This window comes from Sceloporus occidentalis, unplaced genomic scaffold (genome assembly GCF_023333645.1).
Source record: "Sceloporus occidentalis isolate IW3139 unplaced genomic scaffold, rSceOcc1.0.p SCAF_5, whole genome shotgun sequence".
Taxonomy (NCBI): Eukaryota; Metazoa; Chordata; class Lepidosauria; order Squamata; family Phrynosomatidae; genus Sceloporus; species Sceloporus occidentalis.
The window spans coordinates 52831155-52971240 of record NW_028316985.1 but is presented as its reverse complement, the minus strand read 5'-3'; the positions used below and the strand labels follow the sequence as shown (position 1 = coordinate 52971240).

Genomic DNA, 140086 nt, shown 5'->3' with positions numbered 1-140086 from the left:
TCAACCCATAGTGTGACCCTTTGGCACGTCACACTGTCTCAGCCTCAGGATGGCAAGGACAAACCTGGGGGGGGGGAAACATGAAAACCCTGTGACAAGTTTCTCAGAATGCTTGAGTTGGAAGTGACCGCATCCAGTCCAACCCCATTCTGCCATGCAGGAACTCTCCATCAAAGCATCCCCATTGACAGATGGCCATCCAGCACTATACGAGTGTAGTGCAGTAACTACTGCACTGCACTCTTAGGGCCCTTATCCCACAAGGCACTTTCCGCGTTGGAATCGTAGCCCAAATGCTTCAGAAGCACGGAAGTGGGATCGCCGATCGCCCTTTCCGAACATCGTTGAAGTGCACCCTGCTCTTCTCCCGTCGATGAATCGTTCACGGAGCAACCGTTTCTGTAATAACGGGATCTTCCATTATTGCAAAAATGGCTTCTTTGTGAACGCTTTGACGATGGAGGAACAGCGCAGTCTCTTGATGACGTTCGAGAAGCGCAACTGGCAATCCCACCTCCGCACTTATGAAGCGTTTGGGCCACAATTCCAGCACACTAAGCGCTTCGTGTGATGATGATAATAATAATAATAATTTTTATTTATATTTCCCGCCTCGCCTTGTGGATTGAGGCAGGATTACATCAATAAAATAGTAAAATACAAGTATAAAAATACAGATAATAAAACACCAACAGTATAATTTTAAATTAAAACATCATCTGAACAGCCAGAAACATCCAAAAACTTATCGCTATAACCAGAATAGAGCGTTTTATCTTAAAATCTCCTATGAGAGGTCAGGTGTGATAAGGTCCTAGGATTACTGCTATTCCTAGGAGAAACTATCACAGGGTTTTCATGGAAGGTTTTCTCCCCAGAAGAGGTTTGCCCTTGCCATCCTGAGGCTGAGAGAGTGTGACTTGACCAGGGTCACCCAGTGGGTTGATGCAGACATTAAAATTCTACAAAGCAGAATAAAACCTCACACATTGGAGGAAATAAGAACTATTATGAGTACGGCGATGTGCACTAAATTATGCAAACAAGAAAAAGATGGAAGGAAAGGGAGGCTGCTCACCTTCAACTCCCAGTTACACAGAGGCTGCGTCCACATGGCAGAATTAATCCATTTTGACACCACTTCAGCTTCCATGGCTCAATGCTATGCCTTGTGTGATAAGGGCCGTACTGCGCTGCACTCTTATAGTGCCGCTATTCCACTTTAACTGCTCTGGGTGCCTTCTATTGCATTCTGAGATTTGTAGTTCAGAGATGGGCATTTAGAATATTCAGCCAGAGAGCTCTTAGGCCTTGCTGGACTACAAACCCCAGAATGCAACAGGAGGCAGCTAGAACAGTTAAAAGTGGAATAGCAACACTATGGCCTGTTACAGACTGCCAAAATAAAGCTGCTTCGGGTCTCTTTGGAGGTATGCTATTTAAATGATGCATGGGTCCTAAGAGTCCAGAGGTCGCACCAAAGTCACACTCCATTCCTAAGCACTGGAGTGCAGCTTTGGTGCAGCTTCCAGATTCTTAGGATGCATGCATCATTTAAACAGCATACCTCCAAAGAGACCCGAAGCAGCTTTCTTTTGGCAGTCTGTAACAGGCCTATAAGAGTGTGCTGTGATAATCTCCATAGGCTCACCGTAAATCATACATGACTTGAATGCATACAACAACAACAACATAATTTCTTGGGTTTAAAAACCCACCATTTTAAACTCTGTGTGTGGTTGCTCTCCTGTGTGAGGCTTTTTAAAATATATATATATATATATATATAGAGAGAGAGAGAGAGAGAGAGATTCGGTGTGCTGTTTTATTTTGTATTTATGCCCATTGCTCTGAGAGCTTAGGTTATAGGATGATTGACAACTGTAATTAAGGTTGCTACTCCTGTTGTGCTGTCAGTGTCTGTTGAATTGTGGTGTTTTACAAAATACAAGAGGACGGGTGTGCCGAGACAACAAGAAGGGAAGAACGTGTATCTACCTCATTATACAGTTGGCACTTTGCATCCACTTATAGATTAAACTATCCATAGCTTGAAAATATTAAAACATAAATGTACTGTTATACATAAGTCTAGAAATTTTATTTTAAAATTGTTCCAAAAAACCCCATGGGTCAACGTAAGTATTGTATTTAAACTCTCATTTAAAAAGCAACCATTCCCTGGTGAAAGTGTTCGGCAAGCACTGAACTCCTCTACTCACTCATTTAGCCAGGTTTTAGGGTGAGAACAAACAGTTATGTCTGCTGGAATTTTGTAAGTTCTTTTGTATCAATTTCCTTTGCTTCATCCTTTACGTCATTTGTTCCTAATTTTTACCCTCGGCTTATCCACGTGTCATATCAAACCCCATAATTTTGGCCCCAAAACCTGCCCTTAGTTTATACATGATTTATAGTTGAGTATATATGGTATATAAAGAGTTGAGTATATATGGTATATAAATTTTAAAAAAAACGTTGATTTTGCTATTTTATATAAAGGACACAATTTTACTATCCACTGTATTTAACAGGACTTAAAAATCAGTGGATTTTAGTATTCACAGCAGTTCCTGGAAGCAAACCCCAGTGGATACCAAGGGCCCGCTATATGAACTTGCATATACTTAAATTTACAGAATAGGGACTCGGTCTGGGTCTGCATTGGCCAGAATACACTAGAAGAACCTGCCCTGACATCCCCCCCCCCCCCCCAATGCATCTGAGGAAGTAGACTGAAGTCTACAAAAACTCATGCTGCCAATTTCTTTCCTTCAGTGAGTCTCAAAGGTGCTACAAGATCTCTCTACATACTGATTCTACAGACTAACATGGCTATATCTTTGAATGCTGACATCCCCCGTTACCTTGGGCACTCTGATGGGCAGCTGTTTGCAAATGCATCCTGCTGTGCCACCTGGCACAGCTACCATTGGCTTCGAGGTCAGAACGAGGTGCCCAGCATCGATCACACGGCTGGGCACTTCTTTCTGCTCTCAAAGCAAGTGACCAATGGCATCCAGCAAAGCGAGATGCATTGTAAACAGCCACCTGGTGTCACAACAGAGGGCTCCAGGTCAACTGGGAAAATCCAGAGCAAAAAATGGTTTGTTTTAAACCATTTATTTTAAACTGTTCTAAGGCAGTTATACCTTAAGTTCAGTGCTGAAGTGGCCAGACATTATCTGGATAGTTTGCACCAGAACTGGGGATTGAGGCCTGTGCCGTCTGGACTGCTCAATGGGAAGATGTGGGGGTTTTGGCCTATGCGGACAACCCCTGAAGATGTGGGTTTTGAGCAGAGAATAACTGACTATGCTGGCAGAGGAATTCTTAAAGTTGTGGTCCAATAACATCATCATCATCATCATCATCTTACATCTTGCCTTTCTCCAAATATAGGGACTCATATAGGGTCATATAAAGACATAATTATTGCAAGTTCTGGTTTTCAGGACAGATCTGAAGATACTTACTTACTTACTTACTTACTTAACTTACTTGCTAATTAGCTTACTTGCTGTTCACCGCTATGATCTTTGGAATAGCGGTATATAAATAAAACAAATTATTAATTATTATTAACTAACATCACAAATACATTTGATAAAAATGTTTATTTATTATTTGTCTCCCCGTGGATTGTGATGGGAAACAGCAGCAGATTAATATGCCATGTACAACATCTGTTAAAACACACAGCAGCAATTTAAAAGAATAAATAAAATAAATGCATCTTAAAACAAACCATATTTTTAAAAAAATATAATTTAAAATCCACAGTTTTTTGTGGGTTTTTCGGGCTATGTGGCCATGTTCCAGAAAAGTTTCTTCCTGACGTTTCGCCAGCATCTGTTGCTGGCATCTGATGCCAGCCACAGATGCTGGTGAAATGTCAGGAAGAAACTTTTCTGGAACATGGCCACATAGCCCGAAAAACCCACAAAAAACTATGGATGCCGGCCATGAAAGCCTTCGACTTTACATTTAAAATCCACAATTTAAAATCTGGCTGGGTCTGCCAGAAGAGACAGGTCTTTAATGCTGTTTTACATTTGTATAGTTATTCAGCAATCAAATCTCTTCCGGAAGGTCATTACAGAGGCTACAGGTGACTGTCTACAGATTTTGGTTGAGAACTGAATACATAAGGGGCAACTAGGGGAAAAGGGACACTGGAGGGAATAACAGACCTTTATGGTTGAGGATAGTGGAGCTGCAGGGCTGAAGGTCAGTCAGTGAGGTATTAGAATATGGAAGCAAAGGAAAGGAGAACCACATGAAGGGCTTTGAAGATAAAGAAGAGGATTAGGTATGCTGCATCTGGGAACAGAACAAAAGCCAATTTGCTTTAAGGATGTAGGCATATGAGCCATGAGACTTGAATAATTTTGGCGGCAGAGTGCTGGATAAATGTGAAGTGACCACAGTGAGGCAATGAAAAGCTTAATTTGCTTTAATTAAGCTCTGAGTTCACAAAGGGAGATACTTCAAATGACCAGGACCCAAGCTATATTGGGCTTTATAGGTCAACACCAGAACTTTGAATTTAGCCCAGAAAGAGACTAGCAGCCAGTACATCTGTTGTAACAGGAGAGTTGTGCACTCCCTGTAGCCTGTCCCAGTTAGCAATCTGGCTGCAGATCTTCTCTGGTAATTGGTAATATGTGGTGCCAACATTGGCTGCATCTAGACTGTAGAAATAATCCAGTTTGACATCACTTTAACTGTCATGGCTCATTGCTATGGAATTTTGGGAACTGTAATTTAGAGAGACATTTAGACTTCTCTATCAGAGAGCTCTGGTGCCACAGCAAGCTACAGTTCCCAGAACTCCATAGCCATGACAGTTAAAGTGGTGTCAGACTGGATTATTTCTGCAGTGCAAATGCAGCCTAGGTTTTAGGACACTGGTGACTTGGCAAGAGCCTACTCGTATCTGGGGGAAAATATATTTTATATAAGTGTTATGATTTTATGAAGCATCAAACACAGCATTTTCACATTCTCAAGATAATGAAACTTCTATGTTTGATCAAGACTGTATTTCAGAGAAGACTCTTCCATTATTATTATTTTTCTTGCTGACTGATATTTTTGGAGCAGAGGCAGCCTAATAATTTATCAGGGGAAAAAGCTGAGTGATAGCATAACTGACTCTATCAAACTCATATTGGATAGAATTCGGTCCCTACATAAGTCTGAATTAGGTTCCTGCCTTTTCTCTCCCCCTGCCCCCTTGCACTTTTTTCTTCTTCCCTGTTGGTGAAAGAAGAACAGATTTCCCCACAGGGAACACAGCAACAAAGTTGAGAAACGCAGTATATGGAACCTTTGAAACCTGAAGAAAAAGAAAAAGAATGTGGCATAGAAAAAAAATGAAAGGCTGAAATGTGATTATACACCTTTTGCGACATAAATAGACATTCTTTAAAACATCTATTTTTCACTAGTTTTTTGAGCTCTCCAGGGACAGATCATGATTCTTGCCTTAATGCTACAAACATTGTTTATGCAGAGAGCAAAAATGCATAAAGCAGGCCAGAAATCAGCCTAAGATGCAAAACAGTAGCTAAGTAAAAGATTTCAAAGGGTAATGGAGTCCTCCTTAACCCTTTGCAGGGTAAAAACTACAGGCTATTGATTGATTGATCTACTTATTTTTATACTGCGCATTCTGACAAAGGCTCCTCAAGATGGTTTACAAAGTAAAAAAGATGAAACTCCAGCAGATTTTTTAAATTAAAAAAACAAAACAGAGGGAAGCTGCAGTTTTTAATTGAAGGGTTGTGGATTTAGTGGCTACTTAGGACTTTCTTCTTCGTTTCACTTTTAAAGCAATGTAGCCTCCATCACCCTCACTCTAAGCTGCTTTTCCTTTTGAGGGACTCCAAATAATTTACACACACACACACACACACACACACACAAATATGCCTCTGGAACACAACAAGGGCAAAAGCAGCTTGAGAGCTACAGAAGATCCTAAAGAGTAAAGATATACTGAGCACTAAAGTTAAAATCATACAGGCCATTGTATTCCCCATCAGTATGTGTGGATGTGAGAGCTGGACAGTGGAAAAAGAAAATCAATTCATTTGAGATGTGGTGCTGGGGAAGAGCACTGAAAATACTGTGAGCAGTCAAAAAGGCAAACAAATGGGTCCCAGAACAAATCAAGGCAGAAATCTCCTTGGAAGCCAAGATAACAAAACTGAGGCTGTTGTTTTTCGGACACATCATGAGAAGTCATGACTCATTGGAAAAGACGATAATGCTAGGGGAAGTGGAAGGGAAGGCCGCACGCTAGATGGATGGACTCAGTTAGAGAGGACATGGGTATGAAGTTACAAGAGCTAAGTGGAGCAGTCGAAGACAAGGAGTCTTAGAGATGTCTCATCCACAGGGTCACCATGAGTCAAGGATAGCTAAGTAGTGAAGCATATTGGCCATGATCTATCTATCAAAATTTCCAAGACGCTTAAATACAGTAAATGTTCATAGGACCAAGTAATTACACACTGAATACTGGGAAGGAGGCACAATATTTGTCTTCTTTGTAAAATGAATCCACTGCAACCACCATGGCAATATCCCAAGAAATCCAAGGATTTCCAGTTGTGGGTGTGTGAGAGAATTTTCAGCCAGAGAGCTCTAGTGCCTCACCAAATTATAAACCCTAGGATTCCATAGGATGCAGCTATAGAGTAGAATCATAGTGCTACAACTATGTAGTGTGAAAGGACCCTACCTCAGCTGGTGGAAGTTGATAAACAGAGGTTAGATGCCCAATTTGCAAGGGTGCTATAGCGGTATAGCAGTTCACTGGCTGAGGGTTGGATTTTGGGCTGTTTCCAGTTCAATGGTTCTAGCATTTTATGAGTAGTATGGTGTCTGGATGGGAGTCAGAACTAACAGCCAAACTATCCGTGTCTTGACTTGATTTTAATTTACAAGATACTGTCTAATGCTGAAAGCTAAAAAAGGATCAGCTCTGGTTAGTACTTTGATGGGAGACAGCCAACAAATACCAGGTGTTGTAGGTTATATTTTGGAAGAAGGAACTGGCAAAACAAACTCTGAGGAGTTTATCAGATAAGGGGAATTGGAAGTATAATCCGATGGCAATCTGAATGCAATCATGGGGTTTAACGTTATTGCGTGATAAGCCACTACACACAAATTCAGGCAATGGGAAGTCAGTCCAAATGCAATCATGTACTATGGAGTTTATCATATGGGATGAATTTCTCTTAATTTCGAATTAAAAGAAAGTGGGGCCAGAACGCATTCATGTGAATTCGCTAGTTCAGCGAATTTACGTGAATTTGAATTGCCTTCAAACTGACTTCCCATTGCCTGAAAATAGCTTGCCATTGCCCGAAATTGCATGTGATCACCTCTCATGCAATAATGTGAAACCCAATGATTGCGTTCGGACTGACTTCCCATTGCCCGAAATTGCGTGTGGTAGTCTATCATGCAATAATGTTAAACCCCATGATTGCGTTCAGATTGCCATTGGATTATACTTCCAATTTCCCATGTCTGATATGAGTTTTGACATGCCATGCAAATAGTCTTGGAAAACTCTGTCACACAGCTGGGACTGATTTAGATACAGGTTTCTCATCTAGATGACAGCCTATCGATTGAAAGAAAATTGCTGCACAGCTTTGTTTACTCAATGTCTAGAGCAGTATTCCTCCCAATAAAATGGACTCCACTGAATCATACATTGAGAAATAATGTTTACTTTGTAACAAGATTAATGACTATTATCCCAGTAATGCCTATTAATTGCAACTGGAACTGCAGATATTACACTGCAATTAAATCAAAAGTATAAGGTCAATGTACTGCTGAACTAAGCATAAATAAACAGAAACAAACTAATTATTTATATGTATAATTTAAATTATAACAGTCAGGATTACCTCATACCTTTTCACCAATTGTTAGAAAGCTGACTAACATAAAAACATGAAATTATTTGCAGTAGCTGGTCCATAGCAACATCCACATATTTTTATTGATTGATCACCTGGTAAATTATCAGCTGTCACTTGCAGCTGTTATACAAAAAGGTATGAATATTTTGCTTTTTGGACTATACCTCCCATTGGTCCTGCTGGCTGGCAGATTTTGGCAACTGCAGTCTAAACAAGTAAATTTTCCAAACTTTGGGAAAGTAAAAATGAGAATTCTAGAAATTAAGCATAGTATACATGATTCACACATTACATTTCCCAAGATTTTCCTTTATAGAGATCAAGAACACGCTGGGACCACTGAGACTGAACTCTGAGAATGGGGCTACAATATTCTACTTCTTAGTAAAATTAATATTGTATAAGGTGTGTAGGAACCACAGTTTGTAGAGTATGAATGCAAATAAGTTGTTTGCAGTTAATGAAAACTCAATTGAAGATAACCATCAACATGTACATTATAATTTAATTTGTCCAGATATCCCTAGACTACTTGTCCCTAATGATGTCATGAACAATATTAGCCAGAAGCATTGGCAGTTGTGTAACAATGTTTCAATAATCACAATAATGATGGATGCACTGTCTCTGAAGAGAAGGCATCACATTTCCTGAGGTACAAAATATAGCTCATCCCTTGCTCAGAGAATACAGTGTCCCCGCAAGGGAAGAATGACCTCAAGAGAGAAGGCAGTCAACTATGCACAACAAATGAGTAAGCAAATTCCTGTTTGTTGTGCTAAAATCTGATCACGCAAAAAGGTACCATAAAAATCTGTGTAAACCAAAGAAATTTTTAATGTAAGAATCAACAATGTATTTAAATTAGTCTTAGCGCAGTTGTATCAGTGTCAGCATGTCAGAAGGGCACTACTGAAGTAGAAATTACTGCCCTATAAGCATTTTACACACACACACACACACACACACACACAAAGATGTCTGGGGATTTTTGCCACTGGCTTTGCCCAATTTGTAAGAAAACCAAATGTGTCCTAATAACAGGAACATTTTGTGTCTATTCATTCAGAATAATGCAGTAGGGCTTATTCTCAGGGAAGTGTAAATAAGATTGATTTGTAGCCTGATCTCTCTCTCTTTCACACACACACATACATGCTAAATTACTGGTTAAACAGCATATTTATGCTATAAGATAAAAATGAGACTAACAGTATGTACAATGTTGACAGTTGGAAGACTGAAATCATTTACTGAAATCAACAATTGCAGTAATTTACTATGAAAATACAAAATCCATACTCTGCCAATATCCTCTGGGCCAAAATGCACAAAAATCTCTGCTTGCTTTTGAAGTCTTTAGAGTTCTTCAACATGCAAGATGTTTAACAATGGGGGAAGCAGAACAGGGGAGACCAACTTTCTTTTGCATTACACAGTTATAGCACTTGGATTCCACTTTATCTGTCATGTGTCCATAGAATACTGGGATTTGAGATTTGGAAACAGTACTTAGAAATTTCTGACAGAGATGGCCATAGTATCTCATCAAACTATTCTATAGATTGGAGCTGTGGCAGTTAAAGTAATACCAAAGTGCAGTAACTGGTGTCATGTCCTCTGCACTGTGTCTTTCAGATGTAATCTAGAAACACTCAGATGGGATTCACATATGAAAAATGATGGTGTTACTGTGCACCACATATCTGCCAGTATATTTCTCATATGAAAATGGGGACACAGGTTGCTAAGGAAGATCAAAGTGTGGTCAAAATGGCAAAATGTATTAATGATAAAGAACAGTCAAGCTCGGATATGTTGCAGCAGTTTGCTTTTGCCTGAGTCTACAGGGAATGGTAACACATTGCTCCCACTTCTCATCTTATCCCCCCCCCCACCCCAAATTAATTGAATACAAACTACTTCTGCACTTTCAACTCAGTTTCCACCAACTGAAGTACATCAGGATGAATGGGGCAAATGGGAAGGGACATGAGAAACTGGAATATTTTAAAAGCAACTGAAAAAGTGAGATGGCAGAAGACTAATGGGACTGTCCTTGCCAAATTAAAAATAGTTTCTAGCCTTGCTAGGAGCCAAAAGACAGAAAAATCTGAATCATGACACTTCTGTATTTAAATAAGTGTCTATTTAATTATTTAACATGAAGATTTATAATGCCCTTTCATACGATTTTAAATGACCCTTTCCATATTATTCCTCCCTAAGGAAAATTACTTTTTTAAAAGCCCAAGAGAAGGCACTCATCCATCCTTGCTTCTTGGGAATACTGCTTAAGGAGCAGGCTATATTATTATTATTATTATTATTATTATTATTATTATTATTATTAACCTTTATTTATAAAGCACTGTAAACTAAGCTTCAGGGCTGGCAGATAATAAACTATGCAACTTTGAAAGCAACAGCAACATTTTGTACATTCCTATAGAGCAGGGTTGGGAATTATGTTTCATGCAACCCTTTGGGGAGAGATCCAGCGCAGTTCGTGGGATCCCACCAACCCCCAACAGCCCTCCAACCATTTTTTATCCAAACAAAGGATAATTTTTCTATTTTAAAAAAAGCTTTATAAATTTGCAAGGCTATCTGAAGCTGTTTCAGGGGTCTCCCCACTCTAAAACAGCCATCACCTCCCAAACAGCCCAGAAGAGAGCTGGAACTGATGCACTGTCATTTCCGGACACCCAAAATGTCTGCCTTTAAATCATTCTACAGCATGAGTGAGCATGTTCTGGAAGGTGAAGAGTGGCACCATCCCATTTTCAACACTCTTGAACTTCTAAAGGAGCACACAGTATAAACTCCAAGAGTAGAATGAAGAATGCCAGCCCAATTAGAGCAGTGAGAAGCAGGGCTGATCCAGTAGGAAGCAGATAACAAGAAGTAAATCTAGGGTAGCATGAAAGGATCACAATTTACTATATTTCTTGTTACTGTATTTGTACTGGCAGAATGGAGAACAGATGCTATGCAGTTGTGCCTCATGTGCCAAAATACCTTGGCTGCCTTTGGGTACTATGCACCTTGAATGGGATGGGGGTGAGCATTCATTGCTCTGCATCAAGCAACCAAAAATGGGAGGGGCAGTTTTCTACTATACCTGACCTTTGCTTTGATGCTCTGTATGGTTTTGACTGCATACTACAAGAATGCTCTGGCTGAACAGTCAGTCTCAGCATTCGCCCCTTTGGCCTGTGGAAGAAATTTCAGCAAGCCTGGCACTGCAGCTTTTTATGTGGACAAAATTCTTACCATGTAGAAAGTTCACCTTTTAAAATTTGCTGGATCAGTTTCTATCTTTATCCGCATCATTATCAAATGCCTCTTCTTTTCCTTGCACTCTCTGATGTGGGAACTCTCTGCCGTATCAAGTGCTGCTGGCATAAATTATTAATCGCTGTTATAATCAAGAAGGCTCTATTTTTGCAATTTGATTAATTCACTGTCTTTTTGTTTCATTCTTTTAACTATGATCCACCATGTTCAGATGAATTCTTAACACTGTCATCTCAGCCCTCTAGCAGCAGAGCTCTTGCAGCGGATGTAGAGCTTGTTATCCTCTTACACCTATTTAGATTAGTGTTCCGCTTAGCAGTTGAAAATACATTTGCATAGCCTAGATCTATATATTTGTAATATTCAAACTTAGTTAAAATATTTATTATTTATTTTAAAGATTCATGTTCCACCTTTTGATCTAATTTCCATGGGGGTAAAACAAGAAAGAATCCCATGCTATTTTAAAGACTAACATATTTTATTATGACATGTTTTTGTGGACTATAGGCAACTCATGAGATAGACGATCCTCCACACAAGCTGAAGCCATAATAAACTTCCTTGGTCTTTAAAGTGCTACAAGACTAATTTTTTCCTTTTCATCTAAACGAGGTGACTTACAACTGAATACATCAGTGTTTTCCAAACTTTGGTCCTCCAGATGTTTTGTCCTTCAGCTCCCAGGATTCCTGACTGTTGGCCAAACTGGCTAGGACTTCTGGGAGCTGAAATCCAAAACACCTGGAGGGCCAACATTTGGAAACCACTGAAATACCTAATACAATTGAACACAAAAACAATTAGTACATCTGTTAGTGGTGGAAGATCCATATTGCATCTTACCTAAAGGTTTATATATTACAGCCAATCTGAATGTTTACTTTTTAAAAAATGCCACACATGATTTTACTGCACAGTTCTTCTAAGGTATTGGTAAGGATTCAGTTTGAGATACAGGAATCTTTCATCTTGAAAGTTATTCTCATGTGGAGCTTCCCATTAAAATGGAATGTAATTCTACATAGTTAGGTGGAAAGAGATTACATCTCTATGCTTAATTTTCCCATATCATGTTTAAATATACTACTGAACACTGTGGGTCAAATTAGATCTTAAAAGGAATGTGAATTCCATGTGATTCATTTATTTTCCCTCCAATAATAGGTTTTTCTTAGATATGTGCTCTAAAGGTCAGATTTGCAAATTAAGCACATATTTATCTTCTTATGACCAGTCACAAAATACTAGATAAGTAAGTGAAGAATGTCATCCACTATGACAAACATAGGGAACACCTCTTCTAAAAACATGTTTAATACATCATCTCATTTGATCCTAGCTGTCTTTCTTCTCCTACTATATATCATTGGCTAATGGGTCTCAGAAACATATAACATGTTGATGTCATGTCAGACATTGTTTCTGTAGTGTGTTACAAATGAGAATGTTTGATGGACAAACTCTCCACAGCTCTATTCAGGGGCAGCTCAATAATTATGAACTTTTTGGGCAAGCTTTCAGAAAACAACTCATCTTTTTTTCTAGCAGTTAAATTTCTGTTTGTAATGCTGGCATGTGTGCGTAGATGGTATCATGCAGATACTTGCACCCCATGGTTCCCCCCACCCAAATATATATATTTTCCAGTATCAAGCAGTGTAGTAGAAATCTTCATAGAATTTAAACCAAAATAAACCCAACTGGGAGTTAGATGGGATTTCAGTAAGGAGTGGGGACAACAACCTCATAAAATATTTGCAAAAAACAGTTAAAGAGTTGATCTAGATTAGACACGTAGTTATCAAATAAAAGTGAATGTTGCCTGCATATGTGTTGAAGGCCCAAGCCTAAATTAGTGGGGAGCAGAACATGGCAAAATGTTCTCCTCCTTAAGAGCACAAGTCTTTGGAAATTTTTTAAAAAGGTGTTGCAGGGAAGTGGGTGGAGCACTGTTAAGGTCCAAGGGCAGCCATGTGTGGCCTCCAGACCTCAGAAAGTTGCCCAGCCTGCACCAGAAAAAAAAAAAAAATCCAAGCTCAGGAGCCTGAACCAGAATTGAGTCCCATTAAAGTATGCTGTACTTACCACTGGTTGGAAATTATGTGGTGGTTCCTCCACTTCTAACATTAAGGGAGTTATGCATGGGTGAAATTGCTGTTACATTAAGATATGTGTTCTCTTGTTGCAGGCTTAGCCAGATAGTAATACAGTTACTAGATGTTATTCAGCAGCCCTATCCAGTATATCAGAAACGTCAAGAAAAGCATTTCCTTCTAACTTTCTCTGGCTAACTGATCCTGAGGTTAGTAAGAAATGTTCTGAAGAATTCTATTTCTGTAGTCATGGGGAGAAGCAAAACAAGCTTGAAGCAGCCAGCCAAGTTGATAAACACTATAGACTATGGATTTTCATGTTATTTCCCAGTAGCTTTTCAGTTTGGTTTTAAATTGAGCACATTTTGTTCCTCAAAGGGTGCACCTACTGTAGAAATAATGCATTTTAACACCACTTTAAGTGTTGTCACTCCATCCTATGGAATCCTTATTGTGTAGTTTTACAACGTCTTTAGCTTTCTATGCCAGAGTGCTGGTGCCTCACAAAACTACAAATGCCAGGATTTGGTAGGATGGAGTCATTGCAGTTAAAGTGGTGCCAAACTGCATTATTTCTACAGTGTAGATGCACCCAAACTGATGGAAGAGTTAACTGAGAATATACTGTACTCTGTTCTAAATGAGATCACTCAGAGGTATGATCCACTGATTTCAGTAGAACTGACCTTTTCATAAATGCCTCTGAAATAGTAAGTACACTCAGCCCTCCACATTTGTGACTTTGACTTTTGTAGATTTGATTATTCACAGATTTGATTAATATGTTCTCTCTACAAACCTTTAGGGTTTCCAAAGTGACTCTGTGGTCAACTTATACAAGTAGTTGCATTGGAGGACCTAGAGATTCTTGAAGAGAACACTTCTCTAGGCATTTGTAGGTCCTCCAGTGCAATTCTATGGTCATCGTCAGGCAAATGTTGACCATAGAGTTGTGCCAGGGGACCTAGAGATTTCTAAATTAAAAAAAAAAAAAGAGTGTGGGTTTTTTGTGTGGTTTTTCCACTTTCACTGGGATTCTGTGCCCTAAACCCCAGCAAACGTGGAGAGCCCACTGTGTATAGAAATGAGTGGAAGGACTGCTGCACAGCACCAACATCACAGCTTGTGAGCAAACCTAGAAGTGGGTCAGAACACTGTAGTTTCAGATTACTATTACACTGTTATTGTGTGGTGCAGCAGAGTGACAGTGTACAGAACTCAGGTCTATTACGAAGATGGTATTCTCCCTCCATTGTATACAGAAGCCAAAAGCTACTGTAGTTACATCTTTACCTCAACACTGGCAAAAATTAGCATTGGTCTCCGGGCCCATGGGCAGCAGGCTTATTTGAGGGCTCAAAAGAAATCGTATTAAACATACCCACCAACATTTCACTGATGAAAGCAAGGACGTATGTAACCAAACAATGTCAGAGTGTGGTTTAGATGGCAAAGTTATTGATCAGGTAGAACAAATTAGTTAGGAGTCTGCAGCAATTTGCTTTTGCCTGGGACTACTGGGAAGGTCAAGATTCCACACCTTCCTCTGTTGTCCCTTCTGCTGAGTTAGTAGAATACAAACTTCTTTTCTATATTGAAGTCAGTTTTCTGCAATTAAAGTAAGCTGGGGACAAAGGGACATTGGAAGAAGGGAAGAGAAACTTAAAAGCCGATTAAAAATTCCCATCGCAGAGGGTTAATCAGGACTCTCCCTAACAAACTGTGATGATTGGAGGTATGTATGGTACATGCAGCTCTGTCTTTCAGGGGAGCAGATCAGGTAGAAGTTTGGAGAACAAAGTTCAGGGGAATGCCCTTGCTGAGCAGACAATGTGATGCCTGCAGTTGGTTGTCCCACCCTGCCTAATGGTAGGGATGGCTGTGGTAAAACCACCATATAACACAGAATACGGATAAATGGGAGAAACTAAAGACAAGTAAGCCTTCAGGTGATTTATAGAGCTTAACTAAGGTCTTCCAAGCACTCTAGAGCCAGCTTGGCAGTACAGGTTACAAAGGAGCTCATCTCAAGAGGAAAATAAGTGGAAGTCTAGTTAAAAAGAAGCACCTTTTCTGTGCCTTACCACTTGACAGCGTAGTTCTTCATTTCTTTTCTTGCAGGAGAGGGTCATAAAAGTGATTTTTGTTTTCTAGCTGGAAAAATCTGTCCAGCAAAAGACTTCCTTTTACAACAGTCTTCCACAGGAAGAGAATTGAAGAAGTATGATGTCATGCAGTAAGGCACATAGGAAGGCAATACTATCCAGCTGAACTTGCACTTTCTTTCCTTGTGCAATAAACTCCAAACATAAGGTGGGTCATTGTCTTTATAAGTTCATCACTAACTGGAAAAATATTTTATCCTGTTAGCAATGAACTTATAAATAGGGGAGCCCTGGTGGCACAGGGGTTAAATGCTGGTACTGCAGCCACAAGGCTGTGAGTTCAATCCCAGGGCTCCATGGTTGACTCAGCCTTCCATCCTTTCATAAAATGAGTACCCAGCTTGTTGGGGGCAATTAGCTTACACATTGTAAACAACTTAGAGAGTGCTGAGTTCACTGATGAGCAGTATAGAAATGTACATGCTATTACTATTGCTATTTTACCCACACACAAAAAAGGTTTCTATAGTCTGTCCTTCCTTTCAACTTCAGGTAAACCGTTATGGTCCCTAAGAGCCGTGGGTTACAATGTCATATGAAATCAGAGACAGAAGTGAAAAAGACCAGTGTAGCAGCTCATACTATTATCTCTTGAAAACATAGAACATCTGTCAACCTTGAATCTTCTATCAATAGGAACTATTGTCATATTTTTCTAGGATGTGTTTGTATTCATATGCCTTGGAAGAAAGGTGTTATACAAAATGCAACCAGTCAATCAATCAAAGAATAAATATTTAGCTATTTTCTGCAAAGGCTATGGTCCATATTGATTTATTAATCCCAGCTAGAATAGACCTATTGAATTCATGGCTGAATCATAAATCAACACCTATGTAAAACCCATTAATTCAATGGGTCTACTCTAGTTTAGACTAGCAATTGGATTTAATGTCTACCAAAATCATAAAATGACCCAGAACTGGGGGGTGGGGGAGATCAAGCATCTGTCAAGTGAACAAATATTTGAAACCCTGATACAGTATGTCCTTACAATAAAGAAGCAAAAGACAGATGGCAAGCTTGTCTTTCCTCTACAATTTATTTTTTTAAAGTCCTAATCTTTAGCCATAGGAAGCACAGTAGGTATGTTTACATTTAGCGTAGCCTTTGAGCCTGAATATGAAAGAATTATGATCCCATTCTAATATGCTCTTATCCAGCTGTGATATTAATGCTTGAAATGAATTCATAGTGTAGTTGCAAGAGGTTTTTATGTTTCTTTTTGGTACATTAGTAATCATTATGAGAGACAAGAACATACTATTAGATGCTTTTTATTTAAAAATAATTTACTGTAATGCAATCATGTTATTATATACATTCACTGTAATTTTCTAGCAGCATTTGGTGATTGCAAAGAGGTTGTCAGTATTATATTCTTTCACTGATAGCCTCTTTTCTTAAACTTTCTCTGTAGAAAAAAGGAAGAAATTATAGAATATGTTATATTAGATTAACTCTGTCCTAAGCCACCAAGCAACTATTTGAATAAGTGTTTCTTTTGTTTCTAGAACTGTTCCTTCCAACTAGACATTCTGGCAATTTGTGTTAAATTCTACAGGACACAAGCCTCAGAAAGTCCACAAGACTTAAAGCCTTTTCCATCCCGACTCTTATGGTGAGTTCTGTACAAAATGGCAACAAATACTATATCAAGAAGGGTACAGCAAACAGTCTGACTGACAGCCAGATTTGGTACCACACCACAACCATTTCTTTGGAACTGTCATATTTTGTTCAGTTGGCATTCAAGGAGAACCCAAGCAACACCATCGTTTCATCCCTTTATACATTTTGTCTTGTTGTATATTTATTTATTTTCCTTTTCAGTGCTATTTTTATTCAAGAGCATAATGCCTGAGAAAGTGGAAGGCAGTAGGAAAAAAGAAAGACTGCAGTACAGGTGGATTAATTCAACCTAACAAACCACAATCCTGAGATTGGAAGACTTGAACAGGGCAGTTGATGACCAGGCATCTGAGCACTTTCATTCACAGGGCCACTAGAAGTTGAACTCGATGTGACAGCAAGTAACAACAACTGTAATTTATTTATTTATTTATTTATTTATTTATTTATTTATTTTGCAGAATGCAATTCATCTATACAACTGTTATAAAGGAAATGAATATTGGATGCAATTTAAGGTTTTCAAAATGGACTGGCAGAAGTTAAGAGCCAGCTTCTGAAAAAGCCACAGAGAAGGTCAAAGGACTCAGCTTAATGGGGTGAAAAATTAGTGGTGGAGGAATCTCCAAAACAACAACAACAACAACCCTCCAGACATCCAGACAGACACACATTATCACCCTCTTCTGATGCAGATGATTTACATTTTTAACGTTCATATGCTGTAAGATATATATATATACACACACACACACACACACACACACATACATATAGCTATGTTTGTTTTAACTTTTGTAAGCTACCTTGAGTCTTGAACTAGGAAAAGGGCAAGGTGGTTGTGATGATGATGGTGGTGATGATAATGATGATAGCATCAGACAGACCTGACAAGTTGCTTTGTATCTGGTGGCCAAAGTCAGGCAGAGTTTTCAGCTTCAGTAGCACAAGTTCTTCAGCTTCTAGCCCTTCTCACTAAGGCGATTATCATACGGTGGCTTACCATGGCTAAAACAAAGCTAAATCATTCCCAAAGGACATGGGTGTGATAACAATTGCTCTTGCCTCCCATGATTTAATTGACATTCAGGCATCCTGCTCCTCTCCCGTCATCAAAACATTAACAGAGCAGCCATTTTTTAACAACGGGAACTTCCGTTATTGGAGAAATGGCTGCTCGGCCTCAATGATGATTAAATCATGGGAGGCAAGCACGATTGGCTAGCACACCTGTGCGCATTGGGAATGATTTAGCCATGTTTTAATCATTGTAAGCCTCTGTGTGATAATCGCTTTAGATGTTGTGCAGACTGGTGATAAACGCCGACATCGGGGCAGCGTGGGGGTGTGGCATCCACACGCCGTGTGCCCCAACTCTGGCCCTGTGCTGGGGTGATGCTGTGCACCCCACCACACAGCTGGAGGCATCACAGTGCTCCCTTGCTGCAGCTTATACATGTGCTGCATCAAAGGAGCACTGAAAAGCCACGGCACTGCTGGCTATGGTGCCCTTTCCATGGTGCAAAAGGGATCTGCATTTTGCAGATCCTTTTTGTGCCGTGGAAAGGCCAGATCAGGCTGCGCCGTTTGGTTGCCACAGCCCAAATCTGGCTAGAAAAGGAGCAGCATCCTGCCACCCATTAAGGGCTGTCGGTACAGCCCCTTACATTGAATGTGAAATTGCTAAAATTCCAGTGACTAGTTAGCTCTTTGTAGAAATATGTCAGTTAAGTACTGCAGGTAAATCCTGCAAAAGCTCATTTAATTATGTAATTGTAGAAAGTCACACTATATAAGAAGGTTGCTGTATTTTAAGGAGATGTTGCTGAACTGAAGGTGTGATCCCTCATTACACAAATGCTGCCTTTAGTTACCCAGACATGAAAATTTAATTTTCATATAAAATCCTCCATTATTCATTTACAAAGAGATATTGCCTTAATTAGAGAGAGTTGGTTCAGTCACAGGAAATTTAAGAATGCAGCTAAAGATTTTCAGAGCAGCTAAATAGAGGGCTGTATCTCTTTCCCATGTGCATAATAGAGTTATGAGGCAGAATAAATGTGTTTTTGCTGCGTGCAACAGTGTTTACAAGTGGTACAGAGAAATGAAGTCTGAAATTGTGACTAAAGCCCCAAGGTCTCAACTGGATGTTATGAGGAATGTGTGGCTGCTGCTGAGAACAAAGAGATCCTCATTTTCTAATCCAAATTTCCCCATTGTCATTCCCTTCAGATCGCTGAGACATCAGCTCTCATCAGCCCCAGCCAATGTGGTGCATGCTGAGAGATGATGGGAATTGCAGCCCAAAACATCAATAATCCGGCCCCTCTTCCTTCTAACCATTTGGGAATTTTAGGGGGGGAAATTAAGTTCCATTAGCAAAATTTACCAAGGTAATTTCACTCTGATTTTCCCAGATGTCCTTTCAACAATACCTGAACTGAGAACAGCAACATCTTCAAAATGCAGGCTTATGACTAACATCATCATAATTTTTTTCTCCTGCATGACTTTTAACACCTTTGCCTGATGAAGTAGCCAGTGGAGCTTTGAAAGCTTGCAACATGTATTTTGTGCATTTTGGTTGATCTCATAAAGGTATCACTGGTTTTTTTTTTGGATTTTGGATGTTATTGTATTTTGCTATATGGCCAACATGGGTATCCATGGATATGTATTCAAGAAGAGGAGATGTCAGGGGTTGGTGACCAAACATTCATCATCATACACTGTGTTCTGGGGTTGAGCAACATGAGGCATCAATGCTGATTTTTTGTGCCCTGGACTGGATCCAAGCATAGCTGAGTTGCTTATATATTCTAGAGGTGAGCAACTTCTCTTTTTAAAGCAGCTGTTTTGGCTGCTCACCAGTCTTCCACATTTCTGTTTTGGCTGAAAAAAATAAGTAATTTGTGGAGTATCTTTCTCAGAAAATTTCACAAGAGATGCTTCACCTTTTGAGTACATTGCATAACTTCCAACATTTCACAGATGAAAACTGCAACATATTGGCCAATGAGCCATTGTGAAATAGTGGCTTGAGTGCTAGCAGTAGGACTCTGGGTAACTAGCTTTCAAATCGCCACTCAGCCATGGAAATCTTCAGGATGACCTTGCACAAGTCACACTTTATCATCCTCAGAGGAAGACAATGGCAAACCCCCTCTGAACAAATCTCGCAAAGAAAACCCAGCAATAAGTTCACCTTAAAGGTGTCATAAATTGAAAATTAATTGAAAGCACGTAACAAGAAGTGTGTCCAAGGCTGCATCCGCAATGTAGAAGTAATGCAGTCTGACACAGTTTTAACTGCCATGGCTCAGTGCTATGGAATGTTGGGATTTGTAGTTTTGTGAGGTATTTTGTGCTTAATGCATAATGCTTAATGACATCATCCCTAGGTCTCAGGTTTCGGCCCTGAAATCTCATGGCCTAGGAGAATTTTAAAGAGAATCCTATTTGTGGGAGAACATGGGAGAATATCTTCTTTGCTGAGGCAACTTGGCTATGTAATTCACTCCCTACAGATGCCCAGTTAGTGCTTTGCCATTGTTTTGTGCCTTCAAGTCATTTCCAACTTATGGCAACCCTAAGACAACCCTATCATGGAGTTTTCTTGGAAAGTTTCTTCATAGGGAGTTTGCCATTGCCTTCCTCTGAGGCTGAGAGCGTGTGACTGGCCCAGGGTCACCCAGTGGGTTTACATGGCTGAGCTGGGATCTGAACCCTGAGGAACGCCTTAGGGAGCTGGGCATGTTCAGCCTGGAGAAGAGAAGGTTAAGAAAACAAAACAAGCTTCATTTATACACCGCCTAAGCAGTGTCTAAGCGGTTTACAACTGTAAGCTAATTTGCCCCCAACAATCTGGGTACTCATTTTAGCGACCTTAGAAGGATGCAAACCTGAGTCAAGAGTGAGCCCTTTTGCTGGTCTTGAACTCGCAACCTTGTGGTTTTTAGTGAGTGGCTGCAGTACAGGCATTTAACCACTGCGCCACCAGGGCTCCTGGTGATATGATAGCCCTGTTTAAATATTTGAAGGGATGTCATATTGAGGAGGAAGCAAGCTTGTTTTCTGCTGCTCCAGAGACTAGGACCCGGAACAATGGATGCAAGCTACAGGAAAAGAGATTCCACCTCAATATTAGGAGGAACTTTCTGACAGTAAAGGCTGTTCGACAGTTGATCACACTCACTTGGATTGTGGTGGAGTCTCCTTCCTTAGAGGTCTTTAAACAGAGACTGGATGGCCATCTGTCAGGGATGCTTTGATTGGGAGTTCCTGCATGGTAGGGGTTTGGACTGGATGGCCCTTGTGGTCTCTTCCAACTCTAGGATTCTATGGTAAGAGTCATAGTCCAATGCTCAAACTACTACACCACACTCGCTCTCCAATTAGTGCTACCACTGGTATCAATTCCAGTGTCTTCATTAATGTCTTCGGGACTAATTGATTTTATCCAATTTGCAAAATTATTTAAACATTATTTTAAATGGTTTTAGCAAGTTTCTGCTGTCTGTTGTTTAAAATCTTTCTAAATTGATTTTATTGTATGCTACCCTCGGATCCTCTGAAATGTGTGCATGAGCCTTCAAGGTACCTGTTGACTTATGGAGACCCCATGAATTTCATAGAGTTTTCTTAGGCAAGAAATACAGGGACATATAAATATTTTAATCAATTAAATTATCAGCAATGCAGTAACCTTGTTTGAAAGGTGTTCACTCCCCACAGGATGAATGTTTAAGCAGGCTTTTACTGCTTAAGCATGAAAGGTTTTGTATTTATTTGTGTGTTTTATTTGTTTTAACTCTTGTATGGTTTTTAAATGATTTTCTGGTTTTTAATACAGGGAGTTTTAATTGTTTTTAAAAAATTATTGTAAACATTTTTAATTTAATATTTTTGGAAGCCAATATAGGTCTCATCTTGGGAGAAAGTTGGCATATAAATTATCTCTGAAAATTAATTTAGCAAGAAAGGCTGGATGTAGCAACTGCACAGTTCCTCTTCCAACTGTTAATATTAAAAGATTTTGACAGGGCCCTGTCACGGATGTAGTTTAGCCTGCAGCATCTTTCAGCAGCCACAGCCTCTGCAGACTTTTTGTTAAACATTTACACAGCTTTTCTGGTAGTGAAAAATTAGCATTGCTCCATTGATACTGGAAGCATGATACTGGTGTTGCCCAGTAAACAGCTACCATGGAGTTTGCTCGATCAAACGTAGCCCTTATCCCTCCCTTCAGTCAAATAGATCATCAGACATGACCAATAAAACAGCCCTCAGCAGAAGTCAGAAAACCTAGGCCAAAATTCTGCAACATCAGATAGAACTATGATGATGAAATTCTGTTGTCATAGTTATATCTGATGATGTCACTTACTCTCCCCAAACAATTTCTGAGGTGCTATAGATCATGGCACTGGGAAATTATGCTTGCAGCAGTTTCCTGGTCACAGGACGCATTGAGAACATGCAGCTGGAAAAACCCCTCCAGATTCCACTGCAGCTGTTTCTCTCAGGCTGCATCTACAATGCAGAATTAATGCAGTTTGACACTGTTTTAACTGACATTCTCAATGCTATAGAATTCTTAGATTTGTAGTTTTGTGAAATATTTAGCCTCATGTTAGAGAACTCTGGTGCCACAACAAACTACAGATCACAGATTCCTTAGTCCCGAGTCGTGGCAGTTAAAGCAATGTCAAACGGAGGATTGCCATTGCCTTCTCTAAGGCTGAGATCATGTGACTTGCTCAAGGTCACCAGTGGGTTTCATGGCCAAGTGGGAATTGAACCCTGGTCTCCAGAGTCATAGTCCAACACTTAAACCACTATGCCACATTGCCCATGGATAAATGAAAGTTAAAATTTAGGGGCACATAACAAAGAATATAAAGGATGAACCAAAGAAAATGATGCCGAAGAACTTACAAAATTCAGGGAGGCATAACTGTTTGTGCTCACCCTAACACCTGGATGGATGAGGAGGGAACTAAAGTAAGTGGTGGTTGTACGATGTGTGACGGAAGCAACCAGGCATGGGATGGGCTAAGAAAACACACACATGTCATAAAGGATGCAAAGGTAAGAGTTAAGGTACAGTATTCACTCTTATCAAAAAAGAAACCACTCCCTTCTCTGAGTAGAATGGTGAAAGGCAAGAGCTTAATCTGTTCTGGGACAACTTAAAAGAAGCATCAACCCCCATTACTCTCTCACAGTTCCTTTGAGGGGAAGTGCCAAAGAGCTGCCACCTCCACTAATTTCCTACACAGGCATTCAAAAAGGCCAAAAGCATCACCCTGGCAGAGAAGGGGTTGGTGGGATAGACTAAGCTCTTGCCTTTTGCCACTCTACTCAGAGAAGGGGATGGTTCCTGTTTTGATAAGAGCTAAGGTACAGTACTTGCGTTGACCTGTGGATAAGTTGACTGAGGGTTTAGGGGTGGATTTTTTGACTAAAATTTCTAGACTTATACATGAGTATTAAGTACTTCTGTTTGTTTTGGAATGGAAATTGTGGCATTGACAGAGTGGTTTTGGACAACAGAAACAGAGGAGAGGAAGAACAGCTGAACCATTTCACCAAAAAACCCTTTTCAAAAATCCTCTCACCTTCCCATCTATTTTTCACAGCCATCTTTTACATTCATTTAAATGTCCTCAATGACTGCTCAGTTGGCATACTAACCATTACAGCCATTCTGGCAAAAGGTTATCAGAGAGTAGGTTATGGTGGCTAAGCCACTTCTGTGCAGAAATGGCCACAAGTGGCATTTCTAGTTGGCATACTAACCACAGCCAGGCAAAGGTGATCCGTGTCACTGAGGCCACTTGGCTTCCAGACCATCCATCCATCTTTCCATACCTTTATGTATATCCATTCCAAAACTGGATCTCAAACTGGATCCAGTCCCAAACTGGACCTCAAAACAACTTACAAAAGAAAGAAAATTACCATAAAAAACACATATGGGTAAAAACATAGAAAAAGTTAAGATTAAAACACTCATAAATTAACAACAGTTAAAGCCACTTAAAACATTACCTTAAAACCAAGAATAAAAGTGATGAAGCTCCATAAAAAGCACTTCTAATGTAAAACAATCTCCACAGTATAAGAAGATTTTCACCTGCCATGGAAAAGATGGCAAAGAAGGAGCCATCTTGGCCTCCCTAGGAAGAGAGCCCCAAAGTCTGGGAGCAGCAGGGAGAAGGGCCCTCTTCTGCATACCCAACAAATGTGCCCATGAAGGTGGTGGGATTGAGAGAAATGCTCCCCCACCCCAAAGATCTTTGAGTTTAGACAGGATAGCTTGGATTCTGTCCAGTAATAAATGTAGACAAACATACCCAAGATTTTGCATCTCCTTTAATGTTAAGGCTGGGTCTACTACAAGCTAAAGTTTCACATACCAGTTAAATTTTCATTACAGTTGTAAGGATCCCTGGTGGCACAGTGGTTAAATGCTTGTACTGCAGCCATAAGGTTGGGAGTTTGATCCCAGGGCTCCAAGGTTGACTCAGCCTTCCATCCTTTTGTAGGTTAGTAAAATGAGTACCCAGCTTGTTGGGGGCAATTAGTTTACATATTGTAATCCACTTAGAGAGTGTACTGAGGTCACCAATAAGCAGTATAGAAATGTATATGCTATTGTTGTTGCTATTGCTACAGCTTTAAAGTGTTGGTGATGACTTACCATGAATGATAATCTTCTAGAAAGCTTTTTTCAGTCAGTCTATTCCTGTATTTTCTTTTCTGAAGAAAATTTTTCACTAGATATAGCACAGTTGCAAAAAGTTGTGTTTACAAGTCAACAAACCCATTTGTTTATCTGCATGTGTGTGTTTTTAGGAAACAGTGTATGAAATAGATTACAATGCATCAAAAAGATTATTATTAGCTTGGTTTCATAGTTTATCAAGCTTTCCTGACTGGAGGTTTGGACCATCAATGATTCAGATTTTATCCAAGAATCTAGGAGTCGTTAAGGTAGTGTCAGATAATGTTACAAGTACAGTTAACCCTCTGTTGTCACAGATTTAACAATATTATATAGAAAGCAAACCTTGATTTTGTCATTTTATATAAGGGATTTGTATGCCTAGATTTCCAAAATCAATCAGACATATCCACTCTAATCTGGGGGCACTGGCAATCCCAGATATCAAACTCCAATTTTATGCTTTTCAGTTGGCTCAATTTACCCAGATTATTAGCCATACAGCCTCATCCAGATGGGTCGAGGCAGAGGAAGTCTGCTTCCTTGCCTGAATTCAACCTCATCTCCAAAGTCTCGAGAAAATCACTCACAGACTTACAAATTCAATTTCTCTGTCACTTACTAACTATATGGAAAAACTGGAGACATGTTTTGGCTGCTGATCCCTCCCTTTTGAAGCCTTTCTTACTCCAGCCATGTTTTCATATGCCAAATTTAATCAATTCAAAGAATGGATAATACCACACTCAAGACCTATTTATGGGCTGATGAAGTCTTGCCATCAGCTTTATTTGTGCTTTTATAGGAACGACGAACAATTGCTGCAGTCAGGGACATAGCTAGGATTTTAGGAAGGGGGGGGGGTCCAGACTAAGTGCCACCATTATAATGGGGCTTGAGTGCGGCAGCGCAGCAGCACACACCATTCATTTTTCTAATGGAAGGGGGGGTCTGGACCCCCAGATCCCCCCCCCCCCTTGCTACGTCCCTGCTGCAGAGCAGGCAAGGAACAGTTCTCTCACCTCTGAAATGCTTAATGCTGAGGCTGAGCTATAAAGTAGGACACATCTGCAAGCATGACTCTGCTTTTTGTTGTCAAAGTGGTTGTTTTGCTTTCAGTTTGATGGATGTAAAGGCAGATCAAACTTTACTGATTCATCTTCTGGAGAGCACTAAGACTGATGGGCCAAGTTGTTTGTTGATACTTAACTGATTAGCCCATTTCTCCCCTCTTCTCTGCAAATGTTTCCTTTGATTTAAAAAAGCAGCTTTCTTATAGCTGACATCTGTCAGAAAAAGGCCTTGCTACAAAAGCTGAAATCCCTCTCTATGGAGTTTTCTGCCTAAAAGCATGAGTAATAATAGTGCTTTGAAGTCAACCCATACAGTACAATTCATCCTCTGTAACAGTATGGATCAAAAGCTTAATCCAAGAACCTGACTCTGGTTTGTTTTAAAATACCATATCTCATTTTACTTTTTTGGATCAATTTTATTTTCTGTAATAACTTTGTCTTTTTCTTTCCTGATCCAAATTCAGCTAAGAATACTGACCAGACATAATGGATAGATCATCTGAAAGTTTAAAGCATTCCATATCCGTTGTCACAGTAAACCTTGAAACACCTGTGTAAATTAAATAGTCACTACAGTTGGCCCTCCACATTTACGGCTTTAAGTTTTGCGGATCTGATTATTTGCAATTTTGATTGATGTGTTCTTCTAGGACGTTGGACGTCTTCCAGACGTTGACCACAGAGTTGTGCTGGAGAACCTAGACGTTTCTAGAGAAAACATTTCTCTAAGCATTTGTAGGTCCTCCAGCATAATTCTTTGATCAACATCTGGCACATTCACATGGGTTTCACCCTTAACCCCAATGGATGTGGAAGGACCACTGTAGTATTATTCTCATATTACATGTTCAGTGGCAAGTAAGAGGGCAGGCCCTACCATTAGGTAAAGTGAGGCAGCTGCCTTAGGCAGTACTTTCTGATGGCCCAATAATTCACTTAGGGGAGCAGTAAGCTCTGCGCTTCCTAGCCTAGTTTGCTGTCCTCAGGTGCATTGGGTGATGAAATCTGATTACCATTGAAAGGGTTCAGCTGCCAGTCTGGAGAGCTATAATGCATGGAACATGAGGCAATAGAAACAGGTTGGCCTTAATCTTGAGCAGCAAAACATCTTGGGCCAGAAATGAACAGCTGGCCCGTTGAACTGGAATGCAATTAGTAGTTATAGCCCAAATAGAGCCACTGAACCCATTGTTAAATGGGGAGGCAACACTTATGTCAATTTCATTTATTCAGTGGGTTTACTCTAGTGGGGAACTACCAGTGGGATTCAGACAGTAGCAATATATTTTTGCCCTAGTGTTCTAGGCACTATTTTATTTTGCTTCATAAATCCTTCAGATGTTGTAGCTATTCTGTATGTATCTGTCAAATTGGCTGCCTCTTTTAGCTCAGGACCATTCCCTATAGTTAACTTCTTTGGAGGAGCCCTCCATGTGCTAATTTTAGACTGAGGGTTCGGTTGTTACCAGTGTCGACCCTTCTACTTCAAAATTCTTTTCTTAAATGTCTTCACATGCAATCCACACACACATCCTTTAGTCAGGCAGCTTAGTAACAGCTGAATGCTTAATTGCCTATTTTGCACTTGTATGTTTTTCAGTAAAGATGTCTAAACGTTTTGATAATGTATTTCTAATTGTCATCTGTGCTGAGGTGATAGTGTGGTAAAAATAATAAAGATGGGGAAAGAATGGACATAGTTAGGGTCATGTTACTACATTAAGTTTTCCTGTCCACAACTTTTTAAAAAGCAAACTTGCATGATGTTTTTTCTTTAGTAAGACTTGGGGAAGATCACATCAATGCAATGTACCAATGTAAATGAATAATCACATCAATGCAATGTACCACTTTAAAATGACACTGGCAATTTTCTAGTGGCAATTTCAAAAGCCTTAGGGTTTCTTTCCAAGCTGCACAAAAGAGATATGGGTGTACATCTCCATCTCTTGAAGCCAGAGCTTGGAAAAGTTACTCTTCCAAGTTCTGTCTAAAGTACAAAGGGTAGAAGGTGTGTCTTGTTTCAAAGAGAAAGTACATGAGTGCATTTCTACCACCAGGCATCTTCTGTTAGACGTTTCCTCTTTCAAACTTAAGAGGTAGGTCTAGAGATGGAAAGGGCAGCTATTAAATAACTAGAGAAGATCCTAAAATGTAAAAATATACAACTAAGCACTAAAGTTAGACTCATCCAATCCTTTGTATTTCCCATTACATGTATGGATGTAAGAGCTGGACAATAATGAAAGCAGCTAGGAAGAAAATCAACTCATTTGAGATGTGGTGTTGGATAAGAGTGCAGAGGATACTATGGATGGCCAAAAGGACAAACAAATGGGTCCTAAAACAAATAAAGCCAGAACTCTCCCTGGAAGCCAAAATGATCAAATTGAGACCACCGTTATGAGACGGCATGACTTGTTAAAAAAGACAATAATGCTAGGAAAGGTAGAAAGTAGTAGGAGAGGGAGACTACACATGAAATAAATGGATTCAAACAAGGAGGTCACAGGCCTGAGTCTACAGGACCTAAGCAGAGTAGTGCAGGATAGGAGGTCTTGGAGATGTTTCATCCATAGGATTGTGATGAGTTGGGGTTGACTCAAGGGCAGTTAACAACAACCAATTCATATCTTCCAACATGGAAAACAACCTTCTATGTGTTTAAAACAGGAGAATTTGGATGAAGTCACCAAAAGAATATATCAGGAAATACTTTGGGGGGGGGGGGTATTTTTGAGAATATGTTGAATGTAAACATACAGAAAATCAAATTAGCCATGTCTCTATTTATATAGACCTTAATTTTTTAAAATGCAAAAGAAAGCTACTCTTCTATTAAATAAGTAAGATTCATGTTTTTCTTGGCTTTATGGTTGTGGTCAGGAGCTTTAATCACACAGATAGTGGTCTAGATATTTGCAATAGTCAGCCACATGACTGGGCAGTGTTGGCCTCATGTGGGCAACTGCTCTTTGGGTGCCGTTATGCTGAGAGAGGTAAGGTCAGTCTGAGAGATATATGCATGACTTCAGAAAAGAGCTAGCCATGAAGTGGGGGACCCTTACAGCCAAGTTCTCCTTTCCCAAGGGCAGTGAAGTAGTGAAGCGAGAACCCACAGGCTTTTTCATTGGCAAGATAATGGCATCTTCTGCCATCCACACAGACTGTCCTGTCCCTGCTGAGATCAACTACAAGCCTCATAGTAGCTGGGTAGGTGGACAAGACAATAGATTCCCCCCCCCCCATGTATTGTTATGAACTATCTCTGATATAATCCCAACATATTGGTTTTAAATATGTATTGATTTACAAATGAAAATTGCTAGAGCTTATTTGTTAATATAGGTCAACTTCGTTTCCTATTTTTCTGTACACTCCTTTGAGAGTCTATGGAGAGTGTCATGATGCACATCTGAACTGGAAAATTTACCACAACCACAGCAATACACAAGAATGTTCCAGCCTTTCTCCATGCAGATGACTAGGCTCAATGGATTTAGAGGTCCGTTTCAGACTTAAGTGTGGTGCAGGTTAGATCACCACTGCTAAATTAAGATTTTGCTGCAGACTGGCAAACAGGAATCATCTTTCTGCTGGGTCAGATAAGTGAAGCAAGTCCAATTACATTTAGCTTGCTGAAAAGTTGCCTTTGTCCTCAGGCGCAACAAGGTGACAAGAAACTAAACACAGACATGAAGTCACAGGGATATATTTTATATAATGTGCATTACTTGATAGTTTAGGAAACAACATGTGACAGAGATACATTTAGAATTTCTTCCTATTGCACTGAAAAGTTTCAATCATCATGGTCTCTAAAAATAGAATGTGTGGGTGTATGTAGCGTGCGGGATGTGTGGAACCATAAGAGATACTTATACAGAATTCAGTCTTTGTAAACAAACCTGCCAGTAGCTTCTTGGAATTTTCCATATTTCCAAGCTGTGACAGAACCCCTTTCCAAGCTGACCCCACAACTCCACTCCTTGGGCTGCTATCACTTACCTTGCCCTTTTATTCTGAAGATCCCTCTCTGGATCTTGTTCTTGAGCCGCAAGGTGACCACACCTGGACAAGTGGCTGTGTTGATCAAGATACAGGAATATACCCCCACACCTGCTAGAAACATTTTTTTTACAGAGAGTGTGGTAGCAGGTTGAACATTTCTAAGGTCTCCTACCAGCCTCATGTGTCCCTACTAGCAGATAGTTGTCACTTTGCTATACTGGCACAAATCCTTCATGTACAGTTTAATTCACAACAGTTCTGCATAGAACCCTCCAAGTTCTCTCCAGAGTCAGACTTGACTTGGGACAAAATTCAGTAATAACTAGCTTACGCAGAGCAGGACAACAAAGGACAGAGCAGATTGCAACATTGCAGAACAGTTGTTCTGAACAAGCCTTGAGATTGATGGTGTAGCATTTCAAGGGACTGACAGGATAGAGAAGCCTGCTTCACCCAGCCATCTGTGTGCATATTTAAATCTGCACCCAACCTATTGATTTTAAACTGAGGGAAAGGGGTAAAACACCACATAGCTATTCAAACCTTTTCATGGTTGAGAGGAAGACTCTTGGGACTTTGTGCTGTAGAACACAGAGGCAAGCATTTTGTGACCAACCCAACCCAATCCAAACCAATTATTTCAGGGTGGATTTGACCAGTCAAACCTACCTTTCAACAGCATTCTTTCAATGCAGTGAAGTGACCCAGTACCCATGTGAGGAAGAAGCTGAGCATGATCCACTTTGAACAGACAGCCTGAAGCACAGGGACACACATGTCCTGCTGCTCCACTGGCCAACAGAAAGACCCAGAACAAACTTGCAGATATTGGCATGAATCTAATTGCTAGATTCAATTAGAGTTGAAGCAAGCTTCACTGAATGAATGAGTCTACATATGTAAGTAGAGATTTTCCTAAATATTGAATTACTACTCAAGGGTTGATTCAGAGGGTCACTCAAGTTGTGACATTTTAAAAGCAGATTAGAAAGTGGGGTTACAGAAGATTAATTGGAACTGTCCATGCCAAACCAAGACAGGAAGAGGATGTGAATTGGCATTGGCATCAATCAGGTCTCCAAGCGAAGGATATTATATAATTGGGGTACCACAAATGATGTTTTATCCTATGGCTTTCCACAGTATATTGCCCCACTGATTGGACCTCATACTATACGACAGAGTGGTCCTCATATTATCATCATCATCATCATCATCATCATCATCATCCTGCTTTCCCCCTCAAAACTGGGACACAAGGCAGCTTACAAATGAAAATAACAATACAACTGAAAACATACAAAAGTGAGCATTAAAACAGAAGTAGACTAGTGTAGCATTAAAACACATCACTCATTAAAAGAATAAAATGCAGTTAAAAATATAAAAGCACTTTAAAACAGTGCATATTGAAACAAGAATACTAAAACACATTAAAACAATATACAGACCTTTAAAAACCTTCCAGTCCTGTATCACACAGCATTAAGAGCCCAACTTCAACAATCTGGAAAAGCCAAGTGGCACAAAAATGTTTTTACTTACCATTGGACGGACAGTAAGGATGGGCCATTCTGGCCTTTCTGAAGAGTTTTAAAGTCTGGGAGCAACCACTGAGAAGGTCTCCTTTGTTTCCACCAAAGGAGCCTGAGAAGGTTGTGTGACAGAGAGAAGGACCTCTCTAGATGATCTTGAAACCCTAATAATAATAATAATAATAATAATAATACAATTTATTTATATTCCGCTTTTTCACAAGGAATCAAAGCGGATTCCAACGGTATAAGCATAAAACATAATAATCTTAATCTCGAGGAATCCAAGCAGATTACAGCAGTAAAACAAGATACAATTAAAATAAAAAAGCATTAAAAGTTCCAAGCTCCCCATCCCTGCCCCCTGTCATAAAAACATAATAAACGCTGAAAAGAGATTAAACCAAAAAAGAGGTTAAAAACAATGGTGTACAATAAAAATTAAAATCAGATAAAATTTCATGTGGAGACCGGATAGAGTAAAAGGTAAAGATCGAGAAACATGAGACAGTTAAAATTACAACAAAATTGAACAAAGAAACAACCCCACATCCCAACCCTCCGCCAATCATAAAAACATAAACAATACATAAAAAGAGATTAAACAATAAACTATGTTAAAAACATTCCTAATGGGCTCATAGAGGGAGATATATTCCTTCAAATAGCCTCTACTGTACATATTATGCTACAGCTATTCCAACAGTAAGAAAGCATATAGTCAGTAAAATAGCTCTAAAATTTTCACATTTTCTTAGAAAGAGAGATTATTTTCTTTCTTTGATTTTAGAACACTTCTTGTAATAAAAGCAAAGAAAGGTGAATATTTTTCAGGGTGTGTTATCTGGACAAGACTGTATTTGGTGGGTGAGCTAAGCCAGTTTCCATGACCATTTTCTCCTAAAGTTATGAAACGGGTGTTTTACAATTATTTATAGCACGTTGAAGTCACCAAATACTGGTCAGTGAGGGTATGCAAAATGGCTGTTTACTTACCTGAGGCTGCTACAGTTCCATCTTATAAATTGCTCATTCCTTATTATGGAGCAGGGTATAAACAAACAAACAAACAAACAAACAAACAGATTGGGGTTCAGTGTCTTGAAGCGGTAATGGGCTGGATGAGGAAAAAGAAACTCAGGCTGAATCCAGACAAAACGGAGGTACTTACAGTAGAGGCCCCCAAACCAGGTATAGGGTTGCAACCTCCAGTCCTAGATGGGATCACGCTCTCCACAAAGGACTATGTTCGCAGTCTGGAGGTGCTCCTAGACCCGTCGCTTCACATGAAAAATCAGGTGAATGCGACGATCAGGAGCGCCTGTTATCAGCTTCGGCTGATACGCCAGCTGCGCCCTTTCCTGGAAGTAAAGGACCTATAAACTGTTGTACATTCACTGGTAACTTCACGACTTGATTTCTGTAATGCGCTCTACATGGGGCTACCCTTGTGCCTAGTCTGTGACAAGACAATCAAAGCGGCTACAACATGTTAAAATCCACATTTACAAATTTATGCCCCAAATTCTCCCCCTTAAAACAGGATTAAATAAAAGTTTTATTTTATTTTATTATTATTTATTTGTTTTTGTTTTTGTTTCTGGCTTTTATAAAAAGGGGAAAAAACAGCCTCCATCCATAAAGCGAGGCACACGGTCAGGTGCTTGTATACCCTCCAAAGTTTCACAGATGAAAACAGGGACATATGTGGGCTAAGCAACATCAGAGAGTGATCAAGACGGCAAAAGTTATTATTAAGGGAGGACACACAACCTAGGAGAGGCAGAAGCAGTTTGCTTTTGCCTGAGTCTCCTGCGAAGGGCATGATTGCAACCCCTTCTGCTCTCCTCCCTGCTGAATCAACTAGGTGCAAATTACTTTTTAAAACGTATTTACTTAAATTTATTTATTTAAGGGATTTCTATCCCACCTTTCTCCCAAAATGGGATTCAAGATGGCTTTTGGACTTCAAAGTACTTTTGCACTTCCAATTCACTTTGCAGCCATTGAAGTAATCTAAGGAGAGAGGGAGGAAATGAGTGGAGGAGAGTGGAAACTGGGACATTTTAAAAGCAGCTGAAAAAGTGGGGCAACAGAAGATTAATCAAGAGTGTTTCTGCCAAATTAGGACAGTTGGAGGATAAGGGTTTGTCATCTAATTCAAGACCAAGACTCAAGGCCAAGCTGAAAGATGATGAAGATAGCAGTCTCTGGCTTACACACACACACGTTGTTTTGCAGCATTTTTCACATATATATTACTTAAAATACAAAAACAAAGAAAACAGAACCTGACAATGTAGTTTAAATTCCTCAAATTCACTCTACCAGACAGGAGTTATTCCACTCAGCAACTCTGCTAAATAATGCTTAGCCAGTGAAATTCATGCCTCATACATTAATTAAGCAATATAAAATCAGATCAGGCGGGATGGCTTTAGAAATGCATTCCCCTGAAACTTGTCTAACATCTGATCCAGTTATTAGCATTTCAAAGCTCCTGATTCCTCTTTTTAGCTCCATAGGAGAAGTTTTCTGTATATTAATCTTTTCCTCTCTGTAGCTGCAGGATCTGCATCTTCAGTTGCTGGCAGCAGCAACAATAATTCCCAAAACCAGGACTAGGAAACATGTTTGCTCTTTCAAGATGGCTTCGTGTCCTTGCAGATATTATAAGTGCTATATGAGGGTGGAAAAGAAAACCGCAGAATGTCTACATGGTGCTATTCACCGAACTTCCATTTGGAAGCTATACCTTTCCTCAATATCTATACTATTTTTTTCTTGATTCATAATTAAAAATATATATCATTTATCCACAGCAGATCTATGGAATACACATTGAGAAATGGGATCCCTGGGGAATGGCTGGTACTGCCATTGTTGCTATTGTGCTCCACTAAGTAATTTTTGACTGATGGTGACCCTAAGGTGTTTTCTTGGCAGGTTTCTTCAGAGGGAGTTTGCCATTGCCATCCTCTGACGCTGAGGCTGAGTGATTTGCTCAAGGTTACTCAGTGGGTTTTTATGTTTTAGCATAGAATCAAACCCTCATCTCCAAACACACGAACCACTATGCCATGAGAGCTCCATTCTATGGAATCCTGAGATTTGTAGTTTGACAAGGTCTTTAGCCTTCTCTGTCAAAGAGTGCTCGTGCCTTGTAAAACTACAAATCTCAGGATTCTTTAAGATAGAGTCATGACAGTTAAAGTAATTGTTAATTATTTAATTATGAATGCTTGTTTTAATAATTGATAATTTAATTATATTTTATTATTACTGACAGGAGGGTTAAGGAAGGGGTAGGGTTACAATGTTATTATATGATATCGTATTGATATTGTATTTTATTGGTCTATTTTAATGTAAGCCGCCTCAATCGTTCGGAGGACTGGGATATAAATAATAATAATAATAATAATAATAATAATAATAATAATAATGTCAAACTGCATTATTTCCACAGTATAGATGCACTCTAGTCTAGTATTTGGCAATCCTAGCCATGTGTCCTACTTTATATTGGAGAGTCCTCTGTCTGAATGTATCCTGTATTTGAAGGAGTTCTATGGTGAGGTTCAATTTAAAGATTAAGATTTTAATCCTATTGGAAGTTCAGTAGCTTGTCCCATTGAATAACACTGAATGGTGAGTCAATGCTTATGTAAATTCCATTGATTCAGTTGGTCTGCTCTGGGACTACTAATAGGCTTCCATGCAAATGTCAGAAAATGCAGAGCAGGCCAAGGGTGCTCTGAAGTAGCCCATCAATCCTGAACACCAAGCCAGCTGCAGAGTAACCAAGCAGGCAAAGAGATTGTCTGGCCACAGCCTTCCACTACTGTGGTCAGATACATTATAATTCTCTTTACATTAGGACTAGCTGTCCCTAAACTTGCATCAGTCCCTATATATAAAACAGTGTGTGTTCTTTTGCAAATCTGTGTCCTCCATTCGTCTAAAATGGTCAGAACTCCTTATTTGAGTTTTCTACAGGGCTACTTTATTTGGACGAAACAACTCCCCAAATCCCCTCTCATGGCCATGTAGATGGTGGGATTTGGGGAGTTTTAGTCTCCAAAAGTAATCTTTCCAAGCTCTGTAGAAAACCCAAAGGAGGGCACATGAGCACTCTAGCACAATCCACATCAATTTAGAGATTTGGGATTTATTGCTAGTATCTGTGTGATTAGTACTACTGACCCTTTTGGAAGGGTCAGTAGTACGATGTTTTATACTAGAGTCTTATAGCAAACATATGCTGTTGTGACTTCAATCAGTTTTTTTTCAAATTGCAGCAAAGAAGATAAATATTGACTTATGACAACTAGACAGAACATATGCACATGATGTTGGAAGGGAGGTCAAGAGGAGAGCTCCAGAGATTATTAGCAAAATTAGGCCACAGATCTTTCAGTACTTCGAATGCTTTTACAACAGTCTTGCATAGCAACAGTACAGATCACACTATTAAATTGGGGAGGAGAGTCAAAAGTACTGCTCCGAGCAAATCACAGCATTGTTATATAACATGATTTCATTTTCAGCTGCTTTCAAGAACTAATCCTTTTATGGCCACTCCTTCAACATTCAACATTCAATTTAATGCCTAGCAAATATTGAGTTCTTTCATCCCCGTTCTCAAAATCATAATGGATATTTATGTTTGTATTTTGAATTAGCTCTTTGTTCTTCTTTGTTTGAGATGTGTGTCACTCCCTGAGTATTTTATTGTTTGCTGTATTGTTCTAGAATCCTGTGCTTTACAACTGGCAATTGGAACCCATCAATTTGTGAATTATTACTAATTCCCCTTTGATGCATATTTTGTGTTGAATTCATAATATGCTCAATCACTAGAATAAAAAGGTTTGAAAACTAAGATTTGAAAAGCTGATGCTGGGTGGGACATTGGTTATTATCAGAACAATCCTATGTATGTTTCCTCAGAGGTAAGACCTACTGTGTTTCAAGAGGCTTAGTAAGTGTGCATATTTTAGAAATGTAGCCTTGCACATTTCTGAGTAAACATGCTCAGCATTGCACTGTCAGAGTAGTTTCCTACTTCTAAGGTTTAGCAATCTAAACAATCTTAATTTTTTGTGTTAAAACTCTGTATTTTTAATCTAATTGGCAGTTTTTTCCAGACTGATAACCCTTTTTCTGGAGCCCTAGTGTCTGATTTTGAAACTATCCACAGACACCAATTTGTTTACAGTTAGAAGTCAATGAGTTACAGTAAGAAGCTGACATGATCAAGAATTCAAATTCTCTCCAGCTTTGTGATGCTACTTCCACTACTGCTGCATTTGGCAGATGCAACTGGCTGAATTTGGTAGATTCAACTGGCCAGCTGGTTAAATCTGATGCAATGTTTTTAAGATGCTATTGGATGGGACACCACAAACAAATCTTATCAGGTGCCTGTAAACTACATTTCAGAGGAAGAAATGGGCAAAAACCACCTCTGAGTATTCTTTGTCTAAGAAAACCCTGTGAAATTGATAGAGTCACCATAAGTCAACAGGCAACTTGACGGCCCATACACATATATTTTATAGTGACATATAGTGTTTCCTTAAAAAAAATGTAAGGCAATTGGAACTGTAGTTCAGTAACAGTTTCCCCACCACTGTGGATAAATCCAGCACTATGGTGCATTACCCAAAACCAGATTTGGAGGGGGGAGGTCCCAGTCCTCTAGAGTCAATTTTGGAGGTCTACAGAAGCCTATGGTGGTGTTGGGGATCATTCCCTCCTGGTTCTGGCTGGCTTCTAACACTTTGCCAATGAAAGTCCACTGTCAGATCCTACCCATGGTTTATTGGCTTTTGTTTTGCACACATGGATGTGGGGGGTTTCTTTGGATGACTAGCATCCAGTGGCTGAATAAACATTTCTCTCCTAGGACTGAATCATGTAATGACTATAACTGTGATGGAAAGCAGTCTTGTATCCTTCATCTTGCTTTATTTCCATATTATTATTCAGCATGCATTCAGCTCATAACATTTGATCAATTCTACATCTGAATTTGGTGCACAAGAAACCTGGGACCCTGACTATATTGCTCATCTCAGAACAGAGATAGAAGATATACATGCAATTGTTTACATTTCCAAATAATTCTCAATAAAGATAATGGTAACAGATGGGATTGTTCCTCCTGAGTCCATGTTTGTATTGGAAAATTTTGGTCACAGCTTGTTCTGAATTGCCTGGATTTCAAGAGCAGTTAATTGTTCTAGCGAAGGTGAAGAAGCAAGTAAGATGTTATATGAAAAGAAGAGCTGTGCATTTTAATGAGGGCTATGCTTCTGTGGGGTAGAGACAGGAATAATAAATGGTAGCTGAGATAGGCAGAAAGGAAACTACTTAGTAAGTGGAATGGGAGTTTTCCAAATGGTGTTCTTTACAGTAAAAAAAAGGGGAGTCTGTCAATTGAATGGGGTGGGATACAAGTTAAAGCAAGGCAACTCATGTCTACCACTTGACTTTGGTTTATAGGGAAGGTTTGGGAATTCTGCCATCTGGAGACTGAAGGTGACACTGCAGACAACAGGCAGATTTTAATGAGTGAAATTAAATAATGCATTAAAAAAAATAATTCCAATGTATACATTCCCAGGATCCCTTTAGTATCCATACCGACTTTCTCGTGGCTATACTTTTTATAGGTTTTGGATCTATAGCAGAAACAAATACATTTTCCCTCTTTATTATTACAGATGCACATATATATGATGTAAGAAACCCATGGTCACCGTCTCCCCACCCGCAACCCTTTTTTAAAGTTAGCAGCCAGGTTATTCCGTTCCCTGAAATTTTATTGGGACTGTGGTACTGGAAGGTATTTATAAGCTCTTTCACCCTACTGATATAAATAACCACCTGCTCTGCAGAGCAAAACAGAAAGGAACCATACATATTTCAGGCCTTTCAGTAAGTTTTCCTGTATTGTATCGGAGATGACAAAACAATGCCTAACTGCAGCTCCACCTCCCTGATACAACTAAACTGGAAAGCTAATCAAATATTAACTGTCTCTGGGTAGTTAAAAGACAAAGAATTTCTGTTGAATTCTATTCCTTCTTAGAGTAGTGTGTAGCCCAAGGATGGGATGTGTGAGTTCCTCCAGATGCTATTGGATTACAACTCCTTTTTCCTTACTGCAGGCTATGTTGGGTAGGAACTGCAGCCCAACATCATCTGAAGGACTGCTTAGATCTCAAACTTTCCTCTAATTTAAGATGAAACAAGAGACAAAATTGGTGAACAGTTTTGATACATTTTCTTGCAGCTTTGATAGCAATTCTAAGTTGAAAGTAGTAGAAGGAAATATGTTTGGAAATGTGTCCATCAATAGCACAGTTATTCTCCTTTAACCACATCTTATTTTTCTTTCCCTTACTACTGTTGATGTTCTTTCTCTGACCCCTCAGGCTGTTGCTTATATCATCTGCATAACCTGTAACTTTACTTTTGGTCCAGTTGGGTAAAGTAGAGGTGGGCAACTGTAGCTTTCTAGACTTTTTTGGACAGTATCAAAAACTGTACCATTATCCCTCACCTCTAGCTGTGCTATCTGGGGCCACTGGGAGTGGTAGGCCAACAGCATCTCAAGGTCCATCGTTGCCCACTCCAATGCAAAGGCACAAGGGTATGAACATAGTGTTTGAACACAGAAACCACTACAAACCTTAGGCTGGGGGCACTGAGTGGTAAGTAATATTGGGTGTATCTATACTGTAGAAATAATGTAATTTAATGCCATGGCTATATTCTACCGAATTCTGGGGTGCGTGGTCTCTCTGGCAAAGAAGGCTAAAGACTTTGTAAAAAGACCTAGAGTTCCCAGGATTCCAGAGGATGTAACTTTGATTGTGCCAAACTTCATTATTTCTACGGTGTAGATACACTCATTGAATCTTGCAAAAGGATGAGAATTAGGGTGACTCAGTGTAACATTTCAGGTAAGATTCTGCATCTTACAAGCATTACCAGTTGCCAGAAGGGCATTCACAGTATTTAGTTCTCACAGAAAATAAAAATGAAGCTTCCAATGCAAAAGTGACTCAGGTTTGAACATAAAAATACACAATTCACTGCTTCACAACAGAAATCCTATACAAAGATCAATACTGCCTTCCAGTAAGTGCTGTATTTACCCAGATAAACCCATGTTGAGTAAATTAATCAAAAGTTGCTGGATTCACAAAAACTTGTAGTTGACTTTCCCCCCTTCTAATAGGAACAAAACTTGGATTGACTGCATTGAATCTTGCTGGAATAATTTTTAGAAGGAAGGTACAGTTCATAGTGTTCAACAGTTTAATCATGTATTCAGAAGGAAGTCCTACTGTGCCCAAGGGGGATCATCCTATGTATGTTTGCACAAAATTGCAGCCTCCGTATTTTGGTTTTATTGTCCAGCCAGCACCCTGCTTGGGGTTTTGTGCAGACAGACATCCAAATGTTTTTGCCTAAATTTCTGTGGTAGTCTAATGCCAGCAATCAGGCCAATGATCAGAGGCCCTTATGCTTACTGTAGAAGTAAGACAACTGGGATTTACAATCCAGTGATTCTATTTTTAAATTTTTATAAAACAAAATAGCTTTTAAAAATGTATTTAGATCTCTTATTTTCCAAGATGATTCTGAGGTAAAGTTAAAGTTCTTTTTCCGTATCCACTAGAAACTGGAGTGCTTAGCAGCACATTTCAAATTGATAACTGGAATTGTTTTGCAAGGCAAAGCAGACAGTAATGCAATGGCAACTCAAAGATACCCTCTGCTGGCAAACAGATCCTGCTTTTATGCAAGAATTGAAAATGCTTAGGAATTTGCTTTTACTGTTATTATCTTATATAGCCCAAAGCATGACTTATCATTTCTAGCTATATTACTAATGGGTCATTGTTGAGATACAAATTTAGAACTTGCAGGGAGCCTGGGGTTTGCTATAGGTGAAAATGGAACAAAATAACCTCACCTAAGATGACTGGGAGAGTCAACATTCCCTTCTTTCCTGTTCCATCCCAGACAACATGGCTTGTTAACTTCAGATCTTCTCCCTTTCCAGCTTCTGTTTCACCCTTCCTGCTTTGTGAAATCCTGCTTGATAAAGTAACACCGGGGAGGAGCCACAGGGGTGCACTTACCTGTTCCTCCTCTTGCCTGCCACTGTGCCTGGTGAAATGGAGTTGTGTGCCACATGTGCCATGGGTTCGCCATCATGGATCTAGAGGACAGACATTGCCCATAATACTCAGGTATTATGGAAACTCATAGTCCTAGCAGCTAAAAAAAATAGGTACACAGTGGAGCATCAGGGCAAAAGGTTCCTTTCTGTTGGATCTCGCCTCATGCATCCCACATTGGGCTCAGAGGGTAGGAAAATCTCTAGTTCTTGGCACTTTGAGTAACATTATAGAAATACCTCCCCCCTGCTAACCAGGGGTAGGGCTTGATGTAATTTTGCACTATTTCAAAGAAGTGCAAACTCTGCAATCTGTTTCTTTCTTGAATTTCTTACTTCTCCAGTTTTTTTTTTTTTTTTGGTGATCCCCAAAATGAGCAAGCTACCATGAATATTGTTTTGCCTGATTGTATTGCCTGAATCCAGACAATTGGTCTGAGAGAAAAGAAACCCAGACATCTCACCGCTTATAACTTACTTTTATGAAGGAGATGTGTTACCGCGCATCTGTGCATGCACTGGACCAAATCCGAGTAACTCTTCTATCAGATTGGAATCTAACTCTCCAAAACATGCCAGATCTTTCTGGGACAAATAACAATACAAATGGCTTTGTGTATAAACTGTCTCATTTTGCCTGAGGAATGTCTTAGTTTAGACCCATGACCTTGGTATGAAGAAAGATATTTTGTTTCAGACTAAAATTAATTTTAATATTTCTATATTAATGTAAATATTAGGTAGTCAGTATTTTTCTCTGTTCAGTCTATTTCTCTATGTTGATTTATCTTCAATCAATATAATACCGAATTAGACTTAAGAAAGCGATTTCCAAATTAAGGATCTATCTCTCCTCCTTGTATACTAACTCTCCATACTCAGTGTTTTGAAGGAAAATTAAAGGCAGTTTGCAAATACTGCAGGGCTCTTCCCTACTTTGTAAGGAAACTCTGCAGATTGAGATTTCATATAGCTTCTTGATTTAGGATACTGAACATGGCAACACTATTCCTAAATTGGCCAGGCTAGCTCTGAGACTATTTCTGCCTCATCAGAATGGTGGGCATGTGTGCCTTCTGTTATAAGACTCAATGATGCTGAAGTTGTCCATGGGCTATCCTTGATCTATGTATTGTGTTTCCTCTGGATAGTGTGGGACACATTATTCAAATCACATTATACTAAATAATTAGTGAATGGTTTTAACTTAAGTTTCAGACATTCAAATAATAACTCAAAGTATTGTTTTGATCACAGCTCTTTATTCTAGTTCTTTAATTGTACAAAACTACTGACCAGTGGTAGAGCTTTTAATTTATAAACGGTCGTTTAAACAAGTTATTGAACTGAACTGTACATTAAGCATGCAACACACAATTTCCTGTTCTTTCAAAGGAATTACTTGTTTCTTTTATCACACTGCATGCAGCATGATTTTTTTTTTAAAAAAATACAGTGCAACAACAACAATGCTATTTTACATGATATGCAGAAACAAACACCTTACAGGAATAGGGTTTCCTATAAATAAATTTGAGCAAGTGCATTCACATTCACATTTTGTCATCACTTCTGCCTTTTCTTTACATATATTGTATTCATTGGTTAAACACTGGTCCTATACAGCTTAAGTACAACAAACTGTTCGCAGTTTAAAAAAGTGTAACAGTATAAAAATCCAAGCAATATGTTCAAATAAAAAGAGGAAGAGGAGGAGCAGGAGCAGGAAGGAGAAGTAAAAAAATGTTAGTGAAAACTGTGAGGTTCAGAATCTAAAAGGAAGTGAAGACGACTTCAGTATTAACAGAAGGTTGTATATTTAAAAAGTGTTTTCCGAATTTGAGCCAAACTTTAAATCCATTAAATGTGCTTATTACTGGAAGTGATATTTTCCAATTTCCTTTTGATTCCCGATTATTTTCCTCCACACATGCTTACAAGTTTATTTTCTTAGAATGTTTTTATCCATGAAAACAAAAGTAAAGCCAAAATTGTTTGTCTGTGATGTTATAGGGTTTTTATGGCTATTTTGTGGTATCACAAACAAAGAATTATGGCTTCACGGTACACCAAAATTTAGAGATCCTGTTCGGTCCACGTATTACTAATTGACAGAAAAATAACTTGATGTGTTTTTCTATAGTTGTGCCATACCTTTTTATAAACATTTATTCTGAAAGTTAATACTGGAAATATAAGAACTTTCATAAAAAAGATATGACACAACCTTCATAACATCTTTTTATATACACACCTAACTCCATCAAGGCACTATTACAATTCTCAAGTATCTGATAGCCTGCTCTCAAAAGACGCCCCAAAATTGAGGATACAGGAGAAATACAGTAATCTTCTCAGTTTAGCAGATAATGTATCCTATTTACAATAGAATAAAAATCATGAGGATGAAATAGCAGTTAAAGCAGTTGACTACCATAAAGGTAGGTGAGACAAATGTATTTTAACTCTCATTCTACTTTGTAACATTGAATTGGCAAGATTCTTCCCCAAAGGCACAGAAGGGCAGTGAACTGTAAATGATTAGATCACTGTTACAGGTTAGCTGTCTGAGTGAGGTTTTCATGAAAAGCAAGCATGCTGTATAATTAAGAGATGCCTAATAACAGGTAACAACTAACCTATCATGTGAAATACAAGAAACATTATCTATTGCCAGGACTCCATTTTACAGACATTTTTATAGTTACGTTAATGGTAATGGTTGCAGGACATATTAAAGGCTTATAGTGCACTTATTTTAAACAAACAGCCATGAATATGGCAGTAACAAGCAATTCTGAATATTGTCTACTTATGTACAAGGAGAACCATACATAATCAAGTGCTTTTCTTTAAATACTAAACGTTACTAAAGAGTCATTGCCCTCAAACTGTACAATCAAAGTTTCTTTACAGCTTTGTGCAGAAAACAGTCAATCTGAAGGAATTTAAGGTTATTACACATGACTAAGTATTGTATATGAAGAAACATTTCATAAACTAGAACCATACTCAATCATACCATGTAAAAAGTAATCAGGCAACAAATTATTTTTTCACCTCACACTAGGAATCAAATGTAGGAACAATGTAGGGATTTAGGCATTAAATGTGCTTTTCTGTATCTGACAGAGCAGATGATTATTGTAATTTAATGTTGTCATAGAAGGTTTAAAAACCATTTGCTTTCTTACCACTGAAAATGCCTAAAACAATGATGGGGAGAAACAACCCTTCAGGTGTTGGATTGCAACTCCCAACACCTTAGTCTTCATAGTTAAGGGTGATAGACTGGAGTTGAAATCTAACACCATTCCTTGTCTAATAAAATTCACTCACTTGTCTAATAAAAGAAAGCACTGATACAATTTTTCTAGCTATGCCTCACAAAAGAAATTCACAAAAGGAGACAAGCAGATAAAGACAGAGTATGGCATACATGCACAACAACAGATAGGGCCAAAGCATCAGAAGCAAGTTAAATATTTCAGTTTGACGGCTGTTGCAGAATGAATAGCTAATTGTCCCAAATGCTTACAAATAAAGACAAAGCAGAATATAAATGTTATTTCTTTTGCTATAGTTATTTCTTTTTTTAAGTAAAAACTTAACTATTTGTTATGAATTGCACTGCACTATAGAAACCACATAATCTGGAGAAAAGTTGCTCATTATATTTCATTTTTTAAAAAAAGGATTTGGCAAGAAGTCCACAAGGCAAAAGGAGAGATACTGTATAAATATATGCAAATTTTAATTAGAAATGCATATCTTCATAAATAAGTCAAATTTGAAAGCAGGTATTTTATCTCGCTAACATCATTTTGGGCAGTATAAAAACACATTTTCTTAAAACTACTGAATCCCAAACTGAAATGTGTACAGTATGACCCTGTTTCTGCAGGACTTACCCACATCTGAAAAAAATATTCTCTCTAGGCATTTTCAGAGTGATTATATGGTATGCTTCCAGCATATGTTGACCACAAGAGTTGCGGTGGAGGACCTAGAAATGTCTAAAGAGGTGTTCTCTCTAGGAATCTGTAGGTCTTCCAGCACAACTCTATGGTCAACTTCTTCCAGAAGTAATTTATTTCAATAGGGTTCGCTATTATTTCCACACTAAGTCCAGTAACATATCCCCCGCAGATACAGAGTCCATACTGTACTGTGTACTTCTATCTATCTATCTATCTATCTATCTATCTATCTATCTATCTTGAGCCAGGGACAGAATTGTGCAGCTCTCCAGCTGCACAGTGTTGTTGGACTGCAACTCCTAGCACCCCTAGCGAATATAGCCAAACATGAGGAATGGTGGGATTTGCAGTCCAACATCTGGAGAGCTGAACAATTTCCATCCCCATATTGAAAGGCTTATAGTTGTTATAATAGAAGGCTGAAGATTTCTGCTATACTGTGTATTGCCATGTATATTTAATGACTACTATCTTTGACATGTAAACAGAAAAGGACTAATACAAGTAGAAACTGATCTACTTTCCAGAATTTAATGGTTAACAATTGAGTCCAATTTACAAAATGGGTGTTCTCATTTACAGAAACAACACATTAAATCTATGTTTTTGTATACAGTGACCTCCATTAATATACTCAGATCTGGGGCACCTAAAACATCATTAAAAAGTTGCTAATGCTGCTAAACAGTTCTTGGGTGGCAGATTAACTGATTTGACCCATTATTCTTGGAAGTATGAGGGTGCTAAGCAAACCTGTATATTACATAAGTCCAATATTCAAAGAAATTATATACAACATCACAAGAGGCCAAAATGCAGAAAATCCTTTATATTTTTCAGTATAGTACGATATCCTGTGGCCTACATACAGCCTAGGTCAGGATATCAGGCCTCTTGCTCTCCAACAAAAAACAAAACAAAACATGAAAAAATCAACAAAGTGGAATTCTGTATCCAATGGCCTCCAGAAGGCACAATTATTCTCCTTTTCACTGTTTTAGTCCCCACAGCACCCCCCAAAAGCAGTGAAAAAAATGTATCCAGAAGTCACTTAAGTTTTCACCAAAATGGTGAGGATGTGGCCTTTACAGGATGCAGAGGATCTGAAGATGGGTACTTGGACACCTCACCACTACCCACCAATGCAGAAGAGTCCTTCTTTTTTCAGACTCAAGAACTCCATCACTGCCCCCACTCTTTGCATCTCAAAGTGCTTCTACTGCAGCAGTTTGTCAAGAGGAGATGCTATTTAGAAAGACTATTTACAAATACTGTTGGACAGGCAAAGCTATTTGTGTGTTACCCAGGATTGTTATAATTAACTCACTAATGCTACGAGTAAACTCCATTTTCATAAACTAATGAAACATTTGACAAATAACAATCACTGAAATGCTGCAGGGTTAATGAAATGTTGATGGACTAATAGCTTAATATTTTTAATGGCAATAAATAGCTGAACAGTTCAATCTTTGAACAATTATTAAATTTTCTAGACTGGGTGTAATCTTCCTAATGAATTAAAATCTCATTAAACTTCGAACAAATGCTGCACTTAAATTCACTTTTTATGGACACTGGACAGTATATGGTCAAATGAAAAAGATGTCATCAATGGCCATATTGATATGTTGTATATTGGTATTTATCACTGCAGCATAACAACACTTTAGAATATGCAAGGCAGTTATCCAGCATATGAGAAATGCAAAGAGAAAGGTACTGGCACATAAGCATCTTCCACGTCTTCTGGCTAAGACAGAATATAACCGACATTGCTCCATGTGAGAACAAGCTTTTGAGGCAAAGGCCTGAATCTTCATGGCTCCTGTGTTTAGAAAATATTGCCTTATTTGAAGCCAACCCAAGCTTAAAATATGGTCCCACGAAGAACATAATCATTCCACTTCATATAGTCTTCCATCCAGGCATTCTATTTAAACAAGTAATTGATCATAAGCTGCAGGAGAATCATTAGCAAAATGAAGACATAGTGCTTGAACTGAAAAAAGTTACTATCTGGTGGTGGTGCGCTTGTAGTCATTCGGGTTCTTAGAGCAGTGATGTCCCTACAAGACATAAAAATGAGGATGATAAATTTATAGTCTGCCAATAATATATCACATAATGAATACATGGCTGTTAGACTGAGAACTGGCTGTTAGCTTAATTGTTTCAGCTATTGAAGAAATTAATAGTAAAGTTCAAGGGTAAAGTAATGGTTTCTGTCAGTGTAACATGACACAGTAGAAGCTTTGGCAAAGTTTCTACATAACACAGAAATCCTAAGGAGCTCAGGAGGTATTCGTTTCACCAGAATTAGCACTATCATGTGGACTGTGCCTTCAAGGTCCTGACACAAAATACTTTGGCTATCTGCTACAAACTAACATTCATAAAATACAATACATACTGCCTAGTTATTCTGAATGTAAAAGCAAAAAGAAAAATGATGACATTCAAGACTAAACAACAAAAATAGTGGCTGTCTCTTTAGTTGTAGACTCCAATTCAACTTAAACAACTTGGGTAACAAACACACTGACTCCTTATTTAGGTGAATAAAATGGAATTAAATATTTTTAGGTCTGTAAATTTTAATCAGTCTAAATAGTAAACTATTTTTTTTCATTTGTGGAATTTACTGTAAATCACCAAGTTACCAAGAAAGCAGACAAACTCTAGGATAAAATAAAGCATTTGTAATATTCCATGAGCGCCTGCAGTTTATACCAAAATTAACCTTGTTCTATATCTATTGTAGGTAAAGAATCAGTTAGTTCACATGGCCCTTTGCAGATACAAAAGTCATTGTAAAGTAGCACAAGGAAAAGAAAAACGTTTTCCCTTCATTCTAATAAATACAAAAACAAAATAAATGAATTCCTAGACTAATCTACAGTTACAAGGAAACTGGTCAGAGACAGCTCATACTCACAAAAAAGCCTGATTCATACCTTGAAAAGAAAATAATCCAATGTGTTGATTCCTCTATAATTTAGTATTGATTATTTTAAAGTGGATGTGTTCTACTGTGGTTCCCCATATGCTTTTGGACTGCAATTCCCATAATCTTTCACCACTGACTATACTGACTAGGGCTGATGGGAGTTGTAGGTCAAAAGCAAATAATCGTCCACACTTGCTCATCCATTTTAAACCAAATACTCATGGTAAAAATAAAAGGCATTTTATTTTTAAATAATACATATTTGTTTTTATAATAAATCTTTATTTTTAAATATATAAATACAAAACCTACCTCCGTATATCTTCCTGTGTCTCCCTTATAGATTCAATGGCACTTTGTAGTTCACCAAGATCGAGTGTCTTTTTTCGGATTCTTGTATTATGCTTGAGTTGCGCTTCACAAATAATTCAAAGAATGTACAGTAAGTAAAGGATACAAATCATGTAAATTATATCCAAGGGCTTTTAAAAAATTCACGAAGCAATACCAGGCAAATTCTCTCTCATTTTCTTAGTTTTTAAAAAATAAATCAGGGTAGAAAACTGTAAAAAACTTCAAATCATGTTATGTTAAAATGCAAAATCCTTTAGACAAAACAAGAATAAAATAATGGCATTTGTTTACGGGACTCCTAATCCATGCACTGAAAAATTCAAAAAGGCTAGGATGAACTGATTCAGCACTCACCTTCACTGCCAGATGAATCTTGATTATCAGGTTCTGGTGAGGAAAACCCACATTCCCCTTTCTTTGACTTTGCAGACCTCTTTATTTTTGCAACGCTAACCTGTAATTAATAAACCCATAATGCTTATTTGCTCAGAAACAGAAGACTGAATCTAGACATGCTTATCAGAATTCTATGAACACTGAGAAAGATGGCAGGCTGGAAATTTTCTCTAATTTCCCTTTCTGAAACTTCCAGGCATGGAAGACTGTGTAAAAGGTGGGAAAAGAGATTGGAGAAACTTCCTGGTCTTCCCTCTTTTGCCTGTGAGAGGAATCTATCAAAAGCCTAGTTCCCTCTGTGAACAAAATGGGTCTTTTTGTTCATACAGCAGGAGGTCTGGATCAACCCCAATTTAGATAAAGTACCTGTTATAGTACAATGGGAGATTGGTTGACAATTTGCTTAGAACTGACAGGCAAGAAAAGTGATAGCCAAGGACAGGAAGGAATTACTTTCACTTATTAAGTTATTACTTATTAACAAAGCTGATCATGTTTTAGAATAGAACTAGAGAAGTTCAACTTCCTCTATTCAGTTACACAATGCACATTTTTTACTTGTCACCCATGAAAGCAGGCTGCTATCAAGATTTTACTGTTATTATCAGCAGAACAAAAAGTATGATGTGTTCAAGTCTGAATCCTAAAGGAAATCTTCTATTCTTTTCACCTTACTTAATACAGTGGACTTGGTGCATCAGCAGGCTAGGGATCTGTGGATTTGACTGTTCATTGATCACCACACCACATATTATCCAATGATAGTATGGACATGCCAATGTGTGCATGTCACTATCCACTGAATAAAATGGCATGCAACCATCTGCTGCTTTCCCCATCTGCCGTGGGAGGCGAACTGAACCCCAGAAGATGGGAAGGCTCCACTGTACAAAAATAAACCCCAAAAGGCCATACCATTGGTGTGCGATGTCTGACTTTTGTTTGAATGGCACCATCTTTTTCAAACTGTATCATATCATTCAGCGGATCCCATGGTCTTGTGCTGTGAACAACAAACAGTGTAAATTAAATAGACCAAGAAGGGTACAATTTCAATCATGTTATCTCCAGGAAAGCTTCTTTTATAAACATTTCAAACTGAAGGATATTTATTGTTGCTGTTATGTCTTCAAGTTGTTTCTGACCTATGGTACCCTAAGGCAAATTGGTCATAGGGTTTGTTCAGGGTTGTTGCTGTATCATGCCTTCAACTCATTATGGCAACCCTAAGGTGAGCCTATCATGAAGTTTTCTTGGCAAGATTTGTTCTGAATAGGTTTGCCTTTGCCTTCTTCTGAAGCTGAGAGTGTGTGCCATTGCCTCCCTCTGGGATTGCATGCACCTTGCTAAGGCCACTCTCAGGTTTCCATGGCCAAGTAGGAATTCAAATTCTGTTCCCCTTCAGCCCACAATGGGTTTCAGAAAGGGTATTAGCATCTCATATGAAAGGCTAATGCTGTCAAAGCCAATCATTTTTATGCATCATAACCATTATTTTAATGGTCTTTTCATCTAAGGATGAAAACAGGTTGAATCACTACGAAGTTCCTTAAAGGTATCACATATTTGTTGATTCAATTGTTTCCTCTATCAGTATGTGGTCTCCTTGAACAGAATTCCACTAAGGGTGTTCTGGCAAGTGGGAAGGTGGGTAGTTGTGTCCTGACAGTTCCACTTTTCACACTTGTCTGAGCGAGTTGTTTGGGGAGGAGGGAGAGAACAGGATTCAAAGATCTCTTCTGATTCACCAGGAAATATTCCTCTGGATGAGATGTCTGCCATGAACATTAGGAATACTTATAACTATGAGAAGAATATTCTGGATCTAAGATACTGGGTACAGCAACTCACAGCAAAAATTATGCAACTAAGAGTCAAAGGGAAAAAATATCCCAAAGCCAGGTGAATTTTAAAGAAAAAGAATGTCATATTTCTTCTCTTCCCTCTTGGAACACCTCCTCAAAGAGATAACAATAATCTTAACCCAAGCAGCATACAAAACCCAGAATAAAACTATATGTATGTGTAGCTTCCTCTTTCTAAAAATAAGTGGCAGTGATACAAACTGAAAAGGACCTAGTTCCACTACAATCAGGTGCTGTAGGACTGGGAAGTTCACTGAATAAATGGGAACATCAACTTAAGTGCTTTCAGTCTCTAGGACAAAATCAAAGTCTCAATGTTCAACTTCTCTCTTCCATCATTACCACTCACAACAAAGGAAACTGGTCTTGCAGTGTTAGACATCTTTGTAAGCACTCACTTTAAGCCAACAGTATGGTTAAAATGAAAGCAAATTGGACACTGTAATGATGACATTTACTCTGATCACAAGAATATAAAAAGAGATCAGACCAAAGGCCTATCTAGTCCATCATTCCATTCTTACTGTAGCCAGCCAGTTTCCTATAGGAAGGTCATAAGCAGAATAGGAATGCAACATTCCAAACTGGTTATGTCTGAATCATGATTATATGTGTTACACCTTCAGGAAATTAAAAGGTCAAAGAAACTTCATAAAGAGCTTTTCATTAAACAAGAAAGTGGACATTCCTAAGATGTTACATACTTTAAGGTTCTGTAAAGATTTTCAATTACAACTGATGATTCATGTGAAATAAATTAACAGGTGTTGTTGTGTTGACACAAACAACCAGCTGTTAACTGCTGTACATTTGTGAGCCAAATATACATGTTGCATATCATTTGAAGAATCTGAAACAGGACCAATTGGGTTTTTTTCCTACAGTGGTAGAATAAATAAATGGGCATCAATAATATTGGAGACAATCCAATGCAGAGTTAAGTATTTTCAAAGCTGTCTTGGATAGCAACCACTATGCAGTATGTGATTTTTTTCAATTTGTTTGCTAGTATCTTGAATAAAGAGCACTAACACCTACTGGCTTCTATAACTCACTCTGCATATCTGTAATTCCATTCTCCTGTGAGTGGATCTGGCTCAAATAGCCTGCATACCCACTCTTCATCGTGAGCTTTCCTTTCTTTGGCAGCTTTTCGCTGAGCTTCTTCCAAAATGCATTTCTCATGAGTTGCTTCTGTTTGGTCTTTGTTGTTTATAGCTCGAGTCACATGTTGCCAAAGTCTATCAGAAAAGAACAATAATGTTGCAAACATTTTTAAAACTACTCAAAATGTTCATTGCAAATTTATTTTTATTGCATTGTCAGAACAGAGGAATCTGATCGATTTTTAAAAATTGTTATTTCATTTTGCTTCTTTATAGAATTCCAGGATGATATATATATGTTCAAATAAAACTATTCACATTGAAATATAAATCCAATATAATAAAACCAGAAAGTAACAACAATAAAATATAAAGATCAATTAAACAAAACACTAGCAAAAAATATAAACACATAAAAATATTCAACACTCAAGATGAAGAACTTTCTCTCTCTCACACACACACACACTTACTTTAGTTTGCTAGAAATAAGTGTCAAAATTTCTGCATTCTTTTGCTGGGCTGTATCTTCCATCCTCCACCCTCTCTACTCAGCCATTAACAATATGAGCCTTGATGTGGGTTAATACAGGCTTAGAGTACACTTACCTCTCTGACTCAAAGTCACCTTGCTCCTCAAACTTCACCGTGTATCTTCTTAATCTGCACTGTCTGATTTCAGGTATTGGATTCCAGAATGTCTCTGAAACTTCTGTCTTTTTGTCCCTAATAATAACTTCACTGTCCTGAAACGTTTAACATATTAAATTACTTGAATAATCAAGTAGTTAACAATTTTACAGAGTCATTAAGAACAAAAGTTTCCTTCCAAAAGTCACTTTTTGCAATCAAGGAAGATGTTGTGCCAGTTTGGCTGTGGACAGCAGAAAGTCACGTTTGAAAACAGATCTTATTTCAACAGTAAGAACCTGACTTAAGGGGATGGATATGTTATGTTTCAGTTGAATATTGACCTTTGGCAAAATACAACTATTTTCAAAGGCTTTTGCCAAGTGACCCATCAAATGAATTTTGCCTTTTTCTTCTAATCAGTTTCTACCCATACAAGTGAAATTTTCATGTAATGTCCTACCACTTCCATCTCTCAATCTCTTCCGCTATCTTAACTGCCACCACCCTGGCCTCAGAAGGAGAGAAAAAGAAGCAAGCACATCTTCATCATACTTAGTCCCAGAAGTAGAAGAAAGACCCTCTCTTCATTCCAGCTGCCACTGTATTAGCCTTGGAAGGTGAGAAGAACCAGCAGTATCTCCTGGACTTGATATCCTTCCCCACTGCTATTTCCTTCTCCTTTTGTGTCATGTCTTTTTAGATTGTAAGCCTGATGGAAGGGAACTGTCAAATTAAGTATCTGTAAGCTGGTCTGAGAGCCTTTGGGCTGAAGAGTGGGATATAGTCTAATTTTTTTTAAAAAACAACACTTGGAATTCACTGATGTGTTATAAGGGAATGATTGGGCTTCTTTTACATTTGTAAGAATTTCAGTCAAGAAAATATTACTTAGGACACTAGCTATTGTTGCACAGTATGGTGCAATGAGTTCTCACAAAGCTCCTATTTATTGTGGAAAGGCTTCACTACTGATCAATATTTTCTAATACTTTCCTTGTCTGGAATGATCATCTTCTGCTGTATTAACATAGTGCTGCCATAAACGGTTCCTTGCTTATGAACCTCATTAATCACCCATGATTTAATGAACAATTAGTGAAAGTGAGTGGAGCAAAACCTATTACTCGTTCTTTTCGCTCCATGCTCATTTTACTAGCTGCCTCTCTCTGAGCCCTAATAGCTCAACTCTTACCCTATCTGCCCTTTTTCATGTACTTCCAGACCTCATTTTCACTTTTTCTTTTCCTTTGCAATAAATGTTCTGCTTAAAAGAACATAAAACTGCAAACTCATTTATAAATGTATGGCAATAATAAAGACTATTTTTGTGCTTCTGTGTCACAATAGTGGTGAACAAAATTTGGATTCGACAGTGTTACAAGGAAACAGGGCTATCACAAAAATGGCATCTCAGGTTTCTTCTTTCTCTTAACACCTGTTGTAAATTGACATTGACTACTTTTGGTTTGGGAGATTTTTATTCCCTTTCACAAACTTTATAGTTTTGGGTAAAGGGCAGGGAACAAATAAATAAAAATTAAGAATACTATTATCACACTTTGTAGGTCAGTGAGAGGATTATGAAATTGGTAGGAAGCATTCCTGCTCAAACCATCCACATAATACATTTAAATGCAATACAAATTTTAAAGAGATGTTCAATATTTGACAAAAAAATTAAACACAACAGTACAACTCACCCAGTGTCCTTCCAGAGTAGCTAGAACTTCTTTTCCTAGTTTAATTTTCCCCACTATTTGATTAACATTGTCATTGTTGCCTAAAAACGGCTATTAAGAACAAAAAAACTGTTTAGCTGTGTAGCACTTAAAACACTTTAGAAAATATTATAAGATGGTAGATTTCTAAAATACCAGCTTAAATTATTTCAATTATGTTTGTTGTCATTATATCAAAGCTTTGTGAAACCAACCACTGAACTCTCATCCATAAGAAATATTTGAAGAAAATTAAGTCTTTACCCCCTCCCCAAAATAAAATCATGCTAGAAGTGACCCCTTCATGAAAAGAACAGAGTAAGTATATCACAGGTACTGGCATTGCCTCCAAGCTGCCTAAGTATTACATTTCATAACTACTACAAGGCTGTGTGGGCTGGCTCCAGAGTTGTGTTCAGAATATTTTGCTGGCACTGGAAAAGTATGGAGTATAGCAACTTTTGTGGAGTCCACTTTCCATATGAATCCTTCCAAAAGCTGATCTAGAAGGGAGACCATCCAGAATTAACATGGAAGGTACTGATGGAGGAAGGCAAAATAGACTTCTTTCTTCCTCTGTTGGAAAGCTTCTGTGGGATCTTATTTCTCTCTGAGACTGAGGAAGCACTGCCATTTGTAGAAGCACAAGTATGGATCTACTGTATCTTGTGACTCTTTCACAGCAAGTCAAAATACAGTTTACTATTAAGCATTAATATAACATTTGTTAAATAATGTTAATGTACACAACAATAAGGGTATGTTCTTTAAAAACATGGCAAACTTTGTACATTGGTGTTTTCAAAAAAGTATATAGTTTCACAATATATCCTCCAACTAACCTTTAGTTTGAATTCAAGAGCTGCACTGTATCCAGTTTTTTCACATGTGATGTTAACAGTTCCCCCAAGCTCCAAAGTCATTGTACCATAGAGAATTCCTGTAAGAGGAAGTAGCTTTATTTCTAGCTCTGTTACAAATTCACCAGGTACCTTCAATTTTTACATAGTGTGGACCCTTGTTATACGCTAGGGTTTGGTTCCAAGATTCCCCGTGTATAACAAAATCCGTGTACGCTCAAGTCCCATTAAATATAATGACATAGCAAAATGGTGTCCCTTATAAAAATGGAAAATCAAGGTTTGATATTTGAAATTTATACTTTTTTAAAAACATTTTCAAACCATGGATGCTTGAATCCGTGTATAAAAAATCCATGTATAAGAAGGGCCAACTGTATAACCAAAGACGAGACAGAAAAGCACAAGCCATTCCATTACAATTAATAGCAGAATATTTAACTGATTGTAAATTTGCAAGAGGAAGATAAACATTACATAGAAATCCTGTGTTCATTGTAAGATGGAAGCTCACAAGCAGCTAACAAACTGAACACAGCTGGCCAGCAGGGGGGCAGTAGTCATCCTACAAACAATAAAAGCAGTCAAGCAAATCCTTGAAGGCTGGAGCCTTCATTCTGATTAGGCAGCAAAGGTCTGGCTTTGAAAGTCAACAGTAATTTGCAGATGGTTAGATAAAGAACAAGGGCAACCACACAGCGCAGCAACAATCCTCTCCCTCTCGGGAGCAGAAAGAAGGAGCATCATAGTGATGCCCCTTCTGTCCAGCGCCCGTGCATCATCATGGTGTGCCATGTGTGGACGAGCGCGCGCTATAATTGTGCATGGGTGGGAAAAGTAGGGCTGGGGGCATGTGGACGCCCAGCTCTATCTAGCCCTACTTTTGGCCCCAGGCCGGTACAAAGTGCTGGTCTGTTTAGGGCCTAAGTTCTCAGAAAAGGGCCTTCATAATAAGGTTAGCAGCCATAATATACTATATCTTTATCCTCTCTGCAGTTGTTGCAGTATATATTCTCTGACATGCAAAATGACTCCAACCTCTTAAGTTTTCTTCTGGTACTACTTCTTTAATATACAATGTTCCATCAGTGTGCATAGTTCAAAATGTCCTACAGCTATCAATGTATTTTTCTTTCAGATGAAAAACCTAAGCCTTTCTAAAGACTATTTAGTTTGGATTCTGTAACTAGGATTTAGGTATTCTAACTTGAGTATAAGGGATCTGACATTAAGTTTAAGGAATAATCTGTTAGTCGGTCCTACAAGAAATGCAGGTCACACCTGAAGAACAATTTTCTAATAGTAATTTTGTAACAGAATGTTGTAATAGAAATCTTTATTTATTGGAGAACTTTTGCATTTTGGGAATGAGATCCAATGCTGACAAATCTGCAAGCTGAAAATTTAGCAAAGGACCAACTTCCTACCTAACTGAACATTTTTTAAAGATTAAAGTTGGCTCTTCTGCTGGTTGATGATTCCTTATAACAAGCAAAATACTATCCTCCTTTACTGATCACTTGGATTGTAGCCAATCTTTCAGGAATGAAATTTATCTATTGTTGAAAGACAGACTGTAATAAGGAACCTTGGTTTAGAGAACAGTATGAAGTTTGTATAGAGACAATTCAACACAGTAAAGAATATTCTGAAATATGGTCTCTGCAGTAACAAGAGTATATGCTAAGAAAAACTTCAACAGATAAGGGAAAAATACTACCATAAGGCACCAAATAAAATGAAAGGATTCCAAAAAATAATTTGAAGCAGTCACCATGGTCTAAAATGCATAGAGGGAATCCTCAGTTCTTATACTCATTTCAGAATAAAATAGAAAATTCCAAGCAAATCCCAACTTGATATGGGATACTACTGCTGGAAAAAAAAAATCTAGTGTGATATGCTACAGGTTCCATTGCTAAAAATCCTTTCACATGTTCTTGTCATGAGCTGTATTTATCTAAAGGAAAAAACAAAAAACAAAAACAAAAAGGCACCCATGACTTGCCTAACTGCTGCGGTAACGGGTTCAGTAAGAAACAGTTTCAGACAGATTCTTACTACTGATGAAGAAATAAAACAAGCTTTCCCTGGTGGGAAATACCCTGCCCCCCATCATGTCGGAGTGGGTTAAGGTGGAAGTACAGAGGCCGAAACTGAAGGTACTGTTGCCTGAGAAAGGCCCTGAACCAGTAGAATACTCTGTATCAGGGCCCAGACCATGAGTGTAACAACAGTCACATGGCCACATAGCCCGAAAAACCCACAAAAAACTAATGTGGAGAATACTCTCTGTGATATGGTGACAGAGAATGACACTAAGAAGGTCTTTGGTACTGATATGGAGATCGAGGGTGACTTCAATACCGATGCAGAGATTAAATGTCCCCTCAATGGTCCTGATAAGAAGGGGAGTAAGTGTGATATGAAATAGGATGCTCCCTCCACAAATCTTTGTGTCACTACCGAGACAGATATGAAATAGATGTGTATGACAAGTACTCTTGATGGACTGAGGAGTCAATTCCAGAGGGGTACAGCGGTGTCGAACAACCAATGGAGAGGTTGGAGAAGTGACCGCCAGAAGGGCTGGAGGCATCACAAACGGGGGTGAAAGAGCATCCTGAGAAGAGCTAACGGCATCACAACAACCCCAGAGTCAGACAGGGGATTAGAATCCATACAGATGGTGGTTTCTTTTTCTTCTTTTTCTCCTTGGCCAGAGCCACCACAGCCATGGGATCCACATGGCCAACTAGTAAATGAGAATGCTTCTGACCGGTCTTCAATTTCTTTTGATCAATGGGGCTGATATGGATGACTGTACTGAAGTCGATACTGAAGAGGTTGTCAGTACCCAGGTGGAGGGTACTGAAGAAACTGTTGGTACTGGAGCAGAAGGCAAAGCCAAAGATGGTTGAGGGACACCCATTGTGGCTGCTTTGTTAGGTTTAGAGAGCGATATGTTAGATAAAGTGGATTTTGCAGAAAATGCAGTGGAAACTTTAAAGGATTGCTCCCAGCAAAAGACTTTGAAGCACTGTGCCTGATTCCTGAGGGTCTGGGCAGTGAAGCCTTTGCAAATCAAACAACATTGGACGATATGTCCTTTACCTAGGAAAAAAAAGGTGCTCAGCATGTGCGTCAGAAAGGGAAACTTTCTGACAACATGAAGAACACCATTTAAAAAGAGAGGTGTAGGCAATAAGAAATAAATAAAGTAGGCCCAAGGGTAAAGGGGCGGGTGGGCTCAGCAGTAAAGTAAGAAAAAATCCTTCTTTTTTTAATAGGGAAAACAATAAGTAAACAAATAATAGACAAAACTTAGCAAGAAAAATGTTATTTGGCCGAGACAGATATCCGAGGAGGCCGATTTTTTCGGCGGACAGAAAAAAACTGAAGAGAAGGTAGCTTGGCACGCTCTAACATGTGTGATAGGTGGTGGGGTATTTCCCGCCAAGCTATTCAGCTCTGAAAGAATCTGCTGGTGGTCTCTGCACAGATGCAAACCCATGTGTGAGGCACAGAGACCATGAAGAAGAACCCAGCTGACATGTAATTTTCTATGCTTGCTAGCTTTGCAAAAGTACAGAAACAGTGGGAGAATTCTCTACCCCCCCGCTCACTCCCCGCCCTTTGGCAATGATTCTTGAAAAGGAAAGATTTAGCTGCTGTCTTCTGTCATCCAGAGAGCACTGACAGCTTGCAGATTTCTCTCATTAGGCTAAAGTTTGAATAAGAAAAGCAACAACAGGAATTTCTCCTCCCAATTTCTATTTTATCAACACCTCTGGGCAAGACAGAACAGAATCCAATTCTTTCCTAACCCCTCTGTGATTGTCAGAGAGATAGGGGAAATTGGTAGAAATTATGGAAAGAGGTTTAGATAGTAAACCTCTCTAGTTTAGCTAGAGGTTAAGCCATGTTCTTATTTATAAAACCCTGAGAGGAAAAAACCTAATACAGTACCTTTACAATGTGCATATGGCATGGTTATCATATATTCTTCTCCTCTGTTTAGGAAAAGCAGTCGCCCTTCACCATCCAGAATGGCAGATAATGAATTTCCTGAAAGACAATAAAAATTGGAGATTGAAATAAACATGTCCCAAAAAGTGAACTAGCTTGTACCATCTTTTTATACCAATCTCACCTATTTTTGAGTAAAGTATTCATAATTCTTTTTACTCTATGCCCTATACATATTTACTCTGTAAAATGGATAATTAAATGCAGAATATGTTTGTAGACACTGAAAAAGAAGAAAATAAAACTTTTGAAGAACTCACCATAGAACTTGGATTTGGCCAAAATATTACCACTAAGGCAAAATCCATCTTTTCGATTGCTTACATAGAAGGCAGATATGGGGGGATGATGAGATACCTGTAAAAATAACAAGGCAGGTTCTGTTATGAAAATCAGTGGGAGCAACCAAAGTTGCAATAGAGTTATTGGATTTTTTCAACATTTATTCAAGTGTTTGAAATTCACTAAGTAATCAGTTTAATGATGACCATCAACATAATTAAGCTAAAGATTCAATGACCTCTGCAGATGAGGGGCATGACATGGTATAGCACATCCTCCTGGGTATTTGGTACAACATTTATTGCAGGAAGGAGTAATTACAGTGGACTCTTTTTATACGCTGGGATTTGGTTCCAAGATCTTCCGTGTATAACAAAATCCGTGTATGCTCAAGTCCCATTGAATATAATGACATAGCAAAATGGTGTCCCTTATAAAAACTGGAAAATCAAGGTTTGATCATTGAAATTTATACTTTTTTTGAACATTTTAAAACCATGTTTGCTTGAATCCGTGTATAAAAAATCCATGTATAAGAAGGGTCGACTGTACTGTCATCTGCAGGAACTACATCTCTGCTTCCAAGCTTCCTTTTCATTTGTATGCCTTATCTCCACATTAAAGACATCAGTTTTTGTCAGTTGTTGGTTTTTTTACACTAGATTGACCCTCTATCGTAACCACTGCTTACTCTTAAGCCTTGAACTGACACTCCAATTAGTGGAATCTATATTCCATTGTGAAACCCTATCTTCTAGAGCAGCGGTTCTCAACATGTGGGTTGCGACACCTTTCAGGATCGAACGACCTTTTCACAGGGGTCGCCTAAGACCATTGGAAAAAAGTAGCAAAATTACAGTTATGAAGTAGCAACAAAAATCATTTTATGGTTGGGAGGTCACCACAACATGAAGAACTGTATTAAAGGGTCGTGGCATTAGGAAGGTTGAGAACCACTGTTCTAGAGGAATCTTCAACCACAGGCTACAAAATGTAAGCACTTAAAAATTCTTAAGTTTCTCAAAGTGTGATATGCAAGAAAGCGATACCTAACACTTATCAAACTACACGAATCAGTTCTCAATATGCTGCCTGTACATATCCTGCAGGTAGACATATACAATCCCGCAGCTCCTGCCTTCAGATAGTCAAATCTTGTCACATTTGCTCATGAGCCTCTTCACACCAAAATGAGAACCATTAAGCACATGTGAAAGCAAACTCACATGTGCCCTTATACAGATTTGAAATGGAAGTTCACTGGGAGGTTTGTGTTTACATTAGAAAGGAACATGAACAATGGCACCTGCAACATTTTGAAACTACAAGAGTATCTCGGTTAACTTAAGTAGATGTGTCTCTAGGCATTGAGCCTTATCACATGTGAAACAGGAGCCCCAATTTGAAGCACTTCTGTAGAGAGGGTGAAGCAGGGTCACTTCGAAACCAAGGAAATTCACGTGATGAACTATCACACGTGAAGAATGAAATTGTGGTGATTCCTGAGTCAAAGTGGAGCAAGAGCACTTTGAATTACCACACCGGTACATACCATGCAGATTCAATGATTCGAATTGGCACCTTTGCGTATGCTCAGTGGGGGTCTGAACGCATCAAGACCTTTTACGCTTCCGGGGGGGGGGGGGAGAAGGGGCCACTTCCTGGTTCCACTTTCCCGTGAATGCAACCCTCACGTGAATTGTTCCTGTCATCTCTCCCTCCAGCCTCCAATAGCCCCTCCTTTGCTCCCAATCTTTCCCTCCAGCCTCCCGTTTCATTCCATTCATCCCTGCCATCTAGATCTGAATCTACCGTCCTTTTCATTCCCTTCACCCCTGCCATCTACATCTAAATCTACCCTCCTTTTCATTCCCTTCACCCCTGCCATCTAAATCTACCCTCCTTTTCTTTCCCTCCACCCCTGCCATCTAGATCTAAATCTACCCTCCTTTTCATTCCCTTCACCCCTGCCATCTAAATCTACCCTCCTTTTCTTTCCCTCCACCCCTGCCATCTAGATCTAAATCTACCCTCCTTTTCATTCCCTTCACCCCTGCCATCTACTCTTCTTTTCATTCCCTTCACCCCTGTCAACTACATCTAAATATACCCTTCCAGGCACAGGAAGCAAATGGGGCAAAATTGCAGCGCAGCATCATGGGAAATGTGGGTCCTTGGGTGTACCAGGACTGAAGCAAAGTTGCATTCCACACCAGACCAATTCGGAGTGACATCGAAGTGAGCTTAGAAGCAATTTTTGTGAATTCGCTTGTTACCAAATTCACCAAAATCAGAAGTGCCTCGGAACAACCCGCCATAGAAAGCAATCACGTGAGATAATACATCACATTTTAGCGTGAATTCACATGGTTGGACCCGCAGCTGCGTCGGAACAGAGCTGCAAAACCCTCCGTGTGATAAGGCTCATTGTCTTTAACAGAAAATCCAGTATCAGATGCAGAAAAACATGAAATAACTAGGAATAGGTCCCAACGCCACAAAATAGAGCAGTTCAACAGGTTTCAACAAACATTTATTCAAAACTAACAATATTAACACTTGAAATGAAATCACCAGGTGAGATAAGCCTTCTAGAAATAAACAAAAACATGTCAATCTTCTAGAAACGACTAAATGGTTTCTTGCAAATGCATTCAGAATGACTTTTTTTTCCATTATCCTCCATTTTTCTTATGATTTTCATTTTGGTGGCCAAACTTAATAGATCTATAACATGCTTGATGGAATTGGCAAGGCAAGCTTATCTGCTTTCTCTTTCCCCCCTCAATTTCATTCTTCATGAATGCTCAGTAAAGGACTCTGGAGGCAGCTGCTGCCTGTTGTTTACCCTGTCGGTTGTAGACAGGCAAACACAGCTAAAGTAAGATCAGCAACAGTGTAGAATTCTACTCTTTCTCAGCTCAAGCTTTGTTTACTGTGTTTTTTACTGCAGGCCTGCTATTGTGCCGTAATGGAATCTGCAAATTCTTTCAGAAAGCATGTTTGATGAATCTTCCAGGTTTGACTGATTTTCCACCATAAAATGTCAACCTTATTTTCCTTTAGTTTGTTTCCACTGGATCTCAGTGGGACAATGGTGTCATCTGTGTTGTAGATGACAGAAGATTTATTTATTTATTTATGGTATTTATACTCCGCCCTTCAGCCCTAAAGGCTATCAGAGCGGCTTACAATTATTATTTTTAATTAGATGTTTTTCCATGTAAGATAAGATATGCAACTGGCAAGCAAGATATTTTGGCTACAATTAGCATGAAATAATTTCATTAAAGGGGATCTGTGCTCCATTGTGGGCATAAGAGGGAGTTATGATGCCGAACTGGGCACTTTAAGCAAAGGTATAGTCCCAGTCCTCCATTTGATAAGATAATGAGAAAGATGGGGGCCATGTACGATATGGATAAGAGGCCCTTCTGCTTATCCCTGCCGGACTCATTTGCAGCCCAGTCTTTTTTTAGCAATTACTTTCCCTTTCCTTTTAATAATGAATCAATTTCCATCAGTTATAATCAAATCTGTAGTATTTTAACATGTTCAATAAGTTCTTTGTGAGCAAGTAAGGCTTAATTTACCAGTCACCTTTAAACAGTTTTCTCTACCTCAGCTTTTTTTGTTTTGAAGTTCAGCTTAGGGAATGTGATATTTAGAAATTTATTTATAAGTGACTGAGAAGAATTTATTTATTTGTAAGAGACTGTGTGTTAGTGTCTTGGTAGCAAACTCAGTTGATGCATCTGAGGAAGTAGACTGAATCTATGAAAGCTTATGCTACAACTTCCTTCGCCCAGTTAGTCTCAAAAATACTGTAAGATACCTTTGCAGACACTTTCATAATGTTAATATAAGTACAGTGCACCCGCATCATACGCTTTATACACTGCTTTCAGCGATGGAAGTGGCGCCATGCGCTGGATGGAGTAATGGCGCTCGTACCCGTGGCATTCACTTGCCACCGCACCACCACGAGCATGAGCCCCATTACTTCTAATGGGACTCAAGCACGCATGGAAATTTCTTTTATGTGGAGAAATGGCAAGAGGAAGTATTAAACAATCTTAGAATAGGCCAGGAAAGGAAAAAAATATATAACACACTGATAATACTAAATTATTATGATACTATCATGGCAAGATTTTCTTTAGCCATTTTTACTGGTATGGCAACATTGCAAGTAAATATAAAGACTGAGGAAATGAAGAAGGATGTTTTCTTTTCTTTTAAAAAATACTTGTGTTATATGGTTGATAATACCTGTTCAGCAATATAAAAAGTCTTGCTATTTGTCTTTGGATGAACCCATAAGCAACGGAAAGTCTCACCAAGTATAGGATTGTAGGGTTTTTTAAGTCCCTGAAAAGAAGAAAAAAGATTTTAAAAATATATACAAATGCATTCTAATTTGAAAATCATCATCATCATCAATCCAAATTTTCAATGCAAAATTATTTCAAATACGTATTCTACAATGAAAGACCAAGGATGCCCTATTTCACAGTGTTATGAAGTGAGCCATCAGAAAGTAAATCTTGATATATTGGTAGATCCTTTATGATTTGCAGTAAGATCAGCAAGGATTTTGATCCCCACAGCACTAATAAAATAATTCCTTTCCTCAAATTAATTTGCTGAAATGAAGAATGCTTGAGCTAACTGGAAACTTATTTTGGGTTAGAAAGACTGTAGCCCACAGTTAGTTATTTGTAAATGTATGTAGTTTTCCTTAAATGGGTAGACATTGGGCTTCTAGTCAACAGCCAAGAAAACCCCAAAGCCTGAAGTTTCCCCACTTCTGGCTAAAACTGAATTTCATATAAAGAAGTACCCAAAATACCTAGAGATAATCTTTGGTGAATATAAACCTTAATGTAGTTTTAATGTAACTACACTGTCTTGCAGTCATGTAAACTCCAATAAAGTCGCAAAAATAAAATATCTGAAATGAGATATTAAACATGAGTTCATTTCAAAGCGTAAAAAAAAAGTATACCTTTCCTGAAAATTTTCTTAGTTTGATAAAACAATAAGGGTGTAAAGAGGTCATGTCAGTCAACCCACAATGCACCTAACAGATACAACAAGAGGCAGAATCATGTGTCCCTTCAAATGTTGTTGGACTATAATTCCTACCATTCCTCACCAATGGCTATGCTATTTAGGACTGCTGCAACTAGCAACCCAACAGCATGTGAAAGGCAATTCCCATCCCCATAACTACTTGCTTTAGTTTTTTAGTTTTTAGTTATTTATTTGTTCCATACTACCTGAAGTGGTTCCAGAGTGATTTACAAAAGCAATATAAAATATAAAAACAACAACTGTGGCTTAATAATATATCAAAACACCTGGGAAAACACTAATCCTTTGAATGGTACCAAAAAGTAGTGGGCTATATGGAATTTTCTAATCAAAGAAAAATGTTTTACAAATGTAGTTGCTGTTGTTTTTCCCCTCTGGGATATACTGATTCGTTAAAACCATTTGTACTGATATCTGGAAAAGTGAGTATTAGACTTCTGAAAATAAGTTAAATATTCATTTTTAACTTTTATATTCTTTTCTCACATGACACGGGAAAAAATAAGTTCTAGTTAAGGATCTAGAGAAACAAGAAGCCCATAAAAGTCAAAAAGCATTTTGCAAAGTTAATTCTACCCCAAACACATTATGTCCTTAGCCATTCCAACAGGAATAGAAGTGATACTAATTTTTTAAAAAAATCAAATAAATAAATATTTAAACATAAAGTAAATCACTACATTTGGGATGGCTGGGCAAGGAGGTACACTTCATACACCCCACAATGGCTGAACAATATCAGAAGCATGGATCTTTTAAATAGTGACACAAACATTTGAAATATTTTTCCACTACCCCGGGATACATTTGACTGCAGAAATCAACTTAGGCACGTTACAGACCGCCCCTTTGGGACGACCTGCACCCGCCCCTTTCCCCGACGGATCGGGGCCTCAGCTGCCACAGCGGCAGCCCTGAGGCCCCGATCCTCCGCTTTTCCAGGCTGCGGGAAGCGGCAAAAGGCTGCTTCCCGCAGCTTGGAAAGGGATGTACTTGGGGCTTCAAGCCCCAAGGACACTCCAACAGCGGCGGGGAAAGGAAAAAGGGGCCACTTGGCCCCTTTCTCTTGTGTGCCGCTGGCGCAGCTGTGTAAAGGCTGCGCCAGCGCCACAAACCCAGGAAGGAGCTCTATTTCGGAGCTCCTTCCTGTGCCGTGGAAAGGGCGCCACAGGCGCCCTTTCCACAGCACCAGGACATCACAGCTGCACCACCCCATATGGAGGCGGCACGGTTGTGACATCCTAATGGCGGTGCCCATGTAGAATGGGTGCCACCATTTTGTGCATACTGTGTACGTACTAGGGCTGGAGGCGTCTGAAAGAGACGTCCCTGGGCAACCCTACTACGTACACAGTACGTACTAAAAGGCCCTTCTGGAAAGGGCCTTAGTTATGTGAAATGTTGCATCAAAAATGTACAAAGTATTACCTTTGGCTTTTTGTAGAATCCTGACAAATACCATTTCACCACTTGTTTCATACGATTGTAAGCATTCTCTTCAAGGGCAGCTCTAGAACAAGATTCATCAGATTTGTCATATACGTTTAAGTATAGCATTAAGAAATTTTTGTCATGTCATGTAAGGCATGAACGTCTATTTCATGTTGAAATGATTTGTTAGGAAATAAATGTTAGGAAATCATAATTCTGCTCTAACCCTCAAAATACCAGCATCCAGCGAAATTTACTACTACTACTAATAATAATTTGTTTTATTTATATACTGCTATTCCAAAGATCATAGCAGTGAACAGCAAGTAAGCTAATTAGCAAGTAAGCTAATTTGCCCCCAACAGTCTGGGTACTCATTTTAGCGACCTCGGAAGGATGCAAGCCTGAGTCGAGCTTGGGCCCTTTTGCTGGTCTTGAACTCGCAACCTTGTGGTTTTGAGTGAATGGCTGCAGTACAGGCATTTAACCACTGCACCACCAGGGCTCCTGCTACTAGTTTGCCTTCCTGTAACTGGGGTGCTATTCAAATGTTCATTGTGTATAGTTGCATATCTGGGCTCTGTGACTGCAAAGAACATTTTGATTTTTTGTAAAAAAAAAAAAAAGAACGCTAGCATTTTACCTATTCCCTTAAAGAGAGAGGTTCTTTTCCCCTTTTGCACACATAAAATAATGAAAGAAATGTTCACTTTGTTCATGTTAGAGAAGTCCACATTAGGAAATGAAACACTTAAAGGGAAGGAAAGGGATGGGTTTTTTAACTGTGCAGATGGATCTCTGAAAGAACACTGCTGTTACGACAATGCCAAACATCTTAATCAAACAATCAAAATAAAACTTTTATTTGCAAAGTCAAGCATGATAAGCCTGAGATTTACAGTCCTGGGCCTCTATTTTCCTGTTCCTTTCCATTGTTTTCTACAAACTTACTTTGTTACCTTCACTTGGTCAATGAAAAGTGATCAATGCATATAACATCTTACGTCTGTCTAGTAATACATCTTTCCAAGTGTTGGATTTTTTTTGTAACAAGCAGCCTTTTAAGCTGTGTTGACTCCCAATTCTAGGGGAAGGGGGGGGGGGGGGTATAAAGTTAACAACAACCGTATCAGCTGCTGCTTTGTAAACATTTTGAAATCTCCATGCTTTGCCCAAACATGTTCAGTTTTAAACTGTTTTATTATTCTTTAATAATCAGATCACTCTAATCTTTTCTCACTGTTTTAAATTGTTCCAAATTGTTTTAATCTGATTTTTATCTATATATGACCCTGAGATCTTGTGATATGCAGCAGGATATAAGCATACTAAATAAGACTCTGATGGCTCCATAGATTTTTAAGGAACAAAGCTTTACATCTTATTTTTAAAAATGTTTTAGTTGTTATGAAGAAATACAAAGAAAGAAAGAAAAAGTTATGCTTCACTATCTGTACTGTGCTCAGTAGCCTCCATGTACCACACAGTATCTACCCACCACCAAAAATATTTTTTTCCACAGCCACAAAGGCTCATTACAATAAAAATGCAGTATAAAGATTCTATATACAGTTTATCACAATATGAGTAATCTCCTGAATTCTTGGAGACGAAGACATCATGTAAGAAATCACTTTGCTGCTTAAGGCCAAAATTAATTTTTCTATATTAAACCAGAAGCAAATTCAGATCCATCATGATATTAGGGAATAAATAATTCATCCTCTTCCAAAATTGTTTCCAGGAACCTCCAAGGAATCATAGATTTTTTTGATGCAACTAATGGTCAAATTACCAGAAAAGTGGCAAAAATTCTAAGTAACTGTCAGTGGCTATATTTGGAGATGACAAAACTATTTCAATATGTTATAGTTTTATTTTGTGTATTGTATCTTCATTGCTGTTATTCAAATGGCTAGTTGACCACAAAGAAATTAATTAATTCAAATTCAAAATGCAATAATTTATCTTCTTTTAATAGTGCTTTTAATTCTAAATAAAAAACAATAGCACAGAGTGATTATTTTTATTGCAGAAAGACAAAATAAACTCACTCAGATAAGAAGTCTGCATGATAGTAGTAATCAGAGAGTTTGTCCAAGAAAGAACGTGTTTCCAAAATAAATGTAGGAAGCACCACTTTAGAGAGGTCCATTCCCGGGCGTACTTGTTTCAATAGTGTCCAGATCAAACTCTTATTCTCTTCTGAAACTGTTTCTGTTTGAGAAGCTTCTCCTGCCTTCAACCAAGACAAAGCAAAATGCAGAAAGAACAGAATACTGATTTAGATTATGCATTTGTGAAAGATATTCGGTTTGGGGCGCAGTAACCCCAAATTCTTCCTATGCAATCTGTCTTTTGTTTAACAATTACATTTAAGCAGATTTTTCATAGCTCTCTGAAGCCATTTTTTTCAACACACTTGCCTTACACAGACTTCTTTAAAATAAACAACCTTGAGCCTTTGACCCTGATTAAGCAAGGGACAACAAATGAGTTTTGAAACACTTTACACATTAATAAATCAGACATGGAAAACTTTGGGAAAAGAAAGATATTTATTAGGCAAGTGTTGAACACTATGGCCTACAACAACTTGACAATTCTCAGCTCAACAATTACTGTATATACTCATGTATAAGTCTAGAAATTTTACTCAAAAAATTGACCCAAAAAACTTGGGTCGATTTATCCATAGGTCAAAGTATGTATTAGACCTTAACTTGAAAAAGGAACCTTGAAAAGCCAGAGTTTAGTATGTCCTGGGAGCCCCTAAAAGAAGCACCGATCCTGCTATTTTCTCCATCACAACTGCTTCTGTCCTTATTGAATGCCTGGATGGAAAAATGGCAGTGGTGGCAGCTCTTTGCCACTCCCCTCTCAAAAGAGAGCTGAGAGGTACTAGGCTTTGAAAGATGTGAATAAGGTATCTCTATATGTTTGTTAGCTTTTCTGGGTAAAATTAGGCAAAGTTATCACATAAAAATGAAAGACTATAATCACTACTAATGTACAGTCGGCCTTTTTTATACACAGATTTCTTATACACGGATTCAAGCATCCACAGTTTGAAAATGTTAAATAAAAGTATAAATTTCAAATACCAAACCTTGATTTTCCATTTTTTATAAGGGACATCATTATGCTATGTCATTATATTTAATGGGACTTGAGCATCCACGGATTTTGTTACCCACAGGGGATCTTAGAACCAAACCCAGCATATAAGAAGAGTCCACTGTAGTCATTTTCACTGCTTTGCCTTTTTACCCCTTTTCACATGTGTACACTTTCTTAGCTCCACCTTGCCTGGCTGTCTCCCCGATACATCACACAGCCACCATTTACTGTAATTCCCTCCTCATCCATCCAACCTTTGCAGTGAACAGTTACGCCTGCCAGAAATTTGTAAGTTCTTTGGCATAGTTTTCCTTTGCTTCTTCCTTTGCATCATTTGTCACATTCCCCTACATGTTACCTTTAGCTTATCCACGAATCGTATCAAAATCCATAATTTTGGCCCCAAAACCTGCCTTCAACTTATACATGAGGTTGACTCATACTCGAGTATATATAGTAAATTCAGACTTTGTTTTTTTTTCTTTTTTCCTTTTTCACTACTCTGGTAATATTCCTGCTACGTATCTGAGTATGGTTCTAAATCATGTGTTGGATCAACTAATATTACATGGTACTCAACAGGGACTTAGCAATTTTAATTGGCAAGATATTTCTAGCACATCAGTTCCAGCAAGACACAGCTTATGCTTAGATACACCTTGACAATTAATTAATGATTCCAAAACAGTTTACAATTAGACATATAGACAATAAAAATAGTTACATACAAAAGACAAACTATTTTGCAACTCAAATATGGTCAAACGTACAGTGTCATACTTTTTCCAGTTTGCTTCCATGAATATTCAAATTCAGTTGCAGAAAATGAATGTATATATTTATTACTATTGCAGAAAAACATTTTTTACCTCGCCAAGTTCTTCATGTGCTTCTTCTACATATGTAGTTTCCTTTATATGATCAGGTTCAGGATCAATGTATGAGTCGTCCTGCCGTTCTGATGTGTCAGTATCACTTTCTCCTAGGCCATCATTATCTGACTCATCACGATCATGATCATTTTCCCTATCTGATTTATCAGAATAGAGATCTGGATCTTTAAAGTGATGCCTTTCAATTTCACTATCATTTAGTCTAGAGAGGGAAATAGAGCAGTTTCAATTATGGTGTTTTTATGCTTTCATTATGACATTTACTAAATAATAAACTGTAGGACACACCACTGTACTGAACTAATGGTTTTTTTTTAATCTCTCAATTCAGTAAACATCAAGCACAATGAAGTTAAATTTATGCACTTTCTATCTCATTGATTTTAAGGAGAAAGTTAAGGAATCTGCAGTCAATGAGACAGAAAAGCATCTTAATTTGGGTGGGTCATCTGATAAATGTTAATTTATGCAAGTTAATTTCTAAAATATAGTCTATATTAATCAGCCTCTTGTTTGCTGCACTTTTGTTTTTTAAAAAATCAGCCAATATTCATTAGTTCTATAGCATACCTTATCTCATGGAGCTCACCTTCTCCTATGAACATATAGGAATCCTGCATACTTTCATAGTTTAAGATATTTCAACATACATTTACTTTATATATACACTCACACATATCTAGCAATCTTATTAAGAATACACTAATTTGCCAGTTAAATTGGAGATATATTTTAGTATAAAAATACAGTATTTCTTCCAAAATACATCATTATAAGTTAATATGGAAGCTATCATATAACCATGATACTGCATTTAAAGAAATCATTGGGATAATTTATCTTCTAATTGAGAGCTGCAATCATAATGTGGACCTTTTATTAGTTCAAGTCACTGGTAATCACTGGCATTGTGACACATGGTTAACTCAACCAATCACCACTCTCTAAATTTGTTGCAGCTGTACTGAAACAGAACAGGGCATTAAGTGGGACTGTTGTGTGTCTCAAAAGCTTTTACTCACAACTCTCATAACTTGCTGCCAAAATAAATATGAACAGAAGAATAAAACATGTAATTACCAAAAACTAAAATACATTTTTAAAGGCAGCATATACAATAAGCTATATTAAAATTATTTATAAAAAGCTCAAGAGACTTAAATGACATTTGCCTACTGCATAAAAATGTCTGGCATCCCCAAAGTAAATCAGTCTGGGGAGAAGATTCTGTAAGTGGGGCACCAGCATTAAGATGATTCTCCATTAGTGGCCAGCCTCGCTGTAAGGATCTCCACAGTGGGTCCTCCAGTGAAGCTCATATATATAGGCAGTTATACATGGATCCCGGTGGCCCTTCAAGTATTTTGGTCTTAACCCATAAAGGTCTTTTAAAGGCCAAAACAGTACCTTCCAAACACTTTCCAAACAACTGGGGAGCTGAAGCAGTTCCCCTATGGAGAAAGCCGACAATACTTGTACCTTCTTAAGTTTAGAAAATAGGGGGAGGAAAAGGGGGGGACTTTTTACTGCTTTCTTGTAACAGTATAATTTGTGGTCAGCTAGTAAACCAGAAACATGGGAAATTCCAGCCACACAGAAAAAAAATACTTATTCATAGATTGCATAGCTAGGAATTAATTTCCACACAAAAAGGTGAACTTCTGATGATTTTTGAAAGATATTAGACAAATTCATAGAAAATAAAGCTCTCAATTGCTACCGATAGCCATATAAGCATGCTTCTCAATGCCAGCCGTTGGAGAAAACAGTAGCAAAAGAGGATATCTCTCTTATGTTCTGTATTTGCATTTCCTATAGGCAGCTCCTTGACTACTATAGTAAATAGGATGCTGACCCATGAAAGATTTTGACCTGATCCAGAATGGCTTATATCATGGCATCATGCTGGCATATATCTAGCATTACAATAGTTAATCTGGAGCTTAAACAGAACATGGATAATTGAGGCCATACTCTATCTTGTCATGCAGTGTTACAATGGGAGTAAACAAACTAGTTGGTAAAAAGAAGTCTGTGAAAAGGAAACCACCTGCATTTCCTGAGTCAAATATGGATTAAGGAGCATCCATAGTGATAAACTTTTAGATTGTAAGTCTGAAGGTGGGGAACCGTCTAATTAAAAATAATAATAATTGTAAGCCGCTTTGAGAGCCTTTACGGTTGAAGGGCAGAATATAAATACCATAAACAAACAAACAAACAAACAAACATGTTTTCGCCAGGCAAGTACAACTCTTCTTAGCACAAGATGAACACTACTCCTTTGGTGAGATTAAACACTCATTGTACCTGTGTCATATTTGTACTGAGCTTTACCTTTTTTGTCTTAATCCAATACATCATTACAAGCAAACACTGCCTCAGTAAAAAGGGGGAAAAAGTGGGGTACCATCTGGATATCCATGGCCATTCTCTCAAACTATCAGTGATGTCAGCTCAGCAGTTTTATGTAGATGTTAAATTAATTTGGGGAAACAATTAGCAACCTCTGATACCTAGGATCTGAAATACTAAGTAATGGAGTAGTATTCCCTCACAACAACATTAGGCAACTCAATGTTCCAACTTCCATTCCAGACTGCCTATCCAGAATGATACTATAGCTGATAGTATCAAAAGCTTCTGGGAGAATTAACAGGATTATCTTTCTTTCAGTGTAAGTCATTCATCAAGACACCAAAAACAAACTCAGGGCTAAAAACTACATCCAAGCTCTGAATGCAATTAATTTAGACACCCAATCTGCTATAGGGGTTGTCTGGAGTTGTATTAGCACCCATCACAGCACCCTGTCTAGAAAAGAGTGGTAGCAGATGCCTCCCCACTCTGCCTACCACTTCCTACTCATCAACGTATGCTCATCAAATTTGCAGATGACACAAAATTAGGAGGATTAGCTAATACCCCAGAGGACAGGATCAAAATTCAAAATCACCTTAATAGATTAGAAAGTTGAGCCAAAGTTAACAAAATGAATTTCAACATGGAGAATGTAAGGTACTGCACTTAAAGCAGAAAAATGAAATGCACAGATATAGGATGGGGCACACCTGGCTTAACAAGACTACATGTGAAAGGGATCTAGGAATCCTAGTAGAACACAAGTTGAACTTGAGTCAGCAGTGTGATGTGGCAGCTCAAAAGGCCAATGCGATTTTACGCTGCTTCAATAGAAGTATAGTGTCTAGATCAAGGGAAGTAATAGTGCCACTGTATTCTGATTTGGTCAGGTCTCATCTGGAATACTGTGTACAATTCTAGGCACCACAATTAAAAAAGGATGTTGACAATCTGGAGCATGCCCAAAGGAGGGCAACTAAAATGGTGAAGGGTCTGGAAACCATGGCCTATGAGGAACAACTTAGGGTGCTGGGGATGTTTAGCCTGGAGAAGAAATGGTTAAAAGGTGATATGATAGCCAGTTTAAAGATTTGAAGAGATGTCATATTGAGGATGGAGCAAGCTTGGTTTCTGCTGCTCCAGAGAACAGGATCCGGAATAATGGATACAAGCTACAGGAAAAGATTCCACCTAAACATTAGGAGGAACTTTCTGACAGTGAAAGCTGTTCCCTCGGAGTGTGGTGGAGTCTCCTCCTTTGGAGTTTTTAAACAGACCATCTGGCCATCTGTCAGGGATGCTTCGATTGTGACTTCCTGCATGGCAGGGGGTTGGACTGGATGGCCCTTGTGGATACTCCCATCTCCCATCACAAGATGCAGCAGAAAGTTCTAAAGAAAAATAATGGAGGAATACACTAAGCTTGAGCAATTAGTTGCTTTTACTATATGACCACTTTTCAGTGTTTCTTTGGCTTCCTTTGGAAAAAAATGCAGCAGACATATATGAAGCTTAAAACAGCAGGACACAGTGGCTATGGGTAAAAACTCTGAAGCAACCCACAACACAACAGCAGCAAACTCAAGGTCTTTTAACTACTTCTCCACTTTTTCATTCTGGTTGCTCTGCTCTCTTCCCCTTAGTTTCAAATATGGTCAGAGATGCTGTAAACTATTACCACCAGCAAAGGATCATGTCTTTTGCCATCTTCCTCAGAATACCTTTGGATCGCTTCTTGAGCTTTCTGGGGAAAGGAAGGTCGCTGGCTAGGGTGGTGGCCACTGCAGGTACTTTGCATTATATGTGACTGCCACCTCCCTCCACCATAAATTAGCCAAGGATGAAAGCATCTTTCCTTGAAAACAATTCAAATGAAGCGCTAAAATTATTCTATAGAGAATATGAGTGGGATTTTCTCATATAATAAAACTTAAAACATTTAGCTGACTTACGGAAAGCTTTCACTACTATGCACGTTGCTTGCACGCAGCAGGCCATAGAAAGACACATGTGCACCATCTGTTAAGTTGAGTTCATGCTCTTTACCTTCTCTGATCATTGTACGCTTGAGCAAACTCGAGCATTTCAAAGCCAGTTCCAAGGCATCCATCCAACATCTACCTAAAAATAAATACAAGTAGTTGTATACCTCATATTAGTAATCTTACAAATGGGAAATCTTAAAAGGTCTCCAATTCAGATGTTTGCAGATTTGAACCACAGAACTAGGATTTTAGATACCACATCTCAAATCCAGAAAGGTGATTTATGTTTATAGAAACCTATTTAAATATGTCTCTTTATACCCTGACCTTTACTCAAAGGTCCCATTTATCTCAATTGGATGAACTGCCATTCAACTATGCTTGGGAGTGCCTCTCTAGCATCTGATTTCCCAAAAATACCAATTCTAAATAGATATATATTTGGATTAAATGAGGAGGTGTCTTCTTAAAGAAAGACACTGGTGTACATCGTAACTAATATTTGAAGGCTCCCTCTCAGTAGTTTGTTCTTTTTCTTAAATATGAAATTCAAGTAAAAACCTATCTACGTATCATTTATTTGGATCTAGACTTTATGCTTACAATGACACCAATGAGAAAAGGTAGCCCCATCAATTTCAATAGGCATACTCATGACAAAATCTGGATCCAATCCAATGTCTAGTAGTTAAGACTTGAAAGAATGATCTGTTCAGGTCATGTAGGAAACTAAAATTGCTATTTTAGTACAGCATTTAAGTGCCAGGTTCCAAAAGGCTGCCTGAAGCTTCTGTATATGCATCTGATTTTTCCTCAGAGACGTGTCTCAGGACACTATCTCCTTATAGCATCTCGTTTTTGTGAATATTTTAATATTGGAAAACCATGATGCAACATGATTGATGCTGCTATAGAGTATCAGAATTATATAGATTGCTGCCTAGTCAATATCTGGGAGCCTATGTGAAGTGCTCCAAACTCCCTGAAAGAAGAATGGGCTGTAAATGTAACCATTATATATACAACAGCTAAAGCTGCATCTAGATTATAAACAAAAAATCGTAAAGATCCTTGACCATACAATTATTAGTATTATTATAATTTATATGCCACCTTTCTCCCAAAATTGGGACTCAGGGCAGGTTACAATATAAAAAAATGCAACTAAAAGCATCCAAAAAGATTAATATTAAAATAGGATTAAACTCTCAAAATGATTTAAAAGTACGAAGATAAAACACCAGTAAAAAGATTAAAAGCCTTCAAAACAATTCTGTCTAAAACAGTGCAGTTTTTGAAAACTTTCTACTTTAAAAGCCTGTTGGAATAAAAAGTTCTTTGCCTGATGATGGAAGAATAGCAGGGAGGGGGCCATCTTGGCCTCCCTGGGAGGGAAGTTCCAGAGTCTAGGGGCAGCCACCTAGAAGACCCTCTCTCGCATCCTCACCAACCATACTTGTGACAAGTTACAACTTAAATGGATCTATATTTGTTTATTGGTAAAAATCGTATTTCTGAAATAAACTGTTTACTTTGTTTGCATCATGTGCCATAAAAACCAAGGAATACTTCCTAAGTATATTGTTTCTGTGTGTCTGTATATATCTGCATACAATACATCTGGAAAAGTGATGGATTTTTTTCCATGGTGGTAGGTGAACTGAGATCTCTGAACGTCTAGACAGCATCTTCAGTAACTTGTACTGTTAAAAAATGCTGTTTCTATTACTATACCTCATTAATTAGTTACTGTATATACTCATGTATAAGTCTAGAAATTTTAGTAAAAAAACAGACGCAAAAACTTGAGTTGACTCCAGGTGAAAGTCAAGAGTGTAAGCATTGACCCCCTCTACTTTCTCATCCAGCCAGGCTTTGGGGTGAGCACAAACAGTTATGCCTCCTGGAATTTTGTAAGTTCTTTGGCATCATTTTCCATTGCTTTATTACATGCACCTAAATTTTACCCTCAACGTATCCACAGGTTATATCAAAATTCTTAATTTTGGCTCCCAAACCTGCTCTCGACTTATAGATAGGTTGACTTATAGTCAACCTATGGTAAATTTTGCCACTTTCACAACACCAACTTTTGTACTTTTTCCACTATTTTCTCTCTGATTTTGTTGTTTTTTGTTTGTTTGTTCTTTTAGAATCCAGAGTGAGTTTAAATAACAATTTAGCAATTCACTAGGATCATTGTTCTATGAAAGTAACTGAAAATATAGCTGTATTCTTTCATTAGCATCTCAGGCAAAGTTTTCCTTTGCTCAATTTGTTATGGTGGGAAATTTACCAGTATCTCATTGTCTTTCCCATAAAAACTAATTCATATTTGTTATACTGATGACAATCTGGAAAAAAAAACTGAGGGCATATAATCTGGACTGTAGACCAGGGGTAGGCAACCTTTTTGAGCCGGGGGCCGGGTTGCTGTCCCTCAGACAACTGGGGGGGCCGAAGCCAAAAAATAAATAATTAAATAATTTTTCAAAAAAAAATTAAATAAATAAATAAACCAGGACAAATGTAGGACAAAATTTTCAAATGGTGGACACTTTTTTTAAAAAAATGGAGGACACGTGAAAAAATTTGCTGATTTTTTTAAAAAATGTTAATATAAATGCATGTTTCTGAGACTTCTATAGACAATTGCCCCTGCGCGCAAGAGGCCAAAGGCCCCGGTGGCAATCGGCGGCAGGACTGGGCTGGGGCCGGTCCCAAGGCCTCGCCGGGCCGCATCCGGCCCGCGGGCCGCAGGTTGCCTACCCCTGCTGTAGACCATAAACAGAGAATGCAATGGTGTTACGTTTACAAACCTATTTCCTGAAATTTCTTAATCACAGTGGTATTTGCAGTGCTTATTCTTGGCTTCTAAAGGAATTCAAGCTTGGCATCCCATAAAGGATTTCTCGCCCCTGCTTCCTCGTTTGATTTAGAGGAGGGCTGGGCAAATATGGCAGGGATCAATTTTTGCACCTATGATAGGTCCTCATGACGCTACGTCCTTATAGCATCTCATTTTTGTGGATATCCACATCAACTGGAAGTCACAACTAGAGGTCACTTCCAGTTACAACTTCTGCCATTTGGGAAGTGTGTGTGTGGTTCCAAATAATCCACCAATCCTGAAGGCATGGCTTGCCCTTATTTTTATTTGGGTGGAAGAGGGACAGTTTTCCCCCTCTGTATTTTTTTTGGAGTGCACAACTCTGGGATGCCACAAAACGGGAGTTGAGAGCTGTAGGTAGCCCACAGAGCAAATATTCCCCACCTGTGATTCACAATATAGCATTTGGTAAAATCTAATGTCCACACATACATATATATAATTCGGCTCTTAATTTGCATTTCTTAGTATCATGTGCTTCATATACTCTCACATCAAGAAAAGTAATAAACTGGTCTCAAAAGAAAAAATATTAGTTACCATCTGATTCTGAAGCTGCTCGGATGATCAAATAACTGCTAGGTAATGGCTGTGTTATAGAGCCAACAGCTTCCCCTTTAGGGCCCTGAAAACACAAACAAGAGATATAGTTTTATATTCATTTTACAGTGTGTAACCATAGAGTTACTTTGTGTTGCATCTCTTTAAACTACAGTTTTAATATTGTGTACAAATTATCATCCTATATTCTTCCTTGATACATGATGCATGTTTGGTTCACCATGCAAGTTGGGTACCCCATACATATACGGGCAAAATGTTCCATTTTTATGCTAAAAAGCTGATAGTGGAGGTATTTTCACACCTGCTGAAGCAATGGGGTTATGTTAACAAATGCTTTATGTTTAAGCACAACAGCTTTCTTCTGCAAGTTTCATTTGTTTCAACAGATTCCCACATGAGATCAGTTTTGCCCCTTTCAATGCCTCTGGATATTCAAAGCTGTACTTTGGAAAGGGGGTATATAAATAAAATTGTTGTTGTTGTTGTTATTCAGGGAACTAATATCTGAGAAAATAAGCTAAATTTAACAGCTGTATAGGTCTGCTGGACCCACCTATGCCAAATGAAAGTACTCTGAGATGATTAATATTTAAAGGTGCAGAAAGGTTTAGCATGTCATCAGTATAATGTTCTATTCAGCATTAAGAATACATATTCATTTACCTTAACAGCCCAGATAGACTGCTCCAAAGGATGGAAAAGTTTGAAACAAAATCCATCCTTTTTTGAAGGCCGCTCAATGAGTTCACATGCGTTCAAAAGTACTGTTCCCACCCACTGGCCATTTTTAGGAGTTTTGTAAATAAGCAATACTCCTGGTTTCAGCACACACCAAAGTTTGGTCCAGCTTTTCAGTGTACCACGAATCTAAACAGGAAAAAAGAAGTGTTTAGTCTATTAAAAAAAATCATTCCAAGCACAGAAGACCTCCCTTACAATATATGCAACCTCTTCAGTATTATAAAACTGCAATAAGATATTTCTAAGTATCAGTCAAATCTCATACACTCATCCACAAACAGAATAATACTATACACTCTATAATGTTACTTGATAGTCTAGTAAGTCAAATTACTAAAGGATATCAAATGTAATATGCAGGTTGCTTTTCTCTGAAATTAAATCATGCAAAGTAACCCTATACAAATCCACTCAGAAGTAAGAGTATAGAGACTACTAGCTGAGTATAGGATTCCACTTGTAAGTTACTATTTTATGTTACATGCATAAATGGAGACACCATTCCTGATGAAAGAGCCTCAGTTGACAGTTGTACAATCTACTGGTTAAGGTGCAAGGTTGAAATGTGAATTGAATGCAGGTTCACATGATCCCCAGTCAGCACTGAAGCTCACCTGGCAAGCCTCAAGGAAATTACGCTCTTGGACTAATTTAATTCAGAGTTATTTTTCAGAGTGCAAAATAAAATGCTGTCATGAAAGATACTACTGTAACTAATAAATTAAAAATTAAAAAAGCACATCAACAAGCCATCAGATTTTAATCCATCTAGGAAAACAATGAGGTTGGAGCAGCAACATCTCGGGCTTAATATTTTATTGATCAGTGTGGAATACTTAATTCCTATATGGCCTGTGATAAACACTAAAATTAAGCAGCTCTGAATTATTTCACACCCATGTTAGTTTTACTGTGCTTTTTGTGAGGCATCCAGAGCTTTATGTCCACACATATGAAGAGAATGTATGTAGCCTGTTAAAAAAAATTGTATATCAATATATGAATTACAAAATGTTCCTCTAAGAAACATCTTGTAATTCAAATCATATTTAATACAAAGGGATCACCAGTTCAATTAGTCACCACAGACAGAAGTAGCGATGGCAACCGCAATAAAGCAGCAGCTAGGTATTCCTCTCGGTTCCTAAACCATCAAATACTGAGCCTTTGGGATACAATTAAGACATTCTCTGTTGTGGGTAAACATTAGAAGCTAAGCAGGATTCTACTATTTACTATTCTGGTAGATAAACAACAACTACAACTTTCACTAATATTACACACAATTTCTGACCTTTAGCCAGTCAGCCATGACAATGACTGATGGATCTGTGATTGTACTAAGTAATTCTTTTGTAGCTCTTTTCTTCTCTTCCCTGTAATTTTTCTTTTGAACCTGTAAATAAAGTATGAACAAGAGGGAGTAAGAAATTTAACTAATGGGAAAATGTTTATGAATTGCCTAGTCTTGCAAAAAGCGAAAGTCAAAATATAAAAGGAAATGTTATATGCCATGGCTGCATCCACACTGCAGAATTAATGCAGTTTGAAGCTGCTTTAACTGTCATGGTGCCATCCTATGTAATCCTGGGATTTGTAGTTTGTCATGGCACCAGAGCACTCTGACAAAGAAGGCTAAATATCTCAGAAAATTACAAATCCCAGAATTCCATAGCATTAAACCATGGCAGTTAAAGTGGTGTCAAACTCCTATTATTACTGCAGTGTGGATGCATCCTTAGTTCAGTTGATAAAAAATCAACAACAGCAGTACTAGCTGAGCTGTTTATCATCATGATATAATACCTATTGCTAGCCAGTTTCATATAAAGTCTCTTTATATGATGGTTCTTCAGCTATATAAACTTACATTATGTGGACATTCAAGGATGGCCTTCTTTGCTATGGCATTGCTGTCCCCTTGGATACTCATTTAGTGCAGTTAGTTTCATTTTATACCAAGTTCAAACTTAGATTTTCACCAAAGCTTTTAGGACATATGAACCATGGCCTGGAGAGAAGTGTAGAGCTTTTATACATGGTGTGCACTATTCTAAATTGTTGCTTTACTGTCTACACCCAAAACCTGACACAGGCTGGAATATAAATATTTTAACAAACAAACCAATATCTGTTGACAAGAACACTTGCTGGTACCAAAGTATAAGAGATGCAGAATAAGTGAAATGATTGTTTCATTGAATTCTTTCACAGTTAGTATAGCATATGACTATGTTAACAATAGGTATTTATGTAATTCTGATTTGTTTGTGTATTTGTTCCTGGCCACCTACCTACTTACCTACAAAAACAAACATTCTACTCTTCTGGTGCTTAAATGCCACACTAACTAGAAGTTACAACTGGCAGTAACTTGGCAAACTTTCACTTTTTTAAAAATAGATTTGCATTAAGTTATTCTACTTTCTGTGTTTTTCTAAGAACTACACTGTTGTTCTTGCTGTTGTGTGCCATTGATTCAACTCTAACTTATGGTTGCCCTATCCTAGAGTTCTCTTGGGACTATTTACTCAAGATGAAAATTGTCATCACCTTCCTCTGAGGCTGAGAGAGCATGACCTGACCAACATGACCCAGTGGGTTTCCATGGCTAAGCAGGGATTCAAACCCTAATCTCCCAGAGTCTTAGTCCAGCACTTAAAAACACTACATCACACTTTCTCTCATTTACTACATTATCTCATAATAATTATGCATATTTTAAATTTATCGTTAGTGATTACTGTATATACTCATGTATAAGTCTAGAAATTTTAGTCAAAAAATTGACCCCAAAAACCTAAGTCGACTTATCCATGGGTTGATGTAAATTCTATATTTTAACTCTTATTAAAAAGGGAACCATCCCCTGGTGAAAGGCAAGAGAGCAATTTGCCCTGGAAGCACAGACCTCTATTCTCTCTCCCATCCAGCCTTTAGTGTGAGCCAAAGCAGTTATGCTTGCCATAATTTTGTAGGTTCTTTGGCATTGTTTTCCTTTGCTTCATCATTTAGATCCATTGTTGCATGTCCCAAAGTTTCACCCTTGACTTATCCAAGGGTCATATGAAAATCCATAATTTTGCCCCCTAAACCTGCCCTCGACTTATACATGAGGTCGACTTATAGTCGAGTATATACGGTAAGAACCAATGTGGTGTAGTGGTTTGAGCATTGGACTATGATTCTGGAGACCAGGGTTCAAATCCTGGCTTGCCCATTTAAACCCACTAGGTGACCTTGAGAAAGTCACACTCTTAGCCTCAGAGGATGGCAATGGCAAACTCCCTCTGAACAAAGGCTAGGAAAACCCCATTATAGGTTCACCTTAGGGTTGTTATATGTCAACAACAACAACCAAAAAAAAGGTAGCAGTTACTTTTAAATCCCTTGTATGATTCAGCAACTTGGGTTAGAAAAGCAGGTATTTGTTAAATTTTTTTTTAAAAAAAACAGTTTCCATGATCCTAAACTGAAAGAAAAAACAGACCTCAAGTTAATTTAGTATAATTTCTATATATATAGATGTGACCCATTAGCACATAGTGGTAATGACTAGTAACATATTTATTATTTTCACCAGAAATAAATCACCATGGCCACTTGGAAGCAATCATTTCTCATCCCTAACAGTAAACATACCAGAGTCCAGCCCTCTCCATCTTGGTGGCCTTTAGATACTTTTTAGACCACAACTCCTATCTTCCCCAGCCAATATTACCAACAGCCTGAATTGGAAGTTTTAGTCCAAAACATCTGAAGTACAGCAGGTTGGCAAAGGCTGATCAAATTTGTCTATGCATAATTCTCACTCAGATAAATGGTTAAAATGCCTGTACTGCAGGCACTCACTCACAAACCACAAGGCTGTGAGTTCAATACCAGCCAGGGCTCAGACTTGACTCAGGCTTGCATTCTTCCAAGGTCACTAAAATGAATACCCAGCTTGATGGGGACAATTAGCTTACAGTTGTAACCCACTTAGAGACTGCTTAGAGTGGTATGAAGCAGTATATAAATGAAGCTGCTATTGCTGTAAAGCCACGTGTAGGCTGTACCACTTTGGGCTGCAACTTTGAACTGGGGGCTCATGTAACTGAATAGTCTTGTATAAAAACTGGTAGAGCCCATCAACAGGCTTGCCAAGAAGACCGTTGCTAAAATCTAGAATGTTTTCAAGGTATTCTGTGCAGGTGCGCTCATATGTGTATCACAGAGACTACACAGAACAATAGGGCTGGGGAACCTAGGGGTCTCTAAATGCTGGACTATCACTTCTATCATTCTTGACTATTGGTGATGTTGGTGGGGCTCTTGGCAGTCCATTTGGAAGGCTACAGGTTATTTATCACTATCCTTAAGAAACACACTATATTCTAAAGATGCATCAAGCCTTGTAAAGTATTTTCTAAAGATAATTATGATACTAATAGATTCAACACTGCAGCTTTTCCAATATCCTAATGTATCTCTGAAGTTCTTCAGTATTTCCCGTTTAGCTTGAGTGATGCTGCCTAGCCAGAAGAATGGGGATTGTAAGCATGCTGTTTTGGAAAGCCACTCACCTTAAGAGACTCCTTCTTGGTGAGCTTAGTAGCAGAAGAGTTGTTGGTGGAGGCAGCGGTAATATCCTTCTCTGACCCATTATAAAGCTTAGATTCTGACTGAAAATATACATCACAAATAATGAGTAAAATACTAGTTATCTTTTCATCAATTAAACTTCAGTTAAGCAAAATGAGAAAACCAGAAAGTTTGTCAGCCTACAGCTCTAAGGTTTATATTTATATTGCTTCATTTCATTGGGGCAGATACGGAACTTTAATGAATCCTAAAACAAGTCTTCATATAGTATTTTCCATGTGTCTCTGTTTGCTTGACTTTTAAAAATGATCATTTTGAAGAACAGAATTCAAAATTATCAACTGAGCTTTACATGGGCAAACAGAAATAGGACTTCCCACGCTCATTGCCACCTACAGACTTACTTCCTGCTCCACCAAGGAAAATATGGAATTTCTCCATGCTAGTATTAAGAACAGTTCCCTGAATATATTACAATTTTATTCTAGAGATGCATAATTTTATTTCATTTAAGTGTTGGAATGAGCAAAGTATGATGAACAGACTGCATGCAGCTCCTGAGATCCCAATGTATGGCCCCTGAGGCCTTCCAGATCCCCTAAAATTTAAAGGGAAATCTTTGCATTAACTTTTAGGCATTTTTTGCCTGACAACTGGCCAAACATACTCAAAATCAGGTAGAAGTACAACAGTTTACCTTCCCCACCCATTCAAGGTGACCAGATGTCCTAACAGCAAAGTAAGACAAGGCACTGCAAAATGTAAGACATTCAAGAAAAATGTAGGACATGGTAAAACAAAAGCTGAAAACACTAGTATAAATGTAAATTCATGCTTCTTAGTCATGCTCAAAATGTAGGTCATTTTAAAATTCCTCCTGAACAGAAGTTGAAATGTAGGATATATTCTGGAAAAGGAGGGCATCTGGTCATCCTGGACCTATCAGAGACTCCACACTCAGAAGAAAAAAAGGGACTGAAAACCAGTCAATATGACAGCTGTAAGGGACAGATCACATTTCTGGTGTGCCAAAACATGATGGAGCAGCCTGCTAGTAACGATGTGGAGGGAATATCCCCTCCCCCATCCACAACTGCCCACTGACTTATAGCATGCTAAGTTTTTACTGTGGCAACACAGGGTTTCGTAGTGGTTCTGAGATTGGGTTGGATCCAGATTCTGTGTTAGGCTTATGGAGAATACCTGTATCAAATTTCACAGATCCCACTCCCACATCACAAATCATCCCACTGAGAATAGTCCCTTGACTCTCTCTGTAGCATTAGCAGAAAGCGAGAAGGGCTTCCCATGGTGTGGATGGATGAGAAATGTCACTTCCACCAGTCCAATTCCTTGTGTTGAAAACAACTCAACCCCTTGGCCTCAATAGTCTAAAAATGGTTTCTTTATATGTACTGCCCACATGCTGGAGGGGAAAAAACCTGGTGATAATAATAGAACTGGTAGAGTCTCAGAACTATTCTGGCAACCTGTCACTCTTCTCTTGCTGATATTGTAACCAAGTTACTAGGAATTTCTCAGTAAGCATTTGCTCACTAAAAATATACTTTGGATGAGTTACAAGACATTTGTTTTCCTGGACATCAAAACATCAGTTTGACTGACAAGAGGAGATTAAGTAAGATAGTAGGAGCCAACAAAATCTTCCTGCTGAATAAAAGGCTAATGTTTTTATCAAAACCTATCTTACTCATTTGCTTTTCTGATACAGAACTCCAATATAAAAAAGATTCAGACTCAGAGGCATTCATGCAGCTCCTTTAGGTAATTTGAGGGCTCTACAACCTAAAGAGCACATGTGCAAGTGAAACCTCAGTAGCTGCTTCTGAGGAATCCAAAGTACAATTCCAGGATGGGCACAGGAGAAAAGACACTCCTGTTAAGAAATTAAGCATCTCTGTACACACACATTTTCTGTATGACTTTTCAAGAAAAGATCCAAACTCTGTAACTCAGCAAAACAATTGTAACTGTTGCTCAAATTACAAGCAATGCAGTAGATTCTACACAAAATGGATACATTATAACCAGTTTTAACAACAATATACAGTACATCAATCAGACTTCTAAAAGCATGGTTTTATTTGGATCTTTTCATTCTGATTTTTTTTTCCAGGGATAAACATGCCTTTTTTAAAAACCAATTCATAAACTGGCCATTCACTGCTTTGACAGATTCAGGAAGAAGACTTGCACACAGGTGACCTTGACCGTTGCTCTATTATTAGGTACTGCCTAGTTTCTGTTTTCTCTTTGCACACATCAGCTGCTGAGAAACCATTTCTATATGGCTGAAGTGTCACATCTAAATCACCCATGTTTACCATGTAAATCACCCTTCTGGCAGAAGCAGTAATTCTGATGGATATACACTACTGATGAAGGGGGAAAGGGAACCAGACAATCCATACAAGTGGCAGTGGCATGAATTATTGGTGGAATACTGAACCCAGTAAAGGTAATATTTCAAAGTTAACTATTAAATGATGAAAGTAGTTATGTGAGTACCTCCAAAAATCAGAAAGATGAGGTATTATGGGTTATCAAATGAAAAATGGTATAAAGACAGTTTCAGCACAATTAGACCTTAATACTGTTTATAGAATATACTGAATCCCAGTCTTATCAGTACATTTTTCAGACTCCATGTTACAGAAGAGTGCAATGAAGAAACAGCCAGCACTGATCTTAGAGCTCAACCTCTCAGCTACAAAACTTGATCATCACTTGCTCTACATTTATATAAAATATGAAATATATTCAATACAATATATTGTATTTCAGGTATGATGTCCAATTATCATGTATGTTAAACATATTCTAGCCTACTAACCAATTAGTTAAAGAATCACAGTACTCTTGAGCAGTTCTCACTTTTTTCTTGCCAAGTGGTTTTTAAAATTATTATTACTGAGTGCTCACATTATATTGCAAACATTATGACTCTAAATTAGAAGTGGGAATCATCTGTGCATCCGCATTTGTGTTATAACCAAAGCTACATATGTTACTTATTTTATGGCTTAATGAATGTGCAAAGCATTTTTAAAACACTTTGCTCATTCAAAATTATGTTGCTTGCTGTAAATATCATACCATTATGAAGGCCATCCTTCAATTAAGTCTTGAGGACATGATTTAAGAATAGGAATTTATTTCCCTCTACCACACCCTAAAACGAGGACTTAGAAACATTTTAAATAAATTGATGTAAAAGATACAAACATAGTGTACTTAATTCTGAAATATGATCCTTATTAAAGATATATCTAGAGTAGTAGGATATTTATACAAATTGTGCATTATCAATGCATTATTGAACCAATGAGGCAACACTAAAACATTTACTGGAAAAAATATATTTAAATGTAGCAAACTGAACAACGTGTTTGCTATTTTACCATAGCTAATGTACTTACCTTGCTTTTTGACATGGATTGTGCAGAATCATCTTTACTTTGTGATGCATCATCCTTCCCTCTGTCAAACCCTAAACAAGAATTTGAGATGACTGCATTACTCCAGTGTATGCCATTTATCTTACAGATTCCTATTCTGGCTTTCAAGTGAAGATTCAGCAAGGAAAAGTAAAAACATTTAAAACAGTAAAATATAAAATAGAGTTAATATAAAGATAAAACATTTCTATCCACATTATTCAGAAACTAGGTTTCAATTGTATTTATTTAAAATATTTCTAAGTGAGCGGGTGTGGTGTAGTGGTCTGAGTGCTGGACTATGATTCTGGAGACCAGGGTTCAAATCCTCACTCAGCCTTAGCAACTTGTTGGGTGACCTTCGGCAATAACGTGGTGATAGGAAGTTCACATTAGTGCTGCCATAAACTGGAATGACTTGAAGGCACAACAACAACACAATATTATCTTATGCTGGAAAGACATATGACTGAAATATAGTGGCATATAGCGCTAAGATATGCCTCTAGGGACAATATTCTACTACAAAAAATATATTTACTCAAATAACAAATCTATTAAATTCTAAGTATATTTGGGATGTAAATATCATTTGCCAGTGCCACAATTCTTTTAAAAATAAGAAAATTATGTTTGATGTTAAAGTCACATGGGAGACCAACTGCTGGTATAGACCAGCAAAAAGAGCCGGCTTCCCAGTGACTTGGGGGCATGGCATACACACAATACACATCCCCAAGATGCTGGGAACATGCTGTGAAGCCGCTCTGAGCAACCACATGGCAGCGGCGTTTCAATGGCTCAGTGTTTCCAGAATCTGCAAAAACTGCCACCACAGCGGCAAAGTCGTCTTTTCTTGGTGCAAAAAACAGCTTTCTGCTGCTTATTTTTGTGCTGGGAAAATGCCCGGGGTGTTTGCTCTGGCCCCCAAACCAGCGCTCAAAGGTGTGGCGTTAAGCCGCCCCTTTACCGCTGTCTGTTTTCAGCCCAAGAAACAAAACAAATCTTGTTTCCAATCTTTTTATATTGTATCTGCAAATACAAGCTTCAAAAGGTAATATAAACATTTGGGCTCTCCACGAGCGGCAGTTAGTCTTAAATCAAATGACAAAAGCCTCTTTGATTGTGAAACAAACAAACACACAAACAAAGAAGCTGAAGTGAACCATAGCTTCTGGCTTCTGAACGTGAAACTATGTTTAGTGGAAACTAACCAGAGTTTTGTAAGCCAAATCTTGGCTTATATGAAAGCTAACAACAATAATTACCACTTCATATATAACAGGAAAATAAGATTAACTATAGCCTTCCTTACTTGCATTCCTGCTCATACATAAAATAATAAATGGCACCAAAGGCGCCAGAATACCCTAGCCATTAATGATCATTTTTTGGACTTGGTTGTAACTGCTGCTTCCCTGTATATGAAGCAGGGAAAGAAAGTACAGTGTGTTTTTGCCTTACGTGGGGGATTTGTTCCGGACCCCGCCCCCCACGTAAGGCAAATATCATGTATGCTCGAGCCCCATTGAAAACAATGGGGCTCATGCATGGGATGTGCGCACCATGGGTGCATGCACCATTGCCTGTTCCATTGTGTGGCTTTCAGTGTAAACTGAAAGCCTCATATAGTGTTTCTGCTTATGACATGGACGCACTGTAGATGGGAGCATAAAGTAATTAAAATATCCTGGTTTATGAAATCAGAACCTGTTCATCCAAATGTGGCCATTTTTTGTTGCTCTTCTACACTTGATCTTCTAATGTATAGTATCTGTTATGTTATTACTAACACAAGTTCTCTATTGCAATATTTTGAAAAATAACAAGTTATGCACCTCTGTAATATTTGTTTTTAATAAATCAATGAAAAACATGTTTACAATACAGTCAACCCTCCATATCTGCAGATTCTGCACCTACAGATTCAACCAACAACAACTTGAAAATGTTCCAAAAATACAAATTCCTTAATTTTGCTATTTTATATAAGGGACACCATTTTACTATATTACTGTATATAATGGGACCCAGTGGCATCACTTGGGTTGGCATCAACTGGTGCAATAACTCATGGTATCATCCCCCCCCCCTTGACCTCTTCCCACACCATACCATATAGAATTCTTAGGAATGTTTTTTGTACTGATGTAATTCATAAATCATAATTTCCATATATCACTGAATGTACTGGTAATAGCTGTGACATAAACAACTAGTTAAATTAAAATATATACCTTTTAAATTACAATTATCATGAGCACAGCCCAAATGTATTTACTTGCACATAATTTCATGTGGTTAAAGTGAAAATTTGGTAAAATGTGATTTTTAAAAGAAGAATTTAAAAGTATAAAAATTTGTAATTTTTAAAATATTTTTAATTAAAAAGACCCTGGGGCCTCTCCTTTCTCTTTCCACTGAGCCTCACCCCATTCATGCCATGTCTTCAACATTTTAAAGGGAAACAGGCAAATGGCATAGACAATTTCTGACCAAAAGCAGATGTTTGAGGAGCAATGCCCCCCCTTAAGGTATCATCTAGCGCGGTCCACATATCCTGCACCCTCCTACTGAAGCCACTGATGGAACTTGAACATCCACAGGTTTTGGTATATGTGGGAGAGCGTGTCCTGGAACTCAACCCCAGCAGAAATCAAGGGCCCATTCTAGAGGATGTTACAAGAGCATGAAGACATAGAATCAACAGATTGGATGTTATGGAGATAGAAGCATGAATCATCCCAGTATTCCCAATTAGAGAAGGCCTACTGCACTAATGGGATCTGCTTAAGTGTTAACTCACTATTCAACAACTGATTCAATGGGTTTATTTCCAGGCCTAACCACTATGGAAACAGGCTGGCCAGGAAACCTGCTGCTAAACAAATATGCATATGATGGGCTAAAAGTCAATAAACGTAAAGGTTTCCCCTTAGGTGTGATTGTTGTGTCCGACTGTAAGTGTTCAACTGGTTAGTAAGCCAAGAGAGCCAGTGTTGTCAAAGATGACTACGCGATCAATAATAATAATAATAATAATAATAATAATATTTCATCAATAGTAAAATGAAAAACCAGCTTGAAATGGCATTAAATTTCCTGAAAATTAGGATGCATTGCTTGAAATCCACAGCCCTTTTAAACTAGCATCTATTTAGCTTTTCTCCTTTTTTCATAACACAGCATTCAATACATTTACAACCAATTTATATTCTGTAGAGCTCTGTGGGATTTACTCCCAGAAGAAGTACACAGAATGATGAAAGAAAACAGTTAAATGTTAATAATGGTAAAAAAATTTGACTTCTTAAAATTAATGTGAATATAGATGTATTGCAGAGAATTTACAAGTTTAAATACAATTCTTTCACTTAATGCGTAGAGTCCTCCAGAATATGTGTGCAACCCTTTATAGAAATCCAGTGTGCTAATTAAATCCAAAGGCACTGATGGGAAAGAACATAAATGAAATTCCAATGAGAGACATACAGTATTAGAAACAGCATGAAATATAAAATAATGTTACTACACCATCCCTCTACTTCCCCCCCCCCCCCCCTTTAAGGGGATGTCATTAAGGGAAGGTAGCACTGCTGGAGTTAACAGCATTATATTGTTCACAGTTGGTTCCTCTTGAGACCAAATCCATGTACAGACATGCAGTAACTTATATTAACACAGGAATCAAAATCAGAATATTTCAGATTATTACATTTTACTAGCCAAATGAGCTTTCAAAAAGACATAACAAAATGTCAGTTGATAGGATATGGCTAAGACTACCAACAAAGGACCTATAGTTAAAACAGGAAAAAGGCTAAGATATATAAATAAATATGGTGATTATGATTTTTAGGAGAGTGGCATCATATTTATGGTCAAATGATAGATTTAGGGGGGGGGGGGGGGGGGAATGCAAATTACTAAAAGGTCCATTAAAATGAAGCCAGAAGCTCACAATTACAGAAGCCAGACAAAGCCTGTGTTTTTTAAAAAATAAAAAATAAAATCACCAGCTTGGAAGATGAAGGGAATGCTGTGGATGTAAAATATCTTGATTTCAGTAACGCCTTCAACAAGGTCTCCCACAATATCCTTGTAAAGAAGGTAGTAAAATGTGGATTAGACAAGGCTACTGTTAGATGGATTTGTAATTGGTTGACTGGCTGAACCCAAAGGGTGCTCTTCATTTAGGAGAGAAGTGACTAGCAGAGTGCCACAGGGATCTGTCCTGGGCCAAGTGCTATTCAATATCTTTATCAATGACTTGGATAAAGGAATAAAAGGGCATGCTTATCAAATTTGCAGATAACACCAAATTAGGAGGCGTAGATAACACTCCAGAGGAAAGGCTCAAAATTCAAAATGACCTTAATAGATCAGAAAGCTGGGCCAAAACTAACAAAATGAATTTTAAGAGGGAGAAATGTAAGATACTGCACTTGGGTAGAAAAAATGAAATGCATAGATATAGAATGGGGGACACCTGGCTTAAAAACAGTACACTTGAAAGGGATCTAAGAGTCCGAACAGACCACAACTTGAACATGTGTCAACAGTGTCATGCAGCAGCTAAAAGAGTCAAAGCAATTCTAGAAGTATAATGTCTAGATCAACGGAAGTAACAGTATCACTCTATACTGCTTTGGGCAGGAATACTGTGTCCAGTTCTGGGCACCACAATTCAAAAAAGATATTGAGAAGCTGTAGCATATCCAGAAGAGGATGCCAAAATGATGAAGGATCTGGAAACCATATCCTATGAAGAGAGGCAGCTGGATATGTTTAGCCTGGAGAGACGGTTAAGAGGTGAAATGATAGCCCTGTTTAAATATTTGAAGGGGTGTCATACTGAGGATGGAGCAAGCTTGTTTTCTGCAACTCCAGAGAACAAGAGCCAGAACAATGGACTCAAACTACAGGAAAAGATATTCCACCTCAAAACCAGGAAGAACCTCCTGATAGTAAGAGCTGTTCAACAGTGGAAAACACTCCCTCAGAATGTGGTGGAGTCTCCTTCTTTGAAGGTTTTTAAACAGAGGCTGGATGACCATCTGTCAGGGTTGCTTTGAATGTGTGTTCCTGCATGGCAGGGAGTTGTACTGGGTGGGCCTTGGGGTCTCTTCCAAATCTATTATTCTAATTATAAATCAACTAATTTACTTTCACAGTATCTTTCCATGATATCAAGTCTGATCATTCAATCACAAATACAAATGTAAACCATGCATGCAATATTATGAGTAGTTTTTTTTTTTAATGTCAAAGAATGTGAATGTTGAGGACATAGCACTGATTTAACACAACACGAAATTTGACTTTTAGATTCACAGGAGTTATAAATAACAGATATCATCTACTCCACCCCAACTACAGTTCCATATACAGAAACCAACTGAAAACTGAATCTTTCTTCAACAATGGCAATACGAATCCTGCACCATGCCTGAGGGCAACAGGATAGCTTAAAAGGCACAAAGCTCTGTTTGCTCCTAATGGTAGGACTGGCCCTGTTGAAAAACACAATTCATAATCCACAAAATGCCTTTCTAATGAACTAAAATTATAGCATAGCAGCTTCATTTATATACCACTTCATACCATCTAAGCAGTTTACAACTGTAAGCTAATTGCCCCCAACAATCTGGTACTCATTTTAGCGACCTCGGAAGGATGCAAGCCTGAATCAAGCTTGAGCCCTGGCTGGTATTGAACTCACAACCTTATGGTTTGTGAGTGAATGGCTGCACTACAGACATTTAACCCATGCAGAATTTCTTACACAAAGGCTAAAAATATGCTCAGAACATATTTAAATCGCATTATTTCCAAATCTCAATTTCAAAGTCAATCCAATGTCTTCCAAAAAGACTCCCCCAAACAGTAAATGACTTTTTGAAAAAAGAGGTACTGCCTATAAAAAACATTTGCAAACAGAACTATTTCAGTGACAACATAAAAAAAGCAAAACAAACCTCGAAAGATAGGTGAAAGCTCGTTGTATCCTCCAAATGAAGCATTCCGGACAAGTTTTCGACCATCAGCTCGTGGAGGAAGCGAAACCCCAGCACATGAAGAAAACCTACGTCGTTGTGGACCCTCTTCCTTCATGAGTTACTTGTTCTGTGTAATGATTGTTGTCATTCAGAAGGCGGATTGTAATAAGAATGTTGCAGAGAAAGCCTTTGCCCTTACAGTCAGATCAGCAACATGCAAACCACAAATGTAGAGCAAGTGCCATGTGCTCAACGGGAATGAGAGCTAAGTGAGGCTGATGAAGTTGGTAAGAAAGCCTAGAGACATTTATGAATTCAAGTAAAACTGCTGCCAATCCTTCAGCAATAGCATTTCATATTTCATTCAGTATGCCTCAAGAGAAGTTGTTACTCTTCGTTGTTTTGCAGGCACCAGAAAACTGTCGTGACAAAGTAGATCAAATTAAGGCGTTATTAAAAAGGTTTCTGTACTGTCTAATCATCCAAACCTTATTGGAAAGCACCTCTTAGGGGTTCAGGGTCTGCCCTCTGCTAATAATAATAATAATAATAATAATAATAATCTACTCACAGAAGATGGCTCCAGGTGAGCATCATGGAGCCCACCTCCCTCCTGAACTCAACTATATAGATCAATGAATTGCCTGCTAAATGCTAAGCTAATAGTACATCCTATTGATTCAATGTTTTTCCTCTAGTAGGGGCAAGCAACTGCATTTAGACCAGTCTATAGGTATTTTAATAACTAGTGGGAAGAACATAAACCATTTACACAACCCTTCCTGACCTCATGGAAAATCCTCCTCTTCCTATCCAGATACACACAACTGAAGTCAGCTTCTATTCTTCCATTTCTGAGTGAAAAGCACAATGGAAGCAAGATGGCATCAATGTCCCAAGTGAGATCTTCTGCTCTGAATCCTCTTTGTACATCTTATTCTGTTTTTCATTTTTATGTACCCACACCTGGATGAGACTTACAGCATTTTATTAACAGACAGAGAACAAGAAATGGGAGCTATGACAGAGCTCACTTCTCAGGTACAGTCTGTTACAAATTTTATACCACAAAGGCTCTTACAGTATTCCACTTTACATGACATAATAATGTACTATTCCTACAATTAAATTTCAGCTGTGCCATTTATTATCATGGCACAAATTATAATTGTAACACACACATACACAAGCAGAATCTATTCTCAAGTATAGGGATTTAAGGGCAGAACTACCCATTATAAGAGAAACAATGGTTTCCTTAGTAACTAAGCTAAGTGGGTGGGCAACTACAGGGCAGAATCAATGGGCAGGGGGAATAGTAATTATCCAATTTTCAACACACCAATTCTACCATATACATTCCTCAGTCATTATTAGTATATATTTCCCAAAACAGGCTGTGAAACAGGACATGTACCCAGCTAAAAGTGGGGGAAACTGGCTTGACAGAACATGTGTGAGAAACAGCAACAGACATGAAAAAGTTAAACATCTCTCCCTCTTGCCCACTGATCTGCTCTGGTAAGTGTCCTAGCAAACAGATGTCTATTGAACACAAAAGGAAGAAAAAGATTTAAGAAGAGTTGTATTTGAAACCATTATCATAAAAAATTAAAATAAAAAATACAGGGCATGTGGATAAAACTAAATCAATTTAATAGATAATATTTTAGTTCAACTCTCTATAAGCAATATTTGATTTAATATTTAAATTCATATTCTTATCTACAAAACTACATGCAAGTGCTACAGTATAAACATTTACTGGAGTCATCCTCCCATATGCTGTTATATTGGAGATCAGAAACTAGTCCCCTTCGTATTGGACCTCATTTCTGCTTAAGGAGGCCTTACTTGGCACACTTACTTGAGAAGGCAGAGTAGCCTCACATTCAGACTTAGTTCTCACTAATCTGTTTGGACTGTACCACTTTTAAAATCAGACATATTTTTCTCTGTCAAAGATGGAATGTTTCTCTACAAAAGAAAGCTACTACCCATAAAAACTACTGTATCAGGACAAAGCCTATACTAGAAGACTTTCTCTGCAAAATCCAAACTTTTCTGTGCACCTTTTTTTTGTACTGCACATCATTTAATTGTAAGAGCCTCCACCTGCAGTCTGAAATGGTATAATCTTGACATAAATGAAAAGTTTAATGAAAACAGAGGCTCTGAGTCAAAACTAAGGGATGGGGAATGTTCGATCCGCCCTGTTGGACTACATCTCCCGCTGCCTCAGAACATTGGCCATGCCTTTGTCAAGACTGATTTAAGTCAGTGCAGAACAACATCTATCAAGTCCATTGATTTCCCATTGTTTATACTAAAATGACATCACTTCACATCCTTAGCAAATTTCAATAAGAGAGTAAAATATTTCAATTACATTCTTCTTTTAGCAATAGTTTATCTCATTTCACTCCTTCATTTTATTGTTAAATCTTTTCATTATCTCTCACTCACTTCCCTTTTCTACATCTTTTACTTCTTGCTCTTAGTTTATGGTGTGCCCTTGCTCCCAAATTCCAGGCCCCATTACAAATCCATTCTCTTCTTCTGTTTTCTTTATTACTCCCAATCTTTCATCCCCTATTTTATTACCCCACATTCCTATTCAGTTACTATAACAGGAAAGCAGAAGAAACCAAATATAATGTGATTTACAGCAATGGTATAGTCCTACTCCATGATACATTTCCCATTCTAATCTGGGATTGTCAATGCAGACTTTTTAGCATTAAAGTACACTGAGTCCTAACCACTGTGGAACAGCTAACAAGGAAATTGTGTTGCTGTTGTTGCTGTGTGCCTTCAAGTCATTTTTGACTTATGGTAATCCTAAAGTGAATCTATCATGGGATTTTCTTGGCATGTTTATTTAGAGGGGATTTACCATTGCCATCCTCTGAGGTGGCAAGGTCAGCTTTGCCCAAGGTCATCCAGTGGAGTTCACCACCTATATTCCCATGATAATATTCAATGAAATTGAATATATGAGGTCTTAATCATTGTAATTTTTTAAGAGCAAGAGCTATTCCTGAATGGACAGAGTAAAATATAGTGCATGCCAATAAAAGGACAGCTAACATTAAAAATTTTAACAACAGAATATGGTGACTTGGGCAATGAAAAATGTTTAGATTCCCCTAAAACAAGAGTTTGATTTTTTTTAAAATGGATACTTATTTAAAGACTCACAAAACTGAAAGTGTAACTGAGTCATCAATAAGCTTCTTAGAAATCACAATGGAAATACATGTGCATAACCACTGTCCAAATTTTGTTTTTACAATGTATGGAAGTACAACTGAAATAATTCTTGTCTGCAGAGACAGCCAAACCATTACTAGTAAATATGTTTTTGGAATAACCACCAGAAATAAAAATGGAAATTTAACTAACTCCTTTTAACCACTCAAATGACTTGTATCTTTCAAATTCAGATTCATTATTATGAAGAGAGTAACTATACAGTTGCCTCTCCATCTGCGCGGACTTCAGATCCACAACCCTCACTTTCTCATGAGGACCAAATGGAGGGGGTTAAAATGGGGCGTGCACCCGAGGCGTCCACCTCCATTCAAGCCTATGGGGTTTAAATATGTGTGAGTTTCCATTTTTGCAGGGGGTCTGGAACGGATACCCCACAAAAATGGAGGGCTGACTGTATATCCTAAAGACTACATATCCTGTCTGGTCTTGGAAGCTAAGTAGGATTGGCCAAGATTAGTACTTGGATGGGAAACTTGACAAATAACTGGTACTGTTGGCTATAATTCAGAGGAAGGCAATGACAAAACCACTTCTGCGTATACTTTGCCCTAACAAAACCCAAGGAAATTAATGGTGCAGCCATAAGTCAACAGCCAACTTGAAAGCACACACGCACACACAAAATTCTCAGCTAGTGAACATACATAGGGGATTTCCTAATATTGACTAATGATGCTCAAACAGAAAAAAAGTATTCATAAAATCTGTGGAGACTGGAAAAACAAAAATAATGCCAGACTTCTATCACAGAAAGTTCTTAATCTTTGCAAGTCATCACTGGCTCAAGATCCTTAAATTGAAGCAAGATACTTAACTATAAGAATGAGAAAGAGTACAGAATGCTTAAAAGTAAGGTTGTAAAGCTTGAATGCTTAAGAAAGTTATACTACAAAAGTATTCAATACCTAAATCATCCAATTAAAATGAGTATTTGTAACTGAAAATGATTTCTAAGTAGAGATGGGAAGGCCCGGAAAAAACTGAAAACATTTGGAAAAAACAACATTTTTCCCTGAAGCCTTTTTTTAAATATGAAATTGATAGCCTTTTGGCTGAAGAGCAGGGTACAAATAAATAAATAAATATTGCTGCTGTTGTTATTGTTGTTATTATTATTACATGCATACACACACAGTGCATACAATATACATTAAACATATATACAATAATATAGTATTTTCAAGATATACATGCATCTTCTATAATTACTATATCAGGGCTTTTTTCTATGACTGATTGAAAACTACTTCTAATGTAACATTAACATGAATTTTAATATCCTCTTCATCTGCAACTGCTAATGCCTTGAGAAAAACTGAACTAAGAAAATAAGGGCTGCCTTCAAGTAGCACTGCATACATAATAAAATACATATGTTAATTTTGTTAATATACCAGACATTAGCAAAATTCAGATATTTAGGTTATCTGAATTGGATAACAGATGTGTTTACCTCTAAGAAGAGAAAGTAGGAAGGGAGAAAATAAAGGCGTGTGTGCAAGTGAGTGAGAGAAAAAGAGACAGACAGGGAAGAAGAGGATCTATATACTGAGAATGCTATTGCAATCTTGTTACATCAACAAATCTACCTAAAAAGAAATATAAATAACTACCTGCCTATATCAGTCACACATGCTCCTTCTAAATATATATATATTTGGAAAATATAGTGAGTGGCTTGTAGCTGTCATGCTACAGCTGCAAAATATGCAATTTAGATGATACCAGTTGCTGGTCTGACTCTATTCCCTGTGAAAAACAACATAATCATTAAAGGTATACTTACCTTCACAGATGTATCCACCTCACAGAATGAAAATCCAAAACACAACCAGCTTATATTACAACAACAGTAAAACAAAAACAAACAAACCTAACACTCTTGGGCTTGATAGTATAAAAATAAGCACAACTGAAGCACGCGATTTCTGGTACATCAGGTTGCAGCTGAACCACTTTTTCTAAAAAGCAGTCTGCAGTTTATTACGTCTCAGTTGGCTGTAGGCTTGGATCTCTAACTGCTCTGTTTTGCAGCTCCTCCCACACACTTGTTGACTGCTCAGGTTTCAGTTATTTTACCCCAAGTACGATCTCTGAATTGCCAAGGACAACAGATTAGACTCAAATGGGTCAATCTAGCAAAAACCCATTCTCAATGAAAGCTTTGTTGAAAATACTTTTTTCTCTGCATTAACACACAACAAGCCAAAACTAAAAGTCCTATTTCTCATATACCCTGGGTAAGTGATAATATACAGAGGATGCAGGGGCACACCACCAGTCACACTCCATGTGCATTTGGATGCATGTCTGCATAAAATCTATATGGAATGGAGTCATTCAGCTAATGTTCCTAGCAACAGTGCTGCTTAATGCAACCTGGCAGGTATTTTTCAAATGAGGTAGCAAGAGGTCCAACAGGCAGATACCTTAGAAAGGTTTCAAACTGTTTATTATGCACCCAATGGTGATCTTCTGCTGACAAGGCTTCTGTCAGTGTAACAGTGAAGCAATTCCTACTGCTGCTTGCATTCCTCTGAAAGTCTTTCTCCACCCCCAAAAAAATCTGTTACAGAGGAGGTGGGAAGCCTTCATAAGCACATGATGTAGAGGGCTATGAGCGAGGGGGAACTGGTGAATGTCACCTTATTTCCCATTTAGTTGACAGATGCCTCTGGGAGATCAAGGGCCTTTCTGTCAGCAGATGACCCTACTGACACATCCTTTACTTATCAAATTTCTTACAGGCACTTCAAAAAAAATGGCTTGAATTTCTTTAAAGAGTATGAGGTCAAACCATGTCCATCTCTATTTATAGGCATTAGCCAGACTTCTCTGTTATATTCAAGAATAGCTCAAATTACTATGTATAATTTTGAATGCAAAATGAAATAGCCATCTGCAGTGTTATCTCGCCCTGTTTGCCAACATAAGATGGACTTCATCATTCAGAGGCAGTGTAATGTAAATTATTACAGGCTACATATGGGGGGGGGGGGGGGCATGCTCACCTTTTAAATGTGGAGTTGCCCTTTTAAACATATATCTTAGTGATGATGGTGGGACTGATTTTTCAGAGGAAGGCATTACTTGTGTACAAGACGTTGAACTCTCTTAAATCTGCAGCTTATTTTTCTACACCTGCAATGGACTTCTCTGCAGATGGCCCATCTAGGAATATCACTCAGCTGCTCACCAATAGTAAATGTAAACTCATCTAGAAAGATACTGAGATGGTATGGCTTTGGAAAAGTAAGCATCTAGCACAGGAAGATATTTTCCCCCCACAGTCTCCTTTTGTTCATAAAATGTATCAAGATGCAAGATCCACTGAGCTTTGAAAGGTTCTATAACTTTTGTTTCGATCTAACCATTTTGAACTTACACTGCATCCCTTCTGCCATTTTGTTGCTTATCAGAAGTGGACAAAGAAAAGCGAGCAAAGAAAAGTATAGTCTTGATCTTTTTAATTATTTGGATAGTTTTTTAAAGATATCTCACTCCAACATCTTGTCCAGGGTGCTGGCCTCCTAAAGGCTGGGTTTATTTCATTTAGAATGAGAGAGAGAAATTAAAAAGGTCTAACTTACAGACCTTTTTTAGTAGAAACCAAGAATCTTGATCTGTATTAATTTTCAGCTTTAAGGCTGACAGTGGAACAGACTTCTAGTAAACCGATTCACTGATCATTGGAGGCCAGAAGCTGCTCCTCAGTTGATCACTGGTAACCTAGGGAATGAACTTTGCAGCAGTTGTCCCAGGAGCAGTGTTGCCAATTCCCAGGAAATTTCCCAGAAACCAGGAAGTTTTAAACCTTTCTGGGAAATTTCCAGGTTTGCCAAATTTTTCAGAATTTTCAGGGAATTTAACTTTCCCACCCAGACATACCTTCCTGCCCCAAAAAACTGCCCCAAAATACCTTCCCACCCAAAAAAAATGCCCGGCATACCTCCCATGCTAGAAGTCCCGCACCCTTTAGCCTTCCCATAGTGCCTTGCAGCCCCCCAACTCAGAAGTCCCGCTCCCTGGCTCAGACATCCCGCCCTCTCCCAGGAATTTTGGAGGCATTCTGGAAAGCCAATCAGGGGATTTCCTTTGAGGGTGATTGGCAACACTGCCCAGGAGAACAAATCTATCCCTTTCAAAATAATTTTAAAAGTCACATCTACCGGAAATAGTCCTCTCCTACCAAACCACTATTAGAAGCCTCTTTGATTTCCTTTTGTAACTAATTAGGAATAATTTAAGTCAGTAAATTTTATTTGGCCTAAGTATGATTCATCATTATTTACATTTTTCCTGCCTTGAAGAAGAGTCATACAGAAAGCTGTGCTCTAAATTAAGTTAATTAAAAAACCACTACCACCATCAGTCTACAGAACTGATTAAAATGGAAGGTTAAAATGTATGTAATTTGAAGACTGTGCAATTTATTGTACAGTGAGTGAAAGGGGCACTTCAGTAATGATCAGGATACGGGTTACTGCACATGTTCCTAGGCCAGGCTGAGACAGTAAGAAAAACCTTATAGGTAAATCTTGCTCAAAGAGAGACAGGCTAGAAGGAAGATATGGATTTTTGCATTCTGAGCTCTGCAGTTTTGCTGCCTGTTAAGCTTTGCTTTGTTTTTTGTCAGTTACAAGTTGTGAAAGGTATCCCAGTAATGAGAAGCTGCTATACAACTGGCTCTTTGTGCTCCTGTGAGCTTGCAAATATTCCCTTTTGTTTGTGTTTTTCAACTGAAATCCTAAAACTGCTGAGATTTTTAAACACATGATTGCCTATGATTTCAGATTAACAATTTAAAAGTATGTATTTTCATATATGAAAACAGGCTTTAAACCTTTTGTAATTAACTTCAAGTTTCAGAGACTTTTGAAAGGCTGTGCTACAGTGCCTTTTATCATTCTGAACTACATTCCTAATGGGTATTTTGAAAAACAGATGTACAAATTTCCCTCCATTTTATTGCTCTGGCCATCAAAATGTTTTACCATCAAAATAAATGTATACTAATCTTTTGGATTTTCAGATGGTATAGACTTACATGAGCCATTTTGATATCCCAGAAAGAAGACATTCCTAAGCATATCTGCAGTACATAGAATCGTGGAGTTGGAGTAGGAAAATGGGATTGTTTTTTTAGCTGTTAAACTACTCCAATGAGGCAAATAACACATATTTTCTTTTTCTCCACAAGCCTATTTTTTGTCATTAAGATTTATTAAGTATCATAATTTGTTAAAATTGTGCTAGCACACTTTAAAGCCTTTGAAAAAATAAGCCAAATAATCCTAAAGACTATATTTTTCCATATTGATGTAGATAAACTCAGGAATGTTAACAATAGATGTTCATTCATACTAATGCCTTCATTTTACTTCTTTACCCAATACTTGGAGTTTACAATTCTTCTTGAAGTAATATCAGTCATTTTGTTCCACTGGAAAGCTGAACATATTATAGTGTCATATGACAGGGTCATATGACAGAACAATCAGGTATCATACATATACCAGTTTTTTTTAATGCAGCATGCACTGATAAAAAGTAGTTTATCACATTCAGCTATTAAACCATTCTGGATTATTCCCAAAAATAGACCACCTGGTAGATTACAGTTGGCTAACATGTCATGCCTAACATATCATGTGCTCAAAAAATAGAATCAGGCTTTCTTTAGTTTAACTTTAAGCAATTTAGAATCAACAACATTTAAGTTTTATACAGTTTTTAAAAGTTGTATGCAATTAGAGAGCAATAAAATGAAAGGGCATGTCCATTTAATGTGATAGAGAGCATTACAGTATCATTGTTAGCTGTACATTGTTTAAAGCATTGGCAGCCATGAGAAACTCAAAAATTTATTGAGAGTATATTAGTTATTCTAATAGTTTATGAAACAAATGGAACACAAACAAATAAACCAACTCAAAGAGGAAGGAGTTGGTAGAGAAAACATTGCTATCAGCCATCAGGGAAGGCAAATTAATAATGGATTTATCATGAAAAACACAACATACTCTATATGAATCACTTCATATTATCCATATATATAAAAAGGAATCTACACCACATGCTCAAAAACTGATAGAATGGTAAGATTTATTGACCACTAGCGTATAAAAACATACATCTTGTGTACTTTCAATGTCAGTGCACTAGCTTTTTTTTATTTTTTTTGTATAGTTCTTAGTGGGACCTGAAAAAGAATTTGTGAGTATATGATATAAATCACAGCATCGTTCCCTTGTTGAATGGCCCTTACAAAACCTTTATAATTTATTTATAATCTTCCCAATCTTAGAATTTATGGAGAAGCTACTCTGTGTGTGTGTGTGTGCGCGCGCGTGCGCGCGTGCAAAGGCAGGCTTACTGCTTAACATAAAGAAAACAAAAATAATGTCTATGAAGGATCTACATAAATTCTACCTAGACAATGGGGAAATCAAAATAATTAAAGTTCCTGTGCTTTGGATCAGACATTGATCAGAATGGAGACTGTAGTCAAGAAATCAGAAGACTAGGAATGGGAAGGGCAGCTATTAAAGAACTAGACAAGGTTCTAAAGTGTAAGACACACAGCTGAGCACTAAAGTTAGAATAGTCCAAGCCATTGTATTCCCCATCGCCATGTACGGATGTGAAAGCTGGACAGTGTAGAAAGCAGATAAAAAGAAAACCAACTTATGTGAGATGTGGTGCCGGAAAAGAATGCTAAGGATACCATGAACAGCCAAAATGACAAACAAAAGGGTCACTGAACAGATCTCCCTGGAAACCAAGATGATCAAACTGAGGCCGTCTTACTTTTGCCCCATCAAGAGAAGGAATGACTCATTAGAAAATACTATAATGCCAGGAAAAGTAGAAGGTAGTAGAAAGAGAGGCAGACCCCATGCCAGATGGATAGACACATTCAGGGAGGTCATGGGCCTGAATTTGCAGGATCTAAGCAGAGCAGTGGATGACAGAGGATCTTTGTGATGTCTCATCTATAGGGTCGCCATGAATCAGGGCTAACATGAGGGCAACAACAAATGTGTGTATACAGTGTGCCTGCATCATACGCGGGCGTTTTTTACGCGGCTCTCAGTTTACGCTGAAAGGCGCGGGCATGTCATGCATGAGCCCCATTATTTTCATTGGAGCTCGAGCATATGCACTATTTGCCTTTCATCAAGGGGTCCGGAATTTATCCCCCGCGTAAGGCAAGGGCGCAACGTAGCTTAGATGTCATATCTAAGAGGCTTCTTGGTCTATAAATGATGTGGATCATCTCTATTCCCTTTTTTATATATGGGTACTACTATACTAGAAATCCAGCCTGAATGTACATTCTCTGTATAATTTATGTCTGTAAATAATTTGGATAGAATTAGCACCCACAATTTCATGACATCTTTAAATATCTCTGGGTATTTGTGCCACGCTTAAGCACCTGAATCAATCTTTCTATATCTTGTGAAGTTACTGGGAGGAAACCAGCTTGATTCATCAAACTCTAACTGGAGAGGTAAATGATCACTTTCGACCCATTCCTCAATATCTAATGCACTTATTGAAGGGTACAGTCCTGTGGAAATGCAAATCAACTACACTAGCGCCTAAATTTGACAATTAGCATACTGTCCTCTTGATCTGGCCATAGGGCTACCTTTTATATAAATTAATTTGTATTTTGTTAAGGGTAAACATAAACTGCTCTGTCTTTGTAATTTACTGAACTCTAGCTATATGATCAATGTTGTAACTAACAACAATTTTTGAGCAAACGTATTCATTTTTTCTCCACTGAGTCAAATACGGTAGGCCCTCCCCCTTACGCGGGGATCCGTTCTGGATCCCTCCGCGTAAGGGGAAATCCGTGTGTGCTTGAGCCCCATTAAAGATAATGGGGCTTGTGCATGCAGCGGCGCACACCATTACAGCTTCCAGACATGCCAAGGCTTTTTCCGGTGTGGACCTCCAGCGTATGCGTGCGCACTGTACAGTCTAAAGCAGAGATGGGGAAAAGTAAGTCTGCAGGCCACATATGGATCCATCTCCCCACTCTCCTCACACTTTTTTTAACAGCCCTCCAAACTCTCCCAAACCTTCATTTTTACTTCCAATTTTTTTCAAGCAAAAATTAGCCTTCAATAGTCAAACCAATTGTTAGAGGCCTCCAGGAGCGGCAAGTTTGCTTGACCTTGCCCCCATACCCAGAAATCACAACAAAAATGGAGTTCTGGGAGCAATGTTTAGTTGATTGCCAAACAGTGGGCAACCTGGCTCACCATAGGTTCTGGGATTGGAATTGGTCCTTGCAGCTTCTAATTGGCCAAACCTGTTTTTAAAGTAACTTCTTGTACTGTTTTTTTTAAAAAAAAAAATTGTAAGAAATCTAAAAAGAAGAATACAAAGGCACAAATACCAAATTTTAAAACATTACAATGTTCATTCTTTGGGGGGAACTTTCTTACAATCATTTTTAAAGCACAAACTGTAATATGAACACAACTTTAAACATCAGTTTGGGAAGATATACACAATAATTATGTTTAAACAATTATGAACAGTCAAATAATCTCACTGGTCATTTTTAGTGTCTCCTCAACACTGGACTGATTCAGACAACCTGCTCTCACATTAATAAGCCAATATATGGACATTTTGCCCGTGTGTACTGCCCCTTCACTTAGCTGTTTAGGCTGTGATCAAGCCAAGAATCTTCCAACCATAGTGTGTGATTGTCCAAATCAGAAAACTAAAAATATCAGAAGAAGGATATTCAATCAGGCTGTGTGGCCCAAAGAACCATAATGAAATGCTTCTTACCATGGCCGTGAACCGTTCCAGGACTGAGTGATGGCTGGTGTAATTCTTTGGTTGGAGTAAGATACCCTTCTTTTGCCTGACGCTGGCTCATTTTTCCTGGAGTCTGAGCATGAGATTCATCACTGTTTGTTACCACAGCTGGAAAACAGTGGATTATTCTTTATTATATTTACCACTACAACAAAAGCATCAGTGTACACAGTTCTTTAAAGAGTAAAAGGCATCAGGCCCCTGCCCCAAGAACCTAATATTCTAAAATCCCATGTAGCAGAAATGTACTTCCTTAGGCTGAATAATACTAGGTGATGAGAACTAAGGGTGAGTGCCAAAGACTTCATAGGAAACTTCAAGTTTTTAAGAAAGTATGAAATGTGTCGTCACACAAGTGTTCTAGGATGCAGTTACAACCATACATAGTGTCAAGGGAGAAAAACCAAAGGGCTGAGGAGGAAGCAAAACACCTTCAGACGGTGAATCAAGGTTAACAAGCCGGGGGAATCAGGAAAAAAGAGATTGGGGAGGAGGCCATATGGGGTTTTCAAGGTAAGGAAAAACCCATTGCTGGATCTAGGAGCAGTCAAAGACAACAGTTTAGGGATTTAAGAAAGCTTCCTTGACACACTTCAGAAAATAGCAAGCAATATAAGGTATTCAGGCTCATGCAGGATACCAGTGATTAGAAGTATATCCTCACAAACATGCACCCATGACATGCACTGCATGTCTTATTCCTGAACCCATCCCTTTTCTACTTAGTTGGAGGATGCTTTGTTATTCATTTCAATTTTTTATTAAGAACAGGAACCAAAACAAAGACAAAATGCAAAACCAACAACAACAATTACATTCCAACACATACTCTTATTACATACATATAAATAAAATTCTAAACAAAGTTCCTTCATCTATCTGAGTGCATAAGACTTGATCTGCTCATTTTTTCCTATGTCTTTACCTCTCTCTTTTTCACTATTACTTCTTTCATCTATTTTTACAAATTACCATGATCAGAGCCCATTCATTATCTGTATTTTTTCTATCTTTGTAATTTAACCAACAAGTTAGTATATCTAAATCACTCATGTCTGCCAATCTGAATAACCATTCTTCTGTTGTAGAGATTTTTGTAGTTTTCCAATTCTAAGCTAATAACATTCAGACAAAAGTTCATATATAAAACTATCTTCCAATCTTGGAGGAAGCTTTTTCTAACAGACAGAGAGGCATTTCTCCTTCACAACGCACTGGCTATTTCTCACTTTTAAAAGCATTCTGTGAATAAAGTACAAGGGGGCCCTTCTAGAGCTTGTAAGGTTAATGTGTTCTCTGCCAAACCATATGACTCTTCCATATTATTATTCTGATAATGTCCAAAAATTAAGCCTATATGGCATGAATGTATAACAAAGAGCCAAACCACCAACATTTCCCATGTGCTCTAGCTTTTTAATCTCGGAGATAAACATGTTGTAGTGGGTCCTATGTCACAGTTCTGGAAAGGATACAGGTTGAATATCCCTTATTCTGAAATCTGAAATACTCCAAAATCCCAAACTGTCCATACGGGTGGCTGGGATAGTGACACCATGGCTGTCTGGTGTTACTTTGTTTTGTACACACAAACTTTATTTCATGCATAAAAGTATTTAAAATATTGTGCATAAAATAACATTCAGATTATGTGCATAAGGTATATACAAAACATAAACCAATTTCATATTTAGTTTTGGGTCCCATCTCCATGATATTTCATTGTGTGTGCTGTGTGACTTCATGTAGTTTCTGACTTATGACAATCCTAAGGAGAACCTTTAATAGGGTTTTCTTGGCAAGATTTGTTCAGAGAAGGTTCTAGTTCCAAGCATTTTGGATAAAGGAGACTCAACCTATACTTAGTTTTTCACAGAATTCCAGATTCTAATAAAGTGACTGCTCAGTTTGAACAATAAAAACTGATATCTCAGAAATATTGGCATCACATTTTGAGTCTTCCTTTATAATGTTAGTACTTGTATGTTTTATATCCTTTAACATTAAACCTTTTTGATATTTAATTTCTAAAGTTAGCTTCGGAGGACAACTACTTGGGAGGACAGTGGTCCAAAGATCTACTTTTATAAAAAGGAGTAAACCAGTGTATCTTCACATCGACTTAAATATTCCATGCAAAAATGACAAAATTTGTAAGCATCAACTTGAAATCCAATTCATAAAAGCATGTTTACTTCTGAAATTCTGTTGTCTTTTGTACCAATCAATAAGAATTAAATATTGTGATGTTAGTCTTTTCCTCCCTCCCATTCATCAGCTATTTTTCTAATCTAATCATTCACAAAGTCACATTGCCCTCTAGAGGCTCCACTAGTGAAGCACAAACTTCCTTACATTTTCTAATACATTATTAGCCTTAGCCACAATGTTTAAATAATCATAACCTGCAACAGGCTGAATTCTTCCCCAGCATCTTTGAATGCTTATACATTGTAGAATTACTGAGATACAGCTGAGATACTAAAGATGAACAGGATAATACACATAGGCACAAGAACATCTTGGATTTCGTTCTCCCTGACATACTAGAACTTCTGAGAATTACCACTTTACACTGCAAATATAGGCTCACAAAACACACATATGTACAATCCCATGCACACATAAACAGGTAGCACAACATATTTGTTTTTCTAGGTGAGAAACATTTAATTCTTTGACCCCACCTACCCAGAGAAGAGGCAAATCTCAATGAGAGTTAGGCTCTAGGTAGTTCTAGTTTGGCTCTACTATGATGCAGAGATGATACTACAAATAAAGCAACCAAGCTATCTACAAATATTTTATATATATATATATATATATATATATATATATATCTCACATATGTCCCTTTTCCAGGACCTCCTATTCTCTATGAAGACATAACATTTCCCCTGCAGCTGACAGGTAAAGGGGGTCCAGACTACTGCTGGGCTTAGGTTGACAAGCTGTCTGTCATCAACTGGCTCTGCATCAGGCATCTCTTCTTACCAGGCTTGAGATACATCTCTACTTTTCTTCACTGGTTAATATGGGAACCAAAACACATTACATGAAGTATGACTGTGGTTTTCAAAATATGAAATTAAAGATACAATGGATAGGTAAGTTTGAACTATGTTTTCCTATTCAATATAAAACTGAGAAAGACAATAATTTTAACTGCTACGGTGCAACTATTTTTATTTTATTTTTTTGTAACTTGGGAAACTTTTGGAGAGCTATGGTACTCTGTTTCAGCATGCAAAGTAAAATAGGAGAAAAAAGGTGTGGGATGGAAATATCAGCTCCTTTGTCACTAACTGGTTTATTTTAGCATGGCACAATCATAGATTTCAATCCACTTCTTCAGATGTACTAACCTAAAACAGTATGCATAACCTGGGTGGAAAAACAGAGAGGAGACCCTGCTACAAATTCAGAGGCAACATTTGCCCTCATATTTACTCTGGCAGCAATATTAAAGGTCCAAATAATATTGCCACAACATTAAAAGTACAATACTTATTTTATAAAGTCATTCTCCAATATGCTATAATGATATTCTCTGTCAGCAAAGCTCCTCTGCACTCTACATTGAACAAACAGGACGCTCTCTACACAAAATAATAAATGGACACAAACATTCTTAGAAATGGCAGTGTCCCAAAACCCTTTTAATTTTCCTAGGCATACAACCAATGACTTTCAAGTTGCTGTTATGTATCAAAAATAAAATCCAAAGGAAGATTGGAAAGTGAAACAGCCCCACCAAACCAGCCAAAATTAAGAACACAAATGAGACAAATTGCTGGAAGTGTAAAAAAAATCCAGGTTCGCTGTATCACATGTGGTGACAGTGCGAAACTGCTAAAAAATTCTGGAAAGATATACATAAGAAAACTGAAAAAAGTTTCCTCTCTTTGAGAAAGAAAAAGTAGTAGCATATAGATATCCTCATTTATAAATTCAAAAGGTAATGTAGAAAAATAGTCTAAACTATATCATTAATTACTAAATCTTTGATTATGGTACTCAGAAGTAAATAATTTGTTTTGTCTTATTTTTTAGTTAATGTTTCAACATATTTTAATTGCTGGTGTTTGTTTGTAAAGACTGTAAGCTTGTTTACTTGTTTTAAACTTGGATAAAACCCAATAAAAATTATTTTAAAAAAAGAAAAAGAAAAAGAAAGTGAAACAGCTGTAATGGGATACATTCACAAATTTGAGTCTGTTAACAGAGAATGGGTTTTTGACAGACTACATGTATTAATATATGTATTTTCACCATGGCTACACATATAACAACAGAGTTCTCCTCAGAAAACATTCCCACCATAAGAGAATTGATTGTCATGTAAGGGCACTCACACTCAGGACTAAGACTTTCACAGTGTCATGCTGCTTGAAAAACATGTATCAACTTGCACAGTTCTTTGAACGTTTATTACCATGGTCACAATTTGCATAGGTATCCTATTACACAATCTTTCTATATCGCATTACACTCTGATCCAACCTCCAAAGCTATGTAATCAAGCTTAAACACTTGTGGCTTAAAACTGTATCCCATCAGTGTGGCTGATGGAATGGACTAATAAACCAATTAGTCTCACACATACTGCCATATACTTTCCCCTCCCAGCCACCTAACTCCTCTCTTCTCTCTTTTTTTATTTGAAAAGTTAGTATGCCTCACTCAATAAATCTTCCATTCCAAATTCCACACTGATACAGTAGATGTACGGCGCGGCGCACTGTACTGCATCACACTGACTTTATACAAAAATATAATGTGCTTTTAACAGAGGATGCCTTACATCTCAACTACAGGATCATTGCAAAAGTTTTGCAGTAAAAGTCTAACAATTTACATGATGACAGTAAGTAATGTCTTGACAGTAATTTACAATAAGTAGTATATCTAGTTTGGTCTCATACTTGAAGTGGGATTAACAAGCTTTTCAATTAAGAATCTAGTTTTGAGGTGGAGTCTGGGACAGAAAGCATTCGGGCCTGTAATTAAGAAGCTAAAATAAACCACAAATAGTTCCATTAGCTAAATCTGTATGCAAGGGTAACATACACAAGGTTATCTCAGTTCAATGAACAATATAATTCAGATCCAGATTCAGTCATGCTGAGCACACCCACTAAGATTTAAAGAATTTATGTAAATCATCACAGCTAGCTTGTATATTGATTTCAGCGGCATTACTTGAAGCACATCTAAAATGTGTGTTCAAGTTTAGATTCTAAGTTGTTTAAGACCACTTAGGAACAACAGGAAATTTCACTTTATATTTAAAGCACAGGAAAATACATATTACTATTCATCATCTATGCAGCAGTCTCTAACACAGGTTGGAGAACAAAGTAGAACTACATGTGAAAAATGATTATGAAAACCCTTATACAGTATGTACAGTGCTCCCGTGTCATATGCGGCTTCCAGCATAAGCTGGAAGCTGTGCTGGAAAAAAGGCTTGCGTGCCCCGGAAGAAGTAACATGGCACGCAGCCGTGGTGCACACGCGGCACCACACGGTGGACACGAGCCCCATTACTTCTAATGGGGCTCGAGCTTATGCACTTTTTCTTTTATGCGGGGGGTGGGTGGGTGGTCCGGAATGGATCCCCTGCATAAAAGAAGGGCCCACTGTAGTTCTTTACTGCTTCATAGTTCATTTTTGTTGATTAGATATCATTATGTCTGTTACACTTGTCAGATCAATATTCATCTCAATGTGAAATAGTACCCAGATATTAAAGAGAGATGAAGGCCTGGTACAGATGGGTAGGAAAGGATGGCGTGATGCCACCCCATTTTGCCCTGGATTGCTGCCACAGCAACTGCATGGGCGCAGCAATTATCCGTTCTATAAAGGAGCTGTGAAATGCAGCTCCTTTCCACATCACTGCCAAGGCGCCATTAGCGCCCTGGAGTGGCATGGTGACATCTCTTGTGTGCTGCCCCGTTTGGATGCAGCACACAAGGCACATCATCGGTGTGCACACTGTCTGAATGCACGCACGCCCCAAAATGGTATCGGGAGAGCACGGAGTGTGGGGCACACTCCACTCTCCTAAGCCCTAATGTTGGCCCCAGGCTGACGCTTTACAGCTGTCTGTACCAGGCCGAAGTTTGCAGTGTTGTCATAAACCCCAAAATGTGGTAATATGAATCCAAATATTCACCTTTTACTTTAAAAACCTATAGTAACACAATCATCAGACCATCAGAGGTTGTCAGGTTGTATGCAATATTTTTAAATTAATAATCAGAAATTTACAATTCAGGCAGATTATAAATTAATTTGAAATATATAAAGTAAGCATTTCATCTGATTATATTTAGGAACAAGAATCTTTCCAGACACTTTTCCAAAAACACACTGATACTTCAACTTGTACAAAATATGGCAGCCAGGTTAATTACAGGTATTTGTCCTAATGATCACATAACACTGGTTTTGAAATTCCTTCACTGGCTGCCAATTAGTTTCCGGGCAAGATTACCTTTAAAGCCCTACATGGCTTGGATCCAGAATACTTAAGGGAACGCCTTCTTCCATACTGTCCGTCCTGCACTCTAAGGTCCTCGGGGAAGAATCTACTTCAGCCAATAAAATCTAGACTAACCTCAGTTACCCAGAGGGCCTTCTCCACTGCTGCTCCAAAGCTATGGAATGACCTGCCAGAGGAGATCTGCCACATTTCTACTCTTACAGCCTTTATGAAGGCTCTTAAGACGGATCTCTTCTGACAGGCCTTCCCTACCTAGTTCCTCTCCCCATTTACTGTGACTTACGTCACTCTGTCCACCAATTCTTCTCTTAAATTTAATGAGAAGAATTAAATTAAAATTAATAAAAATTAAATTGTTGCCTCAAGAAGAAGACCCCTCCCTCCATCCCAACTGTCATCATCAGACCTGGGAGGGAGTGAAAAAGACAGGCCCAATTCCATCAGGTCTAACTGTGAATTCTGTAACTCACGTCACTCTCTTTTATTTTATTTTATTTTATTTATTTTTTGGATTTTATTTTATTGTATTCTCTATATTTTTATTGCTGTAACCCGCCCAGATTCCTTGTGATCAGGCGGGCTATAAATAAATTATCATCATCATCATCATCATCATCATCATCATCATCATCATGATGTCCCTCACTGGTGATACTCTCAGCCTCCAAGAATTAAAAAAGGAAACTAACATTCTTCAGAACAAGTGGGACTGGAATAAGATACTGTAGTTTAAAATGTCCTTGCTCAGTGATCCAGATGTGTTTTCTTTCAAGATACCTCATGTAATTTGCCTCACTGAGCTGCAGTGCTTTCTGGGGGGGGGGGGGGGGGGGGAATGTTCTGTGCCAATCCTTTTTTTTTTTTTTTTTTTTTTGGTCTTACTGCAAACCTGTGACTCCCTCCCAAGCCCTTTAGAACTGTCCTCTATTTTGAATTAGTGCCTGAGAATAACTGATTATATAGGGTTGGAAAAGCTAAATGAGATCCCAAAACAGTCATGCCTGCTATAATTTATGTTACTGATTGGAATAGAAGATCCTTCATGCCATATAAAAACTGCTTTGAAAAAATTCTTATACAGGCACCCGCGCTATATGCGGCCTTACCATACGCAGCTTTGAGCTTATGTGTACAGCAAACCCGGGAGGAGAAAATGGTGTGTGCACCGCAAGCACATACACGGAGCCACACACAGGAGTGTGCTGCCCTAGGAATCAATACGATTCCAGCATATGCATTTTCCCCCATACGCAGGGGGATCCGGAACGAATCCCCCATGTATAGGAAGGGCCTACTGTATTTGCACCTTTTTTCATGTTGCATGCATTGTGGTATATTTGTTGTGTGTCATCAAGTCATTCTGACTTATGGTGACCTTAAGGCAAACTATTTCAGGGTTTTCTTCACAGTTGCCTTCCACTGAGACTGAGGTAAGTAATCAAGAAAAAACAACACTCAACGCACAAGACCACACAATGGAAATAGTGGTGTTAAGGTTCTCTAGGTGATGTCTCAGGACAACTTTCCAGTAAAAACTAATGTATATCTGAAGAACTGCCAAACCTCGCTAACTATAGTAATATTTTTCAATTAATTAAAGAGAACAGTTCTTCAATTTAATGGTGTCAGCTATCTGAGAAGGCATGAATAATGCCTTTTAACAGTTTTCCAACAGTAAGAGCTGAATCTTGTTTACTTATAGTACCACAAAGGGAGAAATGAAAGCAGCCTATTTATCTTCTGCTTATTGTCAGAGTAAATGTTTAATCCCATTATGGAATCAAAGCTAGAACACAATGATATTTTTATAGTGAAGTAGTGAGGTGCACTGAGTGCAGTGCTGAATTTGAGTATGTCTAGGCATGACTGCCTGTAGGGGGCGGTGCTCATCTCCGTTATTAAGCTGAAGAACCAGCATTGCTGAAGACGATTCCAGTGGTCATGTGGCCAGCATGTGGCCAGCATGACTGTACCAAGCACTGTTACCTTTCCACTGAAGTGGTACCTATTTATCTACTTGTATTTGCTTTCGAACTGCTAGGTTGGCAGAAGCTGGGACTAGTGATAGGAGCTCACCACATCATGCAGCATTCGGGCCTCCAAGTGCCAACCTTACGAAAGTCAGAATTGATGTCTGAACCACTAAGACACCACATCCCACTGATTTAAAACAACATTCATATGATTGGCTAAGAGCCTATTATATAACCCAAGTTGCTTCAAATACTCCTGCTGATTTTTGAACAGTTTAAATGTATTAGTCTAACATGAAACTGCTGACTGGATGCTGACTAAATCTCTACATAACATAGTAAATATTTAAAAAGCCAGTTCTATGGTTTAAAACAATACATTTGCAATACAATCCTTTATTCCTGTGTTTTGAAAGGAAAAAATCCCAATCAAAAACTACTTCCGATTTACTGGCACAACAGATTTAGATTGGAATATAGCACAAAATCAATATAAACCATCTTCTGCTGAAATTAATGAAATCATTTAAGTGTATCCAAAATCAGAATATGACAATCATTGCAGTGTGTTAGATGGAAATTAATTCATCAATTTTCAAATGGATGAGAGGACTTCCTATATTCACATCATTCTATATGTTGATAGTATAGGCTATATTCAGAGTACGTCAATAGCAAACTACCTCTGAAAATTCCTTGCCTATGAAAGAAAACCCTGTAAAATTTATGGGGTCACCGTTAAGTCAACATGTGACTTGAAGGTATATATTTTACTTGAGTTACCTGGAACAGAATACCATCTTTTATAGACAGATCAGCCTTTAAGCAAACACACAAGAGCATGCACAAGCACTTCTGTTGGTTAAGTTACTTTCATCCTACTACTTCAGCTTCTGGATTTATTTTAAAATGCTCAGCATTCACTAATATTAGTAAGGTATGGAAGAGGCCAATGAAATCCAAGATTTGGCCTTATGAGAATACAATTTTCAGATGAGGCACCAGAAAAAATTTACTTACTTGAGGGTCCCTGCAAATCTTTGATCTCACCATGATGCTGAAGAGGCAGTGCAATTGAGTACGCAGTACAGCAAACAAAAACATCCAGGCCAAAAAATGGGGAGGGGATGAGGAGCACAACAGCCACAACAGAAGGGAAAAAAGAACAAAGGAAAGAGTATGTTAGTCTGAAACTAAAAATGCAACATGATAGTAATTTCTTAATTATATATAGCTCCAAAATAGGGTAAATGAAGCAAAATAAAAATCCACACGGAGAATATGATTAGCAAAAGCCACCATTAACTATGCTAGAGTTAGTAAACAACTCATACTCTCAAGAGATACAAATATTTCTTAAATTATTTTCATAAGATATCATGTAACATGCCAAACATATTTGTTCACTGGAAAAGTGAAGTTATGAATGCCTTTAAAACTTGAAAAATGAACAAGAAAGGAAGATTAACATGGTCTACAAATTAATAGCAGAAAGATTGTTATTGGCACAGAACAGGAACACAAACATTTAATCGTGGCTTTCAAAACAATATACTGTATCCAAAAGAGTGAGTGAAGAATGGAATGTTACTAAAAGCATATCAAAAGATGGGATACCTGTATTTTTCCCACTTTGGGGGAAAAAGCAGCGTGGGATTATACCTAGAAATGGTTGGACAGAAGGTTGGACAGAAGGCTGCACAGAATTCTTACTCCAATTGCTATTCATCTGGTCAAACTGGCTACTTCCAGTAGCTACTTCCCATATAATTGAAAGAAGAAAAAATGGTTGAATGTGTCTTTAGACTCTCCACAGAAATGAAAAAAGTAAACACCACTCTGTTTGTCAGCCATTACTTTAGTGATACCGGTTGTGATATATTTTAATTAATGTTTTTATTTCTCTTTTAAAATAACCTCTACCTAGTCTAACCTTGATATATATATTCTATAAACATCTTTTGCATGCAGAAGTTTAATAAATGGTTTAATATCTGCCTCCTCTATGTAGCTGAGAAATATCTGTGCTTGAAATTCAGGAGCTGCTGTGAGTTGGTGCAGACAATACTGGCCTGAATTGATTAATTTAGCTCCCTGTGTTATCCCTTTGCTCTACAACCTCTTAAGAAAGTTGTCCCAGCAGCACCTCACTTTTTCCTTTTAGAAGAGATGAATCATGTCAAAAATAGTAAGTGGGTCCTATGGTGCCGAAAGAAAGATAAAGACAAATTCGTCATCTGAAGAAGTTGAAAACTATCTGGTTATTTCAGAGCCACTGTCTTCAGAGCCACTATTACAGTAGGCCCTCCTTATTCATGGACTTGCCATATGCGGATTCCAGCATCTGTGGATGGCAAACTCGCATGGGGGGGATGGCAGAGGTGGAAGAGGAGGAGGAGGCGGAGGGAGGAGAAGGAGACAGCGGCAGAAGTGGCGGAGGCAGGAAGAAACGGAAGAGGAGGAAGAGGTGGGGGAGGGGAGAAAGAGGAGGAGGAGGAGGGAAAAGTGGCAGAGAGAAAAGGAGGAGAAAGAGGAAGAGGAGGGAGAAGAAGCGAAGGGAAGAGGAGGAGAAGGAGTGTATATAATTATACACTCAGTTCGACATATTCACGAGGGTTCCATTCCAGACACCACCATCCCTGTGATTAGCAAAATCTGTGGGATCTCAAGTCCCGTTGTTCCTAATGGTGGTACAACACATGCACAACCATATTGGCACAACCATGTGCACAAGCCACCATTCGGGAGAACAGGGCAGGACCATCTGTGGATGGCCCAATTGGAATAGCAAGCCCATTGAAGAAGAAAGCCAACTGTAATCACAATAATGCTTGGAAAGGTAGAAGGCAATAGAAAAAGAGGAAGACCATGTTCCAGACAGAGTGATTCAATTAAGAAAACCATGGTCCTGAATCTGTAAGAATCTGAGCAGGGCTGTTGATGATAGGATGACTTCAAGGTCTCTCATTCATTTGTTGTTATGTGCCTTCAAGTCGTTTTTGTCTTATGGTGACCCTAAGGCAAACCTATTACAGGATTTTCTTGGCAGATTTGTTCTGAGGAGCTTTGTCATTGTCTTCCCCTGAAGCTGAGAGCACGTGACTTAGAATCATAGAAGATCACCCAGTGGGTTTCATGGCCAAGCCAGGAATCGAACCCTGGTCTCCAGAGTCTAGTCCAATGCTTAATGGCCAGTACGTAAATACGTACTTCACAAGATGAACAGTGAAGTAGGAAAGCTAAGTGAAGAAGCCGATAGTTCAAGATTACTGTAATGGCCAGTATGTAAATATTTCAGCACTGCATTGCTAATCACTTTCAAGTAGCTGCTAAGAAACAGGTTAACACAACCTTAGTGTCTACTTCTGTTGTCTCTCTTTATCATAAGTTGAAGTTGACTTGATAGCAGTTAGCAACAACAAAATAAATTCTGCTAGACAGTTTTCTGACTGCCAAGAAATTCACATCTTCAAACTAACCGGAACTGATTCAACTATTTCAATTCACAAACTTTCTGGTTGTTACAAGCCTGAAGTATGTGATAATTCTGTAACATACAGGTCCACCTAATAAACACTTCTAAAATCATGTAATTGTATTTTGGGATATGCATGCACCATTATATTATATTATACATATGTTCTGACCTTTCTCTAATCCAGTCAGCACATGTATTGACTGCTCTTGCAGTGAAATCCCCCCACCAAAAAAGAATCTATTATACAAGTATACTTTAATCACAATTTCCCTGATCAGTTTCCATTTTTGATTTCCCAAAAAGCATCATATCATATGAAACTAATACTGTACATCTTTATGTGGAATTTTTAGTCTACAATTAAAATGTCAGAATTACAGAATTACTGTTCGTTGAAGTGAAAAGTAACAACAGAATGAGAGTCAGTATGATCACCAATGAAATGAAACCTATCAAAATGGCATGCATGAAGATAGGAGAAGAGAGAATTGTATCTCAAAGATGAGTAACTTGTTAGTGCAAAACACTGTGCTATTATCATTACTTACATGATGAAAAAGAATTGATGAGCGTTCAGCTACTAACAACTTCACAAAACTGTACAAATAAGCAACTGCCCGCAAGGTGAACAGCAAAGTAGGAAAGCTAAGTGAAGAAGCTGATAGTTCAAGATTACTGTAATGGCCAGTACGTAAATATTTCAGCATTGCATTGCTAATCACTTTCAAGTAGCTTCTAAGAAACAGGCTAATACAACCTTAGTTGTATTAGCCTGTTGTCTCTGTTTCATGAAAACTACTAGATTATATAAATTCAACAATACTTGTAAAAATGGGGGTGGGAGTAGGAACAGCTAATTTACAATCTAATGGACATTTTTGTTTCATGCAAATGTAGATAATAAGCAAGGAAACTTTCTAAAACTTCAGCAGTTTAAGAGTTTTAAATAAAACAATTTACACAGGAAAGGGATCTCTGCAAAAACCGAAAACACTTTCCACACTGATCTTCTCTCATATCTCTTTATGAAATTACATTTAGACATTTATTTCACTTGTGTACAGTGCTGTACCCAAGTCTTTTACTCCGAGTCTTAAGTCAAGTCGCAAGTCTCTACCTGTAAGTTTCAAGTCCTTGCAAAATACTTTCAAGTCAAGACTCAAGCCAAGTCTTAAGTCTGGGAGCCAACTTTAACAGAAAAAAAAGGAGGCAGGGCATATTTGTCAGAAAGGAACAGGAACGCAGCAGGTAATGAGTTGACGGTCTATCCAGCAGCCTGTCCATGCTGCACATTAGACGAGCTTTTGAAAAGTTTTAGGAGGATCCTTCTATCTCAAGCCTTTTGCTTAACATATTTGCTGCTCCCCTCCAAGAAATACACCCCACACTCCAAGGAGTTGGGTCTTGCCGGCTGCTCACAGTGAATGATGTCAGCAAGTTGGTCACTAAAAATATGCAAGTCACAAGTTGAACCTGGTAAGCCCATCATTTATTGCAGAGTCATGCAGTCATTGAAATAACTTAAATCCGACTCAAGTCCAAGTCAATCGATTCGAGTCTACATCATTGCTTGTTTATGTATTTGTTTAAACATTAATTTAGTTACCAGCACTGTTATTAAATTATTTAAACAGTAAGTAAGCATGTGTTTGAGATGAAAATAAGTACATTGGGCCCTTGGTATCTGCTGGGGTTTGGTTTGAGTACTCCCTGTGGATGTCAAAATCCATGGGTAGCCATTTCCGTTTTTCCCAAGAAAACCACAGGGGGGACATCACCTATCTATGGTTTCACAATTTTCAGAAAGTTTACATCTCTACTAGTGAAGCAAGGATACTGTCACATCAGTAAAAGATAAAGGAACAATCTTTACAAAAATATTTTTCTTATGACTTCTATTCCTGTTCTGTTCTATTCTTATAGACCTGAAGCTTTAAATCTAGAGGGCGAACAACTTCAGAAGGTCCACAGGCCAATTTTCTATCTGCAGGACCCACTGCAGAATCAGCCCCACTCCTGGGCAAAACCAGCAATATGTATCTATATGCATACACACCCACACAGAGCGTGCGTGTGTGCGTGTGTGTGTGAGAGAGAGAGAGAGAGAGAGAGAGAGAAGGGAAGTTGCTGGGAGTTCACTAGCGGGTCTGGAAATCTTGTAGCCCATTTAACTACAAACCTCCTGCTCCTTTCAGAGGAGGAAAAATATTTTCCCCTCTGTTGGTGAAGTCATGGGGATTTGGAGAGATATTAGCAAAACATATAAATAATACAGTTAAACACAGGCACGAAACTATGGCCTGTTACATACTGCCAAAATAAAGCTGCTTCGGGTCTCTTTGGAGGTATGCTATTTAAATGATGCAAGGGTCCTAAGAGTCCGGAGGTCACGCCAAAGCCACACTCCATTCCTAAGCACTGGAGTACAGCTTTGGTGCAGCTTCCGGATTCTTAGGATGCATGCATCATTTAAACAGCATAACTCCAAAGAGACCCGAAGCAGCTTTATTTTGACAGTCTGTAACAGGCCTATGTTAGGTTTTACTCTGAAGCAGCAGTAGCAGCAAACAAATCTTATTGCACCACTGCCACTGCACAAGCAGAATTTTTCAGAGTTAAAACCTTGCTCTTCACAAGATTGGCAGATCAATCTGAAAGTTCAACATACCCAATTTGCATTATATTTTGCAGACACAAATCTGTACACCCATCTATAACTTTCATAAGTCATTTTGACAACTCCAGTTAAACACTGGGATATAAAAACAAGTAGAACAGATAACTCTAAATGGAGAATCAATTTTAGCCCGTATTTTTTAAGGAGGACTCCACTTTCATTTTTCATTAAAAATACTGAAATCCACAGAAACCTAAATGTGGAAAGACAAACTTAATTACAATAATGAAGACTGTCAATGAAATCAACATTTGCAATGACAGTAAATAATGAAATGGGTTTTTTTTAGCAAATTTCTTTTCTTTATCTCTACAGAGATACATCATCAAGGTTGTTTTCTACATGGATTTCTACACAAAAATATAATACTTTTCCATCAAGAAATGCAATTTTTGCTGTAGTTTATAGGCATGGGATTAACCAAGTCTTCCTATGTAACTAAAGTTTAGGTAATAGTATAATTTAGTGTCAAGTTAAATAACGCATTCTATCATTGTTAACCACTTCAAGTATCTATTTCCAGAAATCCCCAATCCCCACCCATCTTTTCACCTATGGTTACAGTCTATCATATCTAATTATAGCCCTGATTATATTTTCTGCACCAAATGCTTTAAATTAGCAGAAATTAGATAGGAAGTAAATTATTATTTGTATATAAAAAATTTCAAAAGACAAGAAAATTATTTTAAAATAATAGAAGAGAAAAAACTGGCAAATTCCTGCCATTTTACCACATACTTCCCAAGAGAATATTGGGGTTACTCTCTACTAGCTTTTACCTTTACTTTTTACTTTCAGTAAGAGAAACGAAAAGTAATCCAGTCTATCATATTTATTGAAATTTCTCCTTTCTTTTGGCTTAACTAAACGTTATATACAAATTTATACAAAAACCCACCAGCAACTTTTTTTTTTTTAAACGGGAAGTAGGGTCTTTTTTTTAAGGAGAGTACAATTCTTTTCCCAGATTTTCTTCCTCCAGCCCCAGGGAACTAAGAGGGCAGATTGCCAATGTACATGAGGTCCCTACTGCAAAGAGAGGAAGACATACAAGATCTTTAGTTTATTGCTGTACGTTTTAGGAAATTTCTCTTCTTTTGATTTATCAGTTGCCAGCCACTTTATATAAAATTACTCACTGAAGCTCTATCAGGCTCTCCTTCAAACGAAAGAGTCTCCATTTTTAAACAGATTGTTGTCTTTCCCTTAGAATTCTTCCATTCTGCAGTCTACAAAAACAAAAACAAAAAAGAAACAAATTATGAATTACTGGATCCTGCAATCAACTACCATTGAAGAACAATGCAGTAATATACATTGTAAGTGGCTCCAAAATCCAAATATTTTTCCTTGATGGCTGAGACAATGATACCTTTGCTTCCAGATGGTTCAATGTACGCAAACTTTGTTTCATGCACCAAATTATTAAAAGCACTGTAATAAATTATCTACAGGCTATATGCATAAAATATATATGAAGCTTAAATGATTTCCAAGACTATGCAAACACTCAAAATTCGGGGGTGGGGGTGGAGAGAGAATCTGAAACCTGAACCACTTCTGGTTCCAAGCATTTTGGATAAGGGATACTCAACTTGTATAAATTTTACTTCTGCAAAATCTAAATGGATACAATTTTTATACAGAATACATTGTTGGTCTGGTTAAGAAAGAAAAAAAGAGGTGTTCACATTTTGTCTCTTTGTTTATGCAGTTTATATCTGCATCTGCAGTGGGAATATATTTTTGACACATGCTTGTTTTACTTTATTTCCTTAAATTGCAGTAACTGTCAGCTTGGTGTAGATATGTTTTAGCCATGTACTATATTTGCTTAAATTGCAGTAACTGTCAGCTTGGTGTAGATAAAACGTACCGTAGATTTGTTCAAAAATCTGAACAGAGATTCAGTAATGTCCTTGGTAATAAACTATGGTAATAAATGTATCTAAAAAGTGGCAAGAGAAAAGCCAGCCAATAAATTTCTATGATAGGCCTCCTCAAAATGCTGTCTCCAGTGTTTTGAAGTACAATCAGCTCCAGCATGGCATGGTCACTAGACCAGAATTATGGGAATTGTAGTCTAAGATATCTGAAAGACACAGGCTTTCAGTCTTTGCTCTCATTGCTTTCACTTTTCTAATAACTGAAAGCGTAGAAAGCAGTGCAGACTGAAGGCCCATTCTGAACTAATAAACCACAGATTAACTATGGCCTGTTACAGACTGCCAAAATAAAGCTGCTTCGGGTCTCTTTGGAGGTATGCTATTTAAATGATGCATGGGTCCTAAGAGTCCAGAGGTCGCGCCAAAGTCACACTCCATTCCTAAGCACTGGAGTGCAGCTTTGGTGCAGCTTCCGGATTCTTAGGATGCATGCATCATTTATTATTATTATTATTATTAACCTTTATTTATGAAGCGCTGTAAATTTACACAGCGCTGTACATGCAATCTTTTTAGTTAGACGGTTCCCTGCCCTCAGGCTTACAATCTAAAAAGACATGACACAGAAGGAGAAGGGAGTGGTGACAGGAAAGGGTAAGAGGTCCAGCAGTTCCTCTCTACCTCCGAGGCCTGGACCAAGGCAGATGGACTGGAGGGAGGGCTTGGCTCCAAAATGGAAGGTTAATCATTATCCAGGGAAAATACATACTCACAAGTAGGATAATACATATACAGTACATAGCAATACAGGAAATGGATCGATAAACAGCCAACAACAGAACATCAGATAGTAAGCGACAATTATGCGATGCCTGGGAAGGCTTCTCTGAACAGGATGGTTTTCAGCTCCGTTTTGAAGCTGGTTAAAGAAGTGATGGCTCTTGCTTGTGGAGGAAGAAGGTTCCAGGAGTGAGGGGCAGCAAGTGAAAAGGGGCGAATCCGAGATGGGGCAGAGGAAATCCTGGGCTGAGACAGGAACCCTTGACTACCAGAACGGAGGGCCCTGGTGGGAAGGTGAGGAGAAAGAAGGTCTGATAAGTAAGGAGGGGCCAGTCCATGGAGGGCTTTGAATGTCGACAGCAGGAGCTTATACTGAATGAATTTAAACAGCATATCTCCAGAGATGAATTTAAACAGCATATCTCCAAAGAGACCCAAAGCAGCTTTATTTTGGCAGTCTGTAACAGGCCTATATTTCTGTATTTTCTCTCTCTCTCTCTCTGTCTCTCTCTCATCCTCCCCTATACTCTTCTTCTCAAACCTCCTGCTTTGGTGTAATGTCGTAAATCATTGCTCTCAGCACTGTCTGAACCAATAAGCTGTAGTTTAAAGGATCCCTCCCAACCAAAGGATCCCTCCCAACCAAGATCAGATCTTACTGAGCCCTTCAATCAGTGTTTATTTTTTTCAAATACCATAAGAAGCTGTGATATAAAAAACAAGGCTATCTTCACCAAAGTTAGATAATGGGAGCAACAAAAAGCTTACTTCATTCCTGAACAATCGTTTCTCAGAATAATATCTTCACTATCTCAACTGGACACAATGGTCAAAAGCTTCAACTGAATTTTCTCCCAAGAAGCTAGATGGTTAGCATGTCTATGATAAACACAACTCACAGCCTTAGTTGCTTGCTCCAAAAGACAATGTAAGAGCACAACAATATTAGCTACCTATATCCCCATGCAACGGTGACATTTGCTGTTAGTCCATCATAGTTTAGATAAAATCTACACTGCAGGATGTAGATAAAGGTGCACTTGAAGAGAGGGAGAATAATTTTTACCAAGCAAATACTGAAACTTTTTGATATATACTGCTTTGGGCACTAAACTGAAATTTTAGAAGTTACATATTCAAAGTAAGATAGACAAGCTTCATGTTGCTTTATTAGAGTTACCGTAAGTTTCCCATTCAGGACACCCAATATGTGGGGAGAGAACAGGACTTCAAAGTAGCCATTGGTTTCAGGCTATATTACAGCAGGTATTTCCTTTCCAATACCATTAAAGAGAAAAAGCTAAGTCTGCAAAGTGGAACAAATTTCCAAAAATGAAAGGGAGGGGGAAAATAATGCAAGGATAGAGAGACATAGGTCAAAAACACACTGCACAAAAAATCCAATTTGAGACTGCTTTAACTGCCCAGGATCAGTGCTAGGGACTCCTAGGAATTGTACTTTATTGTGGAACCAGAGCGCTCCAACAGAGAAGACTAAATGGCTCACAAACATACAGTTCCCAGAATTCCCTAGCACTGAGCCAGGGCAGTTCAGGTGGTCTTAAACTGGATTATTTCTGCAGTGTGTTTTGCACCATAGATGTTTACTTGACCCCAGTGAACACCCATTTAGCTGGTAGTTTAAAACTCAAGCTTTACTAGGCATCAGCCACACCAAAAGAAGGAGGCCTGCTTGGGGTGTGGGAGGATTGCATTCCCCCCCCCCTTCCTACCAATAAGCAAGGATGCAACACATAAGTGTGAAAGAGACTCTGCTTCTGATTGACACAGCCTTGATTTGCTAGCAGAGATGAATGAGTGGAAAGGTCATCCACCTGCACCCTGATCACCAACAGAACAGACCTCCTATTGGCATAGCTGATGCCCTTTAAGGTGTGTTTGAGATAGCTATGGCGGTGGCAATAGTGCCACCATCACGATTACAAAGGGAATGTGAATACAAATCAGTTACAAAAGTCTAAATCTAGATTACACATTCGTAAGTGTGATACTGAATTCTGGTCAATGTTCACAGATATGTTTACAGATCTTGCATACCTTAATAACATAACTAAGTAACTTAGGGCTGGAACAGACCATCAAGAAGGGGCATCTTGAAGCCGCCCCCACCGAATATGGATAGGGGATGTGGCAAACCCACACCGCAATCTGCCTTGAATTCGACCCAAATGGGAGTGGAGAAGTTCCGCTCCTATTTGAGCCAGGAAAGAGCCAGCTTTCCAGGCCCTGCAGCAACCACAGGGAGGCTTCAAGACACTCTGGCAGCATGTGGCATGTAAATGCCGTGCCACCGGAGTGTCTTGAAGCTGCCCACATCTGGGCAGCCACCTGGATTCTGGGCGGCTTCCAGGCATAATCGGAGTGTGTGGCATGTAAATGCTGTACTCCGATGATGTCCAGAAGCGGGCTTTTTCTGTCCGTCTGTTTCAGCCCTGTCTAAACAAAAGTGTTCTGGAAGTTCAGATTGATTTATCTATGAGAGTACATGCCACAGATTTGAGGACTAAGTAGTCCTATTTTTATCACATTATATTAAACTTGTAATATTTGGATGTAGTTAATATAATAAAAATATATAATGTTTCCAAATAAACATCCATAGGGTGCTACCAATACACCAATGCTTAGGTGTATTGGTGGTGATGGTGATAAGATTCCCATAATCCCTGCAGAAATTGGCTTTAATCAATAAGGTGCAGCTTTGCCTATCAAAACCTGCCCTCAGACAAGGCTGTTTGCCATTATTCTGTGTGCCAAAAAAGCCTGCCTTGTTTATAAATGTGAACTATAAAACAGATCCTTTGTCAGATGAATTGTACAAACAGAAGTACAACAAGCTGTTTAAACAAAGTAGTCTGACAGGTTTTATTTGCTCTGTATTCAGTTATCTAATAGTATTCTTAAGCATTAATTTGAGAAATGCCTGTATCTAGCAGGAGTTAGAATCACTGAGTATTCTGGCCTTAGTTTTTTGTTGGTTTTTCATGCTATGTGGCCATGTTCTGGAAGAGTTTATTCCTTACGTTTCGCCAGCATCTGTGGCTGGCATCTTCAGTGAATGCTGGCATGGAAGTGTATGGAGTAAATATACTGTGTGAAACTACAGCTCAGACATCAGAAGGGCTGCCAGACCCAGAAAAACCCACAGGAGTGAAGACAAACAACCACTCAAAGGGAAGATATTTTTACCAAACATTAAAGGAGTCATAGACAGAATAAGGAAACTGGTGAGAAAACACAACCTCCAAACAATCTACAAACTGACCAAGAAAATCCAGCAAATGCTGTGCTCAGCGAAGGACAGAAGAGAGTCTCTCATGACTGCAGGAGTTTACCACATACTGTGCAGCTGCGGGCAAGTCTACATAGGAACCACCAAACGTAGTGTTCAAACACAAATCATGGAACCTGAGAGACACTGCAAGTTGGGTCAGCCAGAAAAATCAGCAGTAGCAGAACACGTTATTAATCATCTGGGGCATAAAATGCTATTTGAAAACACTGAAATTCTGGACCATGCCAGCAATTATTAAGTTAGAATGCACAGGGAAGCCATCGAAACCCACAAACACCTGGACAACTTCAACAGGAAAGAAGAAACCCTTAAAGTAAACAAAGGCCCTATACAGACAGCCAAAATAAAGCTGCTTCGGGTCACTTTGGAGGTATGGTGTTTCAATGATGCATGCGTCCTAAGAGTCTGGAAGCTGCACCAAAGCTGCACTCCAGTCTTTAGGACTGGAGCGTGGCTTTGGTGCGGCTTCGGGACTCTTAGGACGCATGTATCATTGAAACACCATACCTCCAAAGTGACTCAAAGCAGCTTTATTTTGGCTGTCTGTATCAGGCCAAAGAGCTCAAACAGACAGGCCAAAATAAAGCTTCTTCGGGTCACTTTGGAAGTATGATGTTTAAATTATGTATGTGTCCTAAGAAGTCAGAAGCTGCGTCAAAGCCACACTCATGTCCTTAGGACTCCTTAGGACGCAAGCAGAACATGGCCATAAAGCCCAAAACACCCATAAAAAACTATGGATGCTGGCCGTGAAAGCCTTCGACTTCACATTATTCTGGCCTTATTCCTAAGTAGTGTGCTTGTGACTTCTGTTCCATCATCCTGCCTGGTTCCTCCTGTCAATAGGGAGCACTAAACTAACCAAAAACTAACATAGAAGCAAAATCTAACAATTACATCTGAATCAAGATTCCTGATTTGCAATCTCCTAATCAATAGAATTTGAAGGCAATGTTTGAAGTTGATTTCTTTTTCCTTGCTTGTCAGGAAAGCGATAAGCCAGGACCTGTGCTTGGACTTAACAGCAAAATTTCGCATTGTTGTTGTTTCTGATTATAATAATAATAATAATAAATAATTTATTTATAGCCAGCCCATTCACTAGGAATCCAGGCAGGTTACAACAGTAAAAATACATTACAATAAAATACCAAATGGCCCCTTCCCAACCCCCTCCCCTGGTGAAAGGAGCCAGAATTACTGAAAAGTAAGCAATTTGAAACAAGGTGTCCGAGAAAGTTGCCAAGACTGCTGATAATGTCTCAAAACAGCCTAGTAGAGCTTTATAACCAAAATAAAGGTCTTTACAAATGCAAGAAATAAAATACAGTATCTAAGAACCAGTTCAATTTCCCATAGAGAAGGGTCAAACAGTCCAAGGGTCCAGGGTTCCAGAAAGGCAGGTTTAGCAAGGCAATTCCAAGGTCCAGAAGTTCTAGATCAGTCAGTAGTTCAAGAGGCAAGGTTTCAGGCCACAAAGTGCAAGGGAGTCAGAGAAACATGCTTTCACCAGGAAAATCAGATGATCTCTCACAAAGGAACTCAGCGACCTGCACCTGTTTATATTACAGGTACTTCCTGATTGCTGAGTGTTTCTTCTAAAGCTTCCTGGATCGGGGGGGGGGGGGTGCATGCCCTTTCAGACCTTCACTGACTAAAGGTAGGTACCTCATTGTCCTGCTTGTCCATATCTTCTGTGCCTGGAATCTCTGCTGGTGGAAGGCTGGGCTGCTAAGGCGCATTACAAACGCGCCAAAGGGGCTTGCTAAGGGCTGAGAAGGGGCATGTTCGGGTTGAGAAGGGGCGTCACTTCCTGACGCCCCTCAACCCTAGTACGGACCAAGTCCGTACAAAATGGCGGCACCCGTCTACATGGGGACCGCCATTTTGATGTCACAGATGCATAGCGTCTGGACGTCGTGCGGCAGAAGTGACGCCACGAGTGTGCGACTAGCACCTCGCAGCGCCACTTCTGGGGCCCAGAAAGAAGCGCCATTTCGGTGCTTCTTTCTGGGTGCGCCCAGGAACCACATGGTTTGGCCGCTGCGGTTCCCGGGCGCAGCAACCGGCGGCGGCGGCAGACCACCTGTTTTGGGCGGTCTGTAATGCGCCTGAGTTTCCTGACCCAGAACAGGCTGTTTAAGCTGGCAAAGCAGAGCTAGGATTCAGCTCAGCTTCAGGATCCCCCTCCACCTGTGGCTCAAACTCAGCCTTCTCATCTTCTGAGTCCTCAGCCTGGCTGAGCATCACATGATGGTTTCTTTTGTAAATACTTTTAAAAGTAATTTTTTGTAGTACATAGTTCATGTACAAACAGTACAATAGTCTGAAGACTGGCCTTTACTTTGAAAATGACCATACTTCTGTACTACTTTTACTTAGCCCATACCTCTGCATTTATTTGCACAATTTGCATTGCCCTGGTTTTTACACAGTGATATTTGCTCCACCTATCCTAGAAAGCAATAAAAAGCACAGACTATCAGTGCATTACAGGAAGCCCCTGATTTTTGATGCTTTGTTATGATGAAGAGCCTGCTCTTTTGTCAGTTCTTCTTGCCTATGGAGACTTGCTTGGGATCAACCACACACATGTACACTGCTTACAATGCAAGCTGAGGGGGAGGAAAGGCACCAAGCCAACTAGAAGATTTTGTAAGTAGTGCGCATATGGGGGCACGTGATCAATCCCAATCAAGACACCATAACTCTCATGTTCCATACATGGGTTCTGCTTCTCAACCAATTCTAATTTCTAAAGTGCTGCAGTCCCTAACTCATCAGATAAGCAGGGACTTCCTAGATCTCTAAACAACCATCTATCAATCGCTAACTGATCTCCATCAAATACAGATTCAGCACTCACACAGTACTCCTTCTAGTGAAAAAATTCTTCACAGGGCTTGAACGTTCTTTGCGCAAGGGGTGGGCAAAGTCTGGCATTCAGACTTTCTTTGCATCTCCACGTTCCCCAGAATTATTTTGAAAAAGTAAAACCTGGCACTCCCCACCAAAATTCAGCAGCAAACTGTTAATAAATGCACTACAGTCAATGGGGAAAAGAACTAAATGATATGGATGATGACCATCCCATTGACCACAGGTTAGTTAGTCATTTATACAGTTTTATTCATTAAAGTCAGTAAACTTAAATTTTATTATAATTTTGCATTTGTTAAATAGCAGATTTTTAATGTCTTCATGTCTCTTTCTCTGCAGCCTGCAAAAACTGCACCATTTTATTTTATATAGCTTTTATCTATTATTTTATATACACTAATAAAGATTACTGTACAGCTCTCCAGGGAGCCCTCCAGCCACCCACTTCTGTCTTTGAGGAGGTGATGGCAGCACTCCTGGTCATTTGTTCATGTCTCTCTCCTGCCTCACAAATGCACATACTACACTACTTGTAATTCCGAAAGGTTTGAATTTTGGAGCATTTCAGAATGTTGGATAAGAGACTCAACCTGTAATGGTAAGCAGAAGAAAAAACAAGAACCACCTTGCTTTATGAGAATGTTGAGTCATCAAGTCCAGAATTCTGGGTGGCTGCTATTGGAAACAAGTGTTCCTAGAAAGCTCAGAAGCAGTGAACCATCCCCTAATATTGGTTCATATTACCTGGTATTCAATGGTATATTTCCTCTGAAAATGAAGCTTTAATTTCAGCATAGCAGGAATTGGCAGGGAACAATTACTGTAAGTACAGTATTTCTTTCCCCTAGGGTATGAAATTTTTACCAAACCTCTTGCATACCAACAAGAATTCTACCTCTAGGCCTTTCCTGAACAATCTGAACACATTTTATACAAACTGCAAGAATCTTACCAATTTATGATACAGCTTGTTCATGAAAATATATAGCTGTGGGCAAACTAGAAAGCAATTGGGAAACACTGAAAATTCCTTCCTCGCAGAAACTGAATAATACTGCTGACAAAGAAGAAGAACTGGGACAGATGAATTGCAATACTAGTTTTCTCTTCATGGAAAGGACATAAGAATATAAAAAGAGCCCTGCTGGTTCAGATCAAAGACCTACCAAGTCTGATATTCTGCTCCCACTATTGGGCAACCAACTGCCCATGGGAAAACTCCATGAAGGCCATGAACACAACAGCACCCTCCTTCTTGTGTTCTCCAATAATATATATGGTGGTGATGATACTGCAGATAACTTACAACTATCACTGACTAGAAGCTGTTGATAGCAAGGCGTTTAAGAGGAGGCTGTGAGATTGCATTCTTCCCTTTCCTTCCTTTTAAGCAAAACTCCTATCTTTATTGAGATACTGTATATTCAACAGAGTCATTGCTATTCAGGAATCCATTCTTAACCAGGGTGTAAAGTTGTTAGGAAATCCTGGTTAGTTTTCATCATAAAATGTGTCTATTCCACCTTCAAATCTGTTCTCAAAATCTACAGCACTCTATACTTCAGGAATATTAAAAGCCCACTACCACAATGTAGTGTTAAAAATCTTATAGTACATTGAAAACAGCATTAACAAGATAGCATCTGCAGCAGATTTAGATTTTAGAAGCTTTGGATAAATTAAAGACCTATGTCTGCTGCATACATAGAATTAAGATTTGGCCTCAAGTGAGTATCCCTGGGGAATGTATATCTAATAGATCACCACTGTGGAAGAGATCCTTTTTCCAGTTACCACTTGCCAATTTTCTTATGACAGGGCACCTAGAATAAGGCCTCAGATTTGCATAGTTCATGTAGTGTTTACTAGGCCCTCAGATGTAGACCTTCTGAGGAATGAGAAATTAATGTGCAGGATTAAGAGCTTAGCAGTATTACATAGGCACAAACTCAAGATGTAGCATTCATTTTCCCTAAATCATGCATGTCACTAGAATATATTTAGTAAATAATCACTTCCTACCTTGAATAGCCCACAAGATCTCTAAAAAGCAAACAAGTGCAGGGAAACAAAAACACAATCAAGATGAGAGGGCCCTGACAGAAATAACAAGAATAAAAAAAAATCAATAAAATGTTACTCGAAAGAAAATACAAGCATCATCACCCTGAAAGTTATAAATCCTTAATCAGCAACTAGGCATGCACAACTGCCACTCTGAGAAACTTTTCTTTATATGCTCTCTGGACAAAATTTATTTCCAGAATTGCTTCCCTCTTTATGAATTTTGGAGCAGGTAACAGGTGGAAAAGACCGCAACCCTTGGAGCAGTATTCAGCCTAGAACTACCATTCGGTGATCCTTCCTATGCATTACCTGCCAGTTTTCCTGGACTACTAGTCAAACATCTGCACTATTATACACAATTCTTAATCACTCAGAGTGCAATACTACTATTTTTAGCTACTCCATTTTGTTTTATAAGCAAGGACACTTTACTTTCAGATAATCACTGCTTCCTCTCTTGCCTATGCTGGTCTCAAAAACTCCTCAAGTATCCACAATATCAAAGAGATTCCAGTGCTATGACTGGCCAATTGTTTCAAAGCATATACTATGAAAGCTGCAATTCCTTTGAAACAAATGTACTCGCTGATTCACATAGCAAAGAAATTACTGGAAAAGGTTGTCCTTTCTCTTTGTACCCTCCCTGCCCATCAGAAACACAGTAAATGGATTTCTCTATCTCACAATCTGAAGTGCAGCAGTTAAGAGACTACAATCTTATCATTGACATCCTCACTATGCAACTTCCTACCCAGTCAGTTTCATTTGGCCAACTCCCTTTCAACTTCTACAAAGTCCCCAAAATTTTCTTTTATTATTCAGAAAGTCTGAAACAGTTTTGATTCAGTGGTGATCAACATCATTTGGGTGGGTAGAATAATTATAATGTATTTCTCTTTGAATTTTATATGCCACAACAAGAACTCTTCAGGTCAGCTGGCAAAACAAATGGATTACTGTATTGCCCAAACATAATATTACTTGTACATTTTACACCGTGCACAGTTTGTCAACTATAATGCTTATATGTATTTTTAAATCATAAATTCAAATTTACAATAATATTTTTAAAATGTTACAAGCTGGCAACAATCCTCCTTGCTATTATATAAATCTGCAGTGTTTAAGTAACATTACTATGTTTGATAAGGTATAATCATAAGCTTAAAGGATGTTTTGTTTTTTTGTTTAAAAAATGGCATCAATTTCCAAGATGCTTTCCATTCAAAACAGTTACAAACCAAATATTCTTCAGTCTCAAATAATGCACACAGTTCTCAGGGATAATTCAAATTTTCCCAAAACTAGAATCAACTAGTTCTGAAATGTTTCCAAAAAGTGACACCCCCTCCAAAAAAAATCAAGGATAAATGACAACAATTTCCATAGTGATTCACATGGAATTTGTTGCAAGTAGGAATGGTTAGAATGAGTCTTCATTTATCTTATGACTTTTCAAGAACAGCTTATTTGTTAGCTTTTGTGTGGTAGTCTGGCAACAGAATTGCCGCCCCTCACCTGAATTATTATTTTGCACTTTCAGTGGAAGTTCTAGCAAATGGATTCCAGATGCCCAAAGACCTCTGATATATCATGCAAGTTGAATATCTCTTATCCAAAATGCTTGGGACCAGAAGCATTTTGGAATATTTGAATATACATAATGAGATACCTTAGACATGGGACCCAGTCTAAACACAAAATTTATGTTTCATAAATACCTTATACACACAGCCTGGAGGTAACTTTGTACACAATATATTTAAATAATGTTGTGTATGAAACTAAATTTGTATACGCTGAGCCATGAGAAAGCAGAGCACCACTATCTCAGTCACCCATGTGGACAATTTTGGATATTGGAGCATTACCAGTTTCAAATTTCTGGATAAAGGATACTCAACTTGTTTTCTTATTCCTGCTGTAGGAATAAGAATAAGTGTATACATAATCTTAATCAGGATTGGACCTGAGATATTTACAAAAATTATTTGGAGGTACAATTCATTGAAGACTAAAAAATAAAATTATCCAGTTTTCGAAATATCTCTGAACAGAATCCCTGCAGGTACCTAAAATACATTTTAGATTTATTAGCATACACTGTCAGAGATGTTACCACACAATGTCCAAACACAAGATCATAGTGACATACTTGAGAATTGTAATACTGAAGATTTTGATCCAGTGGTGTTACTCTGATCCAGCAGTGGCTTTATGACAATTCCTCATTCTTCCTGCATCTCCCTGTGCCATTTTCTGTGGCCCATCCTGTTCTACCGTGTCCCCTAACCTCCTGGACAACATGTTTGGGGATACAAGGAGGTGAGGGCAAAAGAAAAAATCACCAACCAAAGAATGCCATAACTATTGGCTAAATTGCACTCAGTAAATTTAATTTTACACGAAAACGTGCTCGGTTTCAAATAATAAAGTCAAATGCACAAAAAGTGCAAGAAAAGCTGGTACAGTGGGGTAATAATACCCCAGGTTAGCATTCAAATGATTTTTAAAAGGCATGAACCTTCAGTTTCATATTCAAGAAAAAATGAGCATAGATTAAATAAAATGAGCAGAGAAGGAGCAAAATCAAGTCTGTTAAGCAAAATGCACAGCCAGACCCTGAAGAGACATAGCTTTTTCTAGCATTTAGCTTTAAATCCTGTGTGTGGGTGTGCACACATGCACAAATATATACATTTTCAAGTCACTGTCAACCTCATGGACTTCATAAGGTTTTCTTGCCACTTCCTTTCTCTGAAATCTAGCCTACAGGCCCTGGTTGTCCTCTGACTAGGCAGGTTCAGGCCTAGTTAGTACCCCTTTCAGGTACTAACTAAGCCTGACCCTTTTAGGTTTCCAAGATCAGACTGGACCTGATGCCTTCAAGATGTCTGATAGGATGTGAACACCTTGACAGTGACCAAAATGAGTCTGTACAAATGGGCAAACATACTTAAAACTGTCTCTTTTCACAGAAATATAAGAAAGGAATTTGTATGACTAAGCATTCTATAGTTGTTGTTGGGATCCTGAAATCACAGGATACAAAAAGATAAAGCAGTTTCCTTGTACTGAAAGGTGGGGTTTGGACTGACAAATCCCTACAGCCCTAGCCAGGCTTGACAAGAAAAAGAATTTATGCAAACTGTAGTCCCAAAACATCTGGAGAACCACAGCTGTCCACTCCAATGCTATTGGATCAACATTGATCCTATGTTATTATCAAAACAACAACAAAAAACCTATCTGGCATGGAGGAATATAGACTTCTGTTACACAGAATTTTGAGGCAGAATGGAAGGTATTTTGATCTCAAGTAAACAAAAAACAAGATTTTTTTTCACCACATCAAAGAGATAGAATTATAGAATCATAGAGTTGGAAGAGACCACAAGGGCCATCCAGTCCAACCCCATTCTGCCATGCAGGAAATCCAATCAAAGCATCCCCAATAGATGGCCATCTAGCCTCTGCTTAAAGACCTCCAAGGAAGGAGACTCCACTACACTCCGAGGAAAGAGTGTGTTCCACTGTCAAACAGCCCTTACTGTCAGATGTTACTAAAACTTTACTATAGCAGCTATCCTGTTGGTTAGTCCCAACTAGAGTGGATGTGTTCAATCAACTGTCAAATGGTGAAACAACATAGAGGTAAATCCCATTGGCTGAATGTGTCTACTCCCATTAGAACTAACAGTAGGATCTATTCTAGGCTAATATTAACAGATTAAGAACATGTGTATAAGTAATGTCACCTCTTCATGCATGTTCCCTTCCAGAATATTGGAACAGAAGAATTAAACAGATCTTGGATAATGAACCTCACATTATTCGAGAATAACCCAGTGCTAATGATGACCCACTAGAAGCCAGAGCTTCATTCATTCCCAGACTCTGCCATAAGCACTGATGGGAGGAAAACTTAACACTGACCTGGAAACCCCCAATGCTCATGGCTTGCTGAGAGCCCACCACAAGATGTATACCAAAGACTGCTGTCCCCAATCATTTATTTCCCCCCACCACCTTCTATTAAATTTGGTTTTATCACACTCCTTTTGCCTGTCCCACTTTATCTTTTTATTTAAAAAAAACCTCTGAAACTGCTAGTGCAGATGGTTTATCCATAAGCAAAAGACTATAATGAGCATGCAGGGATGCATCTGACAGTCCATGCGCTCAGTCACCTCAGCTAAGATATTCCCTTCTCTTCCAAAGCTGCCAAAAGGGAGTTGCCGACCTACCATACTGCTTGCAAACCCCCCACACATAGTCAAAGTTACACCTGATCTGGAAGCATGCTTCAAGGAAATTAATGGGATATGCTTCTAGGTAAATCTGTACTGAATCAACAACAAAATGAAGCACCCATGATTTATGAACATACAAACAAATACACCTCTGCAGAATAAACAATATGCCTGCTGACATGCAGGAAATGAGCATCTCAGTAAACAAATGGCCAAACTAGTACATCGCCCAGCGCTGACTAACAGGGAGGAGAAAAGTAAGTACTGAAAAGTTAGGTTGTGTGACTGCCAACTATATTAGCTATTGGCAATTACATCAAAAGACATGTGTTTTTTATGCAACTGACTTGCCACAGCCTGTGTGCTTCTGCCTGCTTCATTTGCTTACTTTAAAGCCTCTTGGAGTGCATTTCCCATCTTCCCCGGGTGCTTAGAAGCAGCTCTTTCCCAGTTATGCAAAGAGCCATGGTACTCCTGTGTTGTAGCCAGAAGAGCACCAACAAGGTGTTACTTGTCTATCCCCATGTTTCAAAGGGGACCCCCCCCCCAAAAAAAAAAACCACACACAACCAAAACCTATGCTATGGTGAAATATACAAAATGTTATTAATTCAGATTAATCTGTGTTTTGGGGATCCAGATACATGGTGAAACGCTAAAGCATTGCCCTCCCTTTTGAGAAGATGTGCACCTCATGTGAGTGAACACACTTTGAACTGTGAAGTCGAAGGCTTTCGTGGCTGGCATCCATGGTTTTTGGTGGGTATTTTGGGCTATGTGGCCATGGAAGATTTCCTTCCTGACGTTTCGCCAGCATCTGTGGCTGGCATCTAGAAGATGGCCACATAGCCTGAAAAACCCACTTCAAACTCCCTCCCAGCAGCTACCCATTTAGCCACTGTGGTGAAATACGCAAAATGGCACATTAACCGTATGTACTGAAGACCCTAAAGCGCTGACCTCCCTTTGAGAAGATGTGCACTCCATGTGCTGAACATGCTCCAAACTCCCTCCCAGCAGTGGCCCATTTAACCCCTGTAGAGGGACACTGACAGGATCCTAAGGCGCTGCCCTCCTCCTCCTCCTCCTCCTCCTCCTCCCTTTGACCAGATGCATGCGAGCGAACACTCTCCAAACTCAGCCTAAGACCACGGACACTGTAAGGCCAATAACAATAGTAATGGCAAAGAGCAGCCCTAAGAGCCTCCCTGCCCTTTGGGGAGCCATGGCCGAAGCTCACAGAAGCCCAAGGACGGTCACTCCAGGCGGCGGAGGAGAGGCAGAGAGAGTCAGGAGGACCCCAGAGGGAAGTCCCCTGGAGAGGGAGGGAGGCAGGGAGGGAGGATGGCTTGGCCAGTCGCTCGCCCAAGGACCCACCCACCCCTCAGCATCCTTTCAGGCAAGGCATCTCTCCTTCCTTATTGCCTGCCTTCCTTCCTTCCTCCATCCCTTTCTCTTTCTCTCTCTCTCGCTGCCTTACCTCGGTCTCTCACCCAGCGATGGCTGAGGCGGCCCTCAGTCCGTCCTCAGAGCAGATATATAGACCGACCTCGAGCGCGCATGCGCTCTTTCCCCGGCCCCTCTCTCTCTCTCTCTCTCTGGCGCGCGCGCGCGCGCTGGCACGCGCTCCTCTCTTCTCTCTCTGTGTCGCTCGAGCTCGCGCACGCGCGCACGCGACCGTTTCTTTCTCTATGGTCGCCGCTTGATGATTCTCTCATCAACGGCCGCGCGCGCCGCTTTCTTTCCTTCTCTATGAAGGAAGCTCCCTTTCTAAAAGGGAGGGGGGAAAGAGAGAGAGAGAGATGATGATGATGAGTGTGTGTCTCACCGCGGCCACGCCCACCTGTGGGGAGGTCACGTGACACAGGGGGATGCTTCTTCGCCTTCAAGGGAGAGGCGAAGAAGAAGAAGAAGCCCCGCCCTCGCTTCATTGTGTGATTCCGCGGAAGGCCCGCGATTGGCCCCGCCCTTCCCTCGCGCTCCCTGTGAGAGAGGGGCGATTGGTCCTCCTTAGGCCCCGCCCCCTATACCTGCCTAGTCTGAAGGCGAAGCTATAGTGCTGCTGTGCTGAGGCAGTTGGCCCTTAGGTTCTTAAACTAGGCTGACCTTGGTCAAGTCACACCTCTCTCAGCCTCAGGGGAAAGGCAGTGGCCACTGGCCAGCCTCCTCTGAACAAAGCTTGCCACCAAAACCCTACAATACGTTGTTTGTACACTTGTCCCTCCATATTTGCTAGAGTTAGGGGCACAAGACCCCCCTGAATGTGGAAAAAACACAACAAAAACACTATGTTTTTTTTAACCTGAGGGGATACCTCTCTAGGAATTTCTAAGTCCTCCAGTGCAACTCTGTGGTCCACAGACACCGACCCTAGAACAGCACTGGAGGAGCTACAAATGCATAGGAATCTAGTTGGTCTTTCAGTGAAACTTTAAAAGTTGACCATAGAGGTGCACTGGAGGACCTAGCTATTCCTAGAGGGGACATATTAACCAAATCCATGAATAATCAAAGCCACAAATATCAAAGCCACAATTTGTCGAATGATGATGTGTATCAATTTTGTATTCCATTTTCTAGAATGCACACCACTGGCAGGTCTATTTTTATTTTATGCGCAGCATTGTGTAAACCTACAGCACTTCATAAATTAAGTTTAATAATAATAATAATAATAATAATAGGTTCACCTCAAGTCATTTCTGATTTGTGGTGAGCCTGCTGTCGGGTTTTTCTTATCAAGTTTCTTCAGAGAGGGTTGGTTTTTTTTGCCATGGCCACCCTCAGGCTGAGAGAGTGACTTGAACAAGAGTATTTACATAGCCGAGGTGGGATTTGAACCCTGGTCTTGCCTCTACGCCACGGTGACTCTCATCAGGTTCGCCTTAGGGTTGACATAAGTCGGAAACGACTTGAAGGTGAACAACAACAATTTTGGGAGAAGCAAAATGTTCAGGGCTTCTGATTGAAGATGATTATTAGTATTTTATTTTCTTATATCCCTCCTTTCTCCCAATATGGGGCTCAAGGCAGCAAAGGGAATAAAGAGACAATGCAAAACACACACACAATGCACAGGTTTGCGGCTTTGATATTTGTGGATTTGATTATTCACAGATTTGATTAATACGTTCTCTCTAGGAATATCTAGGTCCTCCAGTACAGCTCTGTGGTCAATTTTAACTAAAAGCTGCACCGAAAGACCTAGAGATTCCTAGAGAGAATATTCTACTAGGCATTTGTAGCTCCTCCAGTGAAATTCTATGGTCAGTGACTGTCAGACATTGACCACAGAGTTGCACTATGGAGGACCTAGAGATTCCTAGAGAGGTGTCCTCTCAGGTAAAAACATGGGTGTTTCTGTTATTTGCAGTTTTTCCATATTCACAGGGGTCTTGTGCCCCTAACCCTAGCGAATATGGAGGGAGAAGTGTGTGTGTGTGTGTGAGTGTGTGTGTACCAACCGTACCACTGTCTCTTGAAATGGCACTTCCTTTTTGCTGCAGTCTGATTTGCTTTCAAGCACAGCCCCATGGGAAGGCTGCAACCTGCCTTGTCTGCAGACCAGAAACAAACACACTTTTATTTCTGCATCATGCTGGCATGCTTAGTATAACCAAGAACATTTTCCCAGTTTTTTAAATAAAAATCTTCTCTTCCTCATCTTCACTCCTTTAATACAGGTTCTCCTAATAAAAACCCATTCGTCACAAACAACTGTGTGTTGTTGTTTTTTTAACTTTTCGAAACCAAATAAAAATAAATATATTTTTTAAAAATGGCCAGAACTTCCAATACTAAGTATAGCTGCAGACTTCCAACGGGTACATGAAGCCCAGCTGGTTGTTACTTAAGGTACACAGCTGAAAGCAGCTGATAAACAGTTGCTCTCTGTTTCATGGAGATGCTTCTTGCTGGCAGCTAATTTTTCCCCCTCCTAAACCTTCTCAAAGCACCCAGGATTTCTGTCACAGGCCTGATAATGCTGTAATCATTTTTTTTGGGGGGGGAAGGTGTGCCAAATTTCTTGTTTCCGTAAGGGTTTGTATTGCTTAAGTGCATCAGTGACTTAAGTATTATGTTTGCTTTTTGTTGTTGTTAGCTGCCCCTCAACTCAACCTTAGCTCATGGTGACTGTGTGTATGGGACATCTCTAAGGAGTTTGTCACACGGGGGTTTAAATAGGAAAAAAACTGCAAAAGTGTGTTGATTTTCACACGACGTCATTGTTAAACTAATGTTAACCCAAACAGAAAGTGGAAGGAAAGTAGACAAAAGCCGCTCCTTTTTACTTTCGGAAAATCCTGAAAGTAAAAAGGAGCAGCTTTTGTTTACTTTCCGTTCCAGTTAACACAAGTTTAACAATGACATGTGTGAAAATCAACCTGCTTTTGCAGTTTTTCCCCAACTTTCCAGTTTTTGTACTGGATTTCTCCCATGTGATAAGTTTCCTTGTCCTTCACACCTCAGCTTAGTTCCTGCAAATTCATACTCATGACCTCCTTAACAGAGTCCCTCCATCTAGCTTGTTGTCGTCCTCTCTTTCTACTTCCTTCTATCTTTTCTACCATTATTTTCTTTAATTGTGAGTCATGCCTTCTCATGATGTGGTCTAAGTAGGAAGCCTCAGTTTCGTCATCCTGGCTTCCAGGGAAATGTCTGGCTTGGTTTGTTCAAAGACCCATTTGTTTGTCCTTTCAAGTGTCCACTGTATCCTCCATACTCTTCTCCAGCACCACATCTCAAAAAACTTGATTTTCTTTTTATCTGCTTTCTTTGCTGTCCAGCCCTCGCATCTGTACATAGTGACGAGGAACATAAATGCTTGGACAAGTCTGGCTTTAGTGTTCAGTTGTATACTTTGTTCTTTAGGATCTTGACTAGTTCTTTCATTGCTGCCTTTCCCATTCCTAGTCATATTTTTATTTCTTTATTTAAGGATTATGTGTGCTTCCGCACATTGATTTCAAGGAGTGTTTGGTTGCATCTGGTTTGATGAGATCAGACTATATGTTTGTCCTGTTAGTCACTAGGTCCTGAACAACTACCCACTCAGTTTGAGGTGGAGAGAGTTGGAATATCATCAGTATACGACTTCAAAATTCATTTTTATTGATTATGGAGTGGAGGGCATGCTCTTTGCCTTTTAATTTTGTTACTCAGAAATTTAATGATGACTTCTTTATTGGGATAAAATATATTCCATATAATGGTGTAAGCATCCTTTGACTATGAAAATATACAGACCAGGAAGTGCAACTGATTTGAAAGGGTGTTTATATTTAATGGGTGTGTGTTTTTTCATTAGTGCATCCATCCAATAATGTGTCTTCCTGTGAAATAAGATGACTAATGAAGTGGGTATGACAAAAGGGAACACACACAAAAAAAAAAAAAATCCCAAACCAAACCCAACTACATTTCATCACACACAAACCCAACCTTAGATGAGACTAACTTCAGAGAAAATGCTGGGGAGGGGAAGCCCTGGGCTGAACAGAAGGATCTGTTGGCGTGTACTGCCCCATATCAGAGTGCATTTATGGGATCACATTGTTAATAATTCCTCAGATAACAACAACAAAATTTCCTGCAGACAGAAAAATTATATTGTAGGAAATGCTTTGGACTCAAACAGGTATCCCTGGCATGCTAGCTTCCCTTTTACAAGGGGATTTTTATTCTGCAGGTGTAGACCAGGCCCATGTTTGCCCCACTTTTCTGTAACATACGTGGGCAGGTGATCTGTGCTACAAATGGGGGTGTTGTAAAGCTTTGCCTTTCATATGTTACAGTAGGAAGCATATATCACTGCTTCCTTTCCCGCATGTGTTTTAAGAAGTGACAGACAAGAATGAGTAGGCAGGCTTTTTCTAAATGCCCAAGTAACATATAATGTACATAGAAACTCACACACCTTTAATTTTGGCTTTTAGTATGAAATGTAATTATTGTTTAGCACTAAAAATAAAGCCATGATTATACAAGATTGTGACTACCTCCTCTAGGTATTAACTCAGCTTTTTGCTGTTGCCGGGAACTGTACTGCATGTTGCCTGATGTCTTGGTCCATATAAATGTAAAATTTTGGAAATATATATGTCTTTGAAAACAAGCCTCTTAGCTTAGCAGCATTTTC

General features: G+C 38.6%; 1 protein-coding gene across 7 annotated transcripts; it reads right to left on the bottom strand.

The window, feature by feature from the left end:
- Positions 1 to 41961: 41961 nt before the first annotated feature.
- LOC149312155 (oxysterol-binding protein-related protein 8-like) lies at positions 41962 to 135693 on the bottom strand. 7 transcript variants are annotated; one of them, XM_089524065.1, is made up of 24 exons: positions 135428 to 135693; positions 119905 to 119994; positions 113628 to 113664; positions 104094 to 104231; positions 85981 to 86051; positions 82522 to 82620; positions 79251 to 79352; positions 77879 to 78082; positions 77192 to 77276; positions 73729 to 73897; positions 69392 to 69617; positions 67457 to 67641; positions 65400 to 65481; positions 63147 to 63245; positions 58853 to 58949; positions 58533 to 58631; positions 54546 to 54643; positions 53686 to 53775; positions 51962 to 52098; positions 51302 to 51487; positions 49297 to 49384; positions 48340 to 48439; positions 47944 to 48046; positions 41962 to 46750 (listed from the first exon to the last, which is right to left on the bottom strand). In XM_089524065.1, the coding sequence occupies exons 2-24, from the start codon at positions 119944 to 119946 to the stop codon at positions 46615 to 46617; spliced, it is 2673 nt and encodes an 890-aa protein (XP_089380191.1). In that variant the 5' UTR covers positions 119947 to 119994; positions 135428 to 135693; the 3' UTR covers positions 41962 to 46614. The 7 variants fall into 7 exon arrangements, with proteins under 7 accessions (XP_089380191.1, XP_089380192.1, XP_089380195.1 ...); XM_089524066.1 differs by lacking the exon at positions 135428 to 135693 and adding an exon at positions 131850 to 131889; XM_089524069.1 differs by lacking the exon at positions 135428 to 135693 and adding an exon at positions 114225 to 114362 and having other exon boundaries at positions 119905 to 119945.
- Between the last annotated feature and the right edge of the window lie 4393 nt (positions 135694 to 140086).

Coding starts and splice junctions, on each gene's coding strand:
- LOC149312155 (XM_089524065.1), bottom strand. CDS start 119,946: ATGGAGACTCTTTCGTTTGAAGGAGAGCCTGATAGAGCTTCA. Junction 54,644..58,532: donor GCCATATGCACATTGTAAAG/GTACTGTATTAG, acceptor TTCCTCTTACAG/GAATTCTCTATGGTACAATG. Junction 48,047..48,339: donor AGATTCATCTGGCAGTGAAG/GTGAGTGCTGAA, acceptor TTATTTGTGAAG/CGCAACTCAAGCATAATACA.